Here is a 138,172-nt window from a genome sequence, read left to right on the forward strand (position 1 = left end):
AATCCTGGTGGCACCATCCTGTTCCCTACTGCTGCTGCCTTCCAGGCACCCTGAGTGATATCCCAGCGCTGTTCCTGATCCCCACACCAACAGTGAGCTGCCAGGTGTCCTAACTGAGCTGCTGTCAGTCCTAACGAAGCCATGGTGAGGGAGCTGTGCTTTGGGTTTCCAGTGGCAGATGGGGGCTGACAGTGCCTGTTTTTGGGGGTGTCATGGGTTGATTTGGCACTGTCTTACATTTCCAATGGCTCATGGGGGCTGACAGTGGCTGTTTTGGGGGTGTTTTGGACGGGTTTGGCACCACCTCACATTTCCAGTGGCTCATGGGGGCTGACAGCGGCTGGTTTTGGGGTGTCACGGGTTGGTTTGGCACCATCTTATGTTCCTAGAAGCTCACGGGGGCTGAGAGTAGCTGGTTTTGGGGGTGTCACAGCTCGATTTGGCACCACCTTACATTTCCAGCGACTCACAGGGCTGTCAGCGGCTGTTTTTGGGGGTGTCACGGGTTGCTTTAGCACCACCTTATGTTTCCAGCAGCTCACGGGGGCTGACAGCGGCTGGTTTTGGGGCGTTATGGCTTGCTTTGGGCACCATCTTATATTTCCAGAACCTGACAGGGGCTGTCCGCGGCTGTTTTTTGTGGGTCTCACGGGTTGGTTTATCACCCCCTTATATTTCCACCACCTCACGGAGGCTGTCAGCGGCTGTTTTGGGGTCACCACAGCTTGACTGTGACACCGACCGATCCCGGTGGGGGGGGTGGTTGAGGATGTGAGGCGCCCCCACCTTCCCTCCACAGCCCTCGGGGCCGCGCACGGGGCCGCGCACCGCCCCCCCCCCCCCCCCTCCACCTGTTGCCGGGCCGGCGGCGAAAGGGTGCGAGGCGGCGTGCGCGCCCCCGCCGGCAGGGGGCGGTGCGCGTGCGCGAGCCGGCGGCGCCGGGCAGCGTGGAGGGGCCTCTCCTTCCTCCCTCCCCCCCCCCCCCCACTCCTCCTCCTCCTCTTCCTCAGCCGGTGCTGGCGGCAGCGGGGGCGCGCTCGGCGCCCGCGATCCCCTCCCCGCGCCGCCACCACAGCTCGGGGAAGCGGAGCGCTGCCCGCCGCGCCCCTTCCTCCACCTCCTCCTCCTCCTCCTCCTCCTCTTCGTCGTCCGGCCCCGTCGCTGCTCCCTCCCGCCCCGGTTCCCCACCGGGCCCCCCCCCCGGTGCCAATATTCCCGAGATCAAGCGTTACGCCGCGGCGGCGGGGCCCGGGGCCGGAGGAGGAGGAGGAGGCGGAGGTGGAGGTGGAGGTGGCGGCGGTGGCAGCGGCAGCAGCAGCGGCGGGGCCGGGGGGGACCGCAGCGAGGCCGCCGCCGCCGCCATGGAAGCGCTGGGACCCGGTGAGAGCCGCGTTGAGGTGGTGGTGGGGGGGTTGGGGGGGGGGGGGCGGGTAAGGCCTGAGGGGAGGAAGAGGAGGAGGAGGAGGAAGGCCTCGGGCCCGGCCGGGCGCCACCAGCTGAGGCCTGGGGAGGGCAGCGCCGCCCGCCGGGGCCCGGTGAGGCCTCAGGAGGTGGCCGTGAGGGGCCGGGGGGGGCCCCCCCCCCGACCGGCTGCAGCCTCCCGGGGAAGTTTTGGGTTTTTTTGGGGGGGGGCTGCCCGGTGGTGAGACCTCTGAGGGGGACAGGCCCCGGCTGTCAGTGGGATACGGGCTGTATGGGGGGGGCGCAGGGCTTGGGGGGTGTCACAGGGCTTGGGGGGTGTCACAGGGCTTTGGGGACACTCTCACTACACCCAAATCCCCTAAGCCCTCCGGTCTGATTTTTGACATTTGGCCACCTAAGGTGGTGCCTCCTGAAAGCGTGCGCCTTGGATGTTATTTTTTTTTTTTAAACAAACTTTGGCTAAATGTTGGGGTTATTTCGTACGGGGTGTCTTCGTACTGGTATCTCGTTCCTTAATTATTCTTCCGTGAGCTGACTGCAAGATGTGTTTCTCAACACAAGTGGTCTGTGCGTATTGTTGATAAAGATCTTGATCAAGCTGTGGGTATAATTGAAGTGCTGTTAATTTTAGTAGAATAGGAAAGATTTATTGACAGAAAGGTGCGATTCCGGAAGAATCCAGATCCCAAAACACTTAGTGGAGGGCTTGTTTTGGTTCTGCTGTGTAGATACATGATGTAGCCTGTCCTCACTCCCAACTTCAGCAGCAGATCCTCTTTTGGCTGTGTAAAAGTACTTCCTGTCTGAAGTAACTCAGCTGGCGGCTCAGAGAACCTAAACGATAGGAGAAATTAAGAGAAACAGTGAGTATAACCCTAGGCAGGCTGACCAGGCAAAAATCCCAATAAAATAGCTGTGACTTGCAAGGAAGCCTGGCTTCAGAGGGGGAAGCAGCTTTTGACTTATTCTCTAGAATCCTTTGAGAAATAACTTCAGGAAGGCGAAGGTGTAAGCGCTGTCTACTTGCATCAAAGCTGACCTAGGTCAGCATTGCCATGCCTGCCTGCAAAACTTGTCAATAGCGAGGCAGGAAAATGGGTAAATATAGTTGTCATTTAATCTCTTGTGGGAGGTCAGTGCTTGCACTTACTTCAGGCTAATTAGCACAGGATTAATGGATCATCTCTCTCGTATCCAAATAAGCACAGCAAACTTTGATTGCCCTCGATGATTCACGCTCGTCAAGATCGCTGTAGCTTTTTTTGAGTACTAACTGTACCCTACAACCAGTTTAACTGCGGCGTTGGGAGCTCCTGGGCTGATGGCAATTACTCATGCGGGTGCAGAGCCAGCGATGTGTCGTGTGGGATGGCTGTGGCCCAAACAGCCACCGTGCTGCTGCAGCTTGACGTGTCAAGTGGGCTACGGCTGCTTACGTTCTCTAAGTGTTACTTCTGCTTAGATATTTGAGGGTTGGTATCCTCAAATCGGTAATTTTAATGTAGTAGCCATTAGATGGGTTGGAAGGCTCCTTTGATTCAGTCTTGGGTTTAGTTGAGGATTGTGTTAAGATTATTGCTGCACGCTGAAGTGTGCCCAAATATGAGCTTCATCCTCCAGCTTATACTTTTTTGTATAAACTTTTGAGCCTTTGATTTCAATAGATCCTGTCAAGTTGACACAGTCTTACAATACTGAATTTGCCCTAAGTTTTATTATTACTTTAATATTACATTCCTGTCTTGTAAAACTTTTTTCCCCTCTCGTTTGCTGCTCTAAAACAGAGGAAAGAAACATTAAATGCACTGAGCACTGGCAGATACAGACAAAACCCATGAAAATGTACTAATTCCATTTGCTTTATATGCAGTTTCAACCGAGGCTGTGACAGATTTAACAACAGCAAAACAAAAATGCTTATCCTGTTAACATGCTATCTCAGATCTTAACGCTTTGAGGAATTGAACTAAAGGTTAACTAGTGACTAGCTTACATGTGAGTACTGATTTAAGCCTCTCCTAATTTCCTCCTTGGAACTTTTTCTGAAGCTATTGCTTCTGTCCAAATAAATTACCTTCTCCACACCTGTTAGGAGTCTATACCTGTCTTTATGCTTGTTCCCTTACTCTTTTTTTTAGAAGAAAGCCTAGACCATTTGTCCTTCCTTCCTTTGTGTTGGAACCTGAAATTGGCTGGAATCATGCTCCAGGGGAAAAGCATCCCACTGTTAACAAAAGTGATGTGTTCGTGATGTAAAGGAAACGACAAAACTCTTTTAGCCTGGATTCAATATGGCAATATGTTTTAAGTTTAGTTCAGAATAAAAATTCCAATTCCCTATTTCTAGATTGCATCAATTTTCAGGTAGAAGTTGTGTTATTTCCTGAGTATGCCAAGAGTGGCAATCATGGACATCTGAGCTTCAAGCCAGTAATGGAAAGGTGTGGCTATTGATTTGTTCTAGAAATGGAGGTAGGAATGCATTTATGTTTACATTATATCAAGATGCATAGTATGTAAATGTTTGTATTCCATCTCAGGACTCTGTCAAGTTCATAAGCCGTAGCTATGAAAAATGTCACTACAATTCAGAGAAGGGGTTGTGGCATTAACCTAGATATGCTTTAGGGAGCACATTTTTCACTTGGAACTTCAGAGCTGCTGGAAGGCTGTGAGCCACTGGGAGCACCTCCACCTGCAATCCCAGGAAGCTACTGAAGATTTTCTGCCCTGCCAGAAAGGCTTTCCAGCTAAATACACCCGAAAGGATGCTGCACTGAGTGCTCAGTTATTTTTCTTACATATTTCTTTGACTTCCGTAGGGCCTCCGGCAAGCCTTTTCCAGCCACCCCGTCGCCCAGGCCTGGGAACTGTTGGGAAACCCATCCGCCTCCTAGCCAACCACTTCCAGGTCCAGATCCCCAAGATTGACGTTTATCACTATGATGTAGATATCAAACCAGAAAAACGGCCCCGAAGAGTGAACAGGTATGAGTTGCTTAACACTACTAATACTTTAATATACATATATATATTTTGAAAGTGTTTATGCTTCAGTTTAGGAGAACTGTACGTCCTAAACGTTAATCAGCTACAGAACAGCTTGTGTTTGTATCGTGGTTAGCAGTTGTTCTATTGTTCAGCGAGCTGTAATATAATATTCTTTTTAATTTTATTAGATATTTTGCAAGTGGGTAGTAACATAGAAGGCTTTAGGAAAATCACTCGGCTTTGAACTACAGCTCTTTTTATTTTCTAGTTTGCAAGTGAACATGGTTGATAGTTGTTCCAGTCTATTATACAAAGATGTCAGTTAGCTGAGGGGAAGGGATTCTCTTTGCAGTGTTTTAGGTGTTCAGATGTGGATGTTCAGTCAATAGAATCAAGCTGCAGAGCACCTCAGCTCACACAAGGTAGATGCTTTTATTTGCTCCTGTGCTCAAACAGTTATTCGGATTCCACTGGCAATATTGAGCGTATTTCTGCTGATAGTAATGAGAGTTTGGACACCTACCATGCCTGTAGACACCTTTATATTGAAAATTAAGTGTCTTAATCTGGAGGTGACTTTTGCTCTTGGGTTCTGCTGATGACTTGGGTATGTTCTAGTGTGCTGTTGTTTCTCCTATTTAAGAAAATATAAAAAAGGAATTTTAAACTGCTTAGGATCATTGCTGGGTTTTTCTGTTCTCCATAACTTGATGCCTTCCTCTGTAGAGAGGTGGTGGACACCATGGTGAGACACTTCAAGATGCAAATATTTGGTGATCGGCAGCCTGGCTACGATGGGAAGCGGAACATGTACACTGCACACCCCTTACCGATTGGCCGTGACAGAGTAAGTGCTGCTACAAGCAGCTCTAAGTTTCTGTAGAAAACTGTTAGTGTCATTTGAAAAGTGTTTTTATTGACCAAAACCTAAGATATTATCACATGTATTAGTATAGTCTTGGGAATTACAGGCAGTGCCAGTAATTTAGGTGCTTTTAGGTGCCTAACTGAAGTTTATCATCTTTGGGTTTCTAGAGGTCAACTCTTCACTCGGTGCACTTGTCAGTGATGCTCTGAACAACCCATTGTGCTCTTTCAGCTGCAAATAGAATTTTTTTATTTTTTTTTTTTACCCTGATGCAAATTTCCATTTTCTCTGTTCTAACCCCAGTTCCCTTGTTAAACGTTACAGTAGTTGTTAGATGACAAATGGCTGTTTTGGTGTGGCTGCGCTGTTGAACTATGTGCTCCTGTTCATAAGAACTGTGCTACAAGGACTGTGAACAACTAAATCAGCTGCACTGGCCTTTGTAGTACCGGGCCATGTTCACAACACCCTGGCTCTGACAGATCGAGATCTGTATCAACCAGTCCTGATGCAAAACTTAAATAACCCCCATCTACTCTTCTCCCCAGGGATCTGGTTATTGCTGATACAGTGCCATGAGGAATACGTAGGATGAGTTCCCATTTACCCTTTGGCTGGGTGTGTGAGAATAATTTCAAGTTCTATGTTAGAACTCAGAGATTTATGTATCCCGGTGATTCTTCTTTTTGACCAGAAATAGTTTTTTCTTGCCTTCCTGTTAAGGACACGAGACATTTTGCTATTAACTGGTTGACACTTTAAAAACAAAAAAAAACTCACAGTTCTCAGAGTTTTGATGTCACCATACTCACCATACTAATTATCACTTACAATCTAGACTTCAAGATACCGCAGTAACTGCACTGAGGTTTCTTCAGATGAATGAATTATGAGCTTTACAAATTGTAAGGAAACTGATTGTAATAGTCTAAGCAAATTACACAAACCAATCAGCAAAAGTAAAGAATCAAAGGATACTTAAGAGAAACAAGTAATCTTGCATAGTGTCATGTTAGCCTGCAGTCCTTAACAAAAGCTTTTGCTTAATTTTACATGTAAGGTGGATATGGAGGTGACGCTTCCAGGGGAGGGGAAGGACCAGACTTTTAAAGTATCCATTCAGTGGGTATCAGTCGTCAGCCTTCAGTTGCTGCTGGAAGCTCTGGCAGGGCACTTGAATGAAGTTCCAGAAGATTCTGTACAGGCACTTGATGTAATCACACGGCACCTTCCCTCCATGAGGTGAGTACTTCCAGTGTCTTCCTAACTGGCTCAATCTTGCATCTGTCTTGTGTTTGTATTATTTACTGCTTGCTGCTGTTCTACTGCTATTACACCTTCCTCCTGCAGAAGGGTTGAGGGATGCTGTTGTGTAATTCAATGCCTGCATTACAAATTTGCACTAGAATAGGGAAATTTGATCTCAACTCAGGACTTGTATCTGCTGGTCATGTTTCCAACTGGAATTTGCTGCAGCCTTTCCAACTGCTCTGCTGGTAAAGGTTTTGTATGCTTGCCATGAGTTTGTTCTAACAGTTACACTGTACTATAGAAGTGCATTTTAAACATATGACTTTAAAAAGGTCCATCAGAAAGCAATGATGAGATTTATCAATTTTCTTACGTTTTTTTCAGGTATACTCCTGTGGGTCGCTCCTTTTTCTCCCCCCCTGAAGGCTATTACCACCCTCTGGGTGGTGGCAGGGAGGTCTGGTTTGGTTTCCACCAGTCCGTCAGGCCTGCCATGTGGAACATGATGCTCAACATTGATGGTATGTAGGAAATTCTGTCTCACTAATGTAACAGAGTCTTTGCTGCTTCTAAACTAATATTTCTTTAATTTATTTTTTAATTCTTAGTGTCAGCAACTGCTTTCTATCGTGCCCAGCCTATCATCGAGTTCATGTGTGAGGTCTTGGACATTCAGAACATCAATGAACAAACCAAGCCTCTGACGGACTCCCAGCGTGTCAAGTTTACCAAAGAAATCAGAGGTAAAGGCTTGTTCTAAAGCATCACTGCATCAGAAATCTGTAACCTTGTCAGTACTATGTTGTAATTAAAATTTGCGAAAGGCAGTTGGGAAGTTGGTCTGTTCCTTTTTGCTGTTTTCTTTCTCAAAGGCGCCTCTTATGTCTGATTTTATTTAGGTGACTTATTTTGGTTTTCAGGTCTAAAAGTAGAGGTTACTCACTGCGGCCAGATGAAGAGAAAATACCGAGTTTGCAATGTTACTCGACGACCAGCCAGTCATCAGACGTATGTATAGCAGCACTTGTTGACAATTTTTAAGATCTTGGACCATTTAGGTATAGTATTTATGTTAGAAAAGCCGATTCCAGAGGTAAAGCAACTATGTGGTTTTGAAAGAGTGTTCACTCTTAGCAGACCAGAGGAATAATGTGGGTTTTGACAATTGCTTTATTTACTTCAACACAACAAAATTAAAGCTGTATCCCGACTTCTTAATATAGGTATCAAAGGTGGTAATTGTTAAAACAGCTTTGATAAATTCAGTATATTGTCTATAAAATCTTCTTACAAACAAGAGATCCAGTAGCTAAGGAAAATAAATGTTTTAAGCATTGCTACTCTGAAATAGATTTTCCACATTGCTTTTTCCTTTTTATATAAAAAATAAAAATAAAAAAGCCTAACCAGAACAAATGTCCTTTATAGGTTTCCTCTGCAGCTGGAAAATGGGCAGGCTATGGAGTGTACAGTAGCTCAATATTTTAAGCAGAAGTACAGTCTGCAGCTAAAATATCCTCATCTTCCCTGTCTCCAAGTAGGACAGGAACAGAAACACACATATTTGCCACTTGAGGTAAGAATCTAACTTTCTCTTGCACCGTGGTATATCCTTTGTTAAACGGTGTCATGCCACTTCTCACTGTTCCTGTGTAGGTGTGTAACATAGTGGCCGGCCAGAGATGTATCAAGAAGCTAACGGACAATCAGACATCAACTATGATAAAAGCAACTGCGAGATCTGCACCAGACCGACAGGAAGAAATCAGCAGACTAGTGAGCATTTTTTCAGCTAAACAATCTGCATTTGTCACTTCCAGAAGGCTCTTCCAGAAGAGCATATGTCATGATAACCAGAATAACCCCAAACTGTGGAAGTTCAAAAATCTGACTTTAAAACAAATACTTTTAAACCTATTAATTGCAAAGAGCACAGAGTCACCCGAAGCATTGGGTGTAGTTACATAAGTTCTTTCCTTGTCACCAGGTAAAAAGTAACAGCATGGTTGGTGGACCTGATCCGTACCTGAAGGAGTTTGGTATTGTTGTCCATAATGAAATGACAGAGTTGACAGGCAGAGTTTTGCCAGCACCAATGTTGCAATATGGAGGCAGGGTGAGTTTTCTGTGTCTGGTAATATCATCTTGTTCTGGGGTTATTTAAATCCATGGTGTTCCATATATCTTCTCAGAAAGCATGCTGTTGTTTGAGCACTGGTTGGCTGTAGTCAAAACCAGGCAGAGTTTTTTATTTGTAATTTGCCTTTGTTTTTGACCTAGAACAAGACTGTGGCCACACCAAACCAAGGCGTGTGGGACATGAGAGGGAAACAGTTCTATGCTGGCATTGAGATTAAAGTTTGGGCTGTCGCCTGTTTTGCTCCTCAAAAACAATGCAGGGAAGACTTACTAAAGTAAGTATTTTTAATATTTATTAATAGTACCCGTTTCAGGGATTATTTTCTTCTTATCTCTGAACAGTGGAATGCAGTATAAGCTGACTAATGCATCTAATAGTAAAAAGAGGAAACCGCAGTTCCGTGACTTAAATATTTGCACCTTGGGAGGAGACTACAACAAAGCTCATAACCTAATTGGCTGGCTAGGAAAAGTATCAATTCCCTTACCACTGAGGCTCTGTTTCCTGCTGTGGAGACTGCAATCAGCTTGTACTCTGATGGTTTTTTACAAATAATTGATGGTCTTTTATTCCAAAACCTAAACTTTTATTTTTTTAACCTTTACTGCCTCCCAGACAACATGCACCACTCCCTCTTTCCGTCCCCGCTCCCTCCTTCGGATTACTTTGCAGAGTCCTAATATCAGGTGCTGTTTAAACCACTGAAACATGCAGTAAAAATCATGGTTGCAGCAAAATTCACTGGATGATAGAAATTTACCAGCACATCAATGTTAGTTTGGGAATCTACCTCAGAGTATTCAACTTAAATGTATGTTTGTTTTCCCAAGGCTTCTGCAATTCCTGGAACAGAGGCTTATGAAACTTTTCCTCATACAAGATTAAAATCATATCAGTGAATTTCTTACCGTGATATAATAGCTTAATGGAACAGTGTAGCGTCAAGTTGGTGGTGTTGTGAAATAGCTGAAACAGCTTAGATCTTTTTGATAGAATTAACAGGAAAGTGAAAAGGTGAGGTTGTTTCCATTTATATTTCATTTACAGGAGCTTCACTGACCAGCTGCGCAAGATCTCCAAGGATGCAGGGATGCCAATCCAAGGCCAGCCCTGCTTCTGCAAATACGCCCAGGGTGCAGACAGCGTGGAGCCCATGTTTAAACACTTAAAACTGACTTACGTTGGTCTGCAGCTGATCGTGGTGATTCTACCTGGAAAAACACCTGTGTATGGTATGGAGAAGAGGCTGTAAAACGTTAAGTAGTTGTACAGCAACTGGGCATCTCACTATGCTCTTCGTTGGTAGAAAGGAAACAGAGTAGGCAGTGTCTTCAGTTTAAGAGGTGGTTTGGGGTCATTTTTGTTGCTTTTTTGTTGCTTTTTTTTAAAAAAAAAAAGTTTGGTTTGTCAGGTCTCATTGGAGAACTTTTGCATCCCAAAGAGCAGGCTGAGCCTTTGTCAGTGAACCTTTAAGGATTCGAATTAGCATAGCATTTGAGAAAAATAAGAGAAAGCAGATGGAATTAATGACTGTTCAGGTAATTGGAACCACTGTCTTACTTTTCTGTCACAGCTGAAGTAAAGCGGGTTGGTGACACACTTCTTGGCATGGCCACTCAGTGTGTTCAGGTGAAGAATGTGGTGAAAACGTCCCCGCAAACACTGTCCAACCTGTGTCTGAAAATAAACGCAAAGCTTGGAGGAATCAACAATGTGCTTGTACCTCATCAAAGGTAAGGTTAAATCTAAAGTTCTCCTTCAAGTCTGGATTGTCAAGCAAAATGGTGTTATTTTGTTTTGCTAGTTTAAATTGTACCTTTCAAAATATGAAGTATGTTAGAAATAGCCACAGACTAAAGAAGACAGAGGAGGGTGCTTATGTGATTAGAACCTGCCTTGTAAGCCGTGTGCTGAGGTATCTCTTTAGTGTTAGAGGAGTCCAGCAGTGTGTGTGAGAAAACAAGCTCATGAAAGTGTTTTTTAAGTTTGTCTCTTTTTTGGTCCTTTTCCTACCTTTGGGTTCAGTCTGTCTACCTTTTTACTTTTGCCATGTCCTTAAGCATACTGTATTTCCTTCTGAACTGAAAGAAAAGGAGTGAGGCAGAGTGACTTGTGATAAATGCTTGTAAGTTTCTCTGCCCTTGGTTCTTTTCTGCTTTCTGCTCTGTCTGGACTATAAGAGCTGGAGGTAGAGATCTTTTGTCTTTAAAGATTCTGGCATGGTTTTAGTGCTCTTGAATGGTTTGAATATACTTTCCTTAGCTGTTTTTTTTTTTTTTTTCTCCTACCCTCCTTCCTCATCCCACTTCTGTGCATCATTATTTAATACACCTTAACCTTATTAAACAGACCCTCAGTGTTCCAGCAGCCAGTGATCTTCTTGGGAGCAGATGTCACCCACCCTCCTGCCGGGGATGGAAAGAAGCCTTCTATTGCTGCTGTGGTAGGCAGCATGGACGGCCACCCCAGCCGTTACTGTGCTACAGTGCGTGTGCAGACCTCCCGGCAGGAGACCTCGCAGGAATTGCTGTACAGTCAGGAGGTGATACAGGACCTGACTAACATGGTGCGAGAACTGTTGATCCAGTTTTACAAATCCACTCGGTTCAAGCCCACACGGATCATTTACTACAGAGGGGGAGTATCAGAAGGGCAGATGAAACAGGTACCGTCTGATGATCTCTTGTTGCTTGTGAAAAGGGATTGGCACTTATTTCCAACTAAATGTGGATTGCATTTGTTTAAGGGGACAATTTGCAGTTTCAATGAGTTTTTCTGGGCAGACACAAGGTGCAGTTATCCTGTCTGATTGTGCTCCTCAGGAAGTGACACTTAATGCCTGGAGAGAATAATATTGCATGCACTGAGTTCTGCACCTAATAATTAAATCTTCTACTTCTAGGTAGCATGGCCAGAGCTCATAGCTATCCGGAAGGCCTGTATTAGTTTGGAAGAAGACTATAGACCAGGAATAACCTACATTGTTGTGCAGAAAAGGCATCACACCAGACTGTTCTGTGCTGACAAAACTGAAAGGGCAAGTAACGTTGGGTACTTAAGCAAGGAGGCAATGGGAATGTAGCTGGTTTGGATAAAAGGGGTGGATTCCATCTCACCCATTGAAACTAACTAATCTATACAAACAGGAGGAGTTCTGTGATGGAACAGGCTCTCTGTAAGACCAAAATAGCCAGTTCCTCCCCCCCCCTTTTTTTTTTTTTTTTTATTGCTCTACATCAGGCAGTCGGATGGAACAGCTTGTTCCCAGCCCCTTTTGGAATGAGCATACTCTGTATCGCTGGATTTGTGTATCTGGAGCTGTAACCTCATTTTTTTTTTATAGTTGGAGATTCTCAGCACATGCTAGTTGTTCAGTTAGTCGCCTGTTCTGTTCATAGGCATCAATAATATTTGCCTATGTCACAAATCCACAGGCCAATGAAGGAACCTGTTTTAGATAGTTCTTGATCACAGGTTTGCTAGAAATAAACATCTCGGGTGTGATTGCAAACAAGGGCGTGAAATCTATTTCAGAAAGCCTGCCTTTTTTCCATATTCTGAATTACTTACATAGGCTTTATCCCACTCTGCAATTTTAATGGTGCTGGCAGGAACTTTATTTTTCTCTGATTATGCACCAACTAGAGTTGGTGAAATTTCTAACCATGAACTCGCAGAAAACACTTTCATTCCTCCTATGTAAATTACCTTATTTTTTTCCCATTTTCGAGCAGTAAATTCTCAAGCAACTTTAAGTAGAGCCTATCTAAGGAGGTATTTTTGGGTCACTTCTAAAGAAAAACAAACACGGGCTAATAATAAACTTTCCACATCAGGTGGGTAAGAGTGGCAACGTACCAGCAGGCACTACTGTGGACAGCACGATCACGCATCCTTCTGAATTTGACTTTTACCTCTGTAGCCACGCAGGAATTCAGGTAACATTTCAGCTCTGCTGCACTCAGACTGTGGGACTAAATCCTTATTGTTGTCCTGATGAGTAATGTTGCTTCTATTTATAGTTTGGCAGACTTTAGAGTTAGTTGCATAAGTTCAGTGCCTGTTTGGCGCTCACTCTTCAGCGTACTGATAGAAGGTACAGCCTGCAGTACCACCTCTGGTTTTGTTGATGCTGTCCAGCTGAATGCTCCTCTGTTCTCCGCAGGGAACCAGCCGGCCCTCCCACTATCAGGTCTTGTGGGATGACAACTGTTTTACTGCAGACGAGCTACAGCTGCTGACCTACCAGCTGTGTCACACGTATGTGCGCTGTACACGATCAGTCTCTATCCCAGCTCCTGCATACTACGCCAGGCTGGTAGCGTTTAGGGCCAGATACCATCTTGTGGACAAGGATCACGACAGGTAAGGAACTGTACCTCGCTGTCTTGGTAGCCAGGTAATGAACTGGAGCTCTGGGCTTGTTGGCCCAATTGTTCATGGCTCTCTGTCTGCCTTTTTACAGCGCTGAAGGCAGCCACGTGTCGGGACAGAGCAATGGCCGTGATCCTCAGGCTCTGGCAAAGGCAGTGCAGATCCACCATGACACTCAACACACAATGTATTTTGCTTGAGAGCATCTGGGAAGATGTGGCAAAACCAACAACTCGTGCAGTCCTGAAATGTTGTCAATGCCTACTGCTATAGCTAGGGCCCGGTTTATTTCAGACTGCCCACTACCAGCAGCTCTGAACAGTCGCACTGAATCTGTACTTCACAGCAATGTCTGATGCACCAACACAATTGAGCCATTCGTTTCATTATTTTGTGTAATAGGAATTCATAGACTGTCTTTTCTGATGCATTGGACTGAATTTTTACCTCAAAGCGCAAAAGGCCGATCATCCTGAAATTTTTAAAGGACTTGGCATGAAAGGTTTCTATTGAATATTTTGCTAGCTACGGTTTTTAAGTTATCTTCTCATCCCATTAGTTTATCATGACGACTGATCCCCCGTCTTCATGCACTGCTTAGTGAGTATGCATATTATGGCAAAATGTTTTACTCCAGTTAAATGTAATTGTTCTATTGTGTGGGGCCATAGATTTTTTAATGGAGATTTTAGACTTCACTACTGTAAATGCCTTTTGACAAACATAACTTTCACAGGTATTGCAGTTTTTTGTCGGTTTTACTAATTATCTTTTTAATCTCTGCAGACTTGGGCTGCAAAGCAATTGCACTATACGGCGAGTTCAAATATAGGTGGTTCTTGTTCTGTGAATGTGTAACATAACCAGATAGTGATGCCTGTCAGTAGGTTTTAATTATAATGGTTACAAATAATACTGCCATGGTATCATAGGAAATACCGAACCATCATTCTCCCCCTCTAAAAAATGATTAAAAAAAAAATACAAAAAAAATACAAAAAAAAATTAGCTTTTAGGTATTTTGCAAACTTTTACAAAAGTGCCCACTTTATGCTGCTGTGTGGTTTGATAAATCTAAGTGATTTTAAAACTTTTTTCTCATAGAAGGGTTAACTTTGGCAATAAATATTTGTTTTTTAAGCCCCCCTAACAGTGTAATTTTCTAGCTGAGGGTTGTGCATGAGTTTAACCAACATTCTCGTGTCGTTTTCTGAACACACAATTTGGCAGTTTCTGAAACTAATTAGAAAAGACGCACTTCCATGCTTTTTTTAAGAATTATTTTTAACTGTTTTATATTCACTGTTGGTGTCCTGTCTACAACTTTTTTTATAAGCTTGGAAACTGGGTGTTACATGTAGGAAAGGCTTGCCAATCTGTACAGTCTAAATGTATTGTGTGACAGGCAACCTGAGGACTTGTACCAGCATTTTAAACTTTTTCCCTGGGAATCTAGGTTGCACACACAACTGCATTCAACAGCATGTTTAACCCATGTAAGTCTAATATCCTGATTCTGTCCCAGCCTATAGAAATTAAGGTTTTTTAATCTGCTTGGCTTTTTTCAGCTGCAATGTGTAATAAAGAAGAGGGGCTTGGTTTCACTCGCGGAATCCACAACCATAGTACGTGAAGAGTAGATTCCTCTTAGTGTTAACGTGAGTTAGCGCAGATTAAAAGCTTATTCCTAAACTGAGTAGAACTAACACCACTACTTTGATAACAGAAGCTTGCGAAGTCCAACGATTGCACTGTGGTCTCTGATACTCGTGTGGGGTTTGCTGCTAAGTTGTCTGCTGTTCCAAAGCGTAGGAACCAGCCCCCTCAAAATTTCAGCAATAGGAAATGCTGTTTCCTTCAGTCTTTAAGCTTGTAAATAAATTAAAGTTTACATTTCTAAATGCTGTTTTTTTCAGTTGTACCAGAGTACACTGAAGTTAGTCTTCAAACAGTTTTATAACCTCCTTTCAGATAGGATGTCTCATTAAATTAAGTTTAAACTTCTTTCTTTTCTGTTCTAAATGGGACTGAAGCAAGCTCTGCTCCTGGCACGTATAGTGGATGAGTTTAGATTGAAAAAAGATTCCTTTTATTTGTTTTATTTTTATTTTTAAAGAATACCTCACTTGTGTAATAAAATCAGGACATGTGGGTGGGAGACTGACCGCTGCTTCAGCTAGATGGCTGCTTTCTCAGTACTCGTTCAGGGAGAATACAAAAACCCCTTTTTAGAATGAACTCTGACTGACCCAACACACATGGAGAACTTTGGCACCTTGAAAAGAAACTGAGCACCCTTTTTTAAGTTATAGGATCAAAGATCACTGTTTGAGTTTGTGCACTAGGCAAGAATGTGACTGGTTTAATCAAGGGTGCATAACAAGTACTTCGTTTTATCACCAGTTAGTTAGTTGTCCAGTGCCAAGCACTCCTAGTTCAGATTGAGTGAAGTGAGAGCCTCTCTTTTGTTTGCCTGTGACTGGACTGAATATTTAACCTCAGACTACGTGGATTGTTAGATCTCAGCTAGCCCTGGGAAGCATGGCGAGAACCCTAACTCAATCCTGTGTTAGAACACCGTTGTTTAAAAAATAATAGTATAAAAAAAAACTGCTAATTTTGCAGTGCTGTCACTTTGAGTGTTTAAATTCAGGACTGTTGCTTGGTGGTAAATGCAAGATCAAAGTTTTGGCAATAGTGGCCTCTGAGGGTCTACGAGCTGAGTCTGGAGGTTGGGCTTGACGATCTGAATTAACCCCTTGGGACTGACTGAATCGTTATGCATGTGTCAATCAATGGGAAGATGTGCATTCTGTAGCTGTAGTTCTTAGGGTGTTTTTGTTTTGTTCTGTTTTTTTTTTTTCTTTTCTTTTTTTTTTATATAAATAAAGCCTGTTGGCCACTGTTTAGCTATGTGGTGTGAAAGATTTTAAATGTAGCAAAGTTTAAAGAGTTGGGGAAGGGGGTGGTTGACACTTTAAAAAATAAAATAAAAATAAAAAGGGGTGGGGGGGAGGCGGGTGGGCAGAAACCCCATTTTCAAACCAGTTCTGCTTGCTTTGTGAACAGCTGAATTCTGAACAAGCTCTGGCAATCACTAGTTAGCCTGTCTCAAACATTTGAACAGCCTGGCTTATTTATTCTTGTTGTAAGTACCACAGTTTAGTGTAGTGCCTGTAGCTGCATCCAAAGGGCATAAGAGGTTGTGATATACAGGCAAATTTGCTTCATGCAGTACGTCTCTTGCTCCAGACACAAGTGTCAGAGTTATTTAACCTATATCAACAGCTTTGCTCTTCAAATGGGTAAAGGCACATTTGTTCAGATACGGTGTTTAACGAAACCTACCCCCCAAACTACCTTTGTGGATGTGCTGTAGGATTTTTCTTGCTCAATAGCAAGGGAGTAACTCTGCTTTCATTTTAAGAAGGCAGGGTTTGGAGGGCATTGTATCAATACTGTTTCAACTACAAGGTTTTTTCCTTGTGCATTTGAGGAAAGATCTTGTAATATCACTTACAGATTTTCTTATACCTTGCTATTGACATTTTCATATTTCTATGTCTAGAGGCTGAAACTTCAATGTAAAATGTTTGCATTTGTTCATTTTGACTTACGATGTAACTTTTGTTTCTATATTGTTAGACTTGTAATGTTTAAAATTGTATTTTATTAAATTTGGACTGGATGTATGTCTATAGCAATACGAGGTACTCTTTCTAAACTGTTCTGGGTGGGTTAGCAGCCCCATGTTGCGATAAGATGCTGGTTGTGTACAATTTGCAATGTATTTTTTTTTTAGCCTGCAGGGATATTTTGTGTTCATGTGTCCAAAAATAATAATAATAAAAAAGGCATTCTTGTGCCAAATGTCGTTTTTCCTTGTTGATGTCTAATAAATGCAATGTACAGAGTGAGCAACCAATACTGCTGCCTGTAAACAAATGTCTTAAATTATTTAACTTTGAATTAAAAGTTGTACGTGTTAATTTATATCCCACCTGTGGACCTTGTTACCACAAGATAATTTCTTATGTGCGAGGGTTTAGAAAGTGATAGAAGTCTACAATGGGTAACAGCTCTAGTGACACTAAAAGAAGGATTTTAATTACCTGTTTTTAGAGTCTGTGCTAAGCATAGAGAGATGTTCAGAATGGATGTATTTTTTTAAAACGTTCTCAGAAATAACATAGCAACATCTAGAGGAAATGCAGTGTCAACAGACTCTGTATCTAGCCGGAGAAGTGATGCTACAGTAGAGAGTCCCAAATTAATAAACGAAAGAGCTGTTTGCTTATTCATCTTTTCTATTTCAGGTGAGGGTTTGTTGTTTCCTCAGAAAACTGTACTTCGCTAAAAATATTACGGTAAGGACAAAAAAAGCTTTTGGACGAGGACAAAACATGACAGCTATAAATGAACTGGGGACACATGATTGCTTAAAATAACCTTCATCTTCGGCAAATCAGTACATCCGCTTTCCTTTTTCTTTTTTTTCTTAATTTTTGCAGTGGAAATCTGTTGGGTTTGGGAACTGAGATTGTTCGCCTGCAGGCAAGCCTAAGCTCAAAAGCAGAGGCTAACTTTACCCTAGTGCCTTTCCAAAATGATTCAAAGGTAAAGATCACTTGGATCAAATCCTAGGAAACCTAGGGCTGATGAAGTTCAGAGCTACAACATGCTTTTAAGTAAACATATGCTTTAACTTGGAAGGAAATATGTCATGGAAATTCCCAACAGACTCGAGAAAGAATTAAAAGGCTGAACAGACATTTGGTAGTAGAATTTGCGTGCCTAACCAGGGTGCAGGGCTCAGAGTGGCACCTCTGTGCCCAGAGAGGTTTAAGTGACTGTAAAAATGTGGAAGAGGAAGCAGAGAGGGGCGATGACCTCGTTCCAGGGTTCATCAGCTCCTTCCTGACCACTGCCTCAGCTGGTCAGCAAGATTCCTTAACTAGCAGTGGTTTGATTTATGCCATAAATTCTGCTGAGGTATGATGTAAGTTGTGGCGCGAATCACAGTGGGCGAACTCTACCTTGTGTTTTCCACTGCAGGGTCACTGGATTCCCAGCTCGGCAGCCTGGGTTTGTAAAAACAGGGTTTGGCTCCTGAATTGTAGCGGTAGCTGGCTCTGTTTTGAATTCAGGTGCTTTTCTTGAACTCTGCAGGAGCGTTGGCTGTACGGGCAAGGCAAATGGGGGAGTCAATGGCTGTGGAAACGCCTGTCTGATGCAGGTAAGCAGCACCCTGTTGTGGGATGACACCCGTTTCTCAGCAGCCGCTGCTGGTGCTGAACGCTAGGTGTTGCAGGCTTCCAGGCTCACGTTTTGCTGTGTTCAGCCCCAGCGGCCAGCCGGCTTTCAGCATGCAGGCATGCGCAAAAAGCAGCTGCACACTAACTTCTGCTCCCATCACACGAATTGTGGATGTGAGCAGCTCCTGTTAGTGACAGCAGGAGTTTCCCTTGCTTGGTCCTGTTAGCGAGAAGTGAAAACACTTCTTTTGAATAGTTTCAATTTTTGTGGCTTTCTTCCATTACCTCATACAATTAAAACTCGGATTAAAAACCTGGTCACATTTTGCATTGTCTTGAAACAATGATACTGAGGTTTCATACTTTCTTATAAACTCATGCCACACACTCAGTATTTTCACTTTTGTACGCTATTTGGGGAGAATAAGTCTAACATATATGGTTAAAAAGGGGTTGCTCTTCTCTCAAATTTCACTTGTTCTTAGGCAGGACCAAGAAAGGGGGTTGTGAATAGATCACTTGCCGGTGTGACCCCACCAATGCTGTTTTTTTACTAGCAAGGCTCAGACCACAGCATCCTTTAAAATAAAAACTGCTAAGAAACGAATGCATCCCCCTGTTCTTTATTCTTCAATCCAGCAACAAGAAATGAGTTTTTAGAAAAGAAGAGCCTCCCCAGCCAAGGCATCTCGCCATAAACCCGCAAGGAGCTAATGACTGCCCTAGCGCTGCAGGAACTCAACTAGTAAGGAATTTATTTCTTAATTGTGTGCTCTATTAGACGGCCTAAGGGTAGTGCTGTGAAGCATCTAACAGCTATGGTCCCTGCCTGCAGAGCATGTTTGGCCCGTGGGTCCTGTGATGTTTCTTGAGGTTGGAGGTTTCAGCCCCTGCCCACCTGTTTCATTTTCTGTTAAATTCTGTTCTTGCAGAGGAGGGTGGCCGCAGAGGAGAGCTGCGTAGCCCAATTTTGTCCTGAGGAGGGGATGAAGACAGAGGGCTCCTGCCCCTGGAGCTGAGCAGGGGCAGCTGATGTTTGTTGGGCTGCAATGAGACGAAAACCCCACACAGGAGCAGCGAGTGCTTCATGCCTGGCTCTGCCCAGGGGCTGCCTGAGGCCCCACGCCTCACTCCGAGCTACCAGAGCCCATTCCACCTCAAGACACCTCATTAAAACCCTTTTAACTACCAGCTCCGCGTGGCTCCCAGCACATTTAAACCCCTCTTGGTAACGACCCCCACCACCCCCGTTATCCCAACACCCCCCACCACACACTTCAACCTCCCCGTCCCCTTGAGGACCCCCTTTTTTTCCCCTTGAGGGGGTCCCCGTGTGTGTGCGTGTCCCCCTCACAAACCCCCCTCAGTAGTATGGGGGGGGTCGGGGCGGCCCCAAAATGGCGGCGGCGGCGGGGCCGGCGGGCACCGCCTTTGTTGGGCGCGGGGCCGGGCGGCGGCGCGTGCGCGCTGGGTGGCGGCGTGAGGCGGCGGCGGTGCGGCACCGGCCCCGGCCCCGGCCCCCGGCCCCCAACCCCCCGGCTTCTGCCCTGGCCCTGCCCGCGGCCCCCGGCTCGGTGCGGAGCCCCGCGTGGATGGGATGGAAGCGGGACCCTCGGGAGCAGGTCGGTGACTGAGGCGGAGCGGCTGAGGGGACGCCGCCGCCGCGAGGAGGGGTTGGCCCCGCTCCCCCCCCCACACACACACACCACACCACTCTGGGGGGCTGAGGGTGGGGGACTGGGGAGCCTGTGAGGGGTGAGGGGGCTCTGTGGGGCTGCACTGGGGGATCTAGGGTTGCCCCCGGGGGTTTTGGGGTTGCCCAGAGGGTTGTGGGGCAGCCCCGGGGGTTGTGAGGCAGCCCCGGGGGGTGCCGTCCCTCAGCCCCCCGCCGCCCCCCGTTGCAGCTTTCTGAGGCTCCGGAGCCTCCCCCGCTTCCAAACGGGGGCTCCCGGCCTCCGCCTCGAGCTCCCCGCGGTCCCCCCGGGGCTCCCCGGGCCGTGGCGGTGCCAGATGCTCCGCTTCGTGCCCCCGAGATTTGGGGTTTGGGGTTTTTGGTTACCTCAGCGGGCAATGCGGGGCCTTGCGCGGGGTGGGCGTCGTGCAGCGGGTCTGGGCTAAACCCACCATATCTTTAAATTCTTGCCTCATCCTTTCCTCATGATCTTAATCGAAGCCTAACGTGGAGCTACCTGAGCATCTTCGTTACCTTTTGGCTGCCGGAGGGGTGTTTGGTGCGGATTTGGTGCCCTCCTGGACACTGATTTAGCGACCAGTGTGGGGCTGGTGTGGCGTGTTCGGGGCCGATAGTGCCCCCGCACCCCGGCTCCATCTGGGAAACGCCGATAGCACAGCTCCCACCCCAACACACGCGTTATCAGGCTTCCTTAATTTTGGGAAGGTGCTTTAAAAGCTCTCAGAGGGGCTGAGGAGGATGGGGACATGCCGGGGTTCAGGCCCAGCCTATGTCTCCGCGCTGGGAATGGAGCCCTGCTGCCCCTTTGTTGGGAGTTTGCCCTTTTCTCCCCCAAATCTGGCTGTGGGAAGCCGGCTTCGTCAAGGCTCTTGGAGTGGGACCGCGCCACCGGGGTCACCCTGCGGTGCCAGGAAACGTTTGTCCTGTGTCAGCAGGATGAGCGCCGTGCCTGCCTCCCGCAGCCCCTGCCGACGGTCCCCTCGGTGTGCTTTTAGGATTCAACCACGCCGGAGCTGTAACCTGTCAGGGTAATAAAGCACACGGGGGAAAAAAGCCACGCTCGGATGTGCTGAACATGAAAATGTCTGGAAAGGCAGCAGAGGGGAACCTGGGAGATTTGCAGACGTCCAGGCAGCTGCCGGGGGAGGAACATGCATGTGGCGGTTTTAAAAGCTAAACTTGGTTTTCCCCCAACTTGTAGTTTTCTTTATCCTTTGCAAACTTCCTAAATGCTGTTAATCTTAACAGTTGTCTTCCTGTGCTAAACCCTGCAAAAAACCCGAAGCTGGTCTGTCTGTTGGATCTCTTTATCTTCAGGAAACATGAACTCACATGTGCGTGTTTCTAGGATGGGATTATAGCAAGAAACAAAGCCAGGAGAAGCACCTTGCCTCGAGACATAGCGTGTACGATTTATCTTGAAACTCTTTCTGGAGTCTTTCTAAACCCAGCGAAGAACAAACTAGAGACAAATTATTAAGATGGCAGACGTTGAAAGGAAGACAAATCGGGCAGAAAAGCGCTGCTTTTTTGGCAGCACGGTGTTGAGATCTGTATCGGGGTTTTAACCTCTTTTAGGGGAAGCTCCTGGGCTGCAGGTCCTTGGGGCTGCCCCACAGACAGGACGTGGGCACGGCGAAACGTGAAGGCGAAGCTGTCCTTGCCTTTTGTCCCGTCCCTTTATCAGGAGCTGGAGGCTTTCTTTGTCTGCTGCTCACAGATGTGCACTTTCTTCGCTTGGGCTTGGAAAGTCTACACCAGCGTACGCGAAACCCTCCTGGAAGAGGCCGGAGAGATGTTATCTGCTGCCCTTTCTAGCCGCTGTTAGCGGAGACCCCGCGCTCGTGGTCGGTGATGAAAGGGACTGGAGGAGGAGAGCCTGGAGAGCGGAGCCGGCTGCCAGGCGCTGGCCCCTCTCCACGAGAGAGACAAACGCCTGCGTTTGGCCTGGGGACTGCAGGAGCAATACCTCTATTTCCACCTCTCTGGACTCTGCTGATTTCTGCGGCGCTTCCTGCGTGTGGCAGGCGGGCGAGCTGCCTCCTGTGCTGCAGTGGGGTTTGGGGACTTGGGTTTCCCACTGGCGGCTGCCTTGGTTTGGTCAGAGGCACAAAAAGGTGGGCTGGGGTTCAGCGGGACAACCCTTGGGGGTCAGCTCATGCCACCGAGGCTCTGGGCTGTGTCTGGACGCCCTGCACCACGCTGCTGGCCCCAGAAACACAGAATTTGGTTCACGATCCCTGTTAACAGCAGCGTGGAGAGAAAACTCACCTGTTCATGGCAATTGTGATGGATTTGTGGTAGCATCAGTAAGTTCCCTGTAAGAGCCAGCCAGGCACAGGTATGAAACCCCTCTCTGGGTGTGCTGCAAGCCAGGGATTTCGCCAGCATCCTACTGAGGGGCTGCAGTACGAGTTCTTCAAATCCAGCCAGGATCCAACATCTCCAGCACCGTTTTCTTTATCCAGGGTTGTGTGGGCATCTCAGGTGACGGGATTCCTAGAAAATAACGTACAATAGGCTTCGTTAAGTGGTAGTAATTGCAATGCAGCTTTGGATTGAGCAAGGTAAGCACATCGTATAGGTTGGGCTCCTTTTCCTGCAGGGCCGTGCACCCCTCAGCTGACACAGGGCAGAGCCGCGTCCGCCCGGCGCTGGGGAGATTTTTAACCTGAGGCTCTCGGGTTCACCACCTGCGATTCCCCCGTAACCATGCCCTTTGCAGAGCGAGATGCTCGGTGCAGGGGATACAAAGAAGGAAGCTGCTTTCCAAAGTAAATACCGTGGTAAAACAGATCCGAAACAGCTTCGGGGGATTTCTGGGATCAGGCCAGGAGCAGCACCTGGCTGGGGGAGTCAGGGGGCGCAGGGGTCTGGGTGGGCAGAGCTGGGATACAGAGAGCACCTTCTGCACTCTGGGCTCTGTGTGACCGTGTCTGACGCTGCTTCTGGAGGTGCTAACTTTGGAAATTGGGAGCGTGTGCGCGTGTGTCAGAAGAGGTTAGGTGGAGAAAACCTGGCTTGTGGAAGAGCGCTGACACCGGGGGAGTGGGGATCCTTTAAAAACAGCAAGGGAAATGGGGAAGAAAAGCCTGAAGCACCCAGAAATCCCTTTGATTTTTGGCTGTACCGTTTCCAGCTGGCTATTCCGGGGGCAGCAGCTAACGAATTTCATGACTTGGAGCCCGTCCCGCTGCGCGGGGCAGAGGGAGGCAGCGGGGAGAGCAGGTGCCGGGGCCGCCGGGAGCCGCGCTGCGCTCGCGGACGTGCGGCGGGTGCAGATGGGGCCGCACATCTGCGGGGACGAGCGGGACGGGGCTGCCCGGGGCCTCTGACGGGGACAGGGCGGCTCCTTGGCCTGGGGACACCGGGAGAAATGTCCCCAAGCCCCGTGGGTGGCGTTTCTCCTCCGTTTTGCCCGGGTCCGTGCAAGGCAGGAGCGCCAGCTCTGTCCCTGCTCTGTCTGCCCGCTGTGGTTGGCTTTCTTGCTGGCTGCTTCGCCTCCTGACGGGGAATTTTCCCTTCTTGGGGTGGTGTGTGGGGTTGATTTGTTGATTTAGGGTTTATTCAGGGTGAGGACGGGCCACGCTGCGTGCCCAGAGCCACCTCCCTGCGCACACCCCAGCACCTTGCTCGCTCTCCTCGGATTCCTGGCGTCATTTTTGCGCTGTGGGTGCGTGGGGAGGGGGCCGTGGGATGGGGCCGTCCCAGACCCTCTGCGGTGATAAAACTCCCTTTTGTCTCGGCCCCATTCTCCCGGCCTCTTGTGTCTGAATGCGGCGGCGGTGGCGAGGATTTCAATGACATGGTAATTTCATGCCTTTCCACCGGCAGCTTCGCCCCGGCGCGGGCAGCTGTTGGTCAGTGGGTCGCGGTCGCCAGCTGTTACAATAAATAACAGGAACCGAGCCTATTCCAGCAGGAATCACCCCAAAAAGAGGAGTTGCACCTTGGCGGCTCTACCCTCACCAACCCCAAGCCCAGAGGTGCCCGGGGGGCTCCCGACACATCCCCGGGGCACGGCTTTTGTGTGCCCCAGCCTGTGATTCCTCCCAGGCTGCTGAATTTCTGCTGGCAGGCGGATTTGCTCCCGCTCACTGGCTGCATTGTGCGGCACCACCAAGGCTCGCCCTCCAGCCCCTGGCCCTGGGCGCGCTCATTTACATGACAAAGTGGGAGCCTGCGCGGCTTTGCCATGGAGAGTTGAGGTATGCAGAGGAACCCCTCTGTCTCCCGGCTGTTTGGGTTGCTTTTTTTTTCCCCTTCTGCCAAAAGGGGGGACTCGCCGCCGGCCCCTTTTCTGCCCCCTTTCTGCTGCATTTCCCTACCGTGTCCTTGCAGCCCGCGGGGAGCAGCTTTTGGGACCAGCCGATGGATTTGGGGGGCTCGGGAGGGGGTTGCAGCAAGGCAGTGAGCACAGCGGGGCAGGGACATGGTGTGGGGAAGGGTTAGTGCAGTGTGTGTGTTCTCCGGAGGATTTTGGGGTCTCTCCCATGTGGGTTGAAGGGGAAAGAGCCCAGCTGGAGGGCTTTGGGGTTGCCGCGTGCCTTCAGGTCTCCTCCCCTGCCCTGGCTGCCCTGGTGTTACCTTGCTTATAAATAGTGTCCTGGGCAGCTCCGCTGTGCCAGGCCAGGAGCTAACACCAGGAGATAACGGCTTTTTTTTTTTTAAAGGCTTGGGATCTCAGAGGAATTTGGGAAGGGAAAGCAATTATCGGCTGTCCTTTGCTGGCGGGATGAGGCGATAACCCCGGGGCTGCAGCTGGGGGAGAGCTCCACGCCCCTGTCCACGTGTTGAGGTTCTGAGGGAGCGCTTGCATTGCTCGAGGCTGACTCCTTAATCTGTGGTTCATGGTCTTAACTGGGAGAGTTTCTGTTCTGTTATTTATGGGCCGATTTGGGCGGTGCTGCGCTGGAGGGGGCTTTGGGAGCTGTGCATTATGGCAGTGCCCAGTTTGCCTTGGGAAAGGTGGAGGCTGCGAGGACGCCACATGGGGCAGGTGCCCACAAACCCCCGACAGCTCTGTCTGGATCCCGTTCTGCACCACGCTTCTGCTCCTGCTGTCCCCAGCTGCTTCAGCTCCTCGCCGAGAGCCTCGGTGCCTCCAGGCTGCTCCCCTGCCTCCTCGGGGACGCAAAGCAAGAGGGAGCCACAGACACCAGGAGGTGCCGTCCTGCACGTGCACAGCTTCTGGGATCATCTCCTGGATCAGAAGGTCCCGAACAGGAGAGGGAATGACCGAATGCCAGCCCTGACAGCTGCAGAGGAGCAGCACGGCTCCCGGAGAGGCGGAGGAGAGCCACATCCTGCCCTCGCCCTGTGCGAGAGCCCGCGTGGGTTCGTGCTGGAAAGGCAGAGCAGGGAAGCGGAGGCTCCAGCAGCGCTGGCAAATACCTAGCTGATTGCTAACGATGATTTAAAAATGCATCAGCTTGCAGCCGGGGAGCTGGTGATTGCCAAGAAATATTCGTCGTGTGGAGACATGAATTACACCGCGAGTAGCTCATCAGAAAAATCGGTTTCTTAAAACAAGCCGTCTTTGGAGCGCAGCTCGCCCTTTTGCTGCCCTCCCCGGCACGAGGAGCTGGTGGGGCCAGGGAAGTGCCGTGCTCCAACCCGGCTGGGAGCCCCTGCGGGTGTCCCAAGCCCCCGTGTCGGCCCCAGAGATCTTAGAATCATAGAATCATAGAATCATAGAATATCCTGAGTTGGAAGGGACCCTTAAGGATCATCAAGTCCAACTCTTGACACCGCACAGGTCTACCCAAAAGTTCAGACCATGTGACTAAGTGCACAGTCCAATCTCTTCTTAAATTCAGCCAGGCTCGGTGCAGTGACCACTTCCCTGGGGAGCCTGTTCCAGTGTGCAACCACCCTCTCTGTGAAGAACCCCCTCCTGACGTCCAGCCCTCCTGACGTCCATCTTCATGGTGCTCGTTGGCTGCTCGAGTCGTGCGTAGGTGATGCCTTCTGCAACCCGTGGGTGAATGGCAGAGCTGGGGTGCTGGGTTTCTGCCGAGCGAGGGTTTTCCAGCCCCGTTGTCTCCATTGTCTTGTCCCTGTTGTCTTGTTTGGCTCTGAAGGCATTCAGCACCCCTGTGAGTTTCCACACAGGACAGCCCAGGGCTCCTGCTTCACCTGCTGAGAAGCAAAAGCAAAGAGCTGGCTGTGCAGCCGGTTAACCAGGCGCTGCCACCAGCAGTGGGACACGATTGCAGGCTTAAAATGAGATCAGCTGGGTCTGTCGGGCATCACTGCCTGCAAAAACCAAAGGCAGTGGGGGCAAACACGCTCTGCTGCTGCTCCTGGTTCTCCAGAGCTCCAGAGACCTCAGGAGGCTTCACGCAGGTACAGCTGCAGCGCCCCTGGGGTGGCCACCGGGGTCCTGGTGGCGTTTCATCCAGGGAAGCCTTGCAGAGGTCAGGTGTGAAACTGAAAAGCAAATTTGAAGTTCAGTTTGCTGGTCTGGTATCTGGTACGTTTAGCCTGAGGTTGAAATTGGGATTTAAAAAGAACCTGGAGGGGAGCGAGGGGTGCTAAGAGCGCCATGTGTTACGGATCCCAAATTGGAGCTGGGTGCTGTTTGGGGTGGGCTTTGACAGTTGGCCATCCAGATGGAGTGCTCGGAATATCTCACAGGCTGCGTGCCCTGCACCCGGCCCAGCTGGCTGAAGACCTTGCTAGGTTTTAGAAAGAAATAAAAGACGCGGACGGGGATAGGTAGGGATCAGGGAAGGAGCAAGAAGGGCAGATCTTGTTTAAAAAGCAGCACTGAATGTTTTATGGTCCCGTGCTGGCACCCATCCCTTCATCCCCAACTCCAGAACTTCGTTAGTAAGTGTCTGTAACAAGCCTTGAGGAAAAAACTGGTGAACCCCTTTTAATGGATTTGGGCATAAAAAGTAGGCATTGGGATTATTTTTGGCTACCTCCCATAATCCAGATGAGGTTTGCATCAAAATATTCTTCATTTTCTCTGTTTTCTAGCAGCAACTTCCCCAGAGTTCGCCTTCCTCACCAACCTGAGTGCTGTTGAACAGCAGCTGGGGAAGGGAGGAAGGGACAACAGAAAGTTCAGGTGCTGGGGTTGGGTTATTTTGTGACCTGGAGTTGGAAACACAGTCATTAACAACCCGGATGAAATCAAGGCAATATTATCCTGCAAAATCTAGCTGTTAATGCAGCACAGGCACAGTAACAGGTAATGGGCTGAGAACAGAGTCCCCCTGGAGCCCTGCGACCCCACAAGGCCGGTGCCTCCGTGCCCCTGCGTGGTGCTGTCGGGATCTGGGCTGTTTTTACAGCTCTTCTGGTCCCAAAGCTCTGGTCCCCAGAGCCCGGCGTGGGACATCCTCGGTGTCACCGTCACGAGGGTCGGCCTGCGGGATGGGGAGCCTGGGGGCTGCCACCCTGAGGAGCTGCGGGCAAGGAAAACAAGTGGCAGCTCTGGAAGGCCTTGATCGAAGTGGATCATCACTGATTCAGCGTGCCGGGCTCTGCCGGGTGATCGGGTGAAGGTTGCTGCTGCTGGAGGGCTCCTGGCCGGGTCGAGGCCGTCCTTGCTTTTAAACCCAAGAGCTGGAGAGTTTCTTCTGCTGTTGCACTTCTTTACAGATCGTGGTTGGAGGCAGCGCGCTGGCTGCTTTCAAAGCCCTCGTAGTGTGGAAGTGAAGCACAACGAGTCTTCTGGTGTCGGGAGAAGCAAAGCTCCGGGCAGAAAATTGAGTTAGGGCTATGCCAGGGCGTGGGACGTGCGCTTGGAAGTCCTCTGCTCCTTCCGAGCCCTGTGCTGCTGCCACTCGCGGCCCTTTAGGGAACGTAACGAGCTCCTTTCCCTAATGCAAAGGGCAGATTATTTATCTGCTGGGTAGGTAGGTTGACATCGGAGCAGGGGGCAGAGGCAGGGCAGGAGCAGGGCTCTGGGTGCTGCCGTGTGGAGCTCCTTCCACCTCCTGCTGCCGTGGTGCCAGCTCTGCAGCTGCTGCCTCGTGCCCTGGCTGTGAGTCTGGGATGTGGTGACGAAGGGCTGTGGATTTGGTGTCGTCTGACCGGGTGCTGGAGTTTCTCACAGCCCTCCTGAGCCCGGTTTTGTCTCCCCGCAGCTGCAGGCGCATACCTGCCACCCTTGCAGCAGGTATTTCAGGCGCCGCGTCGGCCCGGGATAGGAACCGTCGGGAAGCCCATCAAGCTCTTAGCCAACTACTTTGAGGTGGACATTCCCAAGATCGATGTGTACCATTATGAAGTGGATATCAAACCCGACAAATGTCCACGCAGAGTCAACAGGTAAGGCAAGTATTAGAGGTTTTGGCCCTCGCTTCCCACCTCCGGTTTCCTTGTGGAGACACAATAAGCGCCTTTGTCCCTCTTTACCCGTGGAAATCACCAGGGTGACGTTGTCCGTGGCTGCCTTTGCCCTCTCCCTGTGCTGGGGTGGTAAAACAGTGCTGGAAGTGGTGCTGGGGCCCTGCAGGAAGCCGTGCTCGTGCCCAGCACAGGCCTGGGCACTGTGTGCTTGGATCCTTTCCGTGCTGGGCTCGCAGCACTGCCCAGCGTCCCCAGATGGCTGAACCTCATGAGCTGCGTCCGCACGGCAGCATTTGTTCCTGTTCCTGATAGCTTAGGAGGTCCTGAACCTCACCACAGTCCCCTGCTTCTTCAAAGCAGCTGTGCTATTTTGGCAACGATCACGGATTTTAAAAATAGCAAGCCCCAGATCTCGGGCCATCGCCTGCTTTTTATTTATTTTTTTTTCTTTTTCAATTTTGTAGCTTTTTGTCGCTCTTTTCGCTCCCTTTCCCCTCCTGCCCCTGGCCTCCCCTCGAAGGCCAGCGAGCAGATGCTGGAGCTGCTGTTCCCTGTGCTCTTGGCAGCCCGTGCTGGCGAGTCCCTCCCTCTCGCCCTCCTGGCAAGCACGGCGGCTTCGCAGCCAGCTCCAGCGCGCGTGGGGGCACATTGCTGCGTGCTGTGTGAACTTGTTCTGCTCAACCTGATTTAACCAGCCGTGGATTGAGGCGTGTGGGTGTTCGTGTGGGGGCCCTCTTGCCTGGGAGAGATCTGGCTCTGCCGTCCCTTGGCCCGCAGCGCTGCAGCGAGAGCCCGGAGGTGCCCCAGGTGGAGAAGCTCGGGACCTGGCAGGTCACAAAAGGCGTTGGGCTGCAAAGATGCTGGCAAAACAAACCTCGCTCCTCTCTCCCCTGTGTCCCTCTTTCTTGCCTCTGCTTGTCTGTGTAGGGAGGTCGTGGAGTACATGGTACAACACTTCAAACCTCAGATCTTCGGAGACCGAAAACCAGTCTACGATGGGAAGAAAAACATTTACACAGTCACGGCCTTACCTATTGGAAACGAGAGGGTAAGAGGGGGGCGGGGGACCCCATGCAGGCATGCACGATGTGCCATGTGCACCCTAACCCTAAAACCCTAAACCCAACCCGCTAAAAACAACCTGTGTCTCCTTGTGCTGTGGCCTTGAAGCCCTGTGGCAATGCCGTGATCGCTCCCCTTCCCTCCCCAGGTTGACTTTGAGGTGACAATCCCCGGGGAAGGCAAGGACAGGATATTTAAGGTCTCTATCAAGTGGATGGCCATTGTGAGCTGGCGCATGCTCCACGAAGCCTTGGTGAGCGGGCAGATCCCCGTCCCCTTGGAGTCCGTCCAGGCGCTGGATGTTGCGATGAGGCACCTGGCTTCCATGAGGTACCTGCACCTGGGGGGGAGGGGTGGAGGTGGGCACTGGGGGAGGCAGGACCCTGCTGCATCCCCCAGGGGCACCAAACGTGCTGGGGAGGGGCTGTGCTGGGGGAGCTGGCTGTCCTTGGCAGGCTGTTGTGGCTGGACTGCTCTTCAAGGACTCCGGGGAGGCTGCGTTGTCGGCGTTGTTGCAGGAGCTGTAAATGCTCCTGTAACAGAAATAAATGGGGGCGTGCAGCAGGGCCAGCGGGGCAAGCGATGGCTCTGATGGGCTGGGGGTGCCTCGTGGTCGGTTCCTGTTGTCTGATGTGGTGTCCCCTTGCTTTGCAGGTACACCCCCGTCGGCCGCTCCTTCTTCTCCCCCCCTGAAGGCTACTACCACCCCCTGGGAGGCGGCAGGGAGGTCTGGTTCGGCTTCCACCAGTCCGTCAGGCCTGCCATGTGGAAGATGATGCTCAACATTGATGGTGATGTATTTTTCATGCCAACATAAACACTTTTTCTCTCCAGCATGCCCGGCACAGTCACGTTTGCTCGCAGAGAGCAGCACAGGCCACATCCCAGTGTCTCTTTGGGTTGGGGGCTTCTCTTTTAGGGTCTGTACAATGGGAGCCAAATCTCCAGTGGTGAATGAGGTGGGGTGGGGGCCTGCAGTGGGGCTGGATGTGTTCGGGGAGGCTGCAGCTGGCCTGCTCTTGGGTCGGGTCCCTCTGTTGGAGGAGAGCAGAGACTCATCGTGGTATCTGTCCTGCAGTGTCCGCAACGGCCTTCTACAAAGCCCAGCCTGTCATTGAGTTCATGTGCGAGGTGCTGGATATCCGGAACATCGACGAACAACCCAAGCCACTGACAGACTCACAAAGAGTGCGGTTCACCAAGGAGATCAAAGGTAGAGCCCTGGGGTGGCACTAGGGGACTGCCACAAACACTGAGCTCAGTAAATCAGCTCGTCTTCTGCACCCAGCCCCAGCACCAAGGGAGGGGACGCGGGGGTTGCACCTTAAAAATGCCTCCTGGGGCACTGTTGCCTCCCTCGCTGCACTTCACAGGCATCTGCCAGCCTGCCTGCTCTGCAAACTGTTAAATCATTTAAGGAAGGTGTTTGCAGCGTCACGGGGAAGTTGGGCAGAAGGGAATTGCTCCTGCATTTACCAGTGATTCTGCTGTGTCTTTCTGTCTCGCATCAGGCCTGAAAGTGGAGGTCACCCACTGTGGGCAGATGAAGAGGAAATACCGCGTGTGTAACGTTACCAGGCGGCCGGCCAGCCACCAGACGTAAGGCGGGTGGGAAGATGCCCTTGGAAAAATCTGCGCTGTTCTCCTTTTTAGCAGCTGCTGGTAGCGTTAGGGAGAGCTGGAGGGGGAAAACTCCAGCCCGTGAGAGCAAAAGGCGCTGTGCTTGGCTCTCTGCAGCAGTTCTCTGTGCCGTGCTGTCATGCGCCGTGAAGCCGAGCGGGATGCAGAGGGTGGGAGCGGAGAGGATGCTTTGTCTGGCAGGCAGCACGCTGCAGAGGGCGGGAGCGAACATGCCAGGAACTGTCCTAGTTTTTACCTCTGAGTTTGGTTTTCTTCTTGCTTAAAATAGACGCTGCCAGAGCAAAAGCTTTGTCAAGGAATAAAGCAATCCCCTGCTGTTAAATTATTTGCACGTGGGCCAGGGAGCCCCCTCTGTGTTGGGGGGCTGTAGACCAAGCGCACCCCATGCTTCTCTAGGGCTGAACTGCTCCCCACAGGGGTCTGCAGCACCCCTGCAGGGAAAGGGAGGCAGAAGCACCCTCTGTGCTGAGCTGCGGGCTGTCTGCAGCCCGTGGGCATTTCCAGGGCAGGTTCTGCCTAACCTGGTGCTGGCAATAAAGGGGAGACACTGGGATGGTGAGCGTGTGGGGTGGGCAGGTTCCACGCTGCATCCCCATTTTCTGGTGCTGTCGGGTGAGTTTGGACAGTGCACGCTCCTGCTATTGATGGTCCAGAACCCCCCAGCCCTGCGCTGGGGAAGTTTTAATTTTTCTCCTAGTTTTGAAGTGAGCTGAACCTCCTCCTGACACATTCCTGTCACATTCTCCTCCCCCCTGTAAGTGTTCAGGAGCTGGTTAGCCTTTGTCTGTAGCTCAGCTCCCAAAGAGGGCACGAAGCACAGAAGCCCTTGTGAGTGCCAGTGTGGCTGTATTTATGTACCTGGCAGTGGCATGTGTGGCATGTCCTGTAATAAACATTTACCCTGATTAGCAGGATTAGTGAGGGAGAGCTTTATTTAGGGCCCTCAGTCTCATGCTGGGATCAGAGTATTCCTTCCTTGATTTCTGAAAATGCTGCTCTTCTGCTTGTTATTTTTCTTTGTGGTAGCTCACGATGGGAGCCTCTTAGTTCCTTTTCTTTCCAGCCAGAGTAAGTAGTGCTTGGGGTGTGGAGGTGTCTCTTCTGAGTAGGTGCATCCTTCGTGTCCTGCCCCTGCCAGGTTTCCCCTGCAGCTGGAGAGCGGTCAGACAGTGGAGTGCACAGTGGCTCAGTACTTTAAGCAGAAATACAACCTGCAGCTGAAATACCCTCACCTACCCTGTCTCCAGGTTGGCCAGGAGCAGAAGCACACGTACCTGCCCTTGGAGGTGAGTGCCAGCGCTGTGCCGTTGGGCTTTTGGGCACCGTGAAAAGCAAAGGCAGCGGCCTCTGGCCTTTGGTGGCATGACAATATTCTGCAGCTAATTGTAATGGGTGTTAATTGCCACAGTGACCTGGCAAGAGCTGTTTTTAAGAAGTGAGGGATGAGAGCGTGCTGTAAAGATGCCATTCTCGTGCAGCTGCAGGCTCATCACCTCTGCTTTGGGGCTGGCTGCCGGGTCTGAGTGCCTCACACGTTCCTAACGCGTGGCTGCTTGCTTTCCCCTGCGTGCAGGTGTGTAACATCGTGGCAGGCCAGCGGTGCATCAAGAAGCTCACAGACAATCAAACGTCAACCATGATAAAAGCCACGGCCAGGTCTGCCCCGGACAGGCAGGAGGAAATCAGCCGCCTGGTACGTGCCCCGGCGTCGAGGTTTCCTCATCAGGCTGGGCTCTGGTGGCAGGCTGGGGCACTGTGGAACAGTCCTGCTCCTGAGCTGCCCTGCAGAAGGCAGCTTCAGCCTGCTCAGGAGGTGCTGGTGGGATTTAGGGCTTGGTTATTCCTTTCCTCTCACCGAATCCCACATTGGAGCTGCCTGTAATGGTCGCTTGTACAGGAGAACAGCGCTCAAAGTGACCCTGGAAACTCATGTGCAGCAAATTCAGGTCCTCACGTTGATGGAACCTGACACAAAGGGAGCTGGGACTAAAAATAGAAAAAACAAATTAGAGAAATGACTTCAGCTCCAGACATGTGGGGACTGTGCATTATCAGCCTGTGGTACGGGAACTCTGTGTCCCCAGGTCTGCCTGGGGCGAGCAGGGGAACGATAAACCTGGCTCCAGCAGTGGATGGACAGGATCTGGGTAATGGCCCCGTTGTCCAAACCAATGTCTCTGGGCTTTGGAAGCTGGGGACATTTGATATTCCTTCTGGGACCTTTGATAACAGCGTCTTGCTGGTCTGAACCTTCCCGTTGAAGCCGTAAATCTTAGGAGCAGCCTCTGCTCTTGGCTGCATTGGTCAGCTTGTTCAAAATCAGGTCACCCCTGGGTCACTTTGGAGGGCAGAATTTGGCCCTTTGTGTTAAATTGCTTGCCCTCCCCTTACCAAGAGGACTTCAGCACCGTAGAGAAAATATTTTGTGCCTGTGTTTCCCGGTCAGCTGAATGCTGTGTGGGATGAAGCAGCTGGTCTCACTCCCTCCCACTTGCCCTTCCTTCCCTCTGCAGATGAAGAATGCCAGCTACAACCTGGATCCGTATATTCAGGAGTTTGGGATCAAGGTGAAAGACGACATGACGGAGGTGACGGGGAGGGTCCTGCCAGCACCCATCCTGCAGTACGGAGGCAGGGTAAGCAGGGCCGTGCCGGGGGTGTTCAGATGTGTTGTGCAGAGATTCCTCTGCAGCAGAAAACCCCGGTTTTAACTAAAACTTGTGCTACCTTCAGGTTTTTAGGTCAGAGCTGGAATTTTTTATTGCAGTGCCTTGGGTTTGTTTGTTTTCTTTTTGTGTGTGTTTTTTCACATGACTCTTCTGAAAGTTGGAGCCAAAAGTAATGCAGTGACAAGAAAGTGGGCAGAAAGAGAGAGGGATGTTCAGAGTCAGGCTTGGTCATCCTTCCACGTGTTTGAGATGTGTTTGGGGTTTGTGCCCACACCCAGAGGGACACCCAGGACTCGCTGCCTCGTGGTGCTGCACAAGAACAGCTCAGGTGTATTTTCCATCACCTCGGAGCAGCAAAGTTTCTGAATTACCATTCTCTGAGTGCCGTGCTAGTCCCTAGAGGTGCGGGGAGCTGCTTTGAGCAAGCCCAGCTCTTGAGGATGTGCAGCTTCATGATGGGGAGTGCAGACACGACACGTGTGCTCCCCAGGAGCTGCCAGCATGGGGCCGGAGCCTCTTGGTCCTCATGGCTGGAGCCTCGAGGTCCCTGCCTCGTGGGACGTGGTCTCTCAGTGCTCTGACCGTCTGTTTGCCTTGCAGAACCGAGCCATTGCAACTCCCAACCAAGGCGTGTGGGACATGCGAGGGAAGCAGTTCTACAACGGCATTGAGATCAAAGTCTGGGCGATTGCCTGCTTCGCCCCACAGAAGCAGTGTCGAGAAGAGGTGCTGAAGTAAGGAAACGGGCAGCCCGAGAGGGTGGGAAGAAGCAGGGGGAGATGTGTTGGCGTGCAGGGCAGCCACCCTGCTGTTCCCAGCCCCAGGCTGCACTTCCCTTATCACTGACATCGGATCTCTGCGCGGCTCAGCTGCTTGCTGGTACAAATTTGATCCAGGTCCGGACTGGGTGTTCAGTGTTGTTTCTTGTTAGTTTATCCGGAGTGCCTGACTGTTTATCCTGGCTGCAAACAGCCCCTGAGCCGTCGCAAAGCCTGCCAGGTTAAAGTTAGCACATCATCACTCTCAGGCATGTGGACTGACAGTCAGTCTCTCCGCAGTCTATCCTTTACATCAGGTAGCTGCAGTTTCTTGCGCTGATGGTGTCAGCCAGAAAGCCAGATACGCTGTGTCGAGCTCCTCTGATCTGAATTTCCTCCAGGGGAAGCTGGATGGGTTGCGAGGAGATTTAGTTAAAAGTTTCTGTAACACCTCGAGAGCTCAAAATTGAGTTTAATTTAGCAAATGAACTTGCTGTCCTACTTCAGATTTACCTTGGAGTGGTTTCCTTTAGACTTTTAAGAGTTTAAGTCAGAGAAGCAGTCACCTTGGTCTGGGGTTCTGCTGGGGACCCGGCTGTCTCCTGACCAAGGGTGGATGCATCGAGGCGAGCATTTTGTTTGGCTCTTCTGGCTGTGTTTAACACTGTTATGTTTTGGGGTGGTTTGGAGCCTCTGGCTCCAAAGCCTCTGCATCTGCAGGAGCTGGGTGCAGGTGGGAGTGACACAGAGCTCCTCTTGCCACCCTTTTGGGGCAGGGGAGTGCTGGCAGAGCTGGGAGCCCTGCACTCCCGGTGGCTCTCCCTGCCTCAGATTTATCCTTGGTGACCTGGAGTACAGCTGAGCTCGAGTACACCAGATAACATTGTCTGGTTTGGTAAGTGCTGGCTTGCATCAGCTTTGCAATCACCTAGAAATCAACAGTCCCAGGGAATGGGTCTGCTCCCCCTTCTTATGAAATTACCTACATGGGAATAGCTTACAGCTCCTTCAGTCCGTAGGAAAAATCTTTGCTGTGGGTAAGAGAGCATTAGGAGAGGACGTTTGGGCTCTCTTGGAGTTGCTGGATGCTGTAAGATTGCAGGCGTGGTGGTGTGATGGGCCCAGCTCTGCCCCGTGCTGTGGTGTGGAGGGGCTGACTTCTCTCTCCTCCTGCAGGAACTTTACGGACCAGCTGCGCAAGATCTCCAAGGATGCCGGGATGCCGATCCAAGGCCAGCCCTGCTTCTGCAAATACGCCCAGGGTGCAGACAGCGTGGAGCCCATGTTTCGGCACCTCAAGAACACCTATTCAGGGCTTCAGCTCATCATTGTCATCCTGCCGGGGAAAACACCGGTGTACGGTGAGTCTGGGGCAGGGGCAAGCAGGGGGAGGAGAAGGGTTTTGCTCTGGCTCTGCCCTCCCACTTTCTCCCCTATTTTTGAGGGTCACACTGGGAGCTGTGCTTTGCTCGTTGCCTGCCTGTTCACGTGCTTCCTCTGCCTGCAGCCGAGGTGAAGCGTGTTGGGGACACCCTCCTGGGAATGGCCACGCAGTGCGTCCAGGTCAAGAACGTGGTGAAAACCTCCCCGCAGACCCTTTCCAACCTCTGCCTCAAGATCAACGTCAAGCTTGGCGGGATCAACAACATCCTTGTGCCTCACCAGCGGTTCGTATGGCTGCTGCCTGTCCCAGCTTTAGGGGTTTGTTTCCAGTGTCCCTCCTGACCTGCTGCCTTTTGGGCCACTGCAGTGCTGCCAGCACGGTGTTCCCTGAGGATTAGGGGACCCGCAGGCTGCTCTGTAAAGCAGCTGTCTGAAATGTAGGTTTGCAGCCCGTCTTTGCCTTGATGTGCCTGTGCCCAAGCTAGAACCCAGAGAATCAAAACGTCCTCTACGTGATTTTCTTATCTCTGTTGGGCTGAGCATTGCCCTGAGATGCCCCAAAAGGCTGATTGCTGCTTTCTCTCCTTTCCCACCAGCTCTGCAGTCTTTCAGCAACCCGTGATCTTCCTCGGGGCCGACGTCACCCACCCGCCAGCAGGAGATGGGAAGAAACCCTCCATAACAGCTGTGAGTCCCTTCCCGAGGCTGGCCTCAGGGTCTGATAGCGCTGAAGGGAGGCAGGAGCTGGAATAGGAGTTGTGTGTCCGTGAAGAGGCTGTGGTTTTGAGGAGCCACTGGGAGAGCTGGCAGCAACAGGGAGAGCTGGCAGCTGCCAGCAGATGGGGCTCGTGATGTGCTGGGCCCGGTCAGACAGGGCCTGCAGGGAGCTTGGCGCTGCTGCTGTGCTCCCTGGGGCTGGAGGAGGCATCACTGCTGGCTGCAAGCACCTCTGGGAGGCACCTTCCCCGAGAGGGAGAGCAGGGACTGGAGACGGGGGAGAAATGGGGTGACTTTGCTAATTTACCCCAAGGAAATACCGAGCATCCACGGAGGGATGTGACACTCAGCTGCCGGTGGGGCTGGCTGCGAGCTCGCGCCCTTTGGGAGCCTGCAGGACGTTGTCCTTGTGCTCCTTGCAGTGAAGGAGAGTGTCAGGTTCTCACAGCATCTGTTTTAATTAAGCATGTCAGCATTTTCCTATTCAGTTCTTAGCTTTCCAGGACTCATAGCTCAGGTTTTCCATGGCATGCAAATGTCTCTGTAGGAGTGTTTTTTTTTTTTTTTTTTCTTAATTAAAAGGGGTTGGGAAATGCTTTTGGCTGTTTGCTCATAGGTGTGGGTGGGACAGGGCAGTCTGTTTCCTGGCGGCGGTGCTTCCACTCTGAAAACACTTTGTGTTTTTCTGTACAGGACCGCTGTGGTTTCGTTTTATTTTCCTTAATTTTCGTAAAAGCTTTTTCAGAGCTGCAGGGGAGGAGAAGGGTATAGACTTGGCCTTAATCTTCTCCTTGGTGCATTGTTAATAAGATGATAGGAAAGGGTCCAGCTCTAGGGCTAAAGGAAACATTTCTGCTGAGCGTTTCAGCTCCGACGGCAGCCCAGAACCCAGAGCTCCTTTCACTAAGCAAAAACGAAACCCGTGCTGAGGGTGGGGGCCGTGGGCTGGGCTCCGTGCCACGGAGGATGTGGGGCTGCGGTGCTTTCCCTGCTCGGGTGGGTGGGATGTGGACCACGCAGCAGCGTCCCGCTGCCCTCAGAGCACCCGGGCAGCGTGTCAGCGTGTCACAGCGTGGGCTAAAACCCGCCTCGGCGCCGTGACTCACGCTGTGCCCCCACCCCTGCGTCACGGCTGAGCCTGGCTGCCCTCAGCCTCTGTGCCTGACGTCTTTGGGGTCTCCCCTCTGAAGCGCCGGGCTGCGCTGGGTGACTCCTGCAGCGGAGCAGGGCGCAGGGACGTGATGGTGGCAGCCGCTCTTTGCAGGCATTTACCTCGTTTGGTCGCCTTTTGGGCAAAGACCTCCCGGCACCCCAGCGTGGGCAGGGTTGTTTTGCTCTTCCCACAGTTGGAGAAGGGCTGAGCTCCCTGCTCGGCCTGTAATAAAGACCTAAGCGGCTTTTACAGCGTGGTGATGGTGGGGTTTTGTACCTGGGGGTGTCGTCGCCCTGGTGGGACAGCAGAGCAGGGTTTGGGTTGAGCTGCCCTTTGTGGAAGCCCAAACCCACAAGTGAGGGATGGAGGGAGAAGGGTTGCAGCCCCACTCCCACTTCACCCCTCTGCTGTTGAGCAGGAGCAGGGACAGGGCAGTACCAGCCCCGCGTGGCTCAGTGGTGCCAGCCCAGCCATCTCACTGGAAATTCCTGCAAATGCCCCAAGGGGCACTGCAGAGCATGAATCTGTTATGTGGCTGCCGCCAGGGTTGCCCTTTCTGAGCTGCAGTTGTCTTCGTGGTATTTGCCATCCCATCTCCTCATCTGTGAGCTCAGGGTGCTGCCCACAGCCAGCTGTGGGTGTTGGAAGCAGTCAGAGAGCTGGGAAAGTCCCAAATCTTCCCCGTCCTTCCCCTGGTAACCTGTAAGCCTTGCCTGCCTCTGTCCCTGCAGGTTGTGGGCAGCATGGACGCCCACCCCAGCCGGTACTGTGCCACGGTGCGCGTGCAGCGTCCTCGCCAGGAAATCATCGAGGACCTGTCCTACATGGTGAGGGAGCTCCTCATCCAGTTCTACAAATCCACCCGCTTCAAACCCACCAGGATCATCTTCTACCGTGACGGTGTTCCCGAGGGGCAGCTCCCGCAGGTGAGGACCATTTGCATCCTCCTCGGCCAGCAGAGCTGGGGCCTGCAGCTCTGTGGGGCAGCCTGCAGCCAGAGGAGAGGGGCTTTTTAAGGCCCCAAGTTCACCTCACTAGCATTTCCGTTGCCTGAAATTGCTGGCTTTTGCTGAAATGCTTCATGCGTGCTGGTGATGTTGGGCTGATTTGGCTGCGGGGAGCTGGGCCAAAGAATTGCAGAGCTGGTGCTGGGCATCTGGCAGTCACTGAGGACGTGCTTGGCAGCACGAGGGCACCAGGCAGTCGGTGCTTTGAAGCATCTCCCGAGGCTAGCTTTGAGCACTCTCCTCTTTTTCCACTTGTGTCTGGGGACGCGCAGTGCTGCCAGACGCTCGTGGATGATGAGATCGGATCTCCTGGTCCCTGTGCTGCTGCCTAAACCTGCGCTGGCTGCTGTGGCTTCCCTGAGGGCGGGCAGGGACAGCTGGGTGCAGAAACCAGCTGCTGCATCCACTCACTCTGTGCGTGCTCTTGTCTCTTCAGATCCTTCACTACGAGCTCCTAGCAATCCGCGACGCCTGCATCAAACTGGAAAAGGATTACCAGCCTGGCATCACCTACATCGTCGTGCAGAAAAGGCATCACACCCGGCTCTTCTGCGCAGACAAGAATGAGAGGGTGAGTGGCAGGGCCAGAGGGGGACATCTCCTTGCCAGCTTTTAGGGAGAGTCAGCCCTGGACTTCACCGAGCAGAAAGCTTGTTGCTGGCAGGCAGAGCACTTTCTTGAATCAAATCTGCTGCTCAATTGACTCCCGTATCCATGTGGATTAGGCTGCTTCTAGAAACCCAGACAGCTGTTTGCTGTTATTATGAGTTACTGGGTGCTGATGATCCTGGTGACTCTCTTGAAATAGCCTCTGTCAGCTTGCAAACATCTGTTGTTTTGGTGATAGCTGCAGCCGCTGACGTTGTGACAGGATGAATAACCCCTTGCTTGCTCACAGCTAGTTCATGTGTGCTTTGTGTGTGCTGTGCTCACTGCCTGATCTATATTTAGGGTTTAAATCTCGTCTAACCAGACTCTGGCTCTCCCTGAGCATGAAGACTTAATCTTGGGAACTAAGGACCATTTTTGACCAGGGTGTAAAAGCCCTGGTGTCTTATGTCAAAGGCTCTAGTGTACTCTCTGCAGAGATTCCTGGAGTTTTACTCACTTAATCCTCACTTCTGCAGTGGGATGGGCCAGTGCCCAGCCCTCACCCTGCCTGCTTTCCTTTTTTTATAGTTTGCTCTCTGTCTATGTCATGCCTGGTGTTGATGCTTGCAGAAAATGCTGGCAGGCCTGTCGGGGCAGGGAGCAGAGCGGGATGAGCTACTTCTGTTCCCTCTGAGCAGAGTGGTGCCCTCAAACTGAGATGCTGAGATGGGGGACCCTGTGCTGTGGCCCTAACGCAGAGCAGGTGTTGCAGGCAGTGCTCCGGGCAGCTGGAAATAATCAAATTGTGCAGTGCTTGGATCTCTCTTTCTATTCCCTGTAGATTGGGAAGAGTGGAAACATCCCAGCCGGAACAACAGTGGATACAAACATCACCCACCCCTTTGAGTTCGACTTCTACTTGTGCAGTCATGCAGGCATTCAGGTACCGTGCTGCAGAGCTGGCTGGTGTGATGCTGCTGTTTTTCTTTGCTTGTTGCTGCAGATTGCATCTCATCTATCTTTTGGGGCCCTCCCTGGAGACAGGGGCACTTGCTCCAAGCTGCCATTGCAGCAGTTTGGGCCAGCAGGTGCCAGGCGGCGTGGCCGCTGCATTCTGTGGCCTGCGCTTGGTTTCTCTCCTGGAGCCAAGGATCTCTCCTCTGAGAATTTCCTTCTTTGGAGCGGCCAGTTCAGCAGCTTGTCAGCTGGGGCCTGAGCACGCCGGGCTCGCCGGTGCGCCTGGTTGTCAGCAGGGACCTGTTGTCTGCCCGTGGGCGGGAGAGCTGGGGCCAGCCGGCCCTGGAGGAGGCGGCTTGCTTCACAGCTGCCTTTCTTCAGGCAGCCAAGATTAGTCAGAAACCGTACAGAAGAAATTGCACTCACTTAATCTACAGCTGTTTCCGCAAGAGAGGCTTTTTGGCATCCTCTCCTGCTGCGAGGACAGCAGGGAGCTGGCCTGCTTTGGTGGGGAGCTGTGGGGGGAGCTTTGTGCTGGCGCAGCGTGTGATGCCGTGCGGTGGCAGGGACCTGGGGAAGCAGCACGGAAGCACCAGCAGTGCCTGGGCATGGTTTGCACATCAGTGCAAAGTGCTTCCATGCCTCACATTCACATGTGAGGCTCTTAAATTAGGGAAGCACGGACCTCTCTCCTGCTCGGGCTGCTTTGCTGTCTCATTTTGATTGAAGAGGAGGGTGATAGGGATACAAGGGAGCTGGCTGCGGGCACGGGCAGCACCTTTCATTTCACCCCGTTCCCTCTCCTTGGCAGGGTACGAGCCGGCCGTCCCATTACTACGTGCTCTGGGATGACAACCGCTTCACGGCGGATGAGCTGCAAATCCTCACGTACCAGCTGTGCCACACGTACGTGCGCTGCACTCGCTCCGTCTCCATCCCAGCCCCGGCGTACTACGCCCGACTGGTGGCGTTCAGAGCGCGGTATCACCTCGTGGACAAGGAGCACGACAGGTGAGAGGGCTGCTCCTGAGGGCTCACGGAGGGCAAAGCCTAGGGAGGAGCAGTGGGGCACGAGTACCCTACTTTTGGGTCTAAAAGAGGCTGAATCAGAGCAGTGCTGCAGCTCTGCCCATAGCTACGTCCTCTTAGGTCCCAGTCTAGGAGGAAATGGGGATCAAGGAGGGTTAAATCCAGATCCCATCCTGAGCTCATCCTGGATCTGGAGGAGCATCCCTGGGGTGTTTGAGCACTACCAGCCACTTCGGGGTGCTGGAATCACCACAGTGCTGGGCACAGTTCACACCTAGCATGGGGGAGAGGTGCAAAAGCTGGCTCAGATGTCCAAGGGGGTTTCTCACTGTGCCTTGGGGGGGAGTATTAAATAATTACACAACGATTTTCTTGCGCTTTCAGTGGCGAGGGCAGCCATATATCTGGACAGAGCAACGGCAGAGACCCCCAGGCCTTGGCGAAGGCTGTGCAGGTTCATCAGGACACTTTACGTACCATGTACTTTGCTTGAAAGCCTAACTTTTGTTACCTCACTCAAGAAAGCTTTCAGATTTGTAGGAGCCATACAAAAAAGGAAGCATTGGGACACCTTGTTTTTTTTTCCAATGAGAAATCACTGCAGGGCAGGCAGCGTCGATTTGAGGCAGGAGACCAGCACCACGGGACAGAAAAGATCCAACACCTTTGTAGGATTGGAAGAGACTGATTATTTTTTTAATTTTTTTCTGGCTTTGCAAAATTTTGACCTGACCAAACACATGAAGGCATTCGAGGAAGGGATAAAACTCCCAGGAGGCGGAAGCAGGTTTTCATTTTTAAGATGCAATACTATAGACTCCTGACTGTGAAATGGCGGATTTGGTCCTCCGTTGCCCACCAGGCGCTGGTAGGTATTTTTTGTGGGGGTTGGGGGGAGGGGATTTTTAGAGCCTTAAAACAGAAGACTAGATTTATAAAACTAATATTTTAGAATATGAGATGCTTTAATGGGTTAAGGGGGAAAAACAACTAGTTTATAGGAGAATTCTAACACTAACAGTTCCCCGCCCCCGAATAATTCCCCCCATATAATGTAAGGCACCCTAGCACTTAGCTCAGAACTGAAAACTGTCTTCCTCGTGTTAAAAGCTAGTTAGCTGCTGCCACTTGAAGCAACAGTCACAGACTTTTCCATGGGTGAGTGCCTTACTATGATGCTGCAAAATTTCAATGTTTTTAATCTTGTAAGGAAAATAGTAATCTTGTCTTGATGGTGGTCCATATTTCCATCGGAAGGAGTTAATTTCTATGGTCCTAAGTTGCAGTTTGTGTTAGATCATGACCTCATGGTGGTTAAACTCCATTGAAAGATGTGCACTTTCATATAGGACACGTTTAATGGCTGCTGACCCATTTTTGTTTCCAATGTACTACTTGTTATTTAAAACTGTTTCTGACAAATGGGGGCATCGTCATCCCATGAGGACAGAAATCGCTATCAATTTTTTTTTTTTTTCCTGAATTTCTATGATGGACACCGGGATTTTTTTACTAAACATTATTTTTATACGATACCGAGTCTGTTGCCAAAATCCACAAGTCATTAACATGCTCAGAGTTTACATCACCGCACTTCCTGAGGCTGTGCGCTCACGCCAGAGATTTCTCATGTTTCCTGTCCGATGAGTGTGACAAACTGCAGGCCGGGCAGCTCCGGGGTACTCCTCAGCACCCATCTCCCTCGCACCATGTGCCTTCGACACATGCCTGCCTGGGGCCGGCTGCTTTCGGAAGTACCGCGTACCCCGGCGTCAGCACCTCCAAACCGGCACCGTGTCTGCTGCTAGGTTTTGCTGCTCTTCATGTCACGGTCTCACTGATTTCACGCGCAGGGTTTTTCTTCCCAAAGCACACCACATTGGTTCCTTAGTCAGAATTGCAAAATCCTCATTATTGTCGGGGGGGGGAAACTCCTACTGATTTGTGTTCTTTACAGGAAAAAAAAAAAGCCTTTTTTTTTCCCAACAGTAACGTAGTGACTGCTTTTCAGACTCATTTTGCTGCACAGAATGACCATAATGCACAGCAGGGCAGTAGTAGCAACTCATTACCGATATCAGGTGGGCAGATTATCCGGTTTTTGATATGAAAGGTGCTCACAAAGCTTCCTTCAGGAGGAAGAACCACGTGTGCACTCCTACCAGGCTCTTTCAGGGAAGAGCTGTCACCATTTTACTGCCAAGAGCGAACGCGTTTTCAAAGCAGCTCTATCCCAAGCACTGCCCCTTGTCAGTACGTGTGGATAGCAGCACAGCTTTTAGTTCTGTACTTTCCGATGTTTAAACTCGCCTTGCCTTCATGAAATCCGCAGTAGTCATGTTGGCCCATTAATCTGTCCTAGCAGCAGGAATTCACTCTACCTGTTTTCTTTCTGGGCAACATATTTGTGAAAAACGAAGACATCACTATGCTATGCAAACTAAGTGCTGAGCCCACTGATGTCACCTTCTGTGAAGATCCTACATTTAGCACAGTTGTATTTTTGTCCTCAAGACTACAGTATTTGGCTCATATTCTCCTTTGCACCTTGTGTCAAACTCCGCTGCTGTCTATCTGCGAGGTGGTGGGGAGGAGACCAGGAACTCTTCGTGGTCGGTAGGGTAGCGAACTCTTAGGGAAGCTTTTAGAGAGCAGGGAACGCGTCAACACTAAGTGTCAACATGAGAAGCCTACATTCCTCTACACAAGTGCCTGCATAGTGACACAAATTCAGCACCTCTCCATTTCATCCTGGGAATTCTGGCTTGTGTGCATTGAAAGCAAAACGATCTCAGAGAGGCTGTACCTGCTCGCGTCGCGCTAGAAAGCCCCTCGCTAAGAATAAAACCGGGGTTCAGGCCAAGGTTCTCTCTGTAAATCAGTTTGTTCACCAGCATTACAACGGAAAGCACCTGGTTGCTGCTCTGCAGCAAGGGGCAAAGGTATTTTGGTTTCTAGTTTTTAGTTTAGTGTTTTAGTTGGGTCTAGACTTCTGAAATGTCTTTTAGTAGCTGTGGCATAGCACATGCCATTTTTAACCATTTGAAAAGAGATAGCGTGGGCATTTACAGAAACAGCTTGTTGCTCTGTAACAATTTTTTTTTTAACCTTGAGACTTGAAATGTAAAATGGACCTTTAAGATTTGCACTCATTTGTAAGGTGGCTGTTCATAGAAAACTATGAATGAAGACTTGCTGATGTAGCACCTACTTTTAACAGCAATTTTAACTACACAAAAGCTTCACAGCTTCTGAAACTCTCAGCTGTTGACTTGCAGATCATGTTCTGCCCTTATTTCACCCTCTGCGTTGGGTTTTCATGGTTTTGAATAAATACAAAAAAAGCCAAACTAGTAGCTGCTGTGCCCTTTAAACCCTATTTCCACTTTGAAGAAATTTAGAAGGGGTTTGAGTTACCCGCATGTTTTCTATAACGGACTATGCACTGTACCTTCTGCGCGGCTCCAGCATTCGATATTTCTACCCTTTTCTCGTCCAAGATGCAAGTGAAAAACTGCATGTTGAGGTGCTGTGCATTTTGGTACCCCTAGCGGATAGGTGTTAACCCAGCTACATATCAGGACTTGTAGTTAGCCGCAACCTCCACGTGAACATCCCCAACGGCTCCCGAGTCTCTGCCTTCTCAGTGCGCACGTGTTCCTTCAGCGACTGGAACCATCGCCAAGTGCATGCGGTCCTGTGGGAAGAGGAATCGCTTTCATTTACCCGTCAGTTGTTGAATGCTGTTTGTTTTCCCTGATCTCCTATCGGAACGTAAACGGGGGCGCGAGGGCAGAGCAGCCCTCGCCCCAGAGCTTCCAGGGCAGTCAGGGGGGGGGTTCTGGTGCTTGCAAGCCTCTGACCTGCTGCCTGGTGTCACAAAGCCCGAGTGTTCAGCGTTGCCTCGTGGAAAGTTTTCTTCTTGGAAAATTAGTTAACGAAATAAAAGAATGTCATTCTTTCAGCAAGGGAAGCCAGACAGCTCTGGACAGCAATAAACGAGTGAAATTCATATCTTGCCTGAGTGATTTGCACTTCAATAGTTGTGAAAGAAAATTGATGGGGACTCCAGTGCTTTTGTGTTCAATTCTAGCCCCTTTCGTACCTCCTTTATACGAGCAAGTGTTGGACTGTACACAGGGTGTTGACAAGACACTCTGTTTGGGTTATTTTTCTTGTGTTTGTTTTTTTTTGTTTGTTTTTGTTTTTTTTTTTTTTGCTTTAGCTTGAACTCTGTCTGGTCCATTTGTTAAATAGACGTGAACAGTTGATGTACAGTACTTACTAAACAAGCAGCAGCACAAAACTTATTTTATTAAGAAAATATGGCTTATATTTTAAAGGTTGAATATCAACTTTTTTTTTTTTTTTTGTATGCGTGGAATTAAGACTGGTAAAGAGTAACAAAATCCTTGGATTAGGCCAAAAGAAAATACTGTAAGATCGTAACCACCTCTTTATTAAAGAAAACGGTATGATTAAAGAGCTCCAGAACATTGTATTTATATTTGATTTGATTGCTTTTGTGGATTTTTATTTTTTTTTATTATTATTTTTTTTGCCTCGGTCCTGATTTTTGCTTGCAACTTTGACTTTGCAGTCCCAAGTGTCTGTTTCCCTGTAACTGTTGGCAGAAGACCTAAATAAAAGCAATGTGACTATGTTGGGGTGACACTCCTGAGTCAGCTCGCGTGGGGAAGGAAGAAGCTTCCATGCTCAGTCCTGGCAGTTCACGGGAGGAGGGCTTGGGAACGAACAGTGAAATGCTGACTGTAGCTGGATTGCATCAGATATTGTGGAGGATCCAAACCTCCTCTCTTTCCAGCTTGTTTCTGTTTGATGAGAGAAACACTTAAGCGAACAAGTAATATGCTTAAAGCTCCTTGGAATATGATGGGCAGTCCCACTTTTCATTAAAATATCATTGGAGAACTGACTTAATTTGAGCTTTTTCGGTTATTAAATGGCACAAGCGTACATCAAAAGCTGCCGCCCCTCCAGCTGCCTGGCCTTGCTACCTTAGCGTGACTTGAGTGGTTTTGAGACAGGCAATGTTAAAGCAAACCTTTCCTCTGGATCTGTCTTGACTCAAATCCAAAACCTGATTTAAAACGGCTGCTTACATTTTCACCTGTACCTTTTGTTCCCCGTTCCAACGGCCCCCCGCTATCGCTACTCCTGTGCGCGTTTACACATCGCGTTTCCGCTATTTGCAGACTTTGTGGTGGTTTGATTTGTGGAGCAGCCAGCTCCTGCACTTGTGAGATTGTTTCAGCCTTTTTTCAGCCTTTTCTGTTTAAGTGAGTTGTGGCCAGACGTTTCCAATGGCCGTCTGCTGTGAATCTGCACGGCTTGTTGAGGGTTATAAGAAGCCCACTGGCTCCAAGATGCTTTAAGGACGAATTTCAGACTTCTTTTGGATTGGGGTTAAACTTTGATCTCCGTGTTTCTCTACCTTGTAATACTTTATGTTTCCCAGCTTTAGAGTTCCTTGCAGACTTCATGGTCCTCTGCAAACCCACGCCAATAGCTCAGGCGTCTGTCTTGGGGTACAAAACTGGTGGCTGCTGGCCATCCACTGAATTCTGTGGATTAGTTTGGGCTCTACCTTACAAGCACGTATTGACGTACCTTTAGAGACTGAATTATTTAGCAGTTGAGCTGTAAGTGTGGATTTTTGAATAATGCTAAGTGATTTTAAGGAGGGAGTTGCTAATGGCATGCAGATACTCAGCTAATTTACTTAAACTGTTAGCATGCAGAACACCGAACTGAGCATCTCTATAGATTCTGCACACCTGCTGCTGCTTTTAATGTTATATCACTAAAAAAAAAAAAAAAATGTATCAGAAAAATCTTCTTTTGCAGCTTCAGGGGGACCGTATGTGAGAAAGAGAGGTGTAACAGAAAATTGTGCCTTTCTGAAGTCCTGGAAAATGGATCAGGCTCCTTGGTTTCAAATGTTAGGTTGGCATCTGAGCCCCAGCCCTCGGTTCTGGTTACAGTGGCCTAAGCTGTAGCATCAGAAGTGCTCGCACGGCTCTGAGGTGCCCACGTTCTGTGGAGATGTCTGCCTTGGGTATATCTGCTTGATCTTGGTGATTGTGTTTCCCCTTCCCTCTAAGGAATACAATTAAGGAAATATTCTAGTAGCTTACTTTTAATTTCCATTTTTTTAAGAATCTTTACAACGTAACTTCTCTGATAACTAAATTTACGCTTTTAAGACTAATTTAGATAGCAGTCCCTGGAACAGCAGTTCTTAATAATGTATGTGAAGCCCGGATCTTGAATCTCAAGCTTCTGCTCTGCTGTTCCGACGGTGCAGCTCCCCTGCTGCTACTTCCACAGCTGCATAGCTGGAAAATGCCCCTCACCAGCAGGAAAGCTGACATCCTTCCTCCAGAATAAGCTGCAGGTTCAAAGATGCTTGGATAGCTTCACTGCACTCCTCTTATTCGTGTATGATTCTTATCAAAGAAGCATTTTGGGGAAGAGAAAATAGAGATGAGGGTGCCACGGCCTGACCCCACGCTGGAACTGGTACGTCTGAGTCACTTTGCCACACGCACACAATTGTTTTGCTTGTTTCACCCTCTGCATTTCTTCTGGTGACAGTTTGTGTAGCAAATCTACAACAAAGCGGTACTAAACATTGTTAAAAACACTGCCAAAAACTGAGGAGAGGGCAGACGTACGCTCTGAATTCATGCAGATCTAGTGAATCAGAGCCTTTATTCTCCTCAACCCGAGCTACTTAGAGTCTGGTGGCTCCTCTGCAAACTGGAAAAACAAACACAAGGCTGGTGTCAATCCTTTGGTTGTTATGGGGATGTCGAGGGATAACGTGTGTTTATCAGGTGTTAGTTTTTAGACAGTTGACTGTGCGTTTTTAAGACATCTTTACACGTCACTCCCTGAGAAAGGAGGCTGTGTGAAAGGCTCCTGGGACGGCTGCAGCTGCCTTTAACTGTGTCTACGGAGCAGTTTTGTGCCTCGTCCTCTGTGTTTGGGCACTGCTGCAGCTTCCAGGCCCCTTTCAGGCCACTTATGTGCATTCCTGGCTTTTTCAGCCTGGAGGACGAAGCCCGGCTGTTGTGGCTGCCCTGGCAGCGCAGAGGGAACGTGCTGGAGTCTGCAGAGCTCTGGCGCAGGCTGTGCTGTGTCCCGTACATGGGAAGCGCTTGCATCATGCGGCGTTCCTGGGAGTAACGAAGGATGAGGCTCAGTCCTTTAATACTCATTTAGCGAGGATTAAAGAGAAACAGCATCACAGCATGGCTGAGGATGGAAGGGACCTCCTGAGATCAGCTGCTCCAGCCCCCTGCTCAAGCAGGGTCACCCAGAGCACATCACACAGGACGGCACCCAGGCGGGTTTGGAATATCTCCAGAGAAAGAGACCCCACAGCTCCTCTCAGGGCAACCTTCCCCAGCGCTGTCACCATAATTGTAACAAACTCCCTCAGATGCTGACGAAACCTCCTGAGGTTTGCTTTATGCCCGTTACCCCTTGCCCACCACTAGGAACCTCTCCAAAACCGCTGAAATTATTGGCCCCATGGTCTGTGCACGGCCCCCACAGGTACATATGAGCTGTGGGGGGCCGAGGTTTGTAGGATGGGGGTTTGTAGGATGAGGGTTTGTGGGATGGAGGTTTATAGGATGTAGGTTTGTAGGGTGGGGGCTGGTGGCACCCCCCTCCCTGTCCCCTCCATGCCCAAAGGAACCGTGGCTGCACCCCCTGAGGCACTGGAGCCCCTCGAGCGGCTGCTGGGGGGCTCGCAGGGAGCAGAAGGGACAACGAGGGGACAAGCGGAGCCGCCTGAAGGGACAACGAGCGGGGACGGATCCACCTCAGGGCCCCCTCAGGGCCCTCCCGCCGTTGCCTAGCAACCGCCCCCTCCTCCCCCGCCACTTCCGCGTTCCCCCTCCCCGCTCCCCGCGCCAGGAAGGAGCCGAGCGCTGGGGGCGGGACTTCCGGCGGCGGGGGCCGAGCGGAGCCGAACGGAGCCGAACGGCGGCGGCGGCAGCGCCAGGCGCGAGCCCGGGGGGCTGCGGGGGCGGCCACGCAACTTCCGGCGGGGCGGGGCCGGGGCCGGGCCGGGAGGGGCGGGCGGGGGGGGGGCCGGGCCGCGGCCTGCGGCCTCCGCCGAGCGGGTGGGCCTCGGCCGGGAGGGGACGGCACGGGACGGGAGGCCGGGCCTCCACCGCCGCCGCCGGGTCACCGCTGTTACCGCTGTTCCCGTCACCGTCGCCGCCGCCGCCCAGCATCGCCCCGGGGCCTCCCGAGCCCGCAGCCCCCAGCGGCTGCGCCCAGCTCCATGCATGGAAATCGGCAGCGCAGGTGAGGGGCACCGGGCCCTGAGGGGGGGGTACCGGGCTCGGTAGGGGGGTGCCGGGCTCGGTGTGGGGGGAAGTAGGGACCCTCTCCGTAGCCCTCTGGTGGTTTCGGGGTAGCCGGGGGGGCCCTGAGGGGGGTACCGGGCCCCGTGGGGGGGAGCTGGGCCCGGTGGGGGGCAACTGGGCCCGGTGGGGGGGTACCGGGCCCGGTGTGGGGGGCATTGGGGACCCCCTCCCGGTGTCCCCCCCGGTGTTTTTGGGGCGTTTCGTAAGGGGCCGGCCCCGCGGCAGTGCGGCCGCCTTGCATAACGCCGTGCTGTGCCGGGAGCTGGGCTTCGGGTGGCACCGGGGAATGGGGGAGGATGGGGGGGTCACCGGGCACACCGAGCTGAGGCCGTTCCCGGTGGTTTTACCCCAAAATCCCGAGGGTCCCCGCACCGGGAGGCTCCCCGCACGGAGCCGTGACGCTTTGGGACGTGAGGGTGGATCCCGGAGCTCTCCCTCAGCCACGGGGCCTTCTGCCACGGAAAGCCCCCACGGAGCATCCCCAAAATGCGTGAAGCACCCCCAAAATGCTTTAAACACACCCAAAACACCTGCTGCCAGCGCCTCAACTGGCCTCAAAACGTGCTCGGAGATCCGCCAGGAGGATTTCTGCCTCGCGTTACCAGCAGCCTCCGGCTCCCCGAGCCCGGGGCTGGGCTGGCAAAGGGCACGGCAGCAGCCGCGTGGGGCTGAAGGTGCCTGAGCAGGACCCGTGTGTTCATCCCTTCGGCGTAGGGAGCTTTGGCGTTTAGGCAGAGGTTGGGATTAAGGATGGATTCGGCCCAAAAAAGCTTAAAATCTAAACTGGGTCCTCGCTTAACGAGCTTGCCTGAATGGATTGGAGCTGCTTGAGGAAGGAGCGGGGTGTTGGCAGGATTCAGGTGCTGTGCTGACAATCTGTGTGTGTTGAGGAAGCTTTCATGATAACCGGGTATCATTCGACTCATCTCAAGATAGGGATTTGCCAGAGGTACAGCGCAGGTGTCTCAGATTTTTATTTCCTGTGAGTTTCCTTGCTGGAAGGCTGCAACGTGCTGGCTTTTAGCGAGGTGCTACAGCTGTGAGGCAGCTCTCCTGGTGAGCCTGGTCTGCTGGGCGTTGTGCTCAGCACGAGGGACGTTTCTCTCCGTGTCTGCTCCATAATGAGGGAAAGGTTTTGTGCTTCGTTAAGGTCTGAGGGGAACCTCCTGGCCGCCAGACCCCAGAGGACACAAACCGTGCGTGGCTGAGCACGGAGGGGTTAAAGTTCCCTCTCCTAGGGGAGGAGGGCACTGAGATGTTGTGTCCTTCTCCGTGTGTGGAGGGGAAATAAGACACAAAGGGGGAAAACACAGGGCTGTGAGTATTCCTGGGGTAAGGGTGGAAGCCGGCACAGTGTAAGATAAGCGGGGCTGTGGGCAGCTTCCTGTCTGTGTGATGAGCGTAGCCTCAGAAATCTGGAAAGTGTCGCCTCTTCCAGACTAAATAATGCTTAAAAGTGGCTTACAGCAGGGGCAGGCTGCGGCTGCAGCTGCTCGGGGTGCAGTTTGTGGTGAAATCAAGTAAACGGTGGAGTAGCAGCAATAAACTTGGCTGCAGAGAGGTGAAGGGAAGTGAAAAGGGCTCTGAGAGAGCTGGATTCGGTGCCGGGCGTCGCGCTTCCAGCAGAGGAGCGTTGTGAACCTCCCCAAGGCAGCTGCGTGCATTGCACCCCTGCTGCCATGGCATCGCCAGCACCCTGTGGCATAACGAGCCCGAGGACTCGAGCCCTGCCTCCCTCCCCGCTCACACTTCGTTACTCCTTCCTCCAAAGTTCAGAGCTTTTGTGTTAAATCTGCCGTTTTCTGACTCCGCTCCGTTTCCACTGAAGCCCTGCGGACGTCTCCCATCGCCTGGTGGCTTTCCTCTCCCACCTTTGGGCAGTCCCAGCTCTGAGAACTGGGTGTTTTCTCGCTGCGTGAAGCCTGGCGACTTGGGAGGACCGTGAAAAGCTGCATGCTTGTGGGTGGAGTAGAGGAGAGCAGGGGAATGAATCATAAGTGCCTTGCAAAGTTACTCTTCCTCGGAGCAGAGCGCGTGCGATGGGAGTTACAGAGGAGCCTCGCCTCTGAGGAATTGCAGGGGAAGCTGTTGGAATCAGAGCACGAGCTCCACAAATCTCTTTTTCCTCGGTGGTTTAAGTGTCAGGGCACTTCTTGAGCTCATTTCCCAGATAAATTAAAAAACCAACAGGACTTTAAGGCTTGGGAGCTTCTCAACACCTCCGGCGCGCGTTGAAGCAAGGCGCTGCGAGGCAGCGGGGTGGCTTGCCAGGTGATCAGAGATCTCGAGAACTTTTCCTTTCCTTTTCCTTTTACGTTAGAAAGGGTTGTATAACCCAACTGTCACGGGAAGCATTCACCTCTTAATTAAAGGGTTATTCCTGGAGACAAACTGGCTCGGTTCTTAGTGTTCTTCAGGCACAGCTTCTCCTTCCTTTGTACCGTTTTTCTGCAGACGGTGAGGTTAGTCAGTCATTTATTGCTTTTCATTCTGCTCGCATGCGAAACTTCGAAGGGATGTTGAGTGATTTTAGCCTTACGTTTCAAGGAGTTTTGCTTGGGGACTGTAAAAATGTATTTTTATTTTCTGGTAGCGCGGTTCGAAATCCGGCGCTGTCCCGCGTGCCTCAGCTCTGCCGCGCTGCTCTCCGGTATTCTTCGGGCAGAAAAATGGAGAAAGGGAACTGCGGGCGGCTCAAACCTGAGCCTGAGGTGGCAGGCAGGTGGGCAGCGTGTTTCTCCCGCTCAGTAATAGCAATTTGAAGTTAGGGACTGTAATAATCAAACCAATAAATAGGAAAATGGGAAGACAAAACCCCAGCGCCTTCGGGACGCGGTGGCACCGCGCTGGCGGGGTCCTGGCGCTCTCCCTCCTCCTCCAGCCCGTGGCTGCGAACACGCAGCACAGATGAGCAGCTTCTTGGAGCTAGACGCTCTCTGCCCTTCGATTTATTTTTTTAGCTGGAGTTTCTAAGCATTTGTTATCTCGTAAATGCTTCCAGGACGCTTCGCTGTGCCTCCTGTACCCGTGCTGCGGTGGAACAGGTCGGCGCGCGCGGCTATCGCTGCGAGTGGCGTCAAAACGTTGGCTTTTGATGGGTTTTAACACGCCTCATTATCTGAGGCTGGTAAAAGGAAAAAGAGGAGCCTAAATTGCGAGCAGGAATGCTTAGAAAACGCGGATTGCATTACTCATAAATAATGGAATGCCACCCAGAGAGGTTGCTGCTGCAGAAATACGGCAATTCAGGATTTCTGGCGTAAGGAAGGAGCCCGGTTATTGAAACCAACATCTCAACGTAATCTTCCCTGTCTACTTTTTTAATTTAGAATTAACTCGTTCCTCGCTGGTGCTCCATAGCTTGGGCCTCTGAGGCCATGCGGAAGCTGGGGGCCCTCCGAAAGGGAACCTTTTTTTTTTTTTTCCTCCCCTCTCTTTAGAGAGCTTTCTGCAGGCTCCAGCCAGGGGATGAGGTCTGTGAGACAAGTCTGCCTCGTGTTCCTGAGCTGGAGTTTCAATCCTCTGTTCCCTGTTAAATCCCCTGTTGTGGTTTGTAAGACCAGGTACTCACCCATTCAATGAGAGATTTAGAACTGATTTATACCCAAATAAACCTATTCAGTGCTCATCTGTTCATAGTTTTTAATTTCCTAATTCTGAAGCCCGCAGTAGGAGAAGGGATAGTTCCTTGCTGGAAGCTTGGTGCTGATTTTTGTTCCTCACAGAGAGGATCACGTCAGGAGATCTGCATTTTCTCCTAGCATCCTGCTGGAAATCGAGGGTGTTTCCTGCCCTAACACCACCTTGCGTTCCAAAAGCTTTGGTTTTCCCCAAAACGATTTTATTGAAAGAGTTTGGAGGTTTCAGTGCCTGCGCTTTCAGTTCAGGTGTTATTGTGCCTGGGTCCCTGTCTGGTTGCCGGATTCAGACTGTGTTTTGGGTGCGAGCCAGACAGGATCTGAGCTGTGCAAGCGCCGTCGGGTTTGGGTCTTTGTAGTAAATCTGTATTTCTACAGAAGAGATTGTCATGATTCAGATCCTGCCCGAGCCATCGGGGTACTTCCATGTTGGTCTGGCAAGTGGTCTGATCTCGGAGGGAGTTTCCAAGCTCTGGATCAGAATCCTGACAGCCACAAACTTCAGAGGTTTCAGCTGGAGTCAACGCTTCTGAGGTGCTGGCACCTCCACCTGGACCCAGTTTGTGTCCAAGCCAGAAACCTTGGTCTTAATGTTACTGCAGGCTTCAGCTCTTGGAGCAATACTATTGGTGTGAGTTGTTTTCCCCAGTGTTTCATGAATAATACCTGCTCCGTTTTACCTATTTTTTGCTTTTTGATGAATTAATATTGGTAGGGGATGGATTCCAGCAGGCTCTTCCAGTGTTGAGGATGCTCGTGAATAATGCCACCAACAAATGCCACGAGTATTTGTCTGGAGCAGCAAAACCTCTGCCCTCATCCTCTGCTGTGCCATGGCGCTGTCCTGGGGGTTTCTCATCGCTTCGGATGCGGGGTGTTTCTGAGGGGGTCCCAGCACATTTGGGCAGCATTCACAGAGCCGAATTACATCTTGCTCCTGTTTCTAGCAGGCTTTCCCAAGGGAGCCCTCACACTGCCCAGAATTGACAGCAAAATCAGCCGAATGCCTCAAAACGATTCACAAATGGCACAGAGACCCACGCCATTTATTTATCACCCCCTTGATTCGATTCCTCTGGGCCACAACCATTCCTCTGGGCACCCTTTTTAACCTTATCTACATTTCAGCAGTTGTCCTTGCGTTTCCTATGGTTATAAACCATGGCGTGCTTGATCTCGTAGTAACAAAACCAGAGATGGAGCCGTTTGTGTCACTCAGATGTCTCGTAGTAACTCTTCACATATGCTTGTATCCCAAAAACATTCCGGGAGTGGATTGTGGCGCTGCCTCTACTCGTGTCCTCGTACCAAAACGAAGGAAAAGTTTAAGAGAACAGATGCCTGGAACAAGTTTGGCATAATCATAGAGTGTGAGGGTGTTTTAAGCGATGCCTCTTGGTTTGTGTTTTTGTTTCAGCTTAGGGCTCGACGCCAACCCCCCCAGAATTTTTGGGTAGGTTTCTGGGTAGAGCCAGGCAAATGTTACGGGGGAACTCGGCTTTGATGCTCACCTCTTCTCGGTACGAAGCCTCAAGATAGCGCAGCTTTTTCCAGGAATGGGGGGAGATTAATCAAAAGACAAATAAGATGTTTTTACCAGCGCTTGACATTTCAACTCTTCTATGAAAACGAGTGGGCAGGAATTGCTGCCTGCGTCACTGAGTGGGAGTGGAGGGGAGAACTTTTGACTGATTTGGTCGAATGCTCAGTAAATCATGACATTTGTGTGATGAGTAATTTGAAAACTCGAAGCTACTTGGACTACGAAGCGTGTTGTTTTTGTTGTTTCCTGAATGGAAAGAGGTATTTTGAAGGGGCGATACCGGCAGAGATTGCTGAATGCAGACCGTGTTTACTACTGCGCTGGGTTGTGTAAGCTGTGAGTAACCGGGCTCTGGAGCTGAGGATTCCTGTCGAAATAGCACAAAATAAATGGAATGGGTAACGGGTGAGATGTAACATGTTACCAGCTAGAAGCCTTTAGATAACTCTCAAAATGCACCTCTCTTAATCTGGATTTTGATGGTTTCTCTGAGCAGCCGGGGGTGTTCGTTTCTGAAGTCTAATTGAGGAAGGCTTTTACGGTTCTGGCGTCTTAATCGGAGTCTTTCCCCTTCTGGCTGACCAAATTTATCAGTGGGGTTGTACAGGAGGTATTGGTTTTGTTCTTCGTCTGTTTTCAGCCAGCACAGTCCAAGAATAACATCTCCTCAAGCTATGCTCACAGTGAAAGTAAAAGTTTGTCACAAGCAGCACAGGTCCAGAGCTGCAGCTTTGCCATTTCTCGGGTGTTCAGAAACGGCACCTGAAAACTGGTGGTTTAATGCCAGGCTGGCTTTCCCCAATAATAGTGTTAGGAGGAAAAGCACACGTTTTTGTCGGTTTAGGACGTTTCCTGATCTTACTCATGCTAATCACATCAGCTAAAACTGATCAGTAAGAAAGCAATCCAGCGGTGAGTGGAGGGCACGGAGGGAAACAGGGCACGCGTTAGCTTGGAACTTGGTGTTTGTGTGCTGCCTGATAAAGCTCATCTGCCCTTCTTCAAACGTGCCAGCCCTGATGCCTGCCTGGCCTTGCGTGAGTTGGTTCAGGGAATTAAAACTGAAAAAGAAAGTGTGTTAGTAAGTCTCGATGGGAGACCAGTACCTGCCAATGCAGGGAGCCTTCTGTGTCTTTAAACCACTAAAATGTGAGCAGGTGGTACCTCTGCAACACAGCTTTTTCTCGTGCCTGTCTCCTCATCTGTCGTTTTTCTCTTTTGCAGGACCCGTCGGGGCACAGCCCCTGCTCATGGTGCCCAGACGTCCTGGCTATGGCACCATGGGCAAACCCATTAAACTGCTGGCCAACTGCTTCCAAGTTGAAATCCCAAAGATTGATGTCTACCTCTATGAGGTGGACATCAAACCAGATAAGTGTCCTCGGAGGGTGAACAGGTAAGAAGGTGAAATTTGTCTCCTAAATTATTCTTGCGCTGACATTTTTAAGCAGAGGGACCTACTGGAGTAAATGCTTAGACTTTTTAAACGACACAGGCTGCATCCATAGAGCAGCTGAGAGTTGTGTTCTGCTAGGCTACGTGCAAGTTCCCACAGCTCTCTGTGAGGTGGGTGCAGAACCCACTCCAAGTTCTTCCAGTTGGGCTGTGTGCTATAAAGTGGTCACGGTACTTTGTGACTGGTTTGATGGCAACCTCTATTCCTCAGGGCATCAGAAATACGGTGTAACTATAGGCCATGGCTCTTTTTAGTAAAAATACTGGCTCCTAAATCATTTCCAGTAGCAGGTATCTGCTCCTGTGGGTGTTTTTGTCCTCAGTTGATACAGAGATGCACTGCAGCATTGGCTAATTCCCAAACTTAATTTGTATGGGATAGGAAGCCAGTGTCTGAAAGCCACCTCTGTAGGTGTGGGAGGAGACAGGAAAGCTTCTGTTAGGAGCAGTGGTATGAAAGCGCTGCAAACAAACTAGTTTTGCCCTTGTAATAGATATTTCATGGAACCAGCATTTTGTTTTTGAAATGATCAGGCTTGGTTTGAGCTCCATGTGTGTCCTCTCTGTTAGAGCATTTTGTCCAGGTCATTGTACCTCATCTTGTATTCACGGCTGCTGGGTCACTTACATCCCTTCCTACTCTCTGTATTCCTAAATTGCTGGTTAGATGGGAGAACATTTCCATGCTCTGATCCCCACTCATTTGGTGATCCAACAAATTGCCCATTTTAGATTCTTGATTCTTCAGCCTTATCAGATTGCTTGTATAGCTTTTTATACGTGGCCTTGGTATATTTTGTCCTAAACTTTATAGACTTTGATAGCCAAAGAAGCCCCTTTGGAAAGGGCTTTAAATTGAAAGTCTGATATTGTAGCTGTAATTTTTTTTGTAAAGATGACCACCCTTTGTATCTCCTGTATTTCTCCTCTGCATTGAATAACATTTTAGGAGGAGTTACTTCTTAGTCTCTTGTGAAATCCATTTCATCAGTTAGAAAGTTTAGCACAGCTGAGAAGCAATCTTTTCCTCTTTCATCTGTGAAACCCTGGATTTTGCCTTTTAACAACAATCTGTTGCTAGTGCCTGATTCTGGCTAGTGATTTTTCCCCCTGCTAGTTGAAAACTGCAGCTATGAAGTCTATATAAATGCCTACATCAAATAAGAATTAAAAGGAAACTAATAAATTGCTAAAATTGGGGTATAATAGTCCTGTGTGAATTAATATTTAATATAATCTCACTGTTATGAAAAGTTTCTGTATTGTTGAATGAAGGATGCTTGTGAAACCATGGGCACAGGAATACAAAGAGAATATAAACTGCTCTAAACTGACTTACTGGTTTGCATGACTTTCAGATAAATGCCATTTCATTTAAATCTATTGGCTAAAAAGTCTTTTTTTGCATGGAAATGTGGGATTAAAATAGACTAAAGGAAGCTTTAAATCAAAGCTATCGCAACTCTGATCACTCATGCAGTTGAGGTCTCTGATTCTCTGTGTAGTAAGTTTTTTTTTTTTTTTTTTTTTCAATAAAAGTGGGAAAACTAACTACTGATGTTTGAAAATAGTGAATTTGAAAGAAGTTGTTTTAAGATAGCAACTGGGCTTGGTTTTTTATTTTTAAAAAATTAAATATTTCCCTTTCATGGTCCTGCTTGGAGGGTAATTTCAAGCTTGCCTCCAGAATTAAATCTGTTTATCAAAGCTTGTTGTAGTTGGTTATGCTTTAGATAAATGCTATGCCTTCTGAAATTTTCAGCTTTTGTGGAGAGAGGCAAAAGTATTTATTTTGTAAAGTAGTTCAGTGTGAAATTGTAGATATTTTTGCATACTAACAATGATTTCCTGAAGGCTGTTTATAGCTGATACACCTTTGCATGCCCTTGGTCTCAGATTATCTGTATACATTGCTTCTGACTTTTGTAGGCTAGCGAGTGTTTGTTGTTTCTCAGAAGTGCTGTTTCCAGGTTGGAAATGATTCTCAGTGCTTTTTGGATGAGGTTTCTCATTCATAAATGTAATTTGTTGAAGTATAAGTGTAGCTCAGATGCACGTGTGACTTTGTCCCATCGACTTTTTATTCTATTTCTTTCTATTTCTAATGTGTGTTGCTGTTCCTTATTCCTGTTACCAACAGGTAAAGCAGTTTTCTGACTTTTGTCAAGGTTAGCTAAGAAGGTCAACTGAACACAGGCAACCTAACAAATTGATTTAATAGTCACGTTTACAAATTACAGACTCAATTTGTCTTAATGTGATAGCAAACATGTAAAATATGACTCCTAATATAATCTGCAGTTTAAAATCTGAAAGCTGAGGGTAAGTTTTCCGTGCATATTGTTTTATTTTTTCCCCAAACTAGGGAACCATAAAATGGCTTAGTTAAAACTATTCCTACTTTACCAACTTTAATGCAAGTAACAATGTAGGAGATGTTAGTTAAGAGCTGCAAGAGCTTGGATAAATGAGCCCAGTAAAAGAACATGGTATGTGCAGAGTAAGTGCCTCTGAGAGAGCTGTGGGTTATGCAGAGAAGAATGGCTTTTGTTAGTCTAAATTGAAATCAGCGTGCTGGACTATACATCCTTTGAAGAAATTTCTTAGAAATACATTTTTCCCTTTCTCTCCATGCTGTGACAATTACTGCTGAGAAGTCAGTGGGTTTCCATAGGCTCTGCTCCTGAAATAGTTTCTGACTGATGTCTTGGCTGCTTGGATTGGGAATAAATAAGGTTTTTAAGTCTAATTGTTGAAGGTTTTGCTGAACGGCTGCTGCTTTTAAAAGTCACCTGCACCTTTGCTAGCTTTAACTTGTGTGGAGGCTTTGAAAACTCGAGTTTCTCTCGTTTCCTTTTCCCTTTCCTTGGCAGTGATGTTCTTCACCACTGTTTCCGCTGTGTCGTAAAGTGGAAAGCGGAAGGCAGCAACGCCTTGCCTTGAAGCTGTCAGTCTGTGTGAGAGGAGGAGATGGCTCTGGCATGAGTTTTGGTTCCCAGAGCCTCTTCCCTGTCCGTTCTGCTCCGTTCCTGGTCCCTAATGTGCATCCAACTGCATTTATCGTGGGTCGTGTGATGGAGCTGGCACTTAGAGAGCTGCTGCTGCACACATAGCACCGGGCATAAGGGAGCGGGGTGCCAGAGCATTTGGGGATTTGGGGGCACAAGGACCTGTGTCAGAGCACAACCGAGTACTAAGCAGACACATTAAAGCAGCTTTAGTATGCTCTGCTTTTTGCCAGTGGAAGGATTTGGATGTTGAGACTCGAGCGAGTTTCTCTTCGCCCTCTCCAAGTCCCAGCTGAGAGGTGAAAGTGCTGCTCGCACCCTGCTCGAAGAGGAAGCTGGTGTTTGTTGTCTGAGTGCTTTAGGCTAATGTTGCCGGGTCAGGAAATGGTATGAGTAAGATTCTGCATTACAAACATGCTAGTTATGTGCGTGCTTAAGAAGGAAAGTGTTTAACTTCTGTGGAATAAGGGAATTATGACGCATCAAGACAGTTTGCAGTGCCACTGAAACAAAGAATCCCCAAAGAGCTCAAAACGTGAAGGCAAGGTTCAGTCAGAGGTATTGCGAAAGCCTCTTTGCACCTGATGTATTTACTGCTTGTGTCTAGGAGACTTCTTTAACATGAAATGAAGATTTGGTGGTTTTTTTCAAGTGTAATTTCAGTGCTTGTGTCTCTTTACAACGGGATCCAATTTTCTTATTGCCATCAACTCACAGTAAAGTTCGGAGAATCTAACTATGCAAAGTTGATCTTTACTTGATTTTATTGTAAAATCTTAGATTGTTGATGACAAAGGTAAGACTTTCATTAGGCCACCTCATCTTTATATAAAAGGTAGGCAGAATTCAAAACTTATTGGTTGAGGAGCAGATGTGTGTTACTGGGCACAGGGTGCAATGTATTTGTATGGCTTCCGTGGGCTGGCATTGCTCTGCGCTGGGTTTTCATAATAGCTTGTGGGTTTCTTCCGAGGGAATTGCATCCTTGCTTTGTATATAAAGGCTATGGAAAGGCCTCAGCCATTTCTGGTACTTTCTGCAGTGATTTTAGCAAAATTACTTGCTGGTACTTGAGCATTTGCACTGATTGCGATTTTATTTTGTAGCATTTTTCTGTTACCGTTGCTGCAGCGTGCGAAGTGCTTTGGGGGAATATCGGTGGGTGTTGTATAATCGACTCGAGCGGTGTGTTTATTGAAACTGCCTCAGCAAAACACAGCGTGTGTGGGAGCCAGTTCCAGCATGAAACTTCTCTGGAAACATTTTCAATGTAAATATCAACTTTTCTAGGGAGGTGGTGGACTCAATGGTGCAGCATTTTAAAGTGACAATATTTGGGGACCGTAGACCAGTTTATGATGGGAAAAGAAGCCTTTATACAGCCAATCCGCTTCCTGTGGCCACTACTGGGGTAAGACAACTGGAAAAAAACACTGGTACTTTAACAGCTGCTTAGAAAAGCAAAAGAAACAAGCCCAACTTCTAATATTACTGAATTCAGAAAATATCGTGAGGTATCTGTGTTGAAATAGTCCTTTTAATGTATTTTCTGTAAATCCTAATATATGTAAACGCATTACATACATATTACATAAATATATTACATATATAGCATGTCGTAGTTGCATTCAGAACCTCCCCTAGAATTTAGTCATCTCTCTCTACAGCGTAATCTATTAGAGTTTTACAGACTGTAATGAAGCTTACAATGAAGTACTATTAATAAATTAAACTGCAGGTTCTTAGGAATGAAGAGTTTTCTAATTCAAGATGACAGTTCCACGAACCACATCTACAGTTCCCTTTATGTTGTGCATTGAATTAGGTACTTCATCAAATGTGCTATATCCTAATTATCTCAGTTTTTGAGTCTCTGGCCTATTTATGGGAAGGAGTGAGAATACCTGTCCATCAATCAAAACAAATGGATTCTTGGTGTGTGTTGTTAAAAGCAGATCCTGAGATCTGTCCTTTTGCAGGGACAGCAAATAATGAAGTATTTAGTTTCAGTCAAGACTTCTACATCCAAAATATATTGTGTCTTAAGGATGTTTGGTGCATATGTAGTGTTAGTAACTGCATTTAAGCTGTCAGACATAACTTCTGGATAAATCTTGCAGTCCAGCTCTTATCTATGTGTATTTTACTATAGGTATCTAACAGATTAATAGGGAGTTTTGAGGCACTGATACTTGCGAAGTAGATCCTCCTTTCCCAGCTTTCCAGTTCAATAAATACAAAGTAGATGTTCCTGCTCCAATACTGCCTCTGATTTCAGGTGTTAGAGGTGACAAACGCATCCTAGCAAACTCAAGAATTAAACTACTTTCTTTTTTCCCCTCAACCACCCAGGTGGATTTGGATGTGACATTACCAGGAGAAGGTGGAAAAGATCGTCCCTTCAAAGTGTCAATAAAGTTTGTTTCTCGGGTGAGCTGGCACTTGCTGCATGAAGTTTTGACAGGAAGAACCTTGCCTGAGCCTCTGGAACTAGACAAACCTATCAGCACTAACCCTGTTCATGCTGTCGATGTGGTGCTACGACACCTACCCTCCATGAAGTAGGTTCACTGTCTTCCTGCAGTCTGTCTTTACCTGAAGTATCCCCCTTGGGAGACCTTCATCCCTGTTTTTTCACAGGTGAAAAGAAAAAAATGATCATTCCCTCATGCAGCACACCTGATTAGTAGAAGCATGTATTTTTGTAGACGTTTAAACTTCAGAGCAGGTGGTGTGTTTGTTTGGAAAGCTCAAGAAACAGGAGATGCTTATATTAGGTCTTAATTGAAAGACGGAGAGTTTGCAGTATGCTAGAGCACTGCTTTCACATTTTCTGTTCAAAATGAGCCAAATGTTTTGTACCTGGTGACTATCTAAAAGCATGAGTCTCTAGTTCATTGATATACCCATCAATGGTGCATGGTTCTCATGATTTAAGTACATCGTTGAGACTAGATCCTGGCTTAACCATGGCTGTTGTTAATATCTCAGAACCCTGAAATATTAGAGAAGGTCCTATCAATTTTTGCCTTACTTGGGCCTTGGAATTTCCTTTTTGATTGCTGGCTCTACCTTTCACTGGTGTTTTTTGTTGGGTGTCACTGACTCTTAGAAATGATCTGTGGTTTTGTGGAAGCCAGTCTTCTTCAGCTACCCAGATCCTAAGGAAATGTGAAAGACTTGTGTCTGTACTAATGCCTGTACCTTTAAAATGTAAGGAAGCATGGAGGTTTGTGAACTTTTCTGGTCAAAAAGCATTAGTTTCTCTAGTTCTTTGTTACCACTGCAGTTTTAATGCAATGAACACAGAGATGTAATAAAATGTTCACTAATAAAACATGCAAAATGATGTTTGAAGGTCAGTCCAGTATATACGGTGCTGTTGTACAGAATCTGTGCTGTGATGGAAGTTATGCTTAATAAAGTGGAAGATCAGAAAGGAGAAATTGTTTGCAAAAACTAGTAGACATTTTGTCTAAATTTACAAACACTGCAATGGAAACACCAGCATTCAGTGTATTGTTTAACCTTGACACTGATCCCAGTGCACAAAATGCCAAAAAAAAGGATAATGCCGTATGTTACGATCTCTTAAGACAGAGCTTTTTATCTTATATTGGGAAAGTGATAGCATAAATGTGTGGTCATCTGTTTTGGCTAGGTATACCCCTGTGGGCCGCTCCTTTTTCTCAGCTCCGGAAGGCTACGATCACCCCTTGGGTGGCGGCAGGGAGGTCTGGTTTGGATTCCATCAGTCTGTTCGGCCTGCCATGTGGAAGATGATGCTCAATATTGATGGTGAGTTGGGGTTCGGAGTGGAGAATAAAGATCATAATTCTTGCCTCTAAGAACACAAATAACCTTGAAATTCAGTCTGTTTACTGTCACGTGCTTGTGTTTATGATACCTAAAACTTAGGTAGTAGATTAACTTCTGCTGCCTTCTGTACAGAAGGATGTAGTAACCGGGAGCCATCTGCACTAATTTCTTGCCTTTTTTGTAAAGAGGAGTTAAAATAGGTTGGGGTATTTTGCTAGAATTTGTACCAGAATAAGCAAACTTCAATCTCTTTGTGTGCAAGGGATTTTCATCTGAAAAATACATTAGTCTTGTGGCTAGGTTTAAAAATTGAGTGTTTGTAATATCCTTATAAAATGGAACGTAAACTGGAAAGGCAATCTGTTGCAGAAGTTGTAATGACAACAGTCCAGTGAGATTGTAATAATAAAGTGTATGCATGCATACTTTGGCTTGAAAGGCCTAGCATAGCTTGTTTTCATATTCCTATGTTGGTGCATCCACAGTTAGACAAATTGCGTAAGAGTCTTTGTGTGGCTGTCCACAGTAGGTGGTGTTCAGTGCTTACAAGGAAACTGTGAAGTGTATCACAAATACCTATGTAAATGGGGCTAATTAAGGTGGGCTTTCTTATGCTAAATCAGGTCTGCTTTGCAACACTTTATTGAATGTACTTGAGATCGGCTGGTGCATGTGCCAGACTCCTTGTGCCTGTAGGCACTCCGAGGCTGCCTGGTAGCTAAAACCCCTATTGCAAAATGTCAGGGTTTGAGATGCAGGTGCTGCTGAAAAGTTTCAGTAATTCACGTTCTGTTCTCACTGCCTGTTTGAAATGCTTCCTAAAACCAATGTAAATAGCCTGACTTCTTGAACTTTGTTAAACACTCCAAGTCAGGTTGCGTGTAGGGTCTGTCTTAAAGTGTAATGAAAATGTCACGTATTACTGAGCTTTCAGAACAAAAATGTGCATGTCCACTGCTGTGCTTTGCCTGAACTGTGGATGATACTCATTTGACTTCAGATGGGTTTGCTCTTTTTAAAATTACCATTCAAAGAGCAACTATGACTTAGTTATTCTTTGAAAAAGGAATGTAAAAATATTTCCAGTTTGAGAAATCTCCAATCCTAGCATGTGTGCTAGGTACTGAGATAACTACAGGTCAAGGAGGGCAAGAGTATTAATTTGTACCAATTTATGATGCACTGTGCCATTACCTTCTGTGAAGGGAGTTTTTCCTGTCAATGTTAAATAGCATAGTAGTTATTCCTGCAGTAAAACTTTTTCAATCCCTTCTGGGAGTGAGGCACTCAATAACTTTGTCTTTAAGCCACAGTTTATAGGCCGATCACCTTACATTGTGGTTTAGGCTGGAAGGATTACCTTCAAATCCCATTGTATGTTTTTTTTTCTGTTGTTTAACTTCATGCAAGGTTCGTTGCAAAATCCGTTCCTCTCTCTCTGCATCGTTTTTGCTGCTATGGGAGACGAACGGCGCGCTGCCAGCCGCTGGGGGTGTAAGCTATTTGTGTTCATTCAGTAGTCGGCATCCGGAGGTGGTGGCCGGCGTGCGTCATGCGAAGCTGGCAGCCTGCTGCAGTGACACACGTCTGGAGAATGTTTGGTTGTATCAGCACGGAGATGTGGCGGTTTGGGTACATGACATCGGGGAAACTGAAAGTGCTTGTCTACTATTTAACTTCTCTTGTTGCTATTTAAAGTTTGAAACGTATGGATTATCTTATATTAGAGCCACAGCCTGGTGCTACCTCGCATTTCTTGCTAAAAGGTGGTGTTTCGGTTGCTTATAACTTTGCTAGGCACATTTTTTGTGGTCTTCCTTCTGTGGAATGAGTCAGCTGTCCTGCTTAAATACAGGATGTTGTCACTTAGTGTGACTGGGGCGTTAGTATGCAGGGAGGGTGGGAGGTACTGGGAGATCAAGGGTTTCACTAAGCACTACACTCACATAATTCATGTACTTAAAAATTGTGCTTGTGTAGCTAGCAAATACTCAAGTAATTGAGCAGATCTCATATTGACAAAATCATGTCACATATTGCTTGTAGCTCGATACAGAGTTGACCAAGAGTGTTTCTTAGGGACGTTACAGCTCTCTAGAAATAAATGTTACCTGGGGAAATACCCTTCCAAAACCCAGAAATGCAAAGTAGTAGTAGGATGACGATGCCGGTGACTGACGTGTCACTGTGGGTTTTGTTTGTGTGTTTAGTGCAAACCTTGCTAATCTGTTTTGAAAGTGAGTGCTGCACAATATCTTGTTGGGGATTAGTTGGAATCTTTAAAAACATTCATTTATCTACTGCTTGACAGCATTCTGACTTGCCTTTTTTACACGTGATATTTTGTTCTTTTTAGTTTCTGCCACTGCCTTCTACAAAGCACAACCTGTAATTCAATTTATGTGTGAAGTTCTTGACATTCATAATATTGATGAACAACCAAGACCTCTGACTGATTCTCATCGGGTAAAATTCACCAAAGAGATAAAGGGTGAGTAGAAATGTAACTGTCCTGTCCCAGGTAACTCAAGCTAATTCCAAGAATTTGCTCTAACTGGAAACCTTCTAGTTAGCATTCATCAGAAGGGCCCTGGGACTGCTAGGAGAATTGCAGCACGTGTTTGTAGTTCTAGTCCTGAACGAGACGATGTGGCTCTGCAGAAATGAAAAATGAGAGATGTTCCCAGTGGCTTAAAGAGGGAAAGGGCAAGCGTGTTGTTTATTGCCTGGTTAGAGGTAAGTGGCTGTTGCCTGCTGGCTGGCTAACCTTTTAGAGGCAGGGGTCATCAAGGCCGTAGTGGTATTGTGCTGTAGGTTTCCCGCTGTTTAAATGCTGAGGTAAAATGAACATTGATTTCAAAGCTAACATCATTGATTCTTGGAGAGTATGCCATTGCGGTGGCTACTTCTTCTAATAACTGATTGCCTTATGGAAAAATAAGTACCACTTGATAACTTGCAGCTGAAGGCCAAATTCCATTCCAGAGAATTGCATAAGCCACTGGTTAGAGCAGTTGCACTCCATACATGCTACTTTGCTTTGTGTTTTCCCATATCCTTTCATTCCAGCGTAATTTGCAGAGAGAGAAGCTTTGAAAGAGTTCAGCTCTTCAAAGCTCTGCTCTGAAATGCTTGTTTTACCTGATGCAAGACTAGACTCTATTGAAATACTGGCCAGCAAATAATAAATCTGAACTACAGTCACAAACTGATGCGCTCGTGGAATAGTCATTAGCTGGGAAAAACAAAAAAGCCACCCTTAGGGAAATATTTCTAGTAGTCCTAATGTGCTTCCTTTTTACATTTGTCTGTCTTCATTCTGGAAGGCCAATAACTGGAGAATGAGAAGCTGCCTCTTCTCATGCCTCAGACACTCTGTCACCATAGTCAGAAAATATTAAAAGGTTACCTTTGCTGTCAATATTTATTTTCTTATTGCTGCAATATCAGGAAACTCCAGCCAAGATGTGATTATGTATAGTGAAACAAACCCTGCGTTAAAGAATTTGCAGTCTCTGTGAGCAGCTCTGAGGGAGGGTAGTGTCTTCTTTGGTGTCACAGCAGATTAATGACAAAGCACTGAATGGGTTCCAGATATTGGTGTATTCAAAGTGCTTCATGGCTCATCTTTTGTATATTCTTTTCATGCTATATCGGGTCAATGGTAGCTTATTTTTTTTGATGATGCCATCCTCTAAGTAATAATGATGTTAATGTTGCAATTAGTGCTGTCAGGAATCAGTGAAGCACATTTAAATCTTCTCTGGGATGTCTGTGTACCAAGTAAAGTGGTCGTGGTATCTCCTCTCTGGGACTAAGGGACCTGATTTGATCTGGGGTATTCAGTCTGGTCCACAATCCACATGAGCCTTGGCAAGACGAATCATCCTGCTTTCTCTAAAGCTTCTGTTAGTGGATGGTAGTGGAATAATTTGGGTAGCAATGCTGTTTCCAACTGCCTTGTCTTCCGTGGGGCTAGGGAAAAGCATAACAATGTGGCCATGCTATGCAGCACCTGCGTGATAAGCTCAATACTTCCAGCAGATGTTGAGTCTGCTCTGTGTATGCTACAGGCAGTCAGCGCTTGCAGTTTATAGAAATAACTGCTGAAAATCTGATGAGGCTGCTCTTGTTGCCGTCAGTATTTACTGTGGTTAGACAGTAATGTCTGGTGAGCCTGTGGCATATAGGGTGGGTGCTTCTAGACTAGATCTTCAGCTGCTCAAAAGCTAAAGGAACTTGGTGAAAAGTGAAGAAAATTATAGGCTGGCTGTGGTTGCAAGGCTAGGAAAAGTGAACATAAGGGAGAAATCTGCCTTTGCCCTTTTAATTTTATTGTAACTGCTGGTTTTAAAGGGAAATACAGCACTGAGAACGAGAACAAAAGGATACAGTAAAAACAGCACTCTCTATCTGAGGTTAGTCATATGTCTGCTAAACGAAACTGCAGTGAGAAATTCAGATGACATTAAATGTTAAATACTTTACATTGATATGTTTTTGAGGAAAATACCTGATTAGTCAGAAATCCACTTAAAATGAAAGCAAGATGTTTAGAGCATAATAATTTTTTGTACTGTGCTGCTTGAGCTCTGACCATGACAGCTGCTAGATTCGAACATACTCATAAGAAAACTTGTGTCTCCTGTGAAAACTTTTGTATAGCTATGACTTTTTTTGTATTTCTGTGCAGGTCTAAAGGTAGAAGTGACTCATTGTGGAACGATGAGGCGGAAATACCGTGTTTGCAATGTAACAAGAAGGCCTGCAAGTCATCAAACGTAAGATGCTTTTTGTCAGAGCATAAAATGTGTAATAGCTTGGCACTGAATATGTAATGGGATTTAATATTCATTTGGGGAGTGTTGATACTTGCCAACTAAGCTCTTGATAAGTTTGATTAAAACATATATTTCTTCAGCTTTCCTTTACAGTTAGAAAATGGACAGACTGTGGAGAGAACAGTAGCACAGTATTTCAGAGAGAAATACAACCTTCAGCTGAAATATCCTCATCTTCCCTGCCTACAAGTGGGACAGGAACAGAAACACACCTACCTGCCTTTAGAAGTAATGAATTTATTCTGATAAATTGCTCGTTATTGGTAGGCGGTATCTTTTTGCAGGATATTAAGAAGTAGTGTGCTTCGGTACAAGCATGTTTGCATATTTACATATTATTTATTTGCTTTTTGTTTTATTTTACCATTGACTACGTTTTTAAGGAGCTTTAAAGATTAAACGACTGCATGCTTTTGCTTAGCTCTAAACACCTTGGAGGTGTATTTTATAATGGTAGCATAGTACTGTATGCGTATCATGTGTTGGGATCTGTTTCTCAATGTGGATTTTTCTTCAAGGTATGTAATATCGTGGCTGGCCAGCGGTGTATCAAGAAGCTAACAGACAATCAGACATCGACTATGATAAAGGCCACAGCAAGATCTGCTCCAGATAGGCAAGAGGAAATAAGCAGATTGGTTAGTTCTTAAATTTCAGTTTGGTGTGACCCTACTCAGTAAATGACACTGGACTAAACCACACTAATGCCTTGACCACAGCCTGACAGTTCTTTTACTGGATCACAGCCTACTGCTTATTTGCAAAAAATACCTTAGGTTGTGTTCTTCAAGCCACCTGTAGATTTCCTGAGTGAGTAACTGAATGTTTGACTGCTTTCCTCAGTACAGACTAAATATTTTCACCAGAGAACTCCAACATATATCTTTATCTTTTTATATATCTGCTGCTGAATTCAGTCACTCTAAACAGTAGTGTTTTAGCTGCCTGGGAATATAAAGCTTGAATATTTTTAGTTGAATATTCTTATAAACAGTTCTGAAATGGTCTGCTTTTGAGCTGACATGTAACATGTAAAAACTCTTCTAGGTGAGAAGTGCAAATTACGATGCAGATCCATTTGTGCAAGAGTTCCAGTTCAAAGTCCGGGATGAGATGGCCCATGTGACAGGGCGTGTGCTCCCAGCTCCAATGCTGCAGTATGGAGGACGGGTGAGGATTTTGTGGTTTTATTTTTGGGTCTGTTATGGTTTTCAAAGAGTTATTTCCCACGCACATCAATGATTTTAACCGCTTCAGTTGCCTTGTGCAGTACAGGGATCAGTACAAATGGCCAGCTTTGTTTTTTCTTGCCCTAAAACTGTAAATAGCATAGGTTTTCCCAGTTTCATTCACTTGCATGTCAGTGTGTTTTTCCTGTTTCCACAGAATCGAACAGTGGCAACCCCAAGCCATGGAGTATGGGACATGCGAGGGAAGCAGTTCCACACTGGTGTTGAGATCAAAATGTGGGCTATAGCTTGCTTTGCAACGCAGAGACAGTGCAGAGAAGAAATACTGAAGTAAGGCATGTCATAGTTCAGGCTTTGGACAGTTCTCTTAATGAAACCATTTAGTGAAAGCATGAACACAGCAAATCTAATAAGCGTTTCACCTGGCTTTACACTTCTAAGATGTTAGGAAGAGAATTCAAGCCACTTCTTTGCTGGAAGCTACGCTGTTTCAGTCCTGTGACATTGCTGCTTTAGATTTTAGCATCTTGAATGGAATATGAGAGGCCTCTAAATGTTTTTTTCCGGTTCTGTTTTGGTATTTGAAAGCTGTATGGCCACCACATAATGTGTTTTAAAAATGCTGCTTTAAAAGTTAAGTGGAGTCCTTTTCTTCGAATACCACAGTTCTTCTGCCCTCTTATGCTTTGGTTGACATGTGTTCTTGCTGGTGCAACAATCCAGTAAACTTCTCATCTTTAGGGGTTTTACAGATCAGCTGCGCAAGATCTCCAAGGATGCCGGGATGCCGATCCAAGGCCAGCCCTGTTTCTGCAAATATGCCCAGGGTGCAGACAGCGTGGAGCCCATGTTTCGACACCTCAAGAACACCTATTCAGGGCTTCAGCTCATCATTGTCATCCTACCAGGGAAAACACCAGTATATGGTAAGAGAATACTTCTGTATATACCTGTTTCGTCAAGTATCATTCTTACAGATGCCCAGCATGTATTAGAAAATTCTTCAGGACCATTCTTCAGACATAAGAGGCCAGTGCTTTGTCTGAAGTTAAAGTATATTGGAAGCAATTCTGAGCATGCAGCTAAATTTGAAGTTATTTTGTAGATTATCTACATTGCAATTATTGTGATGTAATCTAAGATGAAAACATACCGGTAGTTTCAAATGGACTCAATGTGCATCCTAATATTTGCTTCACAGCGGAGGTGAAGCGTGTGGGAGATACACTACTGGGAATGGCCACACAGTGTGTTCAAGTCAAAAATGTGATTAAAACATCTCCGCAGACCCTTTCAAACCTGTGCCTGAAGATTAATGTTAAATTAGGAGGAATCAACAACATCCTTGTACCTCATCAACGGTAAGAATCATTGTGGAGATTCTTTTGGGTTTTGTTTTAACAAATGTGGTTAAGTTTGATGTTTAGCACCCAAAACTTAAATGTACCCAAAATTTAGCTTGAAGTAGCCTTCTGGTAGTATGTGAGAATGAGACGGAATTAAACTTTGTCTCGTATGGGCCCTGAATAGTTGTTGGCCTGTGAGCTGTCTTAAATGTTTTTCCAAATGTTTGATCAATATCAAAAATGTGAAGAGCAGCTGCAGTTCTAGAGATGAAATATTACTGCAATTAGAAGTTTTCTGCAGGTTTAGGAGTATGCAACACATCACAGAGAAACGTACCTCTTGGTTAGCATACCAATGTGCTGCTAGTAAGGGTAGAAGTATACTGGAGGCATCCTGCTTCTCCCACTTTATTAGGCTAAGTAATTCATCTCACACTTGTTTTTTGCATGGGTGATCTGTGCTCTGTTTGTGCTTATGTTCCATTTGCTTGGAAGCCTTCAGTAGGGTTGGGTAAGTCCAAGCCATGTGTCCTCCCATCCTTCTCCTATGCTTCATTCTGAAGAAGCACAAGTCTGTCAGTCCTGAAAACAAGGAATTCTGATGGTTTCTAACCTTTACTAGAGCATGTCTATTCTTCAAGAGTGGAAATGTGCATAATGCAAGCCAGAAAAACTTACCGGGTGCAAGTTTTAGGAATTTTCCTGAGACTTTCTTAAACCTTGGAATCAGTCTAAACATGAAGCAATGGTGCATGGAGCATATTTTGAAGGTGCTGGGAGATGATCCTGCTGCCTTATATCCTGTAAGCCAGAATAATGTGTGTGCTGCTGCACCCGGCCATCTGTTGCATGGCTGATACAGCACAGAAGCAGTGCTTAGCTGGCCTCACAGCACTAGTGTAATCAACTGGTAGAATAATAATTTCTGTAATATACTGTCTGTAAAGGTGTAGCTCTTTGGCTTTTCTCCACTGGAATCATGCTGCAGTTACAGGCAGTGTGACTTGGAATGACCGTTACAGCATTGTAGAAGTTTACATCTCGTGCACAAAGATTTCATTGTTAGGTCTGGACAGAGTACCTGATAAGAAAGTCTCTCTGTGCAGCTTAGCTGAAACAGAAACAAAGCCCCATATTGAGCAATAACCTTGCACCAACTGTTCATCTGCAAGTGTGACTTAGCACTTTTTTTTTTTTTCTTTTGAAGACCTTCTGTGTTCCAGCAGCCAGTGATCTTTCTGGGAGCCGATGTCACTCACCCTCCTGCTGGAGATGGAAAGAAGCCTTCCATAGCTGCTGTAAGTTTTATTAAATCAGCATTGTTATTTCATCTTGGGTAAATGTTAGAACAGTAAAGGCATCTATGACTGTCAAATATCTTTCAGGACTTATTCCAGTTCTTTGGTACACATTTCCAATATTATTAGAAATCATTTATTTAAAAGGAAAACACTGCTTGATACTTTTTATTAGCATTTTATTTTTAAATTAAAGTAAAATGGCAGTCATATTAAACAGAATATTCTTGCAGAAATATTGTAAAGGAAATAATGCAGCTTTGAGATGTTTGTTAATAATATCGTATTTCTGAAAGAGGAAGGCTTAATTAAGGCCTAGTTTGGCATGATTATTCTTGATGTGTTTTAACTTGTGTGTTGGTATGGTCCAGGAGACCACCAGAGAGGTGGTTGAAGGCTTGTTATGTGGTCAGTCCATTGCTAATCTGTCCCTGTGGTATTTTACTTGCTATTGTTTGCAGTTACGGAAACTGCCTCTTTGCCTTAAGTAACTAAGGCAAACTGGAATGTTTCTCCATGTAGAAGGTGAGAAAACATCAAAGGAAAAAAGTCAGTTTCTTGATTATAAGAACATGCATTAGTGTACTGTCAATAGAGGGGAAGACTCTAGGCAGATAACTTCTGCAGATCTGTTTCAGAGTGCCTGGAGGGCAAGTTACATACCTCTTGTCAAAAGGTATTAAACCTGTACCTACCACAAGTTCCAGTTAAAATGTTACTGTAGTTATTTTAAGCAAGCATCTTTTACTTGAAAATTGCTTTTCTTTTTTTTCTTTGCCATTTAATTTTTTTATAGATTTGATCTTGTAGCTTTTAGTCATGTAATGTTCCCCTGAAGGTTGTAGGTAGTATGGATGCTCATCCAAGCCGGTACTGTGCCACAGTGCGTGTTCAGCGACCCCGGCAGGAAATCATCCAAGACCTGGCCTCCATGGTTAGGGAGCTTCTCATCCAGTTCTACAAGTCAACACGGTTCAAGCCCACACGTATCATCTTTTACAGAGATGGGGTCTCCGAAGGACAGTTTCGACAGGTTGGTTCATCTGTTGGGTTTTTGAAACACTTTATATAATTAATTCCTGTCCTCCTGTGTGAATGAGCTGTACTGCTTATATTTGTACTGAGATATCACAAAATAATTGAGCCTTTTTAGGAGAGATTTTCTTAAGTATGTTGGGTAAGAAAAGTTGCAACTTCTTTCCTGTCTGGGAAGACAAACTCTTGGATCTTGGGAAAAAAGATATTTCTTATTACTCCCTAAGATTAATCATTGTGTGACAAAGTTGAACCTAGTGTTAACTACAAACTATTTATTAAGCATTTTGTGTAGAATACAATGTGACAAAAAACTAAACTGTTCTGTTCATGTGCTTGTAGGTTTTGTATTATGAACTGCTAGCCATTAGGGAAGCCTGCATCAGTTTGGAGAAGGATTACCAGCCTGGAATAACCTATATTGTGGTGCAGAAACGACATCATACACGATTGTTCTGTGCGGACAGAACAGAAAGGGTAATCATTGTCCTATCTCATACAAGCTTGATGTCAAGCACGTATACTGCTATAGAAAATAACAGCATGGGCTTCTCTGTCAGACTGCTCGTGCTTGCATCCAGGGAAGATGTTGAATTGATGGGTACAAAATGTGACACCAAATTGGAAAATCACTGACTTTTTTTTTTAAAACAAAAAAGGCTTTGTCACAGTACACATTGGTACTAATTTTTAACAGTGAATTGTAACTACCTAAAGCCAAGTCTACAGCAGTCTTTAATTGAAGAAAATGCAAAATGATGGAATCCTTAACGCTTCTGTTATGAATGAGTCAGTCCTAACTTAAGCTCACAATTCAAAATGTAAATGTACACACAGCTTTTTCTGGGTTTCTGGCATTGAAGGTTCTGAAGTTCTGGATGCAATAATCTGTGTTGAGATGATAAAGAGCAAATACAGTATCCATGTCACACATTCTAGGTTACTGTATTGACACATTCCAGACAGTGCTGAGGCAGTTCTTTCTCTGAAATGTTGCATGTTTTAAATGCAAACTTCTATTTTTAATTAGAGTTGAGGTGTATAAACAGTTGTTAGCTACACAGTTTTTAACAAACCTTTTATTTAGGTTGGACGAAGTGGCAATATTCCAGCTGGAACAACTGTAGATACAGACATTACACATCCATATGAGTTTGATTTTTACCTCTGCAGCCACGCTGGAATACAGGTACGATTGTCTTGTAAGGGTGAATTCAGAACGCTCTCATTTTCTCCCTTTTGTGAAAAATGTACTTACAAACAGTTCCTTAGTAGGGAAAAGCCATTTAGCGCTGTTCTGAGACATCACATTATTGTTGGACTAATAGTATTAATTATTTGTTTTAAGAGGTGGTCTCTGCTACGTTCAAAACTTACACTTTGTGTAGTGTAAGGCAATGTTTGTTTGCTGACTAAATGCAGACTAGTGAGTTGCAGACTAGAAATGAAATCTACCAATGGGGTGATATCGGTTAAAAATAGAAAAAGTTCACTCTTTTTATCATTCTTCACTTTATCATGTGATTCTGTGGCCGTGTTGTTGTAAGCTCTGTTTAGGCTAAGTAGGTATGTTTTCTTCTCCTGTTTTGAATCACTGCAGTGTTTTTATTCAGAGGTCAAAACATCTACTGCTTTTCTCCTTACATACCTTTATGCTAGGTCTGGCCAAGCTAGCTTTAGTCCCCTTTGGAAGGGAAAAAAAAATATATCAATATAAGTTGCAGCAGAAGTGTCAGCTGTAAGTGCAGCTCGTTGTTATAGCAAGCCACAAGTCAGTCTGTACTAAACTGAGATTTTATCTATCCTTAGGGGAAAAAAGGATTTCTAGACTGGCTAAAATACAGCTATTGATATAACCTGGTTACACCGTAAAGTTTAGCTCTAGTGCATCACATCCTTTGAGGGAGAAGCAGGAGGGAAAAGGAGCGTTCCTTTATTCCAGAGCGATGTCGTTTCAAAGTAATTGCATGTCAGTCATTTAATGGAGAATTTCCAAGAGCTCCTAAGAACTCTGCACAGCATTCAGTGCTTGTTATGGTCTGGAAGGAATTGTTAAGGTAGTAAAGGTGAAAGTCAGCCTGCATCTGGTTGATGTACAAGTATCTGTTTCAGCATAATGCCAAAGAGCAATTGTAACTCTTAAACCTGTAGGCACGATGACATTGTGTAAAGCAAGGAAGTGCATGTTTTATACAGAACTCCCTAGGTAACTTCTGAAATACTGGAACCGTTTCTAGTCTTCGTACTAGAAGTTAGGGGTACTAAGGAACTGGAAAGAGTTAAATGCAACAGTTATTTCTGTAAAATGTCTCGGTGAAAAACAGTTTTAATTGAGGGTAGTTAAGAGGTGGTGTAATCAGTTTAGTCATGTTGGAAGCAGGCTTCAATTGTTAAGGGTTACCTAAAAGGTATGTGGGCTTTTTTTACACAGGCAATGGTAATTGAAGTAACATAATACGAACAGTAGACATTTATTAATCTCTACATACATTTAGGGCTGACATAAGCCTGAAATTTCCTTGGCTGCTGTTACCAAGGAATTCAGACCAGACAGTCTGGCCCTTTCTGAGCTTAAAAAACTGACTTGATTGCATGGAAAAAAAAACAGCTAAGTGAACTGATGTTCCCTTCTTCTTAGGGTACCAGCCGTCCCTCACACTATCATGTTTTGTGGGATGATAACTGTTTTACTGCAGATGAACTTCAGCTGCTGACTTACCAGCTCTGCCACACGTATGTGCGCTGTACACGATCAGTTTCTATACCTGCACCAGCGTATTATGCTCACCTGGTAGCATTCAGAGCACGATACCATCTTGTGGACAAAGAACATGACAGGTAAAGAAAAATACACGTGCTTTAAGATCTTGTCCGTTTTGGTCTCTGCTCCGTTGTCAGGCATAAGGCTATCTGACCGTAGGTAATTACCTCTCATTTTGCAGTTAATTTGTGTTAACTCTGTGACTAGACTTAAGTTACTCATTCCTGACAACTAGTGCTGAGTATCAGATGAGTGGGTTGGTGGATTCTACTGGGTAACACTCAGATTAAAAGAATTAAGTATAGTGTCATAAAGCAGTTTTTACTTCGATGTGGTCTGAAGGAGCCAAGCCACACATCTAGTTTTTTTGCTTTAGAATTAGAGTATTCATGAATGAAGCAAATGTTAAGTTTCTTGCACATAACTGTGCTTTGTATGTCACAAGTATATCGACAATTTTAAGTTGATGAAATATTTTCAATGAGGTATTTTTAGATGAACAAATTAAACAAGGTAAAAGGATTTGTCTGTTCGCTTTTTTTGTTCGCTGTTTTGTTTTTTTTCTATTTGTTTCTATTAATATTGCCATATTACCCTCCAGAATGCTGAAGAGATGCAAAGGCAGCTTTTAACTGGAATTAATATGATTTATAGCCCTGCTTGTCTTCATTTGTCTCCATTCTCTTGCAGTGCTGAAGGAAGCCATGTTTCAGGACAAAGCAATGGCAGAGATCCGCAGGCCCTCGCGAAGGCTGTACAAATTCACCAAGACACCTTACGCACGATGTACTTCGCTTAAGTCAATAAAATGGGAGCATACTCACTGAGAAGGAAGAACTGAAAAATTAAGCCACATACAATGTATGTTTCCAGTGGGGTTGGTTTATGGGGTGTGCCTCCGATCATGCTGAAGTTGACACTGTGCAGGGGCGAGAGGCTAACCCTTAAATTGACACAAGGAAGATTGTTTACTTCATCGAGGAACACAGCACTATTATGCAATATGAAACCAGCCAACTGCTTTCTTGGCGCGGTCTCCTGTAGGAAGCACCGCCATCATTTTTTTTTTTTATTTCTCGTAGTTTAACCCTCTTATGCCTTTACCTCAAGTTGCTCGGCAGCACAACTATCTTTGCAAAAAAAAAAAAAAAAAAAAAAAGGATGGTGTAATTAAAAAAAAAAAAAATAGCAAACAACCTTTACAAGAACAATCACAATGATTGTTTGGGAGAGGAAAGTGTGCAAAAAAAAAAATTTCTTTTTTTTACCCCACTGCATTGAGGAATCTTTCTCTCAATATTGCCATCAGCGTTCGAATGTGAACATATCTGAGTACATTTGAATGTACAGCACTAACTAGAAAAAAATTGAAGGGAGGGAAGATGTTTTGCACACTAATCCAATAATTTGAACATAGTTTAGCCAACTGCTGCCTTTGTCTTTCTTCACAGCTTTGGAGTCCTCAGCTCCAATAGTTCCCTTCTAAAAAGCAAACAAAGCTAGTGGTATTATGTGCAGGCAGTAGTGAACCAAACTCTTCTTGCTCCCTGGTGAATTTACTAAAGCTGCTGTTTTACCTAGTCCAAAAGTTTCAATTATTTTCTATCTGGCAAGTCAAATATCTTGAAGCTTCACGTGAGATCAGATGTCCCAAGTTTTATGGGATTACATATAGTAAACACCAGAACTGAAACTTTAGAGCTAAGGTCTTTTTGGAAAAAGAAAAATGCTAGTTTACTTGCTGCCTCTCACACCTTAATGTGATTTCATATGTATGTTTTTGAAGTTTAGCTTCCTTTTGTTTCTTTTATATTTATTAGAGTAATAATAATGCTTTAATTTAATTATTACAGAACATATGGTCAACATCAACTTTTATTTTTTAGAAATGTAACCATGTTTATTTTTAAAAAAAACTGACAACTTGTTTTTGCTATCTTTTAGTGCAATAAGCGTTCTAAAGGAAATCTGTGTCCATTGAGCTGTACTAAAGCAGTGTTTGTACCACTAACTGTGGGATAATGGACACCTCCATGATTTTAAAAGGACAAAGTAAAAGCCTTAATTTTGAAAGGAAAGTTTTATAGTCAGAAGGAATCTTGCATTTTCCTTTTTTAAATCAAAAAAAAAAAAAGCAAAAATGCTTCTAGAACTCTGCAAGCTTTACTTGTCACTGCAGTATTTTGATTTAACAAAGGAATTGGCCGTATTTTTGGCTTCGAAATGTGGAGGATATTTGAAGTAAATGAAAAGGGTTTTTTATTAAGATCTAAGTTTTTACATGCTTAATTAAATCTATTTGACATCAATAAAATGTCTGGAATTATTAAAAGTTTTTAGGCTTTTTTCCTCTTTGATAATGACTTTCCTTTTAAAATTAAGTTATTGGTAACTTCATTTCACTTTGCAAATAAAGTAAGAGGGCTGGGATAGTTCTAACTTCAAATCACTGAAATGTGAAACAAACTAATGGGACTCTTTCATTCCACTTTAAAGGTAAAACAATATTTAAGATGTCAGAGATGAGCATTTATTCAGTGAGGGGACTGGGGAGTTTTGCACTTTGTAAACTCGTGAACTGCATTTTTGACTGTTTTTATTTGCACTGGTTCATAGTATATATATTCTGCAGATCGTTTATATGGGCATTGCTGTTATCCCAGCCCTTCTGAACTCCACCTGCTCTCCACATGAAAACCAGTGGGTTGGTATAAGTAGCTTATCTCCTGTCATTTATCTCCTGAAATCCGTTGTTTGCCAATATACTGTATTTTGAGCCTAAAATCTGAGCCCGTTTTGCTTCAACAGGCATGAATCTCCCCCACCTTTTCTGCCAGAAAACAAAGTACTGTATTTTGTGCATCTGTATATTGTATGGAAATGTACGTAGTGCTGTTCACAACACTGTCTCAAAGAGCTTTACTAAACAGTGTATATACGTATTTTATCTCCCAGTATCCAGGAAGATAACGTTTTCAGCCTAACTTTGCAGTTACAATTGCACTGGAAATAGTCACGCCGGTGGGCAGTTCGACGGTGGCTTTTGGAGCTCCTCAGAACAGGTTTGGGGTGAGCAGGGGAGATTTGGCAGATCCCGAGTCTCCTGGGGGGCTGCACGCCTTAGCTGGATCTGCAGGTCCAGGGTTGTCCCAGCCGTGCTCCTTGGCTTCCTAATGCACTTACTTTCAGCGCCTTCAAGTAAAACTGCTGCAGGGAGGTTGGTGTGACTGAATAATCTGAGCAAGGTGGTTCCCGAAGAGATCTCTGAAATGCTTTTCGTAGTCAGTGACCTGATGGTTTTCTCTCAGAAGCACTCTAGCTAGTAGTTCTGTTTGTAAAAGGTTCAGGTTAGGGTTTTTACAGAAAATCAACGTTTTAAAAACAGAATTTTTTTAAAGAAGCTATTTTACAAAGATTTCTTGTGGATTTCTGGCGTTTAGATGAAAATTCCTTTTTAATCAGCCTTTTAATGCTCCTTTCAGAGACACTGTACACTTCTCATCCTGCCCACACTCAGTGACTATGATCTGAGAAGCTTTTTTTTGCTTTCTACTTTCACCAAAAAGAAAATAAGTTAAAGCAACTTCATTGGGAAAGTGACTTAAACGCTAGCTCGACAAGCAATTTTACCTGGTTTTCATGTGAAGAGTATTTGGAAGTTTTAATCTCTATTCTTGGTTTTGCAAATATCTACGTAAAGTGCCGATACTTATTTGTATTATGATATCAACTTACTGGCGTTGTGAGGGCCACACATTTATGATGCTGTAGCTGCTATATTTATTTAAATGGAGATGGACAATTACTGCACTAAGGAATGAGGAGAATAAGCAAGGAATCAAGGTTAGATAGATATCTTGTTTTTGTTTTCAAAAGAGAATTAATGGTGTGAAATATCAAGTGTAACAAAGGGTGCTGTCATTTTAACTGAGATTAAATAGCCAGATATTCTTCCTTTGTTTAAAAACATATATATTTTGATGTTTGCAGTTTGGGGGTGGGGGGTTGGGATAAATGGTACCTCATCTGTGGTGGCAGTTTCCGGTATATTTTCAGAGTATATGGATTTCTTTTATTTTTGTACCTGCTCTCCTTTTAAAAAAAAAAAAAGAAAAAAAATAATCTCAAATTTTATGTGCTGTTTGGGGACACCTCGAGTGGCGTACCAGATCCCCCCTCTCTCTTTCTGGGAGCTGTCCGTGTACAGCCCCAGGAGGGACGCGGGCAAAGGCTGACAGTTCTACTTTGCAGACGTGCTGGCCTCGTTCATATGCCTATCTAGAAAAAAAAAAATAAAAATAAATACACAGGTTCCTATCTCCTAAGACACCGTACCAGTTTACCAGACCGAGACCTCGCTTGTACTTACAAGTGCCACTCATTGTTTCCGTGGCTGGTAGGGCATCGGCCATGCAGAGCGGGAGCTGCAGCGCTGGTACCGTGCCAAAACGGGACCCACTCCCCCAGGATGGAGCCTTGCCGAACCCTGTGATCTCTAGAGACTAGTAGATCCAAAGTTGGAAGGGAGTAGAGCGTTGTGTAGTCGAGGTGTTAAAACTTGCAACATCTGCTAACAGAATGACTGACTCCACTGTAAGTAGCTTTTTTTTTGGTTTGTTTTTCTGTAGGGCACTTCAGCTGTGGCCATTCTACTCAGGATCGCTGTTAAATGTCTCATTGGGTTGAACGCGTTCAAAAGTTGTTTCTGCAGAGCTCATTCTGGCATCCTTTCTGGAAGTTTGGCCGTAGAAGTGTTTTTTCAGGAGTAAAGTGGGTTTCTGAAAGCTGTCAGTCAAATTAGTTCAAGATGCGATTGGTCCTAAGCTCGATTCGCTTCGTGTACAAATTTCTGTCCTATAAAGTGGTTAATGCAAGATACCAGATACTCATCTTCTGTACCAATTCCAACTCTGAATACTGGTTTTCTACTAGTCCTGAAGTTCACTCTGGTGAAATTCCAAGCTCTGACTACAGTTCAAAAAGCTTGAGGCCTTTTTTTTTTTTTTTTTTTTTTTTTTACACTTCCTTCATGTCTTGTCCTCTTTTGATATTTTCTCAGTTTTGTGAACTGAGGGTTTAGAACTTTACTCAAAGCACTTTTGTAACCAAGGAATCAAAAGCTCAGATTGTGTACCTTGAAACTATCAATTTGGTTTTTGGAGATCATTATTTCTAAACGGCCGTCTTGGTCTCTGCTCGCGCCAGGCAGATCCTCTGTCCCTTCCAGTGCTCTGGAGTTCTTTGGCTGCTACTGGCAGATTGATTGGATCCAGTGAAAAAATCCGTAGGGATGTCAAAGGGAAAAACCCCCTGTCTTTCTTTTTACCCAAAGACGGTACTTTAGGTCAGTGTTGGGTATTAGGATAACGTTTTTGTTTCGGCACACGTTGAAATAAAACTCCCCTTAGCCAATTCGCTCATTTTTTTGTAAGCCTGAAAAAAAATAGTGGTTAGAGCTTGAGCTAATTGATGCTTTCTGCTAGTAGATGATTTTGTATTTTGTTGGTATTTGAGTTATGAGAGAGATGCGTGTAGGATCCTGAACTTTACCTCCCTAGCAGAATCTCAAGAATCCCAATCTCTATAACACTAAAACAAAAATGTTTGTCCCTGGGTAGGCGAAGGTGCATATGGAAGGGAAGGAATTGCAGGAGGGAGGCTTGCAAGGGAGAAATGTTGAAGCATCACTTAGAGAGGAACGAGGGTGTTGGTGGAGAGACTCCATCCGCTTTGCATCCCATGTGCCCTGGCCTTTTCAAATTTTGGCTGAGGAGCCCCTCAGCTAACACGGGTAGTTAAAGGGTCCTTTTAAAAACAAAGTGGTTCCACTGTTTAAAACTTGGAGTGATTTTTATTTTTTTTAAGCAAGACAGTCCTCAGAAAGTGCCTTTTTAGAAGATGGTGCTGTAGATTTTTATTTTCCAGTTGTACGTGGCTGAAAATTTACGATAAATAATTGAAAATGCCAAGTGTTTGACGGTATCTTTCAGGTACTCTCAAGCATCAGTTTCTCTGAGTCAGGACCAAGAATAACCTGGAAGGTGTTTTCATGTGGAGGGAAAGGCATTGAGGAGCGATCACCAAATTCAGCTGGTAGGCTAGAATCAGTTTTGATACTTAGTCAATGCAATTTGCCCCTTCACATTGAGGGGGCACGTGGCTGGGGGGAGGCTGTAGGAGGAGCAGCAGCACGGGGACGCTCCGGGCGTGAAATAGCATCCCTAACTTGTGAAGGATGTTGTCTCCTAGATGTAGCAAGCACCCAAAGATGAATTAGGCAAGCTGAAAGCTCTCTGAAGACTTAACGAGACGGTCAGTCCTACTGTGAGCAGACGTCACACGGCTTGTATTTTAAAGGAGTGATTTGCATATATTATTGGGACTTATTCCTAACTGTGAGTTCTGGTGTAACAGCCTGGTGGGGTGGGTGATGCTGCCCTGGTCAGACGGTTGAAGATGCTGTGGGTCCATAGTGAGTTTGGTGAGCATTCCTCCAGTCAGGAAAAGCTGTAGACTAGACTATTAAACACTGCACCTCAGTAACCTTGTAATGCTGCATAAAGTAATAATAATAGCAAAGTTCTGCTTTGATTACACTGTAATGTGCTTGCACATGCCTGCAAAAAAATACACACAACTTTCATTTTTGTAATGGTCTTAGTAGCAGTTTTCAGACTTTTTCTTTTATGATGAACCTTGTCCTTTATTGTGGTGTTTCTGTATATTTATTGGTAATCTGTGTGCAGCTCGTAGGTCTGTATGTCTGGTCTGTATGTTGCCTTTAACACTTATTTTTAGGTGGGAGAAGTTTCTGAATGTTTTTTTTTTCTTCTCTGAAGTCAGCTTAACTCTTAAGTCATGTTTGAGAAGATACTGAATAAAACAACTTGATAGACAGCCTAATTTAATTGGTAACTTGTTTTTTAAGTTGAAAGCTAAAATGAGTTTGTGTTCATTTTTATTACTGTTCATACACTATTGGGCATTTAAGATGTAGAATAATTTGATGTCAGGATATTTCTGAGTATCAGGAGCTTAAGCATAAAATTTCCACTTCAATTGCAAGTGGTATCGTTGCAGGAGTATGTTTTGTGTCCAGGCTTTTCCTAGGAACAAGCAGAGCTTTTTAACACCTATTAACTAGGACACAATCAATGAAACAGTTTGGGTGTACAATTCAAGAGCGGGGACAGTGACCCTTGTCTGGGGTTGCTGACACCCCTATGTCTGAAGGGACTCTGTCAGATTAGCTGGCAAAATAACGCTGCTGCTTGTGCTACCCACAGAGGCCACGAAACAAATACCTAACTTTTAGCTGTGTACATTTCTTCTGATTGAAGTTAAAGAAAGGAACTGATGTTTCTCGTAGCTGAACAACTTTCTTGTTTTAGTACAGTGCCCAATGCGACTTTCTTGGTATTTAAGCTTGCAATGATTTTGAATTTTATGTTCCCAATTTCTTAATGTTGTTAGGCTAGGATTTAGAAAGCTTTTTTAGTCTAAATTCTGAGCCAAAATTGTCTTCTATCCTTTTTAGTAGTAGCTGTTTTTATCTTTTAGACTAAAAAGGGCCAAAAATCTTGTACCATCAGCTTGTTTGCAGCAATACTCTCCATCTCTTCCCTTGCCTATGAACCAGTTTCTTTTCTATCTGTATTTAGATTTACTGAAGCTGTTGAGATTTGTAAATTCCTGCCTTCTCTTTCTATACATTGCAAATGTGATCAAAAGAAATGAAATGGATAGGCTTGCATCTGACGATGCTGGTTTCTGTCAGGCACGGATCTCTTCCGAGAAGTCTTGCCTTGCTGATGAACTGTAGCACATATGGGTTTAATTACAATAGAAATGGTCTGTGTATTTCTTTTGCATTCATTGGAGGGTGCATGATGCTTTAACGTATCCAATTTAAATACAAGCTAATAAATTGCTGAAGATGTAGACACGTGAGTATAATATTTCAAGTGAAGAAAGAAAAATCCTCATTTTTTCCCGGCAAAGTTTGAGATTTTCTGTAATTGATACTGCTCATAGTAAATTGTGCTGTGCTGGGATTAATCCTAAAATTGAACTGACTCAGCTGTATGTTTTATGAAAAGGAGAAGAAATGGTAGTGGTGACTATGCTATCAAACCAATAGCTGAAAGCTCTGGAAATGCAAGGAGGAAACTTGGCTTCCTCCCCCACGAGCTGAATATACTGAAAAAATCTTATGCTGCTAGAGCCTTGTGAACCTGTACCTTTGTATCCGCAGTTTACTCGAGTCCCCACAAGTGACTACTTCAAAAAAACTCATCCAAGAGGAGGGAGGGAAGCTTTTTTCCTGCATTTTTTAAGCAAGAGCGCCTGTTCACCTCCATAATAAAGGAACACGCTGAGAAGCCGGTGGCAGTGCCTGGAACAGCTGTGCAGTTAAATCAGCTTATCTGTGCTCTGGATCAAAATCTTGAAGCTACCTTACTTGGTTCGAAACATAAAAATCCAGTAGGTCGGTGCTATTTGAAACAACGGAGCCAAGGGGTTTTGCGAGCAATATCTAACCCCTCTGTTACACGCAGATGCTCTGATAGATTTCTGGTTATTATCTGCTGATGTGTGCCTGGCTACCGAGAAAAGCAGCAGGCAGTCGTGGAGTGAATGTTGCTGTAGCACTGCAGTCGCTCTGCTCTTCCTCAGCTCTTAACCTACCTCCCCGCTTCCCTCGTGCAGGATCGCTGCTGTCTGTGTGGAATTAGCGATGTTGAGGACGTTGGAGCTGTGAGGCATCAGCTCTGCCTGGAGGAGAGGCGTGGTGGCGATGAAAGCAGCTGCCTGTAGGGATAAAGGCTTTGGTAGAGGTTGGCTGGGTGTTAAGTGAGCTATGGTCGGCCCGAGCCCTTCAGGGAAGCTGATGGGAGCCTGAAATGGTAAATTCAGTGTCCCGGACTGTTTGTGTCAGACTTGAACTCATTGAGAGCAAGCATGTGCCTTTTTCTGATCAAGGACAGAAGCTGGAAAAACTTGCATTCGCATTGATAATGTGGTTAATATTTTTCTTGAACCGGTCTTAAACGTGAAGTCCTTGGTCAGAATGGAGTTTGTTTTGGGTTGAATTAATCAAAATGAGCCCTGAATTAGAACTACCCAGACAGGAGGAGCTTTTAAAAGAAGTGGTTTCTGGAGAGCAATGTCATCGAATAAACGTACTTCCTGGTAGACTTGCAATTTTTTAAAGAAACTTTAACTTTGATATGTTTCTCTGTTGAGAATCATTAATTCTGCCTTTGTTTGAATGTTGCCTGTCCTGTAACGTCTTCACTCTTCGCTGTGCTCCCGCAGCTTTCTGTACACTCCTTTGCTCCTTTCCCCTGCCCCGTCTGGTGACTGTAAGGACCTGAGGAATGTTGTCTGGTGAATGTAGGGGAGCAGTGCAGAAGTCTGGTGAAGTGGGAACGCGGTGGCGAGGATTAAACATCACGGATGGTAATTCTTTTAGAGCCATCTTGCCAGCAGCTGAGGGTAGTGATGTCTGTGCACAGAGCTGTGTGGTGTCGGGTATGGAAAGGTTTAGCAAAGTGGTGTGAGAGGGAGAAAAGAGCCTCTCCTGTTACATCAAGGTAGCGAAGGCAAGGCTGTTGTATGCTGGGTGCTGCACAAAAGAAGGCACCTTGTGACCTTAGGGACTGGTTCAGGCTTAAAGCTGCTGTGAAAGTGGAGTTTGAGAGAAAAATGGAGGAGCTTTTTAGATGGCTTATATTTTATGCAGCTTTAAGGTGCTGGTGGGTTATCCAGCCAGGAACTCAGCAATTGATGCTGGCTCTGAAACGGGTTCCCTCTCAGACTTCGGGTAAGTGGTTTTGTCTCTGGTTTTTGCCCTACCTAAGAAATGGATGAGCTGACTCACGTCGCCTTACGAGAGCTAATATAAGTGTTCTGAGGATGAATCATGCTGTGGAAGTGCTAAATCCTTGATACACACCTGTGCAACTTCTTACAAGTTTGCTTCTTCACTTAATACAGTTCTGTTTGAAGTCTGTCCGTCTCTGACATGAGCCTGTGCTCTTTGCTTATATCTCATCGCAGCAATGCCCAAGGAAGGCATTTGGGATTGGTCTCATAATGTTTACCTGCTGCTTTCTTTTCAGATGATCTTCTGTTTCCATTTGTTGCAAAATAGACTCAGATGGCAAGTTTATTTAAATGAAAGGTTTATTTTCCATTGCTGAGGATAATATAGGTCTTTCATACACATTTGGTAGTTGAAAAATAACTACTGCAATACTATCTAGCAACACAGAAAAATATGATTATGTTGAATTTAGGGCTGTGCTAGCCCATAAATCATAGGTCCACAACCAATTTAAATACAGATGTGCACAAATTAGATATTAAGATACTTATTAATAATCTTTCATAATGCTTACACTTGCAAATCTCTTAAATATGTTCAGAACCAATTGCTTTGATATTAAAATTGATGTTTTGCAGGTTAATGCTTGCCCAGACGTACGAGTGAAGTAATATCCACTGGGGCAGTGCTAAATTTAAACTTTTGAAGTTTTTGAACCCGATGGTGTGCAAGCAAAGTAGAAACTTGAGTAGTGCTCCTTAAGTGGAGAGGAGAATTGAGTGCTGGAAAAATCTCAGTGTGAGGAAGACTGCTAGAGATGAAGTTTGTCTTCTGGCCTCTGGCAGCTCTGCAGTCATGAATGGCTTCTGTAGGGTAATCGGTTTTGTACATCACTTCCCTCCTGTGGCTATAGTTCTCAGTTTTCTTTGGACTTGATTTCTATTCTTCAGCAAAATGTTCTCATTCTGCAGTTTTCAGTGTTGAATCTAGCCTTGAGAAAACTTAATGGTGTTTTTCTGTAGATAAACCTGCTTCTAGAAAGTTGCGTTTTCTGTCTGTTTTGCAGACAACTGTGAAAAGCCAGCCTCAGCACAGCAATAGAGTTGACAGAACAAGTTCTTAGTCCGAGATGATTTTACAGGCTTGTTGCCCAGCCTCTGCTGCCACGATCAGTGACACCAGTATACAGACCCTGTGTTCTGCAGGTCAGGCAACGAACTTTGGGCTCACACAGGGTATAGATCTCCTCCTGGCGCTTGTATTCTTGTCTCTTCCCGTGGTGTAAGCAGTTAAGCTTGCCCCCAGGTAGCCTGTTGGTGGATAAATGGTATTGTTGGGGAGCGGGGGGAGCTAGGCTGTTTGAATGGCCTAAAGGCGTTTTGATCATAGATAAGAACATTGTCTATCAAGAGGTATTACTATCAAGCTTTCACTGTAATTGGTAGCATTCAGTTATGAGCCAGTATGGGTATTAAAATATCTTCAGGAGATGCTGGCTCAGGTGGCATAGTGTGTGCCATAAACATTGCTAGTGATCAATCTGTATTTGTGTAGGAGACTTCTGGAAGCAATGTTGTGCATATAAATTTTGCGTATTTAATAACATGTTTAAATGAAAAAATAAAATAAAATTGTGCTGTTTGGGATTCCTTTTCAGAATAAAATTCTAATAAAGCAGTCCGGTGGATTGAGATTCCCTTCTATGTGTATGTCTTGCTCTTTCTCCTATGCTGGTAACTGCTCCCCTCTCGTGACGGTGTCACATTGCTGAAGCAGGAAGCCGAATGTGTTCCCACCATGAAGGTACCGGGGCTTGTCAAAGCAAAAGGGAATTGTTTCAAGAGTAAAGTAGAGCTGTGACTTGAGACGTTGCACAAATCGATTGTAGACGGATAGCAAACAAACTGGTAAAAGCCTTTATTTTTACTTAACCATCTTGACCATGTGTGCCTATTTGTATTGCGGATGTGGGCTGCAGCCATGCGGGGTGGGAGGGAAACCATGCGTCGGTGTGTTCTGAGGTGTGCGCGCGAAGCAGAAGGGGTGTCCTCTGCCCGTTCTCCCTTTCCAGAGAAATTGTTCTTGCCAAAATTTTCTACCTGTTGCAAGAGTTGCTTTCTTTTCAGCACAGTAAAATGTCAACTTTCACTGTCCCTCCCCTCTGGTAGGCATCTGTAACCTCTGTACGACTGTGTATAGTACACACAACAGTCATCAGATCTCTGCTGGCTTTAGATACCATCAAGTTGGGTGTATTGTAAAACCAACCGTATTCATTTGAAAAAAAAATAAATTTTTTTTGAAATGCGGATGTGATACTTTATTTTATTACGCTTGCATCGTTTGAGTTGCTTCCCGAAGCATGGATGGAGATGGAGGTGGTGGAGCGAGTTGGGTCAGAGCTGGGCGGTAGCTTTGGGGGGAGCACAGGGCACGACCCCCAAGCCTTTGTCAGAAAGTGATTTTACTTTCAGCCTTGGGTTTGGTTTGACTGAATGCCATTAATTAATTTTCTTAAAAGCTAAGAGAGCCTTGAAGCGCTCAGAGGGGTGGTTTAAATCTCACTGTTGCCCACAAAAGTGGGAGCGTGGGGGGATATGATGGTGGTGGGTGCCCAGTGCTGGGCACAGGCAGATAAAATCCTTTGTAAATCCAGGTTCTGAGCTTCTGTCCCTGTCCCTTGGGTTTCACCGTGAAAAAATAAGAATAAATTATTAAATTCCTGCTTTTGCTTCTCCACACTGCCACGCCTGTCCCTTGGGCTTCCCCTTTAACAAATATCAATAATAATAAATTCCTGCTTTTTGCTTTTTATCGCCTTGGAGCGTTAACTCCAGCAGTAACCAACACGAAGATGGAAGCTTCGCCCCGGTAACGGCCCCAGGGGTGGCGGCGCCTCATAGCAACGGGGCCGCACGCAGGCCAGGAACGGGGAGCGGCGGCGGCGGTGAGGGGGTGAAGGAGGGCCCCGGGCCCTGAGGGGAGCGGGGCCAGGCCCTGAGGCTGCCTTGAGGCTGGGCAGCGCTGCTCCGGGGGTCTTCTGAGGGCTGTGGGGACTCTGCCCTCGTGCCTTCCCCTCAGCCACAAGGTCTCGGAGGGTCTCCGAGCCCTGTGCCCCTGGGGGTCTTATGGGGTTGGGGAGCTTCAGTGCTGCCTCAAGGGGCTGGGGGTAGGCGTGTATTGCAGTGGGATGGTTGCGTGCCCCCAGAGATCTGGTGGATGGTGGGGTTTGAGGAGGGTTTGAGGGGCTGCGGTTTCCTCAGGAGCTGTGGTGGAGCTGCAGTCTCTCCTGGAGCTGCTCCAAGCCCCCTCGGTAATCCCCAGATCACGAAGACGGCAGCGAGCCGTACAGCTCCTGCAAAGCCTCTGAGTCCCCTGAGAGCGCTGCCAGGGCAGAGCCTAGGCAACAGCGACAGAAGCAGAGCCGCTGATGGAAGCGGCTGCGCTGTCCCAGCCCAGTTAATGAGAGGTGGTGCCGGGAGCAGCTCCTTGGCTCTGCCAGCAGCGCCGCTCTCCAGGGAGCCGCAGGTCGGAGGGCCTTTCCTCCTGGCCCAGGAGGGCAGCTCTGTTTGCCCTTCCCCAGAGGCAAATTTTGCTTCCATGCGTCTCCATTTAGTGTGTTTCTGTGAATAAATGTTAATTTTCTGCTCCCTTGCAGTCGCCTGTTCCGGCGAGATGGCCACGCTGAGCGTGAAGCCGGGGCAGAGGTTCACTGTGCCGGACTGGCACACCAACGCCGAACTCATCTCAGCCGATGCCGAAAGCCAGCGTTCTGCTTCCCACCGAGTCCGGCAGGAAACCCGAGCTCTCCGCAACGAAACCAACAACCAGGTGGGCCTTCAGCAGCTCAGCCACTCCTGGGTCTGTCAGAACAGCAGGCTGAGGAGTGTGGGAGGGTGTCTAGATCCCATTGTACAAACTAGGGGAGAGTAGAGGGGTTTACCTCCTGGAAACCTCCTAAATACATTTACAGAAAGTAAATAAATATATGTGTGCAGTGGTGTGTGTGCTGTCATGAGCTCCCAGGGTGTGATTCTCACAGCCGTTGCAAGTTGTGTTGTTTTCTGTGCTCCCCACTTGTGTAGGTGGCTGTTTGACCAAACGACAATGCTACACCTCTGCGAGAGGTCTGTCAATTCTGAATCCAGGAAAAGGCTTCAGCAAGTTTCACAATTTCAGTTTAAAAAAATAAACAAAAGAAACCACCTCATGGCATTTCTACTCTAATTCCAGGCGAAATGGGATGAGCATGACAACCGAACCCGCCTGACTGAACGTATCAGCAGTGTGAACAGATGGAAAGAGACCCTGGACAAATGCCTTGCAGACATAGATGAGGAAATCGATGCCTTAGCCAAAGTATGTTGGGAAGACAGATGGCTGGAAATCAACCTACGCTTTTAACATGGGATGTTAAATAATTGATTTGTGTCTTCTGCAGTGGGCAAGCCCATATGGTGTCCAAGGTGGGGGCTTATCACAGGTACACTGGGATCGATACCTGATGAAATGACTTCCTGGAAAGCGAGCCAGTGTGTTCTTGGCTGAGCTAAGCCATTTTATGGAGCTGTGCATTGCATGCACATGTGTTCTTTTTTTTTTTTTTGTTTTGTTTTGTTTTGTTTTTTAGAGCTCTAAAGCGTAGTGAGCAGTATGTTAAGACCTTAGTTTGAAAATGTTTGATTTTAAATAGAGAGTAGCAGTGGGATGTGTCTCTGATTCTTTTAGTTCTAAACCCACGGGCTGCTCCTTTTGGAGCCCCTATTCCCCAGCAAGGTGTGACTCCTGATGTGAAGAGCAGGCGTAGAGGACTGGTGTGTTCAGCTCTCACAGTTTTCATTCCAGATTTGCTAAGAGGTTTCAGAACTGCAGATACAAGCAGTGGAAATGCCCTCCTACCAAGGGCATTGGTGGGTTTCCCTTCCTTTCTTCCTCTTCCATCCCTGAAGGGGACCCCCTCACACAGCTAGCTTCTCCCTCCAGGTGAAGGAAGCAGCAGAACGCGCCCTCCAGGCAAAGAACTTGTCTTTGGACGTTGCCATTGAGTGCCTGACGCTCCGTGAGAGCCGCCGTGCCATCGACGTGGTGAGGGACCCCGTGGAGGACGAGCTGCACAAGGAGGTGAAGGTGATAGACAAGGCCAAGAGAGAACTGCAGCAGAGGGTGAATGAAGCCTTCGAGCAGCTCTGGTGAGTCAAATAAAACATCGCTCATTTTAAAAAGATGACAGGGGTTGTGATTTTGAAGTGGGGAGCTGCCTCCCTCGTCCGCATGCTCCCCGCTGACTCCAGCCTTGCTTCCTGCAGCCACCTCCAGGAAGCTCGCCAGCAGCTGAGCTTTGACCACCGGGGCAAGATGGAAGCGTTGGAAATAGATCGCGTGTGCTTATCCCTCAGCGTGAACTCTCCCAATATCTCCTTCAAGGTCAACCCAACGCGTGTCCCAAATGGGTAAGTAAAGAGCTTGCCCTTGTGGGGGCCAAATCCATGCTGGTGCTTGAAAGAGTCTTGAGTTACCGAGAGAGCTCAGAACAGGAGTTGGCTGCTGGGGGTTGTTGTGGCTCTTGGAATGTGAAGCCACAGCCTTTTGGGAGATGAGACCTGAATCCATGACTGTAGTGGGCTGATTGCTAGTGACGTGTACTGGTGCTATCAGATCTTTCAGGATGTCAGAGCATACCTAGCCCATAACACCATCATTGTCAAATATCTTGGTAAAGGGGAAAATGGGAGCAGAGTGAACGTGTTATCTAAGTCGTCACTGCAAAACCAGGGAAGCTTGCTGCCCTGCCTCCCTGCTACTTGGCTACAGATGACAGTGAGTAGTATGGTATCAGCCTTTGGCACAGCTTATGGGGGAGCTGTTGCACATTTTTCTCTTGCTTGGCATTTCATAGCATGCTTTGGATGTGTCCCCAGTTTGAGCAGATGTTGGGCTTGGTGCAGGAGCCGTGGGGTAGCAAGCTCCAGCTGGTGCACTGAGGGGATCGGACAGGATGTGACCTCCAGAATTCCTGAATCGTTTTGCACTGCAGAAAGCCTTCTTGGCCTGCAGCAGGTGGTTCCTTTTGAACTGTCTTGCAAACACACAACTTATTTTCATAACTGATTTGTTCACAGATCAACTGCAGTTGATGAGTGGGAGCAGAATAGCCAATACAACAAGGATCACGCTGAGGCAGAAATGAAAGCCTCGACTAAGCTCCGAGAAGTGATCATGCTTGCCATTGCCCAGGTAAATGAGTCCCTTGGCTGGGAATCAGTGGTGCCAGAGTTCTGTGGGATCCAGCATGGGAGAATGGGTTTGTGTGCTGTGACCAGGGAAAGGGAGTCCTGGAAAAGAGAGCATCAGCCCACACACCCTGCTGAGAGCAGTCGCCCTCCTGCTTTAAAAGGGGGCTTTGATTGTGCTGTGGAGGTTGCAACAGGCTCAGCAACCTGGAAGACTCGTACCAGTCCATCGTTCCCGTGCCTTTTGGCTACAGGGGGGTGCATGACCTGCATGTGCATGTCAGGGGACCCTTCCAGCTGCCAGAACCCCGATGGTTTTGTTTATAGGCTTGTCCCAACCTCACACGTCTCATGTGATGGCCACATTGTCAGCTGCTGGGAGGGAGAGCCATTCGGGATGTGTGTGACTGCAGACTGTTCTCTCTTCAGACCAACAACGAGCTGGAGGCTCAGCGTGTAGCTACAGAGTTTGCCTTGCGCAAGAGGATTAGAGACATGGAGAGAGCCTACGATGAGCTGAAATGGCAGGAGCAAAATGTAAATGGCGCTTGTTTGGTCATCAACCACAACTTTGGGTGGGAATTGAATCCGAAGGCTGCTTGTTACCTGGAATGCTACTCGGTCTGAGCGCTTCCTTGCTGTGCTCACGTGTCCTGGTCTGACAAGCTGGGGGCAGAGATGGGTAGGGGTTTCCCTGCTACAAGAAAGGCTGTTAAACCATGGCGCACACTTCCATTCCTTGAATTTTTATCTATCCCATTAATCTGTGATGGCAAAAGTCTGCGTTTCCATACTGATCCTGCACTTGCAGGGGAACACAACTGTGAGAGAGAGGCTGCCTATAAATCTGTCTCAGTTTTGTTTTAAATATAAAGGTCGTTCCCCACAAAAGCTGTGAAGTGGCACATGTGTGATCTCTGCAACACCCAAACTTCCTCTGCCGTCACAGTTGCTGCTCTGACATTTCCCAGCAGTGCTACCACATTTTGGCCTTTTTATTTCACCCCTGGTCTCAACCACTGTGGCCATAAAGCACCGCAGCACCATGCCTGGTCTGTGTGAGAAGCCTGATGTATGAGCAGAGGGGTTCAACACTCAGAAGCCCTTGTTTTAAAATCCATTCCCAGCACAGTAAAAGCCCAGGTTGTGTGGGGGCTGTTTTCCAGCCTGTATCCTAAGGGAAGGGAACTGTGGCTGATCATCATCACCCTCACGGTGCACATCTTTATCCTTAGACCTTGGAGGAAATCGCTGAGATGGAAGAGGACATCCGACGGCTGGAGGAAGATCTCCGAAGGAAAATGCAGGATCTGAAAGTAGCACACACCCGCCTGGAGACCCGCACGTATCGGCCCAACGTGGAGCTCTGTCGGGATCAGGTACCAGCCTCACCTGGCACACATCCTGCCAGTAGGGACTGGGGAGCTGAACTGGGGTGCTTGCGTGAGTCTGAGAAGCGTGGCTGTGCTTTGGAGAAAACTACAGAGGGACTGAGCAACAGTTCCTACAAGCACACGGCAAAGCGAGCAAATAAATGTCCCAGCTGGGCTGGCAGGGGAACGAGAGAACTGTGGCCTTTCTAAAACAGCACATTGGTCCTGTTAACTGCCACGACTGACTCCCTCCCCACCTTGCAGGTCCAGTACGGGCTAACAGATGAGGTCCACCAGCTGGAGGGAATCATCCGCGCGCTCAAGCTCAAGCTGGCAGAGGCACAGTAAGTCCTCTGCTCCCTGCAGCGATGGTGGCCCAGCATTGCTGACGTGAGGGACATGGCTATGTGCAGTGCTGGGCCTGGCATGCCTGCAGGAGCTGCATTTTGGGAGCTTGTGTCTGTTTAGAGCAAGAGTGGAAATGGTTTTTGGGCTTGGAGGGATGCTTCACTGGGCAGCGGGTGAGCAGGCAAGGCCTGGAGGTCTGCATGGTGGGAGGCTGGATGGGGTTCCCACGGCCCTTGCCTGCACTCAGACTGCAACCAGGCTTAATCAGCAGTTCTAAAAGGGAAAAAAAAAGTGGGTGAAAAGTGAAGGAGGAAATAGAAGTGCTGTTCTGGGCTGGCTCAGTGCTCCCAGGGTGCACATCTCTGTGCTGCAATCTAGGAGCAGCGTGTGGGCTTGCTATTCACAGACCCAAACAATGCTACTGCTATGCACTGAGAAGTATCTGGTGCATTAGCTCTTTATGCAAAGGCAAATGCTACACAGCTATTTCTGCTGCCAGAAAGTGGGAAGTTGTGTGTTTCCTGTCCAACTTGAGATGTGAATACGGTGTCTGAACCCAAATCCTCTCACTTGTGCTTGTTCTCAGGGATGCCTTGGACGCTCTATACAGACAGCTTTACCGCATCCAGACAGATATGGGCTACAAAGCCAATTCCCTGGTGCTGGACAACAAGTGTATGGATAGCCGGCGAAAACTCGTGGTTCCTGCCGAGAAATTTGTGCCAGAGGTCGACACTTTCAACCGGACCACAAACCGTGCACCCTCCCCGCTGAAGAACGGGCAGCTGGAGTTGGCTTAGTGTGCTGGGGAGTGTTGTGCAATGAGCCACGCCGAAGAGAGAGCTACCAGTGACTCAGTTCCGTAGTAGGGAAAGCGGACATCTGTGTCATGTTAGGATAATATAATTCTCCTCCCTCTCTCTCTCCTTAGTTTGTTATATAACTGTCTGTCCCCTTGCATGATGTTTATAGCCTCTTGCACTCCAAGGAGCATTATAAACAATAAAGAGTCTGTCCCCAAGAGCAGTTGTCATCTGACAGTGTTGGAAGCTATTTCGTGATGATTGAATCCATCTGGGCTCTTTAGTGTTTTAAGTCCTTCAAAGTGCGAGGCTGGGCTCTGAAAAGGGACTGTGTAATGGTGGCAGCGCGCCACATCTGCTCTCTGGGTGCACTGACTCGAATCTGCTCCCTTTAATGATTAAAGTTTGGCTTGGGATTTCCCCCCGCCTGCTAGCCCTGCAGAGCTAACACAAGCTACACGAACAAGAGACAGAGTCCGTCCTGCCTCGTTTGCCAGCAGCCTTGTTTTAACCCAACACAGGGCGAGGTGCAGGTCCCGCTCCCGGTGTGCTGAGAGGTGCTGAGCACCACGCTCCCCCTGGGCACTGCTCCTAGGGGGAAGGAGCCCCGTGTTCTTCATGAGGGGATGGAGGAAAAATTAGCACAGGGAGATAAAGTGGCCATCTGGGAATAACATCCTCCAGCCTGCTGCTGCTGGTGGAGAGGAGGAACAGGGGAGAGCTCATTGCTCTCTGCACCTGCCTGGAAGGAAGGGGTGGGGAGCTGGGGTCGGCCTCTGCTCACAGGGAACTGTGCCAGGAGCAGAGGGAACGGCCTCGAGTTGTGCCAGGGGAGGTTCAGGCTGGAAATGAGGAGACATTTCTCCTCAGCAAGAGCGCTCAGGCGTTGGGACGGGTTGCCCAGGGAGGTGGGGGAGTCCCCGTCCCTGGGGGTGTTCAGGGAGAGGTTGGACGTGGTGCTGGGGGACAGGGGCAGTGGGTGGTGGTGGCAGGAGGCGGTTGGAGCAGTGATCTTGGAGGCTTTTTTCAACCCTAATGATTCTGTGATCCCATGGGCAGCCCCCAGGGGCCCTGTGAAGCCCCCAAGCGCAGCCCCCGGTTCTCAGCGCTCTCCCCTCCGGGCCGCCAGGGGCCGCTGGTGCCGGCTGTGAGGCGGTGCGGGACAAAATGGCGGCGGCGGCGGGCTCCGGGTCTGGCCCGGGCTCGGGCTCGGGCTCGGGTCGGTCTCCGGTGGCAGCGGCTGCGGCTCGTCCTCGGCCCGGTCCCGCCCGGTTCCGGGGCTGCTTGGCCGGGGCGCTGCTGGGCGATTGCCTCGGTGCTGTCTTCGAGGGCAGGAGCGTGGTGAAGCTGCCCGACTTGCTGCGCTTCCTCCGCGGCTTGGAACCGGCGCCCGGGCCGGCCGGTGAGGGAGAACCGCCCGGCAGCGCCCGCAGAGGTGGGCGGAACGGCGGGGGGGGACCGGGACCGGCCCCGGGAGGGAGCCCCCCGAGATCCCCTCACACCGGGCAGACCCCAACCGTGGGGAGCCCGGGGTCCCTCAGCCCTGCCGGGGTGCAGGACCCCGGTGCTGTGGGGCTGGGGTCCCTCTTTTTGGGGCTCGGGTCCTCCCTTTAGTGCTCGGGTCCCCGTTTTTGGGGCTGGGGTCCTCCCTTTTGGGGCTGGTTTTGCTGAAGCTGCGCCCAGCTCCCTGTGGCCGTGTCCTGGCCCCCGTGCACATGTTGGGCATGGAGGTGAAGCTGAGGGCCCTCAGATGTTTTTTGAGTGAAATTGGGGTGCAGGAACATCACCGTGCCTCGGTGGCACAATTTTATTGCTGTATACCTTAAATGCAGCAGTGCTTTATCTTCTCTGCTTGTCAGTGCATGCTGTAAACTCCCCAAGAAAGAGACATCTCTGACTTGTCCGTCTGTGCCTATGAAACGCCAAACATTTTGTCTTGGATCTTATTTGCTTCGAAATGCTTTTTGTCTCGTTCTTGCTGTGATCGCATCCCTCATGCTCTGTGCCTTGCTGCTCTGATGGCTGTGGGCAGTGAGCTTGAGTTGCTGTCAGTCTTCTGGTAGTTTTTTAACTCCAACTATGCGGATAGGGGGTCCTTGGAAAGTAGGGAAGAGCTGGGAGCTGAGAAGGACAGGAGCTTGCCCTTGGACGCTCATGTTATGTTTTGACCTTCTATTTTAGAAACGCTTTCGTACACAGACGACACGGCCATGAGCAGGTCTGTGGTGCAGTCTCTGCTGGCCAAGAGGGAGTTTGACGAAGTTGACATGGCCAAGAGGTAAGGACTGCAGCCAGCTTCTGAGGCCAGGGAGTTGACATTCACTAGCAATGGCAAGACTTTCTTAAAGTGAAGCAATCACTGTAATTTTCTGCAAAAGGGGACAGGGGCTAAGGCAAAGTCATTGTTAATTTGTGGAGAAGATAAGAGTGATTGCTAATCCTGTAATTTATTATGTGCCTAGCGCTGTCCTGGAACATACAGCATCATTAGCTTTGAAATGAAGCAGTATGGGACGTGCTGTTTTACCATTCTGTATTGCAGCCGTGTGCATTTACCCACCTTTCTGAAAGATAACGCTCAGACATTTCAGAAGCATTTCCTTTCATGTTAATTTGTTGCTATTTATGTTTGTACTTCCCTTAATTTAGTTAGTGAATATTAGTGAGGTCAGCTTCAGCTTGTTTATGATCCATTTCCCTTTTGGATCCACAGCCCTGGCAGCATTTGGTTCCACTTAGGGGAGAGCATTTATTTGTTTAGAAAACACTTCCATTGAACTTGAACAAAAGACTTTCTTTGTGGTTGTGACCCAGGGAAATGTTTCCAGTTTGCTTCTATTTCAAAGCAAAGTTGAGAGGGAAACAAGTGGGTTGTGAAAGATGATGTTTATACACCCTTTCCTCCTTTCACACCAATTTTTGGGAGTGAGATTCTTTGCATGCAGAAGTGAATCAGTTGAACCGTGACTGTCACTGGATTGTCCATGTGCTATTAGTTCACCCTATGAAGTGCCTTTTACAACCTTTGCAACTTCAGTAACAGACCGAGTATCCCTTGTATTCTTTCTCACCTGTGTAACTGATGCTTTCTTGACCGCGGCAGGTTTGCTGAGGAATACAAGAAGGAACCCAACAGGGGCTACGGGATGGCAGTTGTCAATGTCTTTAAGAAGCTCCTGAGCCCCAAGTGCAACGATGTGTTTGAACCTGCAAGAGCCCAGTTTAATGGGAAAGGCTCCTATGGAAACGGCGGTGCCATGAGGGTGGCAGGCATTTCGCTCGCCTATTCTGATGTTCAGGATGTAAAGAAGGTATGATTCTTGGCCCTTTTGGGCACTCTGGCCCTACGACTCCCTGCTGTCAGGCGAGTCCCACCGTGGTCTCTCAGTTTTGCTCATGATGTGTTTTCTTTTGCAGTTTGCAAAGCTCAGTGCTGAATTAACCCATGCCAACTCCCTGGGTTACAACGGGGCCATCCTGCAGGCCCTGGCGGTGCATCTCGCCCTGCAGGGAGAGCTCAGCAAGGAAACCTTCCTTGAGCAGCTGATTAGCCACATGGAAGACATAGAAGCAGATGATAAATCTCTTACTGATGCCCGAGCGTAAGTAGCTGTGTACACTGCTGTGTACAGTTTGTTCTGGCTTTTCAGTCTCTCTTCCTTATTGTGCTTTTGTTTCCAGGCTGGGATTTGAGGACTTACCATTTTCAAGGCGCTTGAAGAAAATAAAAGAATTTTTGGAGCTCAGCAGTGTTCCCAAAGATGATGTATTGTTTGAATTAGGTAAATACCTTTCTTACTACTAGTGTTAGGAAAGAGCTGGAAGCAGGACCAACTCAGTAAGCCGGGGTCATTTGTCCTCCCCCGGGCTACCACTTTGGCCCCTGCTGCCTGCCAGGCACTGCGTGTGCTGGAAAGGCTGCGTGTGCTCTCCAGGCAGTAATTCTCTGAGTCCTGACCCTGTGACTCCCTCCCTGAATTGCTGGGAAAAAAAATCTGACTAAGAAAAACAATCTTGAGTAAAGTTTCTTAATATTCTAAGACCTCGTCTTAATGGCTGTAAGATCTTCGTGTTGGATGAGTACTGCCAGCCCGTGCTGGTGTGGCTGTGATTTGGTCTCCGGGGTGGCAGTGGTAGTGGTGAACACAGGGAGTCTTTTGCAAACTTAGTTTTGCTCTTTGGCGTGATAAAATCAGCAATACTAAAACAGAAAGTAACTGGCAATGGGATGTTAGGATGTTGCAATGAAAAGGGAACAGGTACTTGTGTGGGAAAAAAGACCAGAGTGTTCTGCAGCACTAAAGGTCATTGTGCTTGTTGTTTGTTTTGTTTTTTTTTTTAACAGGCAATGGCATCGCAGCTTTGCGGTCTGTCCCTACTGCAATTTACTCCTTCTTGCGCTGTATGGAAGCTGACCCAGATATTCCTGAACACTACAGCAACCTGCAGAGGACCATCATCTACTGTATCTCTCTGGGTGGAGACACAGACACCATTGCCACCATGGCAGGAGCCATTGCAGGGGCTTATTATGGTGAGGAACAGATACCCCCGAGCTGGGAGCAGAGCTGTGAAGCTTTTCAAGAGACGCAGAAGCTGGCAAATAGCTTGTATGAACTGTACTGCCAGCGGCTCTGAGCCCCGAGGGGAGCTTGTGTGCAGAAGGCAAAGCAGGTGGAATCCTCTGCTGTTCTGGTCAGAAAGTTTGGGGGGGATCCCTGCCGTCTGCAGACACCGGTGAGCCTCCATCGGAGAGACATCTGCTGTGAGCCGAGGGGTTTGAAGAGATGGGACGTGCCCCTCCAGCTGGGAAATGGCTGCATGCGGAGCCTTGGACAGTGGTGTGCCTCTCCTCTGAAGTACAGGAGCGTCTAGTTTTCATAGGATTTCTGCTTCTTGCTTTGTCCCACTCTCCTGCCACTATGTCACTTTGTCACTGCTGGGTGGGTGTCTGACCCCGCTGACTCTTTTGCTGTTTTGCTCTGTACGCCGTGGCCTTCACTTCAGTTGTTAGCTCTGTCAAGCAGTGGCTCTCACAGGCTGCTCACCCCTCTTGAAACACTGATTTGTTCTCTACTGACCAGCTAAAGGCTGTGGGTGGGAGTCATCAGAGCAGCATGAGAGGGGAGAGCCTGGCAGGATGCTTCCCACCTGTACTGTGCAGTGAGGATGCAGGAGAACAGAAAGGGATGTTCGCTACAGTAAAAGCAAAATGAAAAGTGCCAGAGATTGGAGAAGGGATTTCTCTGCATAGCTAGTGGCATTTTAAGAACTGCCCCATCCCTGGAGGCATTGAAGGCCAGGCTGGATGCGGCTCTGGGCAGCGTGCTGCAGTGGTTGGCAACCCACTGAGCAGGGAGGTTGAAACTAGATGATCTTTAAGGTCCTTTTCAACCCAGGCCATTCTGTGATTCCATGAACTGCCTTTGGTGCATGCAGACAGAATCCCAGTAGGCTCATTGTTACCGCTGGAAGAAGGCATAACTAATTATTGTCCCTTTGGTGTCCTGTGCTCTGCAATCTGCCCGATGCTGTCCTGATTTATTACATTTTGTGTTCCCTTATATCACTGACTTTCGCATTTCTGCAGCCATTTCCTTAGTTCCTAATCCTTTCGCCCTGCATTTTTAATCCTGTCCTACCTATGTCCAGAGCACCAAGAGATTGCTACCTAAATCTGGGGGTGGAGGTACATCATGAAACCCAGTGTCACACAAGGATTGAATTCTTGCTCCTGCTGCAGTCAGCGACAAAAAATGACTTCAGCAGGAAGCAGGAGCTAATTCTCATAGCTTTAAAGCTCTACTTTGTAAGAATCATCTGAAAATAAAGGGGAAAGAAGGTTAATTGGGAGAGAACTTAGCAGAGTTTAAAAGAATTTCAGGGTTTGAGGCTGGTACTGGGGGGGGCAAGAATATTCTAGCAAAGCTGTGTTGTTCCAGGGTTTCAAGTTTAAAACCTTTGCCAAATGGAGCTGATCAGAAAGGGAATAATAACAGCTTGTGTACGGCACGTCTGAAAAGGGTTTTCCAATAATTAAAAACAAAAGAGGCAAGCAGTCATCATATGGAAATGTTTGTAAATTTGAATGTGGCAGTGTAATTCTCTGTTCTCTCTCTAGTATTTCTTGTAACACCAGGAAGTGAATGTTGTACACGAATGGAGTTCACTCCCTTCTGATAGCAGCACATGGCTGTTGTGTGTGTCAGACCGCATGCACGTGTGGAAAATCTGCTCGTGATAGTCATTCCAGGCTTTCCTGTACTCTGCTTCCTTCAAGTGCCAGTCTTCTGTGTGATGCTTTAATGGGTTTTCCTTGTATAAATGAATATCTTGTTCTGAGAACATGTGGAATTTTGGTCTTTTGTATATTGTGCTGCAGATCTGAGGTGTAAAATGTCAGGTTTTTCACGTTTTTCTGCCAGAGATGTCGACGTATTCACAGAGTTATTTAAAAGAAGGTATTTTCCCTTTAAAGGAGCTTTATAATTTTAAATGTGTGGAATTCATGAAGAACAGAAGTTTCCTGTTTAAAAAATACAGCTCATTTTAGGCCAGAATTTAAATGCATACCAAAACACTCAGCTCTGACTTTCTTGGAAAGAAATAAAATCATGCAGCTATCTTTGTTATTTAGCCACTGCTCCTGTCTTTTCGTTAAAGTCACAAAGTTGTTTCTGGGCTTCAGGCATGACATTGCCCTGGGGAACATCTGACCTCAGCCTTCTGAGCTGGAGAACAGAGCTGGTCAGGCTTCTGGGCAATTAGATGGCTTTATTTATGTTTCTGCCAGGGTTTTGTAGCTGTTCTAAAGAATCCTCGTCATTTAGCTGAAGCTGGACTCGGGAAAACGTACACAGAAAGTGTGTGTGTGAAACGTGATTTGCCTGGAGGCCGTGCTGCAGCGCTCCTGTTTCCTCTGCTAGGAGAGGACATAATCCTCATCACCTCTGTGAACGGATTTTGTGGGTGTCAGGGGTGCCAGGGACAGGACCAGGTGAGGCTGTGCTCATCAGGAGTCGGTGGCAAGTGTGTGGGGAGCATAAGGAAGCTGTCGGCTCGTGCCCTTCTAATAAGGGTCTGCCCTGTAGGTGTTTTTATATCCTGCATGTGCAGCTTTTGGGGGGCCTTCTGTCCAAAGGAGTGAAGGGTAAGGTAAGTAGGACAAAGGCACAGCTGAGCCTACCTTTTATACAATAAGTTTTATTGATGGTTTGTCAATACAATCAAGTACTGTAGTTTTAGTTCTGAAGACAAGGCCAGTTTCTGATCACAAAAAGAGTGCATTTTAAACCAACTTTTACTATGACAGACAGTGCATGTAATAAGTATTTACAAAACTAAAAACCTCTATATACTAGGTTAGAAATGAAGATACTAGAGGCAAATTTAAAAAAAAATAGTAAGAATTTGTATATAAAAATGCATGTTGTAATGCAGTTTTCATAATTAACAATAGACATACTTCATCCAACCCAACCTTTTTTTTTTTATTACTGCGATTGAAACCAAAATCCCATGCGCTCACACACACGACAGAAAATAATTCCTTCTGCTGGCGAATATCACGTACTCAGTACTCCAGAAAAAAAAAATCTTCCTGACGATATCTGGTTTAGTGAACAGCCTCCCTCGTCCCGTGCATCGTTTTTTTCTAGCCTATGTGCATGTAATCTCTCTGCCTTTCAATTACTGTGTAAATGTAACAGGTTATACAGCTGCAAAAGGTTGATTATGGTTTATGCTCTGCACGTGAAGGGAAAGTGGAAATGCAAAACAATATCTACAGCACTGAACGAGTTACTGACTCGGTTTGGTTACAGCGAGTAGTTTTGTCGCCGCTTTTTTTTGCCAGCTAGAACGAGAAGATCGGAATAAAACAACACAGAACAAAACGAGATCGAACGTAGGTTAGAGCACAGTATAAATAAATGGTGTTGTCGAAGAAGAGGACTACGCTTCCACCCCGGAGAGCACCTGGGAGCACGTGGAAGCTGCGGACCCTACTGCAGGTAGTGTGCACGTCGCCGCCCCGCCGCCGCAGAGCTGCCTGGCAGAGGGAGCGAGACCCCAGCGGGTGTCCCGTGCTGCCAGCTCCAGTCTGTTGCTGTTCTCCACAGGACAGAAAAGTCGATAAAGGAGACGCAGGCTTCGTCCCAGAGCCCTCCTCCCAAGGCTGGGCTCGAAGAAAGCGAGCTTCCACTTTTAATTTTAGGGTTGCTTGTCTGTATGGCTCCTGCTCCAGCTGGGATCGGGACCCAAGTGGCCGTGGCACCTCGCTGCTCTCAGGAATTAAAAACGTCCAGTGGGATCAGAAGCGCCCAGGCTGCGTTTCAACTTGAGAGAACTTCCTCATGTCACAACTTGCAGCTTTCTGTGGAGTCAAATCATCCTGGCGGAGGGATGCCAGCCCCAGAAGGGCAGGAGCTCAAGTGCTGGCCTTTCAATTTTAGGCTTTTGTGTTTCTTAATTTCAGGGATAGGGGTGTTTCTAAATGGAAGCCCTGGATGGCAAGAGACAGAAAGACGGGACAGGCTTACAGAAAAACAAAACAAAAAACAACCAAAGGAAAAAAAATAATAGAAAAAGTTTAAATATCTTGTACAGTCAATCTGGAGAACAATCCCAAGTCCCATTCTTGCTACATCTCTTCTCTTTGGCCATGGAGTAGGCTTTAGGAAAATGTGAGGGTAAGAGTTGCTCAGCTGGTGACCAAATCATTGCCATTTTCTCAGGGATGTGCCCTGGTAGGGGGACACGCAGTATAACTCGTGGGGTAACTTCAGCAGCGTGCTACTTGCCTGGGATGAGAAGAATTGCTTCACTCTAAGTGCGGCTGGCAATCACTATTCTACCATGAGAAAATCCGCGAAGCAGCAGAGCTCAATCACTCCCTTTAGCAAAGGACAGAGCAGCCAAGTGGTCAGAATCCGCGCATTCCTTCCCCAAATCCTTGTAGCTCATATTTAGGTCGATGACGTTTCAAGCATTGGAGAGACAAAAAGTGGTAACAACAGACAAATGTGATTTTTTTTTAACCTGTCATAGATTGGCACCTGGAACGGCGCGCTTTTACAGACACATATTGCACTAGACTTGTAAATAACATCGTTAAGTAGGTAATAGCACCGTTGTAAAATGACTGAATGGAAAGTTAAAGAGTTATCACTGGTTCTTAATAAAAAGGTCCCCGGAGAAGGGGGGAAAATACCAATGTGAAAGCTTACACATCCTGGAGTAGTGAGGCAGTGAAAGCAGGTTGTCCGTAAGAGGCACTTGGAAGAAAGCAGAACTAAACCTTCCGTCACACCAGGCCAGCAGCACTGTAAGCCAGGCTTTTTGTGCCATCCCCGCGTCGTCAGAGAATGACACACTCGTGAGGTCAAGTCTTTGGACTGCAAAGAAATGTACGGGACAGGACGAGCCCTCGGGCTTGCCAGGAGATGAATTAACACAAGAGGGAGGATCGTTGTTCGTCCATCACAGGGGTCCCAGCTTCCCTGATCAGCTCTGGACCAGGCTGGCTGTCGTCCTCCCAAAAAGCAGTGCCTGGATGGTTTTATTCCTAAAGATGATTGGGGGTGGGGTGGGGGAGAAGGCTAAAAAATAATATTTACTTACTATAAGAAGGTGCTTATGCAAAGTGTTCCACTTTCTCTGTTTATAAATCCAACCACACTGAATCTGGAGTAAGACGGGCCCCCTCAAAGCACAGTCTAAACAAATAGGCATCAGGGAGCCCGAAATGTGGGCATTTGATGGGTTGGGAAGGAAATTTCTCAATCCATCAAGGATCTCTGGTGCTGTATGCATTTGTCTTAAGTGCCTAGGACCTCTGTGTTGACTAGCAAATACACCATCCATTACAACAGCTGTATTTATTTGACTAGTGCTCAGAATGGGAAGCGAGGGCACTTGATTATAGGCCAGGAGTCTTCCAGACTCCCCTCCCTGGGTCGCAGAGCAATGTTCTGCACAGCCAGATCCTTGCCATCCCAAGCGAGTTCCTGTGTTTGATGTGCAGTCACTAGGGTAAAATTTATTCCAAATACACTTTACTGAGGAAGTTGCTCCCTCCCTCCCTTCTCTATCCCCCTAAAAAAGAAAGAAAGAAAGAAAAGTCGTCTCCTTTCTGATTACCCTCTTGACTCATGGATCAAACAGCATGAAGCAAGGTCCCGCGACAACGGCTTGCGCGTTCTTCCCAGTGATTTTTCTTTTTTGTATTAATTTTAATTCATTTTTTTATCAAAAAAAAAAAAAAAAAGACAGTTTATGGCTAAAGTGGGTGAAAAGGAAACGCGCCCTACAGCCGTTATGTGGGGCAAAGCAGGAACCCGGAGAAGGAGGAGTGGATGTATTCTGTGGAGTACAACCCGTTGGCCTGGTCTGAGGGCATTTGTACCCAGACTTGGTCGTTCTCCTTGAGTTCAAGCACGGCACTGCCCGAGGCTTGGTCCAGGTAGCCTTTTTTGTACTCATCGTAGGTGTAGGTGGCGGGCACGTTGTTCTTATAAAGCGCCACCCAAACGTTAGTCCCTTTGACATGCACGTGGTAGGCAAAGTAATAAATGCCGGATACGGGGCAGGTGAATATCCCGGTGACCGGGTTGTAGCCGTTGTGCCCGTTGTACAAAGTCCGGTCGAATTTGACCGGCATGCCGGACGCCGGGAAGGGAGAGGTGAGGATGGCGGTGAAGGCGGGCGCGATGCGGGCGGAGAGCTCTCCTCGGCCGTACTGCGGCTTCCCCGGCTTGCCGTTCCCCAGCACGGCGCCCTCCACGCCTCCGTCAGGCAGGTGCAGCCCCGCGATGCCGGTCTCGTCAAACACCCCCGGTGCTCCCGGTGGCCCGGGTGGCCCCGGTGGGCCCGGTGGCCCGTTCAGCCCCGGCGTTCCTGGCATTCCTGGTGGGCCAATGGGGCCGGCCATGCCGGGTTCGCCCGTTTTCCCCTCACCAGGAGCCCCAGGGAGCCCGGGCTCCCCTTTGAGCCCTGGCAACCCTTGTGGCCCCATGGGACCCGCGGGTCCCTGCAAGCCTGGGATGCCGGAGGGGCCCCGCAGCCCCGGCTGCCCAGGGATCCCGCCGTCCCCTTTTGGCCCAGGGCCGCCCGTTAATCCCGGCACCCCCGGGAGACCGATGAACCCCGGTTCCCCTTTCGGGCCCGTTGGGCCGGGGGGACCCTGTGAGCCGGGCAGACCCCTTTCTCCCGGCACTCCCGGCTTCCCTGCGAAGCCATTCGGGCCCTGGTCACCACGCATCCCCGGCATTCCCGGGGGCCCACTGGGCCCCACATCGCCCTTGGAGCCGGGCAGCCCATGCTTTCCTGGCAGGCCCATGGACCCCGGTGGCCCCGGTGGCCCGATGACACCCGCAGGGCCCGGCTCGCCTGGCTCGCCATCGACACCGGGTTCCCCCTTATCACCGATGGCTCCTGGCACCCCAGGCTGGCCGCGATCTCCCTTGAGGCCGGGCAAGCCTGGCTTCCCATAGCCCGTGGGGCCTGGCAAACCGGGGAGGCCACGGATGCCCGGTTCTCCCTTCGGTCCCATAGGGCCCTGTATGCCGGGCACCCCCGCTGCACCCGGGATGCCGATCCCATCGATGCCGGGAGGCCCCCGCGGCCCCACGGGGCCAGGTTCCCCGCTGACCCCCGGCCCACCCGGGGGCCCCATGTCGCCCTTCTCCCCCGGCGCACCCGGCAGGCCATCGAGGCCGGGTTTTCCAACGCCAACAGGCCCTGGGGGCCCTGCGGGGCCAGGAGGGCCCCCGTTCCCCCGTGGTCCCGGTAGCCCTGGCTTCCCCACTCCATTTTCACCCTTCATCCCTCGCTCTCCGCGGGGACCAGGCTCCCCTTTTGGGCCAGGCTCGCCCCGAAACCCTGGCAGCCCTGGGCCACCCTGGGGGCCTGGTTTCCCGTTGACCGAGATGCCGGCTGGCCCCGGTAGCCCCGGGGGGCCAGGCAGTCCTCTGGGTCCTTGCTCTCCTCGTATGCCAGGTTCACCCTTGGCTCCAGGCATCCCCTTCATCCCTGCCTTTCCAGGCAGTCCTGGGATGCCGGGTTTCCCAATGCCTGAGAAGCCGGGGGGCCCAGCAGGTCCGGGCTGGCCATGCATGCCCGGCTTCCCCGTGCCTGGCTTTCCTGGGTAGCCAGGGGGACCGGGGGGGCCGCGGGGTCCGGGCTTCCCTGGAGGTCCTGGCTCCCCTTTGAGGTCCATCGGCAGCAGCGGCGGCATGTCTGTGGAGAGAGGAGACCGCAGAGCTTTACTGGGGGCAGCGGTGGGCTGAGGACACGTGAAGCCATGGGGTTCAGGTGCCTGCAGCCAGCAGCACCTTCGTTTTGCAGTGATACCCCCCCCCCCCCCAAGCAGCATGTGGTGCCAAAGGCAGCCACTGTCAGTGCTGGGGCTGGAAAAAAAACTCAGCAGGTCAGCAGCTAACATTTATTTTGCAGTGAGCGCATGGCTGCGCAGAGCGGGAGCCTTCCCCTCAACCGGGTCCTTGCAAGCCTGCCCTCCTCCAGAAATGGTTTTATTTAAACGTGGTCACGGTGGCTTCCTGGGCCACCACATCAGCAGACTTGAGGCCAGACCTTGGCCAGAGCCCAAGGCACTAATTGAAGCCTTGCTCCATCTGTCCCTCCGCAGAGGGTGTCAACAAGACCGGCAATTACTGTCGGCTCTGGCAGCGCTGTTTTGTGATGACCTGCTGTGGGTTTTTTTTTTAGGAGCTGGATTCAAACCTCCCGCTGCCTCACTTCCCAGCAGCCTCGAAAGCAGCGTGGGACTCGGCCGCTGCTGCCTGGGCTCAGCTGGCAACGGAGGATGCCAGGACTGGAGATAATCCCTCTACCCCATCCCGTGAGGCCAGGGCCCCAGAGACCTATGCTTGATTGTCTCCTTTGGGATTCAAAAGAAACCTCTTGCGTGTACTCGAGAGACCGGGGAGGCGATTCGTGTAGCCGTTAAGACATGCCAGCGGCGTTCTCTGGCTCAGCTCCCGTGTCCAGCGAGGTAGAGAAAAACTTACAAAGAAAAAAGCGCTGAGGAGGGAGGAAAAGCCAATAGCTGCGAGGGAAACGCAACCTCGGTTGCATCCAAGTGAGTCAGCCCAGCTGGGAACAGGCCGTAACCACTTGACATTTAAAGAATTTATAGAGGTCTTTTGCAAACGGATATAAGAAAGAAACTAATGGGCTGAGAGACTACAAAGCCGAGGCGAGCCAGATTACATGCCCACCGCAGCTCAGCGCGAAAAGCGCAGACGTGAGCATAAATCACGCTTTGAGGCTAGCCCAGGCAGGGTGTCGCTTCCCACGTGAGGCAGGGAATGGGTGAGAAACACCAAATGCCATGAGCTCTCTTTTGGGAAGCTCGAAACGAAGGAAAGGCTTGGCAGCCATATGTACACGGGGCTACGGTGAGAAAGGTGAAGGGCACAGGAAAGGGCCTCAACGCCTCGGGCAAAATTTAACCAAACCCAAGGAAGAACAGAGCTGAACTGGTCGCTGCGTGCCCCAGCCTGGTGCTGCTGGAGGAGGCAGAGGGGCTCCCGAGCTCCCAAAGCACCCGTAGCACCATCACCTGCCCACCTTTGGTGTCTTTAATCAACAGGAGGAGGTTAGGGGAGGTTTGGGACACATGTAAAGCACAACAGCAGCAGCAGCAGGCATGGCTCCCAGCGCACCCGCAGCAGCTTCACCTTTCCCAGCTCAGCAATTAGCTCTGGCCATCTCCAGGCCTGGTGCTTGTTTTTCTTTCGGTAATGGAAACATTTTCACAGCTTATCTACATATCAAAGCCTGGCCCACTCCTCCTCAGCTATAACAGAGGTCACTTGGCAGCCTGGATTAAGGAAATACTTGTCTGTCATGACACTGCCACTGGATTTCTGCGAGCCTCCTGCTCCTCACCCCAGAAAACGGTGTGGGAAAGAAGGCAAGGGAGACGTGAAGCATTGCACCGAAGCAGATTTCTGGGGTTTGAATTCTGGAAAAATTTTTCTCCGGAAAATTATTTCAATGTGTTTTCTCCTCCTCCACTTCCCCCCCCCCCCTCTTTTTTTTTTTTTTTTTTTCTTTTCTTGCAATGGTTTGAAAAGAATTAGTTTTCTAGGTCATTTTGCATGGAATCAGAACAAGGCTCCGCAGCTGAGCCCACGAAGGAAGGGAAAAGTGTGCGCACACACTCACACAAGGCAGCGCAAGAACCACGCCAGGCGCGAGCTGCCAACTTGCAGGCGGCCAAAAAAGCAGACGGGAAAACCAAACCGGGGACGTTAGCAGGGAGAAACTGGGCCACTGCAGCCCCGGCGGTATCCTATTTCAAAAGACCATGTCTTACCACAGACGCATGTCTCCGAGCTCTGCGTTTCACGGCAGCAGCATGGGGTTGTGTGTTCCCCTCGAAGCATGAACAAAGCTGCCCCGAATGCTAACGCAAAGAGCCAGCTGGGGCAGCGGGGAGGGGACGGGGCAGGCACGGCCTTTGCCAGCCCTCACCTTGGCACCAGGGAGCTTCTTGAGGAACGTGGGGATCGCCCAGTGGGTCCTGCAGCCCCCAGTGCTGCCTTCATCCCGGGAGGAGGAACCCAGCCATCAGAGGAATAATCCAGCACCCTACCAGTGCCCCGAGCCAAGGTGCTGCAGGCCTGGTTGCCCCAGCTGCTCCTGCTGTGCCTGTCTGCTGGCAGTCCAGGCCTATTTCCCTCGTAAAACCATGTTTTTCCTTTAAAACTGTGCCCCTTGCAGGGGGAGCCCCGGGCGCCTCACTGAGCACGGCCCACACGTGGCAGCGAGCTGGGGGCTGCTGAGGCAGGGCCTTTGGGACAGCCGTCATGCACAGAAGAGCCATGAACGTCCTTCTGGACCAAAACAAAATAAACCCAACCATGCAAATGTCTGCTTAAATGCTGTCGGCATCCCTGCTCTGTGGGGACGGACAGGCAAAGAGGCCTCATGCTCTCTGTGGGGCTGGGGGCAGGAGGGTGGATGGGGCTGTCCATGGGGCTACGACTTTGCAGTGGCCTTAAAACAGCTCAGCTCAATGTGTTTGGGAAGATGGGATGTGTTTGGGCAGGAGGGATGTGTTTGGGAAGATGGGATGTTTGGAAAGGGGAGATGAAGCCCAGGCACAGGGTGAGCACCCAGCCCTGCTGCCAGCCATTCAGAGCTGCCTCCTTGCAGCCAGGAGGCCAGTTTGGGTGCAGAAAAATCAATCCAGCACCCCAAGGAAAGCAGCCCTGTCCTTCTCACTAGATGGCACCAGCAGGCCAGGCAGTGCCTGCAGCCCTGGGGCTGGCTCTAGCCCCCCAGGTGGGGGTCTCAGCCCCCCTGGGGCCAGACTGGGGCAGCAGCTGGGGGCCGCAGGGGTCCCGGTGGCTCGGGGGGCAGCGGGGGCCCGGCACGGCCCTGCGCCGTCGCGGCGAGTCAGCTGAGAGCCCTGAGCAGGGCAGGGGGCCAGCAGGGATTTACTTTGCCAAGGGGAGGTTAAGCAGAGCTGGGAGCTGGGTGGGATGCGGGAGGCACCGGCATCCCCGGATGGCTTTGTGTGGCCCCCTGCCCGTTTTTCCCCATGGGGTTTTTGGAGGGTGAGGGCCACTAGGGTCCCGTTCCTCCATCCTACAGCGGGGCCGCCAGCCTCAGCGGGAGCTCCCCGGGTGCTCTCTGCCCTTTTTCACCCCGTGAGGCTGCTGTGCCCTGCATCAGCCCAGCCTGCATCAGTGCTCGCTGCTCCACCACGGCCAGCAGGCTCGGAGGCAGCACGAGCCGCTCAGACGCATAGGAAGAAAGAGGAAAAAAAAGAAGGAAAAGCAGCAGGGAGAAGATATTTGAATCCCGGCCCATCAGCAGCTGAAACGCTGCTCTTTGGTGAGGCTGCGCTGGAAGGTTTTGTCTCTGGCTGGGATTCAGGGAGCAGCTTTACAACAGCTGGGAAGGGGGCAGGGAGCGGAGGGGGGGCTCCGAGCGCGCCTCGGCTCCAGGTTTTGCTGTGTGTTTTCTGACATATGTGCTGAGCTGAACTCCTGATAAGCCATTCAGCCCGGCAGTAAATCAGCCACCGGCAGCCAAACCTTCTCCGGTTTCTCCTCCCAGAGCCAAGACTTCAGCTCCCAGGAGGGTCTGGGTCTCGGAGAGCCTTTGGGGGGGGTCCCCGTGATGCTTGCACCCCCACAGCAGAGCCACCGGGCACCCTAGGGACCTGCCCCATCCCGTGGTGATGCCCATCCCGTGGTGCTGGCTGTAGGAGAGCAGCGGGAGCACTGTGTGGGTACCAGAGAGAGGGCTCGGTGCCCCCCATCTGCCCCCCTCTCGAAGTGCTGATATCGCCCGGGGTGTGACGACAGCCACAGGCACCTCATGGAGATGCTGGGGGCTCCCTTGGCAGACGAGCCAAGAAGTTTTGGAGATCCCCAGCCACACTCAACACCTTTAATTTTACAGAGGGGGTGTGTAATTAGCACAAGCTAATAACCCCCAGGTTTGGGGATCTGATGGACCCCTCTGAGCTTCAGCACCAGGGCGCAAAGGAAGCCCCAGGCGGGCACTGGGGTGCTGCAGGGTGGGCAGGGTGTGCAAGGAGGGCGTGCAAGGAGGGTGCGAGTGCAGGCTGGGCGTGCAGGCAGGCAAGGCGTGCAGACAGGGCACGGAGGCAGGGTGTGAAGGCAAGGCGTGCAGACAGGGCGTGCGAGCAGGGCGTGCAGGCAGGATGTTCCAGCAGGGCGTGCAGGCAGGGCGGCTCCGGGCCGGCGGTTCTGAAAGGCTGCAGCTCGGCTGGAAGCGCAGCAGAGGGGCTGGCGGCTCCGAGCAATGACCTCAGCGCCTCTGCCCCTCCGAGCGGCACATGTTGCCTGGTGGGGATTGATTTAACACGTGTGGAGGAGGAAATCACTCTCTCTCACCCTCGTCGTGCTGGGCTGGGTCTCCCAGCTTGGGCCTTGGCCCTCTTTCCTTTCCCAGCTGGTGCAAAACGCAGGCAGGGAAAACGGAATAGGTGGAGGAGTGGGAAAAAAAAAAAGCCTTGTGGGGATGGCTTGGGTTTAACAGAGGGACTCAGCGAGTGTCAGGGCTCCCGTGCCTGGGCACGAGCCCCAAAGCCACTGGAAAATGTGCAGAAAAGGAGGAAAAGGAGAGCAAAGGGCTGTGGGGCTGCTTTGTGCATGAGCACCCAGACTGAGCATGCCAAGGGATGTGAGCAGGGCAAGAACTGGGAAACCCCCCCAGCCCCAGCAAGGGCTTTGCTCAGCCTCTCCGTGCTGTCATCCCCTGGTCTTATTTCATTTTTTGGGGGGAAAGAGAGCAATCTGCAGGGCAGCACCTGGGGCTTGGGGTTGATGGGGAGTGCCCGGTGGCTGCGGTATGCTGTAGGATGCTGTGGGATGCTACTGGATGCTGTGAGATGCTGTGGGATGCTGTGGGATGTTATGGGATGCTGTAGGATGCTGTGAGATGCTGTGGGATGCTGCAGTGCCCCAGTCTCACGGCAGCCTCATCCCCCCCATCCTCCCAACCCCGTGCCAAGCGCGTCCCTTACCGAGGTACTGCCCTTTGCCTTCCCGAAAGGGGGGTCCCAGGGGCCCCTTCACCATGGGCTGCATGTACTTCACTTGCGCGTAGCCCGCCGCTCCTCCTCCTGCCACCGAGCGAAGGCCGACCACCACCAGCAGCAGCAGCAGCACCGCGGCGTCCGGCAGCATCCTGGCCCGCGCCGCTCCTGCGGACGAAATGACAGTGAGGGGGGGACCCGAGCCCGATTTCCACCCCTCACCCCACAAGGATCAGTGGGGAGCGTGCGCCCAAGGCCTTAGGAAGGGTCCTGGGGGAGCGGAGACACACAAAATTCCCTTTCTCTGCGCCCCTGGAAGCGTTCCCCTTCCCGACATGCAGCAGTTGGGGGATGCAGGATAAACGCACGGATCCTGTGCCATAAGCAGAGCCCTGCGTGCCCAGGAAGCTCCTGGCAGCCCCAAACTGCAAGATCGGAGCCCAAACCTCACCACGCTCAGGGTTGGCTGCGGTGCTTCGTGCACAGCACCAGGAGCTCGCTCGGAGAGCAAAGGCTGGGTCCATCCCTTGGCTGGGAAAGCCCCGGGGAGGGCTGCAGCATTTGGGAGCAGCAGCCTCAGCCTTAAGAGCCTGTTTATTTAAAATAAACACCCTCTGTAAATACACCTTTCCTCTAGCAGCATGTTCTGTGCCAGCCCCATGCGCGGAGCTGCGAACGGATTGATCTGCGGAGAACGTTTATTTTCAGAAGCTTAAACAACACGTGATGCCAAAGAGCTTGGCTGTTGTATTTTTTTCTTCTCCTCCTCCTCGCAATAATTGACCCGTGGTGGTAATTAATGAGAATTAAGCCCTTCGCCTCTCCCCGACGGGGAGGCAGGGACAGGGCTGCAGCGCGCCGGGATTTGGTCGGAATTTCTTGGATCGCTTTTGCTGAAACAGCAGCGAAAAAAAAAAAAAAAAGCTGCAGCGTGGAGGGGAAAAATAAATAAATAAGCTGAAATCTAATTAAACCAAATTAAGTAAAGGGAGCCCTGGCGTGGGATTGCTCCCCGTGCTGCAAGCGCTTGGCAGGTTGGTGGAAGCCTCGTGTGCTGCCGGGGCTGGGGGCACGAGCAGGACCCTGCTGAGCGAGCACCTTGTTGGCCTTATTGTTCGTGGGGTTTAGAAGAGGAACGCTTATTTTTATGAAGCATTATTTTACAGGGGTCTGTTTAAGGGGGGAAAAAAATCCCGTTTTTAAGGGACTGCAGCTGTAAAAATACGGTTTCTGCTAAATAAAAGAGGAGAACAAAATCCTGAATCAGCTATTTATTTGTTTTCCTTACCTGGAATGACCCCCGTGCCTCTGGCTCTGACTCCATCCCTTCCCCTCATTTCCTATCTCTCTTTTCTGCCACTTGGGCTTTGCTCAGGCTTGTTCCTCCCCTCGGTTCGGGAGCTTTCGCGGGATGCTCCCTGTTGCTCTGAGCAGCCCACACCATGGGAACAGCGCCTCGGCACGGCTCAGCCCGAGTGCCACCAGGTGCCACCGGGGCTGTGGCAATGGGGACAATCCCCAGCTGGGTGGCTGGGGCAGGAGGAGCTGCGGGTTTCGGGACACCCCATAACCATCAGCAGCACCTGGAGCAAAAGGGAGAAGGGGGACGGGGATGGTGGCCACGGCGATCTGTCTGCTTGGCTCCAGCTGCGGTCTCGCCGGGTACCGGGTGCTAAATCGAGGCAGCCTGCTCCGTGGCCGAGATAAGTGGCCATGGAGCACCTCTGGATGGGGTTTAGCTCGCCCATGATCTCCATTAATCTGGCCAGGTGGCTTCACCTGTCCTCCCAAGGGGGGTATGGGGCCGCAGACCTGGCCTGGGACCCCGCAGGTGGCTTAAGGCAGGCACCGGCCGCTGGAGTCCCTGCGATAGGCGGTGCCCCCGGGCAGTGACTTAATAAACTGGCAACGTCTGGAGTTTGGTCTGATGGATCGAGTGTGCACAGCATGGCTAAGAAGAGGCTCTTTCATGCCTGAGATCTCCGGCGTTAAGTAATTAATCACTCTTAGCAGCCCTGCGATGTGTCCATCCTTGAAGGCACCGCCACGAGCTGGCTGGCTCGCCGGGGGGCCAAAAATCCCACAGGGCCAGCGGTTCGGGACCAAACCATCTGCAGCTGGCAGGGACGGCACGGGGGGCTTGTTTGTCCCACCTGGAGAAGGGGAGATGTGCTGGGGGCTCCACAGGTCTGTGGCACAGCCCCTCCTGCCCCCGAGCACCGCGGGATGGGGACAGCCCAGCAGCCACCATCTGCTGCCCGTCCCCGCGCCGTACAGTAGTTGGAGCACAACCTCCCCGGCCAGGAAAAACAAGCCCAGCAGGAGCAGATGGGGCCGGAGAGTTTATAAAGGGGGTGCGTTCAGGGGGCTCAGCCAAGCCGTGCTGTCGTCCCCCCCCCCACCAAGGGGCTGGCGGCGGGGAGCGGGCTCCGGAGCAGCGGGTGCGCGGCCGGCCCGGCGCGGAGACCCCTGGCACGGCTTCAGAGCGCGCCGCCGCCGCGCTAGCTGTGCAAGTGTCTGCTCCCCTGGCACCGCGCGAGCAGACGTGTTAAAAACCCCTGGCACGCAATGAAAGCACCGGAGGGGGAAAAAAAAAAAAAATATCGAAAAAAAAAAAAAAAAAGTCTCACACTTAGAGCACGAGAAACGAGACAAGAAATGTCACCTTGTTCTCACAGCAGCGCCAGGGCTGGGGGAGCGCAGCCCCCGCCGCGCCAGGAACAGGCTGCGCCTTGTGCTGGCCAAGCAGAGGGCAGGGGCGAGCGGCACGGGGGCCGGATCCGGCAGCGGCGGTGCAATCCCGGCACCTTCTCTGCTTTCATTTCCCGGCCCCGTGTCCGAGCCCCTGGCACGGCCCCGCTCGCGGAGAGCTGCAGCCGTGCGCTCCCCTGCGCGCACAGCCCCGGGCTTGTTCGCGCGGCCGCAGCTGATTTACGGCCCCTGCTCTTTCGATGTTAAGGCTGGGGCTGGCAGGCGGGCGCAGCACCCGCTCGCTTCGACGCTAATTATTTTTTAAGTCAATATATGTGATCCACGGGGGATCCGTGACTGCGGTTGAAGGTCAGTAAAGCGGAGAACTTGTTTAAACCCAGCAGTAAAAACGCCATCAACGCTGTCCCCAGTCCAAACCTCTGGCCATGCCAGCCCCGGCCGCGTTCCCGAGCCCCTTACAGCTTTGTCACCACCCTGTCCCCATCACCATCCCCGTGCCATGCACTGGGAGCACTTGGGGCACGGCACGGGCACCCCGCTGCGAAATGCATGAAGAGAAAGCACCGAGAGAGCAGCCGGCGCGCGTGGGTGGGCTGGAGGCGGCGCGGGCTTGGACGCCGCCGTGTCCCATCGAGCCGCTCCATCCTCCGGTCATTTACAATAAAAAAGAAAGCAGGGAGGTTTTCCAAGCTCAACACGGGGCTGGACTGACTCCAGCGGGAGGTAGGTGATTTGGTTTGCGCTACACATGCTTTAAAAATAATAATAAAACGAGTCGAAAACGAAAAGTGAGCTATTGAGAGGGGGAGCGAGCACGTTATTTCCGCAGGCCGGGCTGCGAAAGCCAAAGGCATCGCACAGCGGCTCGGCCGCGCAGCGCAGGAGCGCGCGGGGAGAGTCTTGGCACGGGCGAGTCCTTAAATGCATGACACCTGATCCGATCCAAAAGCTGCTGTACGCGCCGCACGGATCCAGAGCCTCGCCCGCCCTTCATCAGAGGGAACAAGAAAACATTTTCCTTGTCGAGAAGAAAAAAAAAAAACACCCCACCCCATCTGCACGCAGCTTCCTGACACCCTGGGAGTGCTGCGCCTGGCCCCAACAGCTGGCACAGCACGGCGTGGCACGGCTTGGCACGGCACATTATGGCACGGCACAACGTGGCATGGCTTGGCACAGGATGGCACGGCACGGCACGGCATGGCACGGCACGGTGCATCGCCCAGTGGGCAGCGACTATGTCCATCTGTAGCACTCAGATCCTTGCAGGAGCTGCAGCCAAATTAACCCCCGAGCTTGGGGCTCTGCGCTAATTAACCCCCGCTGCGTTAATAACAACCTCAGGGGCACTCGGGCAGCCGGCACCCGTGGAGCTTGGGACACCCGTGGCCGAGCTGGGGAGCAGGAGGGGAGCGGGGCTGGCGCTGGCACGGCTGCGACGGGAGGAGTTTGAGGGCTGTAGGAACACAACACGAGGCTGTAGGAAGCCAGACTCCGCTCGCTGCGCCGGCCATAAAACAGCTGGTTTGCACACAGCTGCTAAAAAGCTTTCTGCAAACCCCGAGCTGGGTACTTCTCCTTGTCTTGACTCGCCTCCCGACACGCCTGAGCCATGTGCGGCGTGCGGAGAGCGCAGAGCGTGCGGGGAGCACGCCCTGCCCCGGCGGCGATGTCCCGGGGGTGCCAGGCTGATTTTTGGGACACGGCGGGGACGCACGTGGTGCACGCTGCTCCAGCACACGCTGCTCGCTGCGCACGCCGCCCGGTGCCCGTGGTTCATCCTGCCTGGAGCCGGGGTGCTGCCGATGGGGTCGGTGCCGCCGCTTGATCCCGCAGCCACGGGGTCAGGGATCAGCTAAGGCGGATTAATGCCCCTCGGCGTGTGCGTGCCGCGGCACAGCGAGGCGTGAGCCCGCCGCAGGTCACAGCTCAGGGCTTAATCCCTCACCTCCAGCTGTCAAAACTCCTCCGCTGAGCGCGGCGGAGCCCCGGGCTGATCGCTGCTGACGCGCAGGACGAAGCCATCCCCGGGGAACGGCTCCTCGCACCCCCTGCCTCGGCGGCACCGCAGCGCTTGGAGACCTGGGCAGAGAGCCCCGCATCTGCTCAGGCGTGGACGTGGTCAGCACGGAAAAGCAGGGCCCCAACCTGCAGAAATTTGGTGTTTCTGCTCTTACAAGGCTCTTCACAAACGGCCTTTGTGCGATCGCTGCACGCAGCGGTGGCTGATGTTTCCCGGCCAGCCCAGCCTGGAAGCAGCACCCGCAGCCCCAGGACGGATCCGGGCAGCACACTCAGGGTGTTTGTCAGTGCTGCAGCCCTTCCCCAGGTCTCACCGCACCAGGAGCCCGCTTTTGGGGGCACCAGGAGCTCGCCCAGCGGTGCTCAGCCAACCCCAGCGCCCTGACCTGCTGTAATTAAGCAGTAATTAACAGCAGCATGCTCGGGCTGCTCTGCAGCCGGGCATGGAGCCGCGCGCTCTGCTGGAGGCTCAGCCTGGCACAACGCACCCCTGGGTGCTGCAGACGGGGTCTCAGCCCTCACGGGGCTGCTTCAGCCCCCGTGGGACCCGACGGGCACGTTCCCCCGCACCCAGCCCCTCGGAGGGCTCCTGCTCCCCGAGCTTCCCGCTCCCGTCCTCCCCCTCCGAGCTGCAGCCCCACCGAAATACCAGACTGCGCAGCATTAATAGCAGGGTTGCCTGCCAGGTGCATAGTTTGACCAGTCGGATCGCACATGCCAAACCACAGGTATTTTATGAGACGTTTCCTGTTATGAAGACATTTTTGTGGGGATTCTTTTTTTTTCCTTCCCCTCTTCTTCCCCTCTCCTCCTCCTCCTCCTTCTCCCGGGGGGATGGTGCCCTTCCCAAAAAAACGAAAGGACGGTGCGGGGTGAGCCAAGCACCGGGGCACGCGGTGAGGTCGGTGATGCCAGCGCGTGGTGTCCCTGCCTCGTGCCATGCAGCACGTGCACAGACAGCGTGGGGTGGTGGCAGCTGCAGCACCCAGCCCTCTGCAAGGCGCTGCAGGGACTGCGCAGGGTCCATGGGGACCAGCACGGCCGTGTCCTCGCGGGTCCCTCACAGAAGCAGGGTTTCAAACCTTTTGGGTTTGGGAATCGCCAAGCCCAGTGATTCCCATGGCAGGGAATTTGCAGGCAAGAGGCCACGAGCCACAGACATTGAAACTGGCCTCGTGTTGGGGTCACCGGCTTGGTAATGAGCTGTGGACCCGGCTGGAGCCTTTGGGTGCGCAGCCTGCGCTGCCCCATCCCACACGGGGACACCACAAAGGGATCTGCAAAGGCTGGGGAGCCCAGCCCCACCGAGCAGCGTGGGGTCTTCAGGGGCATTTCATTATTTCATTATTTACCCCTCATGAGTGCGCTGAGGGAGTTAGGGCAGCACCACACCGAAGGCGCACACAGCCCCGTGCAGGATTAGCCCCGTGCCTCTCCAAATCCCCTACACCTGCTGCATCCCGCTGCACCTGCCCGCGCATCCCCGGGGGAGATTTCTGTGCTGTATCCTGATGTGCCAAGGTCTCCAACATTGCCCAGGGTGGGAACCCAAAGCTGCCGGGCTTTTTGGGGCCGGTGGCTGGTGGGAAGAGCCGCGGCCGCTCAGCCGGGCCCTGGCCAAAGCCGCAGCCCAGCCGCGGTGGCTGAGTGCTGGTTGGAGAGAGTGCACCGCGGGGCAAGGCGGCTTGGAGCTCTGCCCTCCTCCTCCAGAGGGCTTTATTCCTCTGTGTGTTTTATAAATCAAAGCAAGCACATTCAGTCTCAGCAGGATGAGCTGTGTCGGTTTCTGGAGTGTCCCAGGAGTGGCACCGAGGCTGCACGTGAAGGTTTGATGCCCAGGGCACAGGAGCAGGGCGCTCAGGGCAGCCCCGCGATGGGGGATGATGGAGAATTATCAGCGTGGCCACAGCTGGGCATCTCCTCCCGTCCTTCTGAGCTGCACCCACGGCAAGCAAAGCGTTGTCCTCAGCACCCCACAACCCATCACCGGGGCAAAATTTGGGGCTGGCGGTGGAGGAGACCAGGGCTGCCCAGCTGCTGCCAGGAGCCGGGGACATCGGGGCTGCTCCAGGGACAGCGGCTGGGGGCAGAGGTGGGGGAGAAGGCAGGCTGGGCACACAGCCCCTCGTTCCTCGCCGTGTTAGGATCTAAGCAGCAAGCGGCTGCTCCGCAGGACGATCCTTGGGAGCGAGTCTGGGAGCTTCTCCTTGCCTGGATCCAAGCGCTGTTGGGACAACAGCATCCCTTCATCACCCCTGAGCTCACAAAAACCTCCTCGGTGGCTCTGGTTTGTGGCACGGAGCCGTCAGCCACAGCACCCCCAGCCCAGGATGGATGCGCACTGCCCGTGCCATGGCAGGGATGGAGCTGGGGGCACCGAGAGCCCAGGCTGCTCCTCCTCGTGCCCCGTGGCTCTGGTGGCACTGGTGGGCTCCTCGTGGTCCCGGCACGGTCCTGGCATCCCCACTCGTTTTTTTTTCCAGGCTCAGCACCACCGCGCTCCCCGTCCGTGTTCTGGTGCTCTCCTGGCCGCCCAGATACGACAGCAAATTTGTGAGCTGCCGTGAAAACCGATTCTCGGGTGTGAAATGCCAAAGTACATAATCCTAGCCTCCCAGCTCTCTGACAGCGAGGCTGGCTGCCTGGGATGGGAAACTGCGTTGCAGTGTTGATCCTAACAGTCCTTTTATTTTAATGTCACGGGTCTGAAATCCCGGCTCCCTGCTTTTGCTGGGCCCTTTGATCCCCGTTTCCTCTCGTGCCGTGCTGCTACAGGTGCTGGGGACCCGATGGCACCCAAAAAAACCTGGGGCAGTGCCACCAGTGTCGGGGACACCGACCCCACCTGGGGTCTGGGGGTGCAGCGGGGTCGCCCCGTGCCCGGGGAGCTGCGGTGCCACCCGTGGGGTGTCCCTCGGGGACCGAGTCCCCGGTGCCACTGCTGCTGTGCTGCTTCTGGGGTGAGCACGGGGAAAATCTTGTTTGTGCTCCTCTAATATCTGCCTTCTGTTTTGCATTTGCCGTTTCTTCAAAGATACGGTGCGGCCTCTGCCAAGATTCCTGAGGAGATATCCTCAGCAATGCAGACCACGCTCCCCACCAAATTCAAAGAAAACAAATGTCAGGCCAAGGATTGATATGAAATAGTTTAAAAATGAGAAAAAGCTGCCTCAGAGCTAGGTTTACATTAAAATAAATTTCAGGACTGGGAGCCTTCGGCGGCGTTTGCTGCTCGGCAGCGGGGCGGAGGGCGGGGGGCGGCGGGGAGGGATTGGGTTACCTGCCAGGGAGGTGCCGCGGCCCTGCCCGGCCCCACCAGCAGCCACCGTCCCCAGGGTCCCCATCCCACAGCCCCACAGCCCCCTTTCACCTCTGGGGGCACCGCACCCACCCTTTTCCCCCTGCACCCATCCTCTCCCCTCACGCAGCACCCAGCAAATCCCCCTGGTGGGGTGCTCGGGAGCCCCATTTGCCATCGCCCACCCTGTGCCCGGGGTCTCAGGTGTGGTGGCAGCGGGGTTGGGGACATGGTGTGGGTTGTGGGGATGGTGCTGGGGGGGACGGGAGGTTCTGGGGGGGGACAGGAGGTGTTGGAGGGGATAGGAGGTGCTGGGGGGGGACGGGAGGAGCGGAGGCTGCGCCCCTCCACACCACGGGGCCCCTCGCCTGGTCCTGCCCTGGCTTTGCCCTATAAGAATGACTGACAAGCCCAGCCTTGGCTCGGGGATTTCACGGGTTTAAAGCATGTGACTTTTCCGCGTTCTGTCAATTAACTCATTAAAAATAAAAAAAAAATATCCGGCTCCCTCCGGCCAGACCCAAACACCCCCCTCTTCCCCTGCCGCCCCAGCTCGAGCCCTTGGCACCCCGCGCCCCCAGCACCCTGGGGCACCCCCTGCCCACCATCCCCATCCCCTGATGCACTCGGGTGCTCGAAGCCCCTCTGCTGAGCCCCGTGCCTTGCTCCGTGCCCCTACACGGGGCTCAGCACCAAAACTCCCACCCCGGTTTCCCCTCTTGCCCCCTTCCAGTCTGCGCCGGCCGCACTTCAAACGCGCTCACGCCCCGGCGAGGGGATCGGGTGCGCGGCGCTCAGACATTAGCTTAGTTTATGTTCTTTAATTTAATTTAATTTATGTCAGCCGATGTGAGATCCCAGAAAGCCCGAGGTGTTCAGTGGAAACTCTGACAAGCCGCTACCAGAAACCACGCTCCCGCCGCCCGGCCAGCGTTGGCTGCGGCGCTCCCGGCTTGTATTTCAGATTTTCCCCGTAATGACCATTTCGGCAGGGGGTGGAAGCGATCTGGATCCTTTACCCGGCTCAGGACCTCTGAGCAGAGCTGGATGCAGCACCCCACGAGCCTGCAGCACCGGAGGAAGCAGCCCCCAGGGGTCCCCAGGGGCTCAGCTCCGTGCCCGGGGGGGACGCGGCCCCGCAGCACGTGCACAGGGACGGAAGCGGGCTGTGCTAAAACCAGGCCGATCCTTCCCAGAACCCCGTTTCGGAAAAAAATTCCTCCGGCTCTGTCACAAGATGTTTCAACACCACTGAATCAGCTGTTTTGATTTTTCGATTTGAAATTATTTTTTTTTTTTTTTTTTTAAGTAGTTCCCACATTTCTTTTGTCTCCGAGCTGAAAGCCTCGCAGGGAATTCCAACCCCTCCGCTCCTCTGGAGATGGCTCCAAACCTCCCGGCCCCCCTCTGAACCCCCTGGCAGAGGCGGCCGAGCCCCGTGCCCGCCGTCCTCACCCTGCTCCTGGGGTGTGAGGAGGGGGATGAGGGACCCCAGGGGTCACCCAGGACCCCGAGGTGCAGGGGAGCTCTCGACGCCCCCAGCCCCGACCCGTGGCAGCCTTGCAGCTCCACCGCTGGGACAGGGCTTGTCTGTCTGTCTGTCTGCCTGCCTGCCTGCCTGCCTGCCCCATCTCTATTTGTTATAAACAAAGAGCTTCAAACCCCGAGTAACGCTAATCTGCAGCTAGCCGAAGCCACAATCTCATTACCGGGCTCCTAATTTCCAGTGCAATCCAATATCTGGTCTAATCTGCTTTAAAGGCTTCCAGACCCCGAAGCCTCCCTCTGCCCGCGCCTGGCTGGACCGGAGGGGGGAGCAGAGCCCACCCCGGCCCTTCCCCTGGTATTTCTCCTTCTCCTAGGCTTTGCCACCAGCTGAGCTGTCCCAAATACACGGCAGGTCCCAAATACATCGGGGTGGCCGCAGCGATGATGATGGGAACGACCATCCCGGGGGGGGAAAAAAAACTCTTCTGGACCCCATTGGGGAAGGCAGCCGGTAGGAGCAGTGGATGCAGCATCAGAACTGCTGCAAAGCTGGCGACCTGGGTGATTTTAAAGGTTTGGTAGCATCAGAGCCAGCCCCGTGTCCCGCCAAGGCGAGGGGTTCTTGACTCGGGCAGGCTTTATTACCGCTGACCCCTTGCCAAGCCAAATGACGGACCCGGAGCTCAAGCACCAGCAGCGAAGAAGACGCTGAATGTTTTCGTGGTGGGACTTGTTTATTTCTGTAAGCGCCGCCAGCCCTCAGACAGACAAAAAAAAACAGGGCTGGCTCCGTTTCCCAGTGCCCTTTTGCTCCCCGGCTCCTCCCGACCCGCAGCGACCCCACTGCGAGCCCCCCTTGTGCCCCCAGCAGGAGGAGAAGCCAAAACCCGCCGGGCATCGCGGCCCCCGCAGGCACCCAAATCCTCACCTCTTTCCCACGTGTCCGCGTCCCGCTTTTGACCGAAGCCAACAAAACCCCGCCGGAGCGATCTTTTTAAGGGCAGATTTTGCATGAAAAAGCAAAAAGGCTCGCGGCGGCGCTGGGCCCTGCCCCGTGGCACGAGGGCCTGGGACTGCTCTGCCCCTTGGCCCCCGTCCTGGCAGCGCCACGGGGAGGAATCGGGGGGCGCCGCGGCGGGTGCGGAGCCGGGGCCGAGGGACGCGTTTATTACAAAACCTTTTGTTTGGGCTTCAAGCTGGAAAAACATTCGGCTCCTATTTTCCATGCACGGCTCCCCTCCGGGCTGTGGCATGCGGGAGCCTCCCTCTGCCCACGCTCAGCACCCGCTTCCCAAGCCCCGCGGCGGCTCCGAGCCAGCACCGGTGCCCGGGCAGCATCCAGCCTCCGCACTGGGGCGGCCGTTTGTTCCCATTACAAACCAGTTTGGCAGCAAGATGGGACCGCACTGCAGGGTTTGAGGCCGGGGGCTCCAGCCTCGCTGTCCCCACGCTCCCGCCCTGCACAAGGAGAGAGCTGAGGCCATGCAAGGATGCTCGCCGTTGGCACGGCGCACCGGGACTCTCCGTTCACGCCGTCCCCACGGGTCCAGGGATGCCGAATGGGCTGCGGAGGCGGCCGGGCACCGTGCCTGCCCGGGGGCTGACCTTGGACCAGGAGCTTTGCAAGGCTCGGAAATCACACGGGAGCCCGGAGCGGGGCACAGCCGTCACCAGACGCTCTGTCCCGAGGGCGGGCAGCGCATGAATCCCGGTCTCTGTTGCTCAATTGTGCCGTGCAAAAGCCCAGGCACGCAGGGGTTCCCGCAAGCTCCCAGGAAAACCACCATGCACGGATTCCGAGCACTGCCAGGAATCCCAAAATGACCCTGAAATGCAGAAAAAATGCCCAGGTGCCGGGCAGGACCGGCACGCACGTGGCTCATCCCCATGCACGGGGCGCAAATGGCAAAAAATCACCCCTCAGGAGAAGCCCCGGGCATTTTCCTCTTTCTGCCTTCGAGGAAATGGGAAATGTTTGAGCCCCGGGCTCGAGCGTGCCGCGCTCTGGAGAGCTCCGGGTTTCTGCTGTGGCTGCTGCGCTGCTGTGCTTCGCCCAGGATTTATGGGCATGTGGCAACGAGACATGGGGAAAAAATTAAATCAACCTATTCATCCTATTTTTCTAGAGGACAATTATAAAAAAAAAAAAAAAGGAAGGGAAAAAAAAAAAAAAAGAAGAGAAACCCTTCGATTTTTAACCCAAAAGCTGTTGTGCGGGGAGCAGCACAGGGAAAGGCTCCTGCAGCTGCACTGGGGGCTGGGTGATGCCCACAGCTTTCTGAGCTCAGCACCCTCATGCCCCAAATCTCTGCACCCAGAGGCTGGCAGGACCACAACGGGGTCAGGCAGCTCCAGCTTTGCTGCTGATGGAGAAATAACTGGAATTAGCACGGCTTGCCTGAAACGGCAGGGGAGTCTGGAGGGGGTGTGGGGCTGCCGCGGTGCTGAACGGGCTCGGCTGTGCCTTGGCACCCTGCAAACCTCCTGGTTTCCCAAAGGGAGCAACCCACAGCACAAGGCCAGCCCCCCGTGCCCTCAAATGATCCCTTCAAGGCCAGAGCTTCGGGGAAAATCCAAGGCACGGGACGTTCCTGCAGGTGGAGAGCCCCTGGGTAGCACCCGGTGCCCGCTCCCGGAGCATCGTCCTGGCTGGGGACGGGGACAGCCAGCCCCAGAGCCAGCTGGGGACATCCCAGTGGCAGGCTGGTGATGCAGGGGATGCCTCCAAGCCGACCGAGGCAGCTTTTCCCAGTGCTTCCCAGCATCACGGAGGGAAGCACGGAGCTGGTGCGTGTGCAGGAGGGACGGAGGCAGCAGCCGGGGCCAGCCCCTGCCTCCACACCCAGACCCGGGGCTGCTGCTGCTGCGAACAGCCCGGCCACGCGAGCCTTGGCGGGGCGGCGAGGCTATTTCGGGAACTTTCAGCACCACCCAGAGAGGTGTCCGATGCTTTTATTTATAAACCCGCTGGCTCCTGCCCAGCTACAAGCAGCTCTCATGCAGGAAAAAGCCCGGCGGAGCCAAGACAAACAGAGCCAGCAGCATCCCTGCGCGGCAGGAGGCGATGCCGGCCGGGCCAAGGATGCTCCAGCCCAAACACCCGGCCCTGGGGGCCATGAGAAATCAGCTCGGAGGTGCCCGTGCCCAGCTCGGGGTGCTGCAGGACCAGTCCCCACCCACACCCCAAACAGCGGTGCCGTGGCTCCAGCGCTCCCCACGCACGTCACCGATGGAGAGGCGCACGGTCAAGACGCAAACCCTGCGGGTCCTGCCGAGGTCCCGAGCTCAGGGGGCTGGAGGTGAGGGCCCAGCCTTATCCAGGAGGGGCAAAGGGGCTGCCTGGGGCACCCCAGCACCAGCTCGGACCCCTGGCAGCGCGGCCACAATCGGGTTATTGTCAGCGTGCTGCCCGGGACACGAGTGTGCCGGGGAATTAAGCAAACCCCGCATTTTCCGCTTGCTGCTCTGGCTTTCCCAACCCCGGCTAATCCCCCAAGCTGCCCCGTCAGCACGGCCCCGTTCGCAAGACGGGGACGCTGGCTGCTGCCTTCTCCCCCTGGTGCAGTGGCAGAGGTGCTCGGGGGCACCGGTGCCTGCGGCGGGCCTCAGGTGGGCGCAGCGAGCGAAGGCACCGGCGGGGACTCGGCTCACCAGGTCCTTTTGCCGGGTGGTTCTTGGAATAACAAAGTGCATCATCCAAAATAGCGAAACCACAAAAGGGGATCGGCTTGCAGCCCAGTGCACAAAAGCCCCTTCCTTGTCTGGAGGCCCCCCCAGTCTCCTGGAGAAAACTCGGTTTAAGCAGCAAAGCGGCACAGCCCCGTGCGCTGATGCTGCCACAGCAAAGAGGGGAGCGAGCAGGGCTCAGCACCCTCCTCGGGCTGGCAAAACCCATGGGCCACTTTGGCAAGTGCCTGCACATCCCCAGGCAGCTGGGGGGGACGATGAAGTGGCTGGGGGGGACACGAGGCTGTCCTGATGTGGCCCTGCGGGAAGGGAAGGGAAGGGAAGGGAAGGGAAGGGAAGGGAAGGGAAGGGAAGGGAAGGGAAGGGAAGGGAAGGGAAGGGAAGGGAAGGGAAGGGAAGGGAAGGGAAGGGAAGGGAAGGGAAGGGAAGGGAAGGGAAGGGAAGGGAAGGGAAGGGGTGTGGATGGGATGGAGCCTGTTGGGCTCAGAGGGATGCAGCTGTCCCGGCAGCAGGATGTGGGCATGCAGCCACCCAGCTGGGCCAGCTTGCCCCGCTGTATTGCAGCCCCCCCAAATTTCAAATTTATCCCACATTAGCAGCAAATAGTTAGAAGGAAAGGGCAGCCCCAGCTCCGGCAGGGCTCAGGCAGGAGCAGGGAAGAGCCAGCCGCGTACGCCCCTCCATCACGGTGAAATACGAGGCTTGACACCTGCTAAACCCTCTAATCCTCCTCTTATCCACCACAATCAGCTCTTTAAGGCAGGCCTGGCGCACGTCAGCCAGGTGAGAGGGGAAGATGTGCGAGCCAGAGCTCCCAGCGCGGCTCCGGGCTCCTGCCGGGGATGCTGGCAAGAGCGGGGCAGCAGCCAGGGTAACGGGGTTTGGGGTCTGCTTCCCACCAGGATCCGACCCCAGGGAGCAAAACCCCATCAGTGCTGAGCCCAGGGGGGGCTCACAAGATCTGAGCTGCATCCAGCGACGAGACGGGTGCGGATTTATTTCTCCCGCGGCGCTTCCCTTGCCGCTGGCTCTCCAGCACCGAGAGCCCCTCGTTTCACTACTCCAACCCCAAAACCCGCTTGAATTCTTTACCACCTGCCACCTGAGCAAATCCACTTCATTTTCACCCCAGGATCAGCGCCCAGCAGCCAGGGCACTCAGCGGACCGTTTACCAGGACCTTTCCCAGCCCAGCAGCAAGCCGGCAGCCGCTGCCCTCGCGCCTGGCACTCACCCATGGGGCGGCCTCGCTGGCATTTCCCTGACCTTTGGGGACAAGCAGCCCGCTCCTCCCACGGCCCTGCAAATGCCAGACAGGAGGAGACGGCTGCCAGCTTCCCCCCAGACCCCGGGAAGGGACGGTCACAGAGGGCAAAGCCGCCCCCGCCGAGGGGATGCGACCGCCGGGCAAAATGACAAAATCTGGATGTGTCAGGGGGGAAAAAATGAAAAAAATCCGTGGTTTCGAGAGCTGGCAGCTGTGCCCTTTTCCTGCTCAGCGCCACCCGCTCGCGTGGGCACGGCTGGCTGCGAGATGGTCCCAGCATCACCCCTGCTCCCCGAGGGATGCTCGGGCACGGGGGGGGGCCGGGGGCTCGCACCCGGGGAAGCCCCCGCCCCATCCGTGCACCGTGGGGAATTCGTGTCTGCCCGGCAGCACTCGGTGCATTCCTGCCGTAAGCACCGCGGATTTGCTGTGCTTTATGAAAAACGAGAAGAATGTTTCGAACGAAATTAATTCTGAGGAGCCCAACATTTCATAAAAGCGCTGCCTGGGCACGGTTTGGCACGGGCCCGCGCTTATACGCTGCACTGGCCTTCCCCCGGGGGGAGGAAAATACCCAGCTAAAATAAAATAATTACAAACTCATTGCAGAGCTCCGCTTCTAAGTGCTTGGAGGGGCTCTGGGGTCTCATCCGAGCTCATAGCTTGCATTCAGCACTAACATCACACATGGTCTTGGAGAAACAACGATGAGGAGGCTTAATGGCAACAGGCACGGGGGGATGCATCGAGCAGCGCTGAGCGCACCCGGCCAGAGCAGTGGAGCTGGCTGGCACGGCGTTTGGCTCGGCCAGGGGCTTGGTTGTGGTGCAGAGGTTTCTGCGAAGGCTTCAGGAAGGAAGGAGCAGGGTGCGGGACCCCGGCGAGGTGCTCCCGGTGCTCAGCGCAGCCCCGCCTTGGCAGGGGAAATGGTCATGAAAAAAGCAAAAAAACCTCCCCCCAGCTTCCTTTGGATGCAGACAGGGGATGTGATGCAAAGACGCCTGCTTCTCCCTTTCATCTTTACTTTACCACATAAATAATCAAAACCATGAAGTCCCCAAATCACTCTGCGCCACCTCTGCCAGGGGATGCTCGGCGCGGCACGGCCCCTGCACGTTGCCACCCCGACCCTGCCACTTGGGTGATGCAAAGCCCTCTTCCCCTCCGTCCACAAAGCCAAAACTCCCCCAGCATGCTGCCCAGAGCTCTGTGGGCCCGTGGCCATCGTGGGGTCCCAGGACCCCGGTGCCCTCCCTGCCCCCGAGGTGCCCGTGCCCGCTCCGAGCAGCGCCGTGATCGGCTCCTGCGCCCGGGCTGGCGCACAGGGCAGTGAGGTTTCGGGGTGAGGTTATCAGTGAGACCCCGCTGGGGCCCAAAGGGTCTGGAATTAACGGCAAAGGGAAGACAAAGCTATCGCTGCTGTAATCCTAACCCAAATCTGCGGGGATCTGACCCGTGGCTTTCGAGTGCCAGACTGGCACTATCAGGAAATACGAAGAAACAGCAATAAAAGTAGGCTTGTTTCCCTACGCCGGCTGGCTGGCTTACAGAGCACTGCAACAGCTGAATAATACCTTTCTGAAGTCATTGACAATGCATGTTTGAGGCTGAAAATATGCTTATCTGGCAAAAGCCCACATACTTAACCTCGGTGGGTACCGGCGGCTCAGCCTGTGGCTGTGGGAGCAGGGCACGGAGGAACCCAGCGGCTCTTGCACGGCACAAAAAGGGGACGGGAGAGCTCGCTGGGAGCTGCTGACACCAAGCCACTTAAACGTTAGCAGGATGCAAGGGTGATAAGTGGCCGATGTTGAAATTAAAGCTAGGAGGAATGCAGAGGAAGCCCTGCAGCTCCCCGCCGTGCCAAACCTCCCCTCGCCTTATCGGCGCTCCCCTAAAACGGTGGCTGTGTGGTCCTGACACAAAATCTGCTCCCCGTGGCGAGGTGCAGCTCCCCCACGACACCCGAATGCTCCCACCCTGGGGCTCCCCCTGCACCCGTGCTCTCACCCCGAGGAGCCGAGCCTGGAGCAGAGCCAACGTCTCGAAAGCAAAGAACAAAAAAATAAATAAATAAATAAATAAAAACGCAGCCGGGGCTTCCAAGCGCCGTGGTGAAACCACACGATTTTGATGGGAAGCCATAAATCAGTCCCAGGCTCTCTCAGCCTCCGGTAACTTCTTAAAACAAACCTGGGCTGAATTGTAGGACTTGTAAGGAAATGGGGAAGCAGGTGAAGCGGCCGCAGGCGTCAGGCACCGCAGCAAGCCTCGTGCGCAGAGCTGCCCCCGCTGCCCCAACGCCGGCTGTCCTTACAGACAGGGCAGCCTCCACCTCCTGCAGCTCGTGCCCCCTTGCCCAGCAGCACCCCGAGCGGCACGGAGACCCGTGGGTGCACAAAGAATGCAGGCAGAAACATCGTTTTTCCTTCCAGAAAAGAAATTCCCCCCCTCCTAAACCCAAAGAGGCAGGCACCTGCCCTGCCCGCGGTTTGGGCACGGGGACGTGGCAGAGAAAGGGCTGAATTCCCCCACGGCTGCGGAGAGCCGGGCGCTGCGAGCACAAGGTGGTCTGGCTGCAGGGGCTTAGGTTTCAGAGCAAAACAAAGAGGAGGCTCTGATTTGGCTAATGTGCCCCAGAAGAAAGGCTGTATCCTTGTTTGCTCCCACTGCTGCATTGTCTGCGGATAAAGATGGGGACAGATCTCGTCTCGATACCAGCAGTATCATCTCATTCATCTGGACGGGGCTCTTTACAAGACCCCTTCTTTACAATTTAGATCCCTGGGAACTTGGAAGGCAGCAGTGAAACAAAACCCTCTGCAAGAACAATAACGAGGCTCTCAGCAATGGCCAGGGAGATCGGCATGGGAGGAACAGAGAGCGGCGAGATCCCAGCGACCGGGGCTTTCTGCGCTCCTCGGGCTTGGAGACGCTTTGCAGAACTCTGCCGGTTTTGGGGGGGATCCCCGGGGCCACATCCTGCCCGGGGAAGGTTTGCTGGGGGCTGAGAGTGCTGAACCTCGATGCTGAGGACTCGGGTCTTTGGTGCGAAATATCCAAGCTGGGAAAAACTCGGCCTCCGCCTCTCACTGCCTGCACAGAGCCGCAGGTGGACGTGGAGAGGATTTTCCTCCTCCCCAGTCATTTCTTGCCAAGCCCTGTCCTGGACAGAGGCGCCCCAGAGAGTCTGTAAGGACAAACATCTCCAGATGGGACAGAGGGACAGGCTCAGCCCCAGGGAAGGCCGCGGAGACGAGAGCTGCTGCAGGGCAGCCGGGGATCTTGGCTGCGGCTCCTGCCTGCGATCCGCAGCTCTGCCGCCTGAACTCGGATGACACTGGGGCCACAGGAGGCCAGAGCTGCTCTGCAGATGGGTTGAGGGTACAGGAGAGAACCCCACGCAGCTGCTTTTGGGCTCCTTTTTATTCCCTCGTCCCTCTTCTAACAACCCCCGGCTCCTGCCTGCGGCGCTCGGGAGCAGGTCCCCAGGGGGGGGAGCAGGATCTGGCCATGGGAGGGGGCCGAGGGGGTCTGGAGGGATTGCGGAGGGTTTGGGGCAGGAGGTGGGCACGGTGAAGGGTCAGGATCCTGCAGCATCTCCTGAGGAGCCGCAGGATGCACACAGGGACCGGGGCTGTGCAGCACAGCATCCCCGTGGCCACCCGAGCTGGCCTCAGCTGCCTGCAGTGGCCCCGAGCAGGCGTTTGGGTGCTGCACTGAAACCTGGCTGGGCGAAAAGGCCCCCCCTTGGCAGTGGGGTTTCATCTCACTGCTTTGTAGGCGATGCTCGGGGTCGCACAGAGACCAGGCAGCACCGGGGAGGAGGCCAGGCACACCGGGATGGGACTCGGGAGCGACTCCGGTGACGAGGGGAAAAGGGAAAGCGGCTCCTGGTGTCCGGCAGCCCCCGAGCTGTCCCGTGGGGCCAGTGGCACTGGGCTGAGCCCAGCAGGAGGGAGGAGAGATGGAGGCATGGGGTGATGGCCCTGGCACCGCCTGCAGCCCCAGGGGACTCCAGTCCCACAGGATTTCTGCAGGATGTGGCCAAGGGGCTGTCAGCAGCACCCAGCCCTCTCCCCAAAACACCCAGGGGAGAGAAACCACAGAGGGGCAGGGAGCCCTCGGGTGCGAGTCAGTGCCCCCTGAATTAATTGGCCTCTGTAATTAGCTGGTGAGTGAGCACACAGGGCACCGGGCAGGCTGCGGGGAGCCCCGGGGTCTGCACCTCTCCAAAGGGAAGAGCTCGGGGGGAGCACCTGGGGGGAACCGAGTGAAATTTGGCGTCTCTTCGTCCCTCCCCCTGCCGAGCTCCTCGGTTTTGTTGTCACAGACGTTTTCTTTAGCGCAAGGCAATGGAAACTCTGCCGCTTCCCGAGCTGCGGACAAGTTGAAATATGAGAGAATGACAGAGGGGGTGTGTGAGAAAGGGGAAGGGAAGGGCCCTGCACGCCCCTTCCACCGGGGTTAATGCGTTTCGCAGGTGGCCTTGCCCCAACGTGCTGTCACTGCCACGCTGCCCCCCCTGCACGGCTCGCGGGGAGCCCGGCTGCAGCACGGGCACCAGGGGGGTGTGGGGACCCAGCCGAGGTGGTTTTTATCACCCCAAGATCCCAAGAGGAGTCGGAGCATTAAAAGCAGGCGTCGTTATCTCACCCCTCGCAGGAATCTCCGCGCCCCCCGCGAGCAGCCGAGCGCGCGGATGCACCACGCGGCGCCCGCGTCCCGTGATGGATCAGCTCTGAAAACAACACCCTGCTAATCTTCCTCCCCGGCAGCCATAAAACTGTCTTCCCGGTTCCTTCGGGGAGGATTTACAGCAGCTTGAAGCAGCCCAGAAGCGCTGCGTGGAGCGGCTGCTGGAGGCAACAGCACCCTGCGGGCACCGGCCCCGCACCTGGGGCGCATCCTGGCAGCGGGGCCGTGCCCGAGAGGCTTTTTCCCCGATTTCCTCCCAAACCGACGCTCCCCAGCATGGACTTGGCAGCTCCTCTGGAGCATGCCAACACCCCCAGGGACACGCCTGACCCCAAGACACTTTCGCCATCGATACCAGCCCAGCTGCACCCCCCCCAAAGGGCCCAGGAGGGGAAGGGATTTCTCAACGCCAAGCCGAGCGCAGCGGGTGCGGAGCAGCCCCGGGGCGGGCAGCATGCTCACGCCAGGCTGCTGAATTGTTGCTGCGGCTCCTGCGAGGCAGGGGGGGCTCATCCTTTGCTGGCCAACGCTGGGCTCATGCCCCACAGAAGCACCCGCTGCCTTGCAGCAGCTGGACCCCCGTGGGGCTGGGGGGCTGTGTGCGTGCCCCCTGGCACAGCCCCACAGCCCCCCAGGTGTTGAGACACTTACAGCACCGGGACGTCGGGGCGAGACGGCCGCTGTAGTGCTCCCCCCACCCCGGTATCCAAATGGGAAACCAAAAACCCGACACAACGCGAGCCGTGCTGAGCCCCTGCCAAGAGCCCCGGACAGAAATATCCTTGATTTCACCAAGGTGTGAATAACTTTTGACACTTCTAGGGCTTATTGCCGTAAAAATCCCCCAGCAGTCCCCATTCACACCCCGCGCGACGGCGTTTCGTATGAATGGAACATCTGAATCAGGGCGAGGGGTTTAAACGCTTCCCCGTACAAAGCCAAGCTGCCTCCCCTGCCTCCGCCGCCGCAGCCGGGCTCTGCGCAGCCTGAAACAAAGGGCATGGCAGGAAACGAGCACAAGGCTGGGTCACCAAACTGCTGCTCGGCGCTGGCATCCCACGGGGATCCTTCCAGCAGGACAGAGCTGGGCGCCTCCGAGCACCTCTTGCACTCCTAACCCCGCGCCCTGGCTCCGGCACCGCGCGCTTCCCAAGCTCCTGACAGCTTGGGTTCAGAGCTCGGGGTGCCCTTCAAGCCACAGCTCAGCACCCCGGCACGCAGGCTGGAACGAGCTGAGGAAGAAAACTTCTTGCTTTTCATTCCTCTGCCCCGGCGTGTTAGGAAATCCACGCCCTGCTGTGCGGCAGCCCCGCGCGGCCGAGCTCTGGTGAGGCTGCGGGGTGCGGGCAGGCGGGCAGGCTGCCCGCTGGAAACGGGGCGATCCTTCCCGTAAGGATCTCTCTCGGGTTTTTTGGAGCACTTTTGTTTTCGCTGCTTCTCTTGCCCCCAGGCGAGAGGGCGAGGAGGAAAAATGTAATTCGAAGCCCGGCCGCAGCCTGGCTGGGTTTCTAGCTGCGCGATTTCCCCTGGCATCGCCGCCTTCGCTCCGTGCGCACGTCGGCTCCCCCAGCCCCGGCGGCACACGGGAGCTGAGCGGGGGCCAGCGGGGGTCTCACGGGGGCTTGTGTCCCCCCCCCAGTAATATTCAGCCTCTCCGAGGGATGGGGCAGAGGCAGAAAACCACAGGGAGCCTCAGGGGTGGGGTGCTGCCCGGCACTGGGGGGGCCCGCAGCCCCCACCCTGCTGCCAGGTCCCTGTCCTAAATTCGCAGGATCCGGCCCCCGAAAGGAGCAGCTTTGTTTCCCAGTGTCCCTCGCAGACAGATCAAAACCGCATTTTTACAGAAGCAATAAAAATCCCAGGAATTCACCGGCCTTATGATTTATTAAACATGTTCCTTATAGCAAAGCTGCCCGTAGATGAGAAAATAGCTCCAGCGGGTTATTGCCTCGCCTGGGGCTAACGCACGGGGGGGACCTGCCGTGCCTCACGGGGACTGCTCGGTAGGATCGGGAGCCAATTAACAGCAAGGCTCTTAAAAAAAGGGAAAAAAATCAAATAAAATAAGCACCTTGTGCTTGCCAAGGTGTTTGGGATCGAGCCACCGCGACCGGTGCTGCCGGGAGCCCTTGGGTGCTGGGGTCTGTAGGGGACGGGCACCCACGGGGCAAGGGCATCGCGCCACTGAGGTGCTGGTGGTGGCAACCCCAAAGGTTTCGGCACTTGCCCCCGAACACTTTTGATCCCAGCAGGGTGTTTCGCAGCAATGGGATGAGAAAGTCCGAAAGTTGGGGCCAGGTATTGGTGGGGTCCGCTTGGGTCCCCCCCACAACCGGTGGCGCGCGGCGGGTCCTCGGGGCGCAGGAGGCAGGCGAATAAAGTGGGTCAGGGGGAAAGAAGGGATGACAAAAGGGAAAAATAAAGAACCAGAAGCATGCAGGCTAGGAGAGGACCGCGAGGAAGATCCGGCCAGGGAAAAGCCGTCGCATTTATAGGGTCCGGTGACGGGGTCCCCCCCGAGCCCCCAGCCCCATTTCCCCGCAGCCAGGTGAGCGGGGCGGGCTGGGGGAGCGCAGCGCGCCCTTACCTTGGCCGGGGCGCTCCCGATGCTCGCAGCGGGGGTTGGAGGAGCAGCCGAACCGAGCCGAGCCGAGCCGCGCTGCCTGCCCCGGGCGGGACGGGGCCGGGACGGGGCCGGGGCCGCTCTGGCGGCGGGCGCGGGGCGGCGCGGGGGGCGCGGAGCGGGGCGGAGCGGGGACTGCGGGACCGAGGGAGGGGGCGAGGGGGCGGCTCGCAGCCGGCTGGGCCGGGCTGGGTTGGCTGCGGAGACTTCTCCTTCCCTCTTTAAAAAAAAAAAAATGATCATTTTTTTTCCTTTTTTTCCTTTTTTTTTTTTCTCTTTTTCTTTTTCTTTTTTTTCCTTTTTCTTTTTTTTTTTTTCTTTTTTTTTTCTTTTTTTTTCCTCTTTTCTTTTCTTTTCTTTTCTTTTCTTTTCTTTTCTTTTCTTTTCTTTTCTTTTCTTTTCTTTTCTTTTCTTTTCTTTTCTTTTCTTTTCTTTTCTTTTCTTTCTTTTCTTTTCTTTTCCTTTCTTTTCCTTTCTTTTCTTCTTTTTTTTCTTTTATTTTTTTCCTTTTTCTATTTTTATTCTTAATTCCAGCCCAGGATTCTTCCTCCCTTCCCCAACCATCTACAGCAACTACGTGCAAAATAACTAAGTGCAGCCCCCCCCCCCCCCCCCTCCCAGCCAGCCCCCTGCACCACTTGGCTCCCTGATGCTCCACCGGCACCCCTCGCACCCCGAACCCTCTCTGGGTGCTGTGCCCTGGGGATGCTGGTGCTGGAAATACCAACCCTGGTGGTGGAAAATGAGCTCCCTCCATCCTCAGACCCCCCAGCACCAGGCTGGGTGCTGCCTGCCTCCAAGGCTGCCCGGGGATGTTGGGGCTGAATCCTTTTCCCCTCCTTGGCCCGTCTTGCAGCCAGGAGCTGGAGCAGCCCCCACGTTGCCCCAGAACAACCTTTTGCAGGCACGGGGCCAGCGTGAGCTGGAAGCATTTTCCTTCCTTTACTAAGGTGCAAGGACATCAGGGACATCACCACCCCAAAAATCCCACAACACACAGCCGGGTGCTGCTGCCCCTTGGCTCAGCACCTTTCTGAATCGTGTACCCATACAACGGGGAGCCCCATTCCCACCTCCTGCCCTGCCCAGCCACCACGTGCTGCCCCTTCCCGAGCCAGCAGTGTCACAGTGTCCCTGGCACAGGCCACCACCGCAGCTGCTGGGGACCGGGAACCCTCCCGTGTCCTGCCCGTGGGGTGCAGACCCCGGGGGCGCAGGCCCCCGGTGTGCCCGAGGAGGCAGATTAGGGTCGCCCAGGCAACGGGCATGGAGAAAACCCGTCTGGATCGGGGCGCACAAGGGTGTTTGTTTTCCGTATTAAGCGCCTGAGCCAGGGGGAGCATCAGACAGCTAATCCCCCCTCAATGCCTTCCCCCGGATCGCGGCCGCCGCGGGACCAGACCCTGCTCCCAGGAATGCTGATGTGCTCTGGCCTGGATGGGGCTGGGTGGGCGCAGGGGTGCTGGGCTGCCCGGGGGTGCTGGAGAGGTGCTGGGCTTTGGGTGAGACGCAGCTGGTGCCGCACAGCACGGCCCCGGTGGGGCAGAGCAGGAGGGATCGACCACGGCTGTGGTTATCCCAATTTAGGGGTTTGTAGGACTGGATGAGGAGGGCAGAAGCCACCCCTTCTGCAGCCCCTGCTGCTGTGTTGCTTCCCTGCGAGCTGTGCCAGGCTCGGGGTGAGCTCAGGGTGATGGGAACAGAGCTGGGAACCCCTCCGTGCCCCGAGCAGGCTCTGCCCCACCGCAGGTCCCATCCCCAGGGCACAGCGAGCAGCTCGGGGGCTGCCCCTGGCCATGGCTGAGCCCTCACCTGCTGCTCGGGGCCATGGCCCCAAGGGGGTGGCTACCAGGAGCCACCCTGCTGGCCCTGGGCTGCCTCATCCCAGCACCATGGTTCACCTCGTGCGTGTCTGCCCCTGCCCCGTGCTGCCTCCATCCCGTCCCCACTGCAGACCCCGAGGCAGAGCCCGGAGAGGCCTCCACCGGCCCGGCGGCTCTCGGAGAAACGGACCGGCCTTGTTTAACCGGAGCTCTCACTGGCGAAGCATTTCCTCTCCAAACAGACTCATTAGCAGCACAGACATTCCTCTGTCCCGCAGAGCGAACCATCGGCCGCGGCCCCGCTTGGTGCCTGCCTCTCCCGCCTATCATCGCCCCCGTGCTCGCTCCCCCTGCGCCCCCTCGTCTGCCCCTTCGCTGGGCTGCAGCCTGGTGCCGAGTGCTGTGCTGCCCTGAGCCTGCTGTCCTGTGCCATCCTGCCCTGTGCCATCCTGACCGTGCCATCCTGAAAGTGTCACCCTGTAAGTGTCATCCTGCCCTGTGCCATCCTGCCCATGGTGTCCTGCCCGTGCCATCCTGAAAGTGTCACCCTATAAGTGTCATCCTGCCCGTGCCATCCTGTAAGTGTCATCCTGCCCATGCCATCCTGCCCGTGCTGCTCTGCTCCATCTGGCCATGCACCACCTCCTTCCCTCCACCCATCATCACCAGAGCACCGGGCACACTCGCTCCTTGCTCAGCAGCGTCCCCAGGGTGCCATCCCCAAGGGCGCACGTGGGGCACCGGGGACGAGCGTGGCCACTGCAGCCCCAGGACGTGGCCCAGCACCAGGACGGGGCTCCCATGGGGCTCCCACGGCTCAGCCCTGGTTGCAGCAGCACGGAGCTGGGCACGGCCACGCCGAGCAGCTGCCGACAGCACTGCTCCTCGGTGGGAGAAGGAAGCCGGGTTTAGCGCAGGATTTAGCAGCTCTTCTGTCCTTGACCTTTGGCAGCTCAGCGCCCGCCAACGTGCCAGGGCTCTGCGGTGGCCCTGGCCTCCCAGAAGGGTGAAAAGCTCCATGCTGAGGACCTGCTCCTGGCTCTCCAAGCCAGCGAGGGCTCTGGCACAGCGGCAGCACCCAGATTTGGGTGCCTGGCACCCTGCTGCGCCCAGGGGATGTCTCAGGGGGCTCCGGGGTTTGCTGCCCCAGCACAGGCATGTCCCAGCCGTTCCTGCTGCTCTGCACAGAAAGAGCGAGAGAGCAGGGGGAGAAATAATTCAATCTAGGGCTGAAAAAAAAAAAAAAAAGCCTTAACTTAATTTCGGTGGGTCACGGGCATAATCAAATCAGCCCTGCGCGTCGGAATATCGTTTCCATGTTTCCACAAGCTGGGTAATTGTGCTCTGAAAACAAGCCCTTCGCTGCCTGACAGGAAAAGCTGCAGCGCGTGCGGGAGGGGGCCACGTGCCTTGGTGGGGCAGCGGGGGGCCAGGAGCGCTCCTGCCCGCCCCAAATCCTCGGTCATGCCAGTCACTGCTCCGAAATGTCCCCATGGCAGGTGACACCAAGCCCTGGGGGTGTCACACACCTTGGGTTGCTTGGGTTGGGCTGTGATGGGGACCTGGGGACCCCGCGGCATCGCGCAGGTGATGCTGCCACAGGGGGCCACGCAGGCTGACCCCGCAGCATCGTGCCCCCCACTGCCCCTTGCCCACGGTGTGAGGAGCAGGGTGTGAGGTCCCGGAGGGTCCCGGAGGGTCCCGGAGCAGGTGGGAGCAGCCCCGGGTGGGAGCAGGCGAGGGGAGCGAGCTCGGTGCCGGCCCGGCGCGGGGCGAGCCGCGGCTCCGTGTGGAGCGTGGTGCCAGATCCCAGCCTTCGGGAACATTCAGTGATGGATTAAATGCAATCTGACTACCACTGTGGGAGGTTGGAGAGAATTACTTCATACAAATGCACTTCGGAAAGTATTTAGAGTCAAATTTTCAAAAGCCCCTGAACGATTTAAGAGCCAAAATCCCATTTTCCAAAGTCACTGAAACGAGCGAGGGAAGATCAGCAGAGCAAAACACGGCTGCCAGCCGGGCAGGGGCAGGCGCTCAGCACGGGCACAGCACCCGGGAGCAGCGGGGGGCTCGGGGGAACTTCTGCAAGCAGCAAACCACAGCCCCGTGAGGAGGCTGGGGCTGCGTGCCCCGGGCTGGGCACGAGGATGCTTGGGATGCTTCGTCCTCCAGGAGCATCCCCGGTGCCTCTGCCCCCGGAAGGTTCAGCCCCGGGGCTGTAAGGGGAGAAGGCAGGGAACCGCACGGCTCCTTCCCTTACCCCACAAGCTCTGCAGCTCTCCTCAAAGCATCTACAGTTCCCCGCTCAGCATCCTAATGAACCGCAAGGGCAGCTGGGACCCTCGGAGGCAGCGACCACGGAGACTCAACCCCCCCCCCCCCAAAAAAAAAAAAAAAAAGAGTAAATCCCAAAGCAATTAGCCTTGCAAGCTTCGGCCGGGCTGGTGGAGGTTCCACATTCCTCAGTGGCTATAAAGCTCTTTACTGGGATTGTTTTTCTGCGTAAGCCCTGCCCGGGGTACACATGGCCGTGGCTCCGGCTCCCAGCGCCTTTGGTGCATGTCATAAAAAAAACACTCTCAGCACGTTGACTTTGCTAGAGCTAAAAAGAAGCTGGTTTATATGCTTCCCCCGATAGAAAGCGTAAAGGATCTGAGACGGAATTCTTGCTCCAGGATCCTTTACAATTCCTGGAGGACATTTTTGGAAAGGGAAGGGTTGTATTTACTTTGGCAGCCGCCTCCCCTCCTATATACATATGCATGGAAAAACTGCACTCACCTAACGTTTCCAAGGCTCCCTTTTCTGCAGAGGGCC

The 138,172-nt window shown here is 50.8% G+C and overlaps 6 protein-coding genes across 12 annotated transcripts; 5 read left to right on the top strand and 1 right to left on the bottom strand.

Annotated features, from left to right (window-relative positions):
- Positions 1-1,093: 1,093 nt before the first annotated feature.
- Positions 1,094-15,923, top strand: AGO4 (argonaute RISC component 4). 2 transcript variants are annotated; one of them, XM_084300742.1, is made up of 18 exons: positions 1,094-1,380; positions 4,245-4,410; positions 5,140-5,260; positions 6,342-6,523; positions 6,917-7,053; positions 7,141-7,275; positions 7,453-7,540; positions 7,961-8,108; positions 8,189-8,308; positions 8,520-8,648; positions 8,813-8,946; positions 9,720-9,904; positions 10,246-10,405; positions 11,022-11,337; positions 11,575-11,709; positions 12,509-12,610; positions 12,838-13,037; positions 13,138-15,923. In XM_084300742.1, the coding sequence occupies exons 1-18, from the start codon at positions 1,362-1,364 to the stop codon at positions 13,244-13,246; spliced, it is 2,586 nt and encodes an 861-aa protein (XP_084156868.1). In that variant the 5' UTR covers positions 1,094-1,361; the 3' UTR covers positions 13,247-15,923. The 2 variants fall into 2 exon arrangements, with proteins under 2 accessions (XP_084156868.1, XP_084156869.1); XM_084300743.1 differs by lacking the exons at positions 1,094-1,380; positions 4,245-4,410 and adding an exon at positions 5,830-5,899 and having other exon boundaries at positions 5,224-5,260.
- A 3,869-nt stretch (positions 15,924-19,792) lies between these two features.
- On the top strand, positions 19,793-46,006 carry AGO1 (argonaute RISC component 1). 4 transcript variants are annotated; one of them, XR_014619086.1, is made up of 20 exons: positions 19,793-19,923; positions 28,097-28,280; positions 29,229-29,349; positions 29,512-29,693; positions 30,018-30,154; positions 30,442-30,576; positions 30,875-30,962; positions 32,143-32,290; positions 32,578-32,697; positions 33,518-33,640; positions 34,274-34,407; positions 35,608-35,792; positions 35,939-36,098; positions 36,411-36,501; positions 38,416-38,610; positions 39,128-39,262; positions 40,124-40,225; positions 41,051-41,250; positions 41,653-42,136; positions 43,258-46,006. XR_014619086.1 is itself a non-coding variant. In XM_084300633.1 (19 exons), exons 1-19 carry the CDS (start codon positions 19,899-19,901, stop codon positions 41,759-41,761), a joined length of 2,574 nt encoding a protein of 857 aa, XP_084156759.1. In that variant the 5' UTR covers positions 19,793-19,898; the 3' UTR covers positions 41,762-46,006. The 4 variants fall into 4 exon arrangements, 1 of the variants encoding a protein (XP_084156759.1); XR_014619087.1 differs by having other exon boundaries at positions 43,689-46,006; XR_014619088.1 differs by having other exon boundaries at positions 45,869-45,995.
- A 3,444-nt stretch (positions 46,007-49,450) lies between these two features.
- On the top strand, positions 49,451-87,748 carry AGO3 (argonaute RISC catalytic component 3). 2 transcript variants are annotated; one of them, XM_084300631.1, is made up of 19 exons: positions 49,451-49,614; positions 56,082-56,253; positions 60,611-60,731; positions 61,673-61,881; positions 62,982-63,118; positions 65,496-65,630; positions 67,833-67,920; positions 68,061-68,208; positions 68,499-68,618; positions 69,028-69,150; positions 69,367-69,500; positions 69,912-70,096; positions 70,372-70,531; positions 71,724-71,814; positions 72,653-72,847; positions 73,192-73,326; positions 73,937-74,038; positions 75,488-75,687; positions 76,301-87,748. In XM_084300631.1, exons 1-19 carry the CDS (start codon positions 49,596-49,598, stop codon positions 76,407-76,409), a joined length of 2,583 nt encoding a protein of 860 aa, XP_084156757.1. In that variant the 5' UTR covers positions 49,451-49,595; the 3' UTR covers positions 76,410-87,748. The 2 variants fall into 2 exon arrangements, with proteins under 2 accessions (XP_084156757.1, XP_084156758.1); XM_084300632.1 differs by lacking the exons at positions 49,451-49,614; positions 56,082-56,253; positions 60,611-60,731 and having other exon boundaries at positions 61,674-61,750.
- A 1,366-nt stretch (positions 87,749-89,114) lies between these two features.
- Positions 89,115-94,224, top strand: TEKT2 (tektin 2; the record flags this gene model as incomplete). Its single annotated transcript, XM_084300603.1, has 9 exons — positions 89,115-89,270; positions 89,673-89,798; positions 90,423-90,628; positions 90,746-90,889; positions 91,559-91,673; positions 92,099-92,206; positions 92,905-93,048; positions 93,307-93,386; positions 93,977-94,224. The coding sequence occupies 9 exons, from the start codon at positions 89,115-89,117 to the stop codon at positions 94,188-94,190; spliced, it is 1,293 nt and encodes a 430-aa protein (XP_084156729.1). The 3' UTR covers positions 94,191-94,224.
- Positions 94,225-95,359: 1,135 nt separating this feature from the next.
- On the top strand, positions 95,360-100,820 carry ADPRS (ADP-ribosylserine hydrolase). 2 transcript variants are annotated; one of them, XM_084300497.1, is made up of 6 exons: positions 95,360-95,628; positions 96,375-96,471; positions 97,297-97,504; positions 97,611-97,795; positions 97,875-97,975; positions 98,539-100,820. In XM_084300497.1, exons 1-6 carry the CDS (start codon positions 95,361-95,363, stop codon positions 98,829-98,831), a joined length of 1,152 nt encoding a protein of 383 aa, XP_084156623.1. In that variant the 5' UTR covers position 95,360; the 3' UTR covers positions 98,832-100,820. The 2 variants fall into 2 exon arrangements, with proteins under 2 accessions (XP_084156623.1, XP_084156624.1); XM_084300498.1 differs by having other exon boundaries at positions 95,360-95,595.
- Positions 100,821-104,508: 3,688 nt separating this feature from the next.
- Positions 104,509-111,886, bottom strand: COL8A2 (collagen type VIII alpha 2 chain; the record flags this gene model as incomplete). The annotated part of the gene is made up of 2 exons (XM_084300853.1): positions 104,509-106,430; positions 111,724-111,886. The coding sequence occupies 2 exons, from the start codon at positions 111,884-111,886 to the stop codon at positions 104,509-104,511; spliced, it is 2,085 nt and encodes a 694-aa protein (XP_084156979.1).
- Between the last annotated feature and the right edge of the window lie 26,286 nt (positions 111,887-138,172).

Source organism: Netta rufina (genome assembly GCF_964035555.1).
Source record: "Netta rufina genome assembly, chromosome: 23".
In the NCBI taxonomy this organism is placed as follows: domain Eukaryota; kingdom Metazoa; phylum Chordata; class Aves; order Anseriformes; family Anatidae; genus Netta; species Netta rufina.

Coding starts and splice junctions, on each gene's coding strand:
- AGO4 (XM_084300742.1), top strand. Junction 8,109..8,188: donor ACACATATTTGCCACTTGAG/GTAAGAATCTAA, acceptor GTTCCTGTGTAG/GTGTGTAACATAGTGGCCGG. Junction 9,905..10,245: donor TGGAAAAACACCTGTGTATG/GTATGGAGAAGA, acceptor TTTCTGTCACAG/CTGAAGTAAAGCGGGTTGGT.
- AGO1 (XM_084300633.1), top strand. CDS start 19,899: ATGGAAGCGGGACCCTCGGGAGCAG. Junction 30,577..30,874: donor GTTCACCAAGGAGATCAAAG/GTAGAGCCCTGG, acceptor GTCTCGCATCAG/GCCTGAAAGTGGAGGTCACC. Junction 36,099..36,410: donor ATCCTTGTGCCTCACCAGCG/GTTCGTATGGCT, acceptor CTTTCCCACCAG/CTCTGCAGTCTTTCAGCAAC.
- AGO3 (XM_084300631.1), top strand. Junction 69,151..69,366: donor TGCTGCAGTATGGAGGACGG/GTGAGGATTTTG, acceptor CTGTTTCCACAG/AATCGAACAGTGGCAACCCC. Junction 71,815..72,652: donor AGAAGCCTTCCATAGCTGCT/GTAAGTTTTATT, acceptor GTTCCCCTGAAG/GTTGTAGGTAGTATGGATGC.
- ADPRS (XM_084300497.1), top strand. CDS start 95,361: ATGGCGGCGGCGGCGGGCTCCGGGTCTGGCCCGGGCTCGGGCTCGGGC. Junction 95,629..96,374: donor GCCCGGCAGCGCCCGCAGAG/GTGGGCGGAACG, acceptor CTTCTATTTTAG/AAACGCTTTCGTACACAGAC. Junction 97,976..98,538: donor TGATGTATTGTTTGAATTAG/GTAAATACCTTT, acceptor TTTTTTTAACAG/GCAATGGCATCGCAGCTTTG.